The sequence below is a fragment of the Papio anubis genome, chromosome 16 (assembly GCF_008728515.1).
Source record: "Papio anubis isolate 15944 chromosome 16, Panubis1.0, whole genome shotgun sequence".
Lineage (NCBI taxonomy): Eukaryota > Metazoa > Chordata > Mammalia > Primates > Cercopithecidae > Papio > Papio anubis.
Window position 1 is genome coordinate 60,385,599 of NC_044991.1, and position 130,714 is coordinate 60,516,312.

The 130,714-nt window shown below is 48.2% G+C and overlaps 2 protein-coding genes across 2 annotated transcripts; both read right to left on the reverse strand.

Moving 5' to 3' along the window:
- Positions 1 to 15,936: 15,936 nt before the first annotated feature.
- On the reverse strand, positions 15,937 to 57,979 carry CDK5RAP1 (CDK5 regulatory subunit associated protein 1). Its single transcript, XM_021921126.2, is given in 15 exon segments — positions 15,937 to 16,223; positions 17,465 to 17,605; positions 23,144 to 23,293; positions 26,904 to 27,034; positions 29,092 to 29,147; positions 30,423 to 30,520; positions 37,681 to 37,911; positions 44,534 to 44,654; positions 46,538 to 46,748; positions 47,601 to 47,701; positions 49,490 to 49,524; positions 50,478 to 50,581; positions 52,539 to 52,638; positions 52,641 to 52,862; positions 57,521 to 57,979. Coding segments are annotated over 14 exon segments (1,617 nt in total). The 5' UTR covers positions 52,698 to 52,862; positions 57,521 to 57,979; the 3' UTR covers positions 15,937 to 16,142.
- A 7,849-nt stretch (positions 57,980 to 65,828) lies between these two features.
- SNTA1 (syntrophin alpha 1) lies at positions 65,829 to 101,553 on the reverse strand. Its single transcript, XM_003904849.3, has 8 exons — positions 100,968 to 101,553; positions 96,831 to 97,016; positions 76,164 to 76,368; positions 70,423 to 70,630; positions 70,145 to 70,275; positions 68,010 to 68,206; positions 66,573 to 66,760; positions 65,829 to 66,471 (listed from the first exon to the last, which is right to left on the reverse strand). Exons 1-8 carry the CDS (start codon positions 101,275 to 101,277, stop codon positions 66,379 to 66,381), a joined length of 1,518 nt encoding a protein of 505 aa, XP_003904898.1. The 5' UTR covers positions 101,278 to 101,553; the 3' UTR covers positions 65,829 to 66,378.
- Positions 101,554 to 130,714: the final 29,161 nt, after the last annotated feature.

Sequence of the window (130,714 nt, forward strand, 5' to 3'; positions counted from 1 at the left end):
CTGTAAAATGGGAATAGTCATTGTCCCCTCCTTGGAGGGCTTTGGTGAGGAGTAAATTTTGAGAGAACAGTTCCAGGTACATGGTAGGTACTCAGTTAATGTCATCTGTGGGTGATGTCATCACTGCTGTTGCCTGGCCTCTGGAGTGTTCAGCCTTATCACCAAAGCACCATCCTGCTCAGACAGTGGGTGACCGCCTTGTCTTTCTGGCCTCCCTGATGTCAGGATGCTTGGGACAGACAATAGGGCCCGTGTTCTCCAGACCTCAGGCCTGCCCAGTACCCAGAGCCCTTTAGTTACACGAGGAGCCTCGTAGGAAGGGATGGGGTAGGCATGCCAGGAAAATGCATTGCTCATCATGAGAGCACAAACAGGCATAAGAACAGTTCACAGCCCGGAAGGGCAGCCAGGGAAATCGGACAGGCCAAGAGGGACACAGAAGGGCCAGGCCACGATCTTGCACAAGGTGCTTACGCCATTGTCAGTGACCACTTACCCAACAGCTGCCAAGTGCCAGGGCTGGGTGGAAGCTCCCCACCCATCCCAGCTCCCAGCCACACTTTGGGTAGGATTTTGTTCCCCACACATCACATTCCATTACTTTTCTAAATCATATTAAATCTGCATTTGAACTCCAACTCGCAAAGAAGGTGAGAAAGTCTATCTCCATCTTACCCAGGGTCGGTCTCTTCTGGCTCCCTGGGGTCGTAGAAGGATCTACTGGAGGCTTCCAGGGAGCCTGGAGGGTGGGGCAGCCCCTCTCGGCTGGGTTCCACCTGGTCCCGATGAAGGGATCCCTGTCCCAGCCCACATGACCCTGTCAGAGGCAAGCAACTCCTCCACCCCAGCCAAGCGGGGCAGAGGCATCCTTCTCCAAAAGAGCCCTAGACGTGTATCCTCCAGGTCCCACCACCCACATCCTCTGGGGCTTCCTAGGGGTCGGCGGATAAATAACCCTGGCTTCCTCACCCTTTGGGGCAGGGAACAACTCTAGGGCACCTACCATAGACGGGCTCCCAGCTCCCCAGCGGGACTGGGCCCCAGTTGCCCATGCTGGTAACCAGCTTGCTGACACAGTTTTTTGTTTGTTTGTTTGTTTTTTGTTTTTGTTTTTGAGACAAGATCTTGCTCTGTTGCCCAGGCTGGAGTGCAGTGACACAATCTCAATTTACTGCAGCCTCAAACTCCTGGATTCAAGTTATCCTCCCACCTCAACCTTCCAAGTAGCTTGAATTATAGGCGTGCACCACCATGCCCAGCCCGATGTGCTCTTTGTAGGTTGCCTCGCCTCTCCGCCTCACTTCCCCACTCGCCTACCAGTGTTCCCTAGGGTCATCTCCCAAATCAACTCCCTGCACTCCAATCCTGTTCTCAGGGTCTGCTTCTGGTGAACCTGAACCAAGACAGCCATTTGCTCCATGCAGGCACTATTTGAAGGATCTTCCAGACCTCCGCTCACGCCACCACCCTCCATGAACTGCTGAGGCTCCCCCAGTCTGGCAACTCCATGACTCCAGTGCCTTGCTGGGCTGTGGGAGGAAAACTCCTCCATTTCCTGCTGTCTTACCAGCGGCAGCAAAGAGAAAACACCAAGAGATCTCATTCAATCATCGTGCCTTGCAGGAAGTAGTACTGTGTTTGTCTTACAGATGGGAGATAAAGTAGCAAACAGCTGGTGACGTGATGGGGCTGGGGTGGGAACCCAGGCCTCACCCACTTTGCTCTTTCTTTCTTTTCTTTCTTTCTTTCTTTTCTTTTCTTTCTTTCTTTCTTTCTTATCCCTTCCTTCCTTCCTTCCTTCTTTCCTTTCTTTCTTTTTTTTTTTTTTCCTTTTAGACAGGGTCTCACTCTGTTGCCCAGGCTAGAGTACAGTGGTGCAATCCCTGCTCACTGCAACCTCCGCCTTCCCGGGCTCAAGCAATTCTCCTGCTTCAGCCTCCCAAGTAGCTGGGATTACAGGCATGCGCCACCATGCCCAGCTGATTTTTGTGTTATTAGTAGAGATGAAGTTTTACAATGTGGGCCCGACTGGTCCCAAACTCCTGACCTCAAGTGATCCGCCCGCCTCGGCCTCCCAAAGTGCTGGGATTACAGGTGTGAGCCACCGCACCTGCCCCCAGTTTTCTTATTCCTCAAAATAACGGTAACAAGTAGCAGCCTCTGCTCCCAGCACAGTGTTATCCACTTCCTGTGGGATGAACATTCCCCTTTTACAGATCAATAAACTGAGGCTCAGAGAGAGGCAGTAACAATGTCTTGCCCATCTCCATGTCCTGCCTAGGGCTTCCCTTTTGTGGAAGACACCCCCACGAAACCTCGCACCTCTGTAGAGATTAGTCAATGAGGTAAGCATATGGAGGCCATGGGGCTCCAGTCTTTTACATTTAGAGACCGGATTTGGGAAGGAAAGAAGACCTCAGCGCCTCCACTAACATCCTGCTCCTTCCTGGTGACTCAGGTGAGCAATTAACCCCAGAGCCTTTCTCTGCCCTCGGCAGAAGGAATACAGCCCTTCACAATAATGTTGAGACCAAGTTTGCAGAAATGAAGGGGACCTGTTAACTCTTACAGCATCTTGTAACCCAAAAAATCTGAGATTCTCAAATGAGAATATCCCATCTAATCTATGTTGCCAAATCATATTAGGTTGATGCAGCAACCTAATACTAACACTAGTCATTCGCTTTTGACGTTAGCCAAAATGGGAACTTCAGAGCTGTCATTGACTTTGTGCTTTCTGCATAGCTGCTGTCTTCTAGAACCAGCCCTTCAGGCTGGGAGCGGTAGCTCATGCCTGTAATCCCAGCACTTTGGGAGGCTGAGGCGGGCAGATCATGAAGTCAAGAGATTGAGACCAGCCTGCCCAACATAGTGAAACCCCATCTCTATTAAAAATACAAAACTTAGCCGAACGTGGCGGCATGCGCCTGTAGTCCCAGCTACTCGGGAGGCTGAGGCAGGAGAATCACTTGAACCCGGGAGGCAGAGGTTGCAGTGAGCCGAGATCGTGCCACTACACTCCAGCCTGGGCAACAGAGCAAGACTCCATCTCAAAAAAAAAGAAAAAAGAAAAAAGAACTCACCCTTCCACTGTCAGCCTCTCTGCCCCAGGTCTCCAGCCAAAGAACACAGTGTAACACCTGCTCTGTCCATGCCTCTGAGTTGTGAAAGGGAAAGACATTAACCCCAGGAGGAAACCCTATGAAAAATCTAAAAGCCACCTAGAGACAAGTCACACCTGCATTGGGGTGACCACACTAGACAGCAGTGAATGAAGCTGTCGATGCTGACGCAGCCAGCTGTGCACACTCACAGCGGGGATGCCAGGATTCCCACATCAAAAGACACTGGCACAGCAGTTTGGTTGGGAGCGAGGTCTCCGAGTCTGGGAGCTGCGTGGCATAGTGACACCAAATTTCTCTGTCACTGAGTGGTCGGACCCCTCTCTGGGCCCTGATTTCAAATCCCATCATTATGGACATGCTGTGTGACCCAGAGCAAGGTACTTGACTTCTCTGAGTCTCAGTTTTCTCATCTATAAAATGCAAGTTAAAAGAAGTAACTTTTTGAACCCTTCCTATATACTAGGCCCTGTACTGACATCTACATGAGTGGCCTCAACGAACCTTCACCATATCCAAAAGACATAAACGGATTTATCATTCCTATGTTACAGACATGAAAAGTGAGGCTCAGAAGAGAAAGCCACTTGCCCACAGTCACACAGCTCCTGACTGAAGGTGGCGGTTTGAACCCAGGCCTGTCTGGCTGCAGAGGCCATGCCATCGGTGACCACATTATAGCAAAAACCGATGGCATGGACAACATAGAAAAGGCATAGGTCCTGAGACTTGGCAGAGCTTGAAAGTAATTTTAAAATTTAAAAAAAAAAAATAAAAAGCCTATAGAGAATGGCCACCAGAAGGTAGACCCCAGAGCCTCCCTGCCTGGCCCCTGCCACCTGCCTGCTCTCCTCCCTCTGCCCCACCCCCGCACAATCACTCCCTTGGGCTCTGTGACTGCCATACCCTATACTAGGAGCCCCCTCAGGGCCTCTCCTGAGAGCTGGGGACCTTGCCAGGGCTCCACAGCTCCAATGACGTTCCAAAGGGAAATGAGCCCTCCTCAAAGCCACAGGGCCCCACCCACCTCCTCCCTAAAGCCTGTTGGTCCAGGGCTCAGGGCCTGCCCCTCAAGCCTCAATTTTGGCCAGAAGCCCCTTGCCACCCAGTGCCAAGAGGACCTCTCCCTCCACTGAAGAGCTCCTCTGAGCCGCAAGCCGGGCCAGGGGGCTGGACTTCCTGCCCAGGCTTCCGAGCTCAGGTTAAAAGAGTTGTCTTTCTGGGAAGCTGGAGACAGAGGCCAGGGAGAGACTCCAGATAGTCCCATTCTTGGAGAGTAAGGCCAAGGGGGTCAATGGGGCATTTCTCAAATATTTCGTGAGCACCTATAATAATCTTGTGAGGTGGCACATAGATGTTTAGCACCAGGCGAACCTGGGCCGGAGTGCCGGCTCTGCCGCTCACTACCTGTGTCACCTTGGGTAAGTTACTTCTCCATTCTGAGCCTCAGTTTCATCATCTGTACCTTAGGCCTCATATCAATGATCTCAGACCATTGGGGCGAGGACTCAATGATGCGATGAGGCTTGTACAGCTCTCAGCATGGTGCGTGGCACATAGTATGGACTCCAGAAGAAGTCCGGGCTGGTATGGCTGGCTCAACCCAGGAGGTGGAGAGGGTGGAAAGATGAGGGTGCTGGACTGAGAGTAACGGGGGAGAGAGACCTGACTTGAGTGAACTGATAGAGAAAAGTGTCTGCCATGGAGACTGACTAAGTGCTGGTTGGATGAATAGTGGATGCATTTGACATCAGCCTGGAAGAGCTAATGCCACAAGCACAAATTTCACAGGCCAATACAAAGCACAGTTTGTATATGCAAACAAACGCAAAACCATTCTCTTTCTGTTATCCGATTTGGTCACTGTTTTGAACTCCTGTGCCACCAAGTAGCAAAAAACTGGATATTCAAGGCAATGCCAGGATATTCTAAGGCACTCCAGAGTAGGCTTAGCCACTTTGGGGGTCTCCTCACCTTGCTCAAGGGCAGCATCTACCCTCTGGGAGGCTTCTTCATGGGCGCGGCATGGGGGGCAATGGTAGTTCCTCTGCGGGCCCTGACATCTGCCCTAGAGATGTCTGCATCTCGGCTGGTCCCTGCCTTGCAGTTCCAGAGGCTTCGTTTCCTAGGGGAATGCTCCTGCCCACCCAGAGAGCCACCCAGACAGCCCCTGCCTGCGATTCTGGGGTTCCAGCTATGCCCTTTTGGACACTTGGCAGAGCTGAGGTTCTGCTGCTAGGAACTGGTATAAATGCAGTGTCTAGAATATTTCCCTGCTAGCTGGTAAAGATCTGTAGCTTTAAACCCCCCAGATGCCTACCCCTACCACCCCTCTGACACCTCCCCCAGGACCCCTATCCCATAGCATCCTCAAGATCCAGAAGCCTCCAGTGTTAAAAAGGAGTGCTAGGCTATGAGGAGTGACTCAAACCTGTAATCACGGCGCTTTGGGAGGCCAAGGCAGGAGGATCTCTTGAGTCTAAGAGTTCGAGACCAAACTGGGCAACATGGTAAAATGTCGCCTCTGCTAAAAATAAAAAAATTAGCTGTGCATAGTGGCACGCTCCTGTAGTCTCAGCTACTTGGGAGGTTGAGGCAGGAGGATTCCTTGAGTCTGGGAAGTCAAGGCTGCAGTGAGCCAAGATTGTGCCACTACACTCCAGCCTGGCTGACAAGGCGAGACCCTGTCTCAAAAAAAAAGGGGGAAGTGATACATCCTTTAACCTCTCACAATGTTATCCAGTCATATGAACAGCTGTTGGACACTGACTGTTTGCTAAGTGCTTTGCACATATTATGGAACATATTCCTCACAACGACCTAGAATTGTCCCTATTTTACAGATGAGAAAACTGAAGCATGGAGCGGTCCTGTGACTTGCTCAGGTCCCACCCTCAGGAAGTGGCAGTGCCCACACTCTGGAGAAGGGCACTGCAGGCCGAGGGATCCGCAAGCACAAATGTACAGTGGCAGGAAGCCCAGGAAGTGCAGGCTGTGTTCGAGGACTAGCGGATCTGGAGCTGGGGGCAGAGGCAAGGGAAAGCTGGAGAGATGGTCCTAGGAGAGGCAGAGTTGGGAGACACAAGGTGACAGGTCCCCAGTGAGGACGTCAAGATTCCCACCTCTGCGTCTGCAGGTCCTGGCCAAGAGGATGCTGCTGCTCTGGATGTCACTGCTTGCTGGACGTTGCTGCTCCAAGCCCAGGGGAAGGCCCAGCACCTACTCCACCTGCAGAGCCACAAGAATCAGCGGGAAAAGGTAAATGTTAAGGGGTGAGTGTCAGAGGCAGGAACTCAGGAAAGGCCAGGGGTGGGAGACGGTACCACCTCCCTGCTCAATGATTCTCCTCTACGGGCCTTCCCCTTGCCACAGAATTCACCTTCCTTCACCCAGAGCTGATCCTGTGTCTCCCTTGCTCTAACACTTGCCATGGCTTCTCAGTGCCCTCGGGAGAACCTCCGAGGTTGCCCCTTACACTGGCATTCAAGGCCCTGTATCTCCAGCCTCTTCCACTGCCTCCTTCCACTGCCTCTTCCACTGCCACCTTCCCTGAGCACCCCCACAGATTTCACAGCTCACTCCTTTGCTAGGCTGTTCCTCTGGCCTGAAGTGTCTTTCCCTCTTGCTCAACCTGGTGCATCTGGGCCCATCCTTTAAGGCAAAGGCCTAACCACCTCCTCTGGGAATTCCTCTCGATTTCCCCAGGCAGAAGGAATCTCTCCTTCCTCTGAGTTCCCACAGCCCTTTGGTAAGGCCTCCTCTGTGGCCTTATGCTTGTTCAAGTGTGCTGCGCCTGCTCTCCCGTCTGCCTGTTGGGCTGCTTGTCTCTGTCCCTAACTCCTGACTAAGCTGCTTGTCATCCATCCAGCCCCATCCCCGCTCACCACACTCCAGCCTCACTCCACTTTCTGTGTCCTACTGCGCCAGGCTCACCAGCACCTTAGGGCCTTTGCACGTTCTGTTCCCTCTGCCGCCATGGCTCTCCCCGGGGTCAGCCTGAGTGATGGATTCCTCCACCTCACTCAGGCCTCAGCTCAGAGGCCTCCTCCTCAGAGAGGCCCTCCCTTATCACCCCATCGGAAACAGATCTTCGTCCTGGTCATGCTCCGACTCCGCTGTATTTTTTCTTTTTGCAGCACAGATCACTCTGGAATATTGCCTTGCTTGCTGATCGGAGTGCTCAGCTTTTGTCTCTCTCCCTCGCAGGAAACTCCGTGAGGGCAGGGGCCACACTGCTCCTGTCCCCTGAGCCCAGGAGAGAGTAAGAGCTCAGTAAGTGCTGGCTGCCGAATGACTGAGTGAATTTGGTGAAGGGTTGAATGAACGGTACAGCCCCACACTGAGGCGGGGCTTGCGTCCTCAGACAGTTCAGACCTGTTCTCAGAGCACGGCATCCTGGGCTGCATGCTCAGCCTGCCTGTGACAGGGGCCAGGAGCAAAGGTGTCCCTGTCCTGGACCACCTGCCCTTTGTAAGCAAATGTCTTTCCAAGAAGAGCAGTGGGCTGGACCTGTCGCAGGTCGATCGGGGACCTGCTTTCAGGGAAGAGCCTCCCCCTGCTGTGGGAGCTTCTCTGGGCAGGTGGGTAAGTGGAGGGCCAGGACTGCCTCTGGCCTTTCCTGGTGCCCTGAGCGGCTGTGTTCTCAGCACGGTGTCTTTGGAGGTTCTCTATAGCCTGGAAAGTGCTAAGCGAGTCTACTTTTCTTGACCTTATGTCTCTCCAAGCCGCTGGCAATCTTCCTAGGAAGAAAGTAGGGTCTCAATCTGGGACCTCAGCCCAGCAGCCCTCCTGCCCTCTACATTCAGCCTACAACTGGGTTTTTTGCAAATCTGCATAGGTTTTTGAAAAGTATTTTTAATGAATTGCCAACATATAAAAATCTAGAAGGTTTTAATCAATATCTGGGTTTCCCAATTGTATTAGATTGTGAGGACTGCCATAACAAAGTACTATTAATGCAAACTGAGCGGCCTGGACAACAGAAACATATTGTCACCAGGCACAGTGACTGACACCTGTAATCCCAGCACTTTGGGAGGCCAAGATGGGCAGATCATTTGAGCCTAGAAGTTCAAAACCAGCCTGGGCAACATGACAAAACCCCATCTCCACAAAAACTACAAAAATTAGCCAGGCATGGTGACGCATGCTTGTAGTCCCAGCAACCCTGGAATCTGAGGTGTGAGGATCACCTGAGCCCGGGAGTTCAAGGCTGCAGCAATCCATGATTGTGACACTACGACTCCAGCCTGGGCAACAGAGTGAGACTCTGTCTCAAAAAAAAACCTCCAGGTCAGGCGAGAGGGCTCACACCTGTAATCCCAGCACTTTGGGAGGTCAAGGCGGGTGGATGACTTGAGATCAGGAGTTTGAGAACAGCCTGGTCAACATGGTAAAACCCCATCTCTAATAAAAATTCAAAAATTAGCCAGGCGTGGTGGCACAAACCTCTAATTCCAGCTGATTGGGAGGCTGAGGCAGGAGAATCACCTGAACCTGGGAGGCAGAGGTTGCAGTGAGCCAAGATCTCACCACTGTACTCCAATGTGGGCAACAGAGCAAGACTCCATGTCAAAAGCAAACAAACAAAGCCCACTGGAGCTGGCACAGTGACACAAACTTGTAGTCCCAGCTTCTCAGGAGGCTGAGGAGGAGGATCGCTTGAGGCCAGGAATTTGAGGCTGTAATGTGATTGCACCTGTGAATAGCCACTGCATTCCAGCCTGGACAACATAGCGAGACACCATCTCCAAAAAAAAAAAAAAAAAAAAAATCCATGCTAAACGCAGATATACAGCAGGGAGCCTGACCCAGCCAAGCTTTCCTCCGGCATTTGAATTTGTTGCTGCCTCTTCCAGTGGGCACCAGATGAGTCACCAGCTTGTACCTAATGTTCAAAAAATACCTAAAACTCGGCTCCTCTCAGCTCAGGGAGGTGCTGGTAGCTGAGAGTGCAGAAGGAAGCACAGCAGATGGGTCCTGAGCAGATGGCAGAGGGCTCACCTGCCACCTTGCCTTCCCTGACTCTCGCTGGCCTGCTTCTCTTTCGCAGATGCTTACGCTCCTCTATTGTTCCCTCCCCCGTTTTAGAGAGGCTGACACTGAGGCCCAGAGAAGGGAAGGGACTTGTCTGGGTCGTCAAGCCTTGGAAACTAGAACTAGAGCTCAGTGTTCTACAGCTGGGCTGGGGGCAAGGGAAGGGGTTGTCCCAAAGCTGCTCCCACCCCTCCTGGGCTCTGCCCCTACTCCAGCAGATCCAGATACCCACACCCCACAGAGTCACAGAGGTCTGGCCAGGCCACACCAACATCCTCCATGCCTCTCACAGGTTGATCACAGAAGACACCAAAAGACCTGACATCACCCTGCAAATGCTAAGCAATAGCCTGTTGCAGGTCACATTGCGCTGCAAACTGTACCTCTCGCTCAAGGAATAAGTACACATGGGCACTTCTGCATCACCCATTTGGGTGCCAGGCAGACCAACCCCTCACTGCCATGAATCAAGAGGCAGCCATGTAGGGCTAGCAAAAGTCATGTGCTTCATGTCACCACATGATCTTTTCCACTTGGGCATGTTTCAAAGCCATTTTTACTGGTAAGGAAACTGAAGCACAGAGTGGGAGAGGAACCTGCCCAGGAACACACAGTAAGTCAGTGGTGCAGGTTGGATAAAACCTTCCGACTTTCATGCCAGGGGACATGAGCCTACCTGAGCAAATGGGCAGGACAGTGTATTAACAGGATGACCCGAGGTATGGTTCAAGCACACCTTGGAGTCTGACACTCCTGGACTGGGTAACTTGGGCAAGGGGTGTCCATTCTCTGGGCTTCAGCTTCCTTATCTATAAAATGGGTATAATTTTTCTTATTTTTTTATTTTTTTCAGACAGAATCTTGCTCTGTTGCCCAGGCTGGAGTGCAGTTGTGCAATCTGGGCTCGCCACAACCTCTGCCTCCCAGATTCAAGCAATTCTCATGTCTCAGGCTCCCGAGTAGCTGGGATTACAGGCATGCACCACCACACCCGGCTAATTTCTGTATTTTTAGTAGAGACAGGGTTTCATCATGTTGGCCAGGCTGGTTTTGAACTCCTGGCCTCAAGTGATCCACCTGCCTCAGCCTTCCAAAGTGCTGGGATTACAGGCATGAGCCACCACGCCTGGCCAAGCTTCCCCCTTTTAATAGAGATGTGAGTACAAAGAAATATTTATTTGATAGACACATGGACACAGAGAAATATTTCTCTGCTAAATGATACATATATCATTCCCCTTGTAGGGACAGTGCAGTAAAAATGGAACCTGACCACTGGCCTGGTGGGGACCCCGGCAAGCTAGAGAACATGTGGCCCATCTCAAGGTCACCCTCAGCCCCAGATGTCTGCCACTCTGTGAGACCAGGGGATCCAGTGTTGTCAGATCTTCCAGGTTTTCTATATTTTTAATGAATCCTCCTAGTTTTTAATTTGAGCCCTTCAGGCAACGCAGGCTATCAGCTTGTGACCTCTGGCCTCAACTTTGGGCTCTGCACTTTCATCTGCCCAAATAGACTGCCCCTACAGCATCCTGTGGCTCAAAGTCATCAAGAACATTCACATTGCAGTACGGCTGGAACAGACAGGGAATAACACCAATGTGGCTTTCGCGGAGTGAGGAGTACCACAGCCCACCTGGACACCTGAGCACTGAGGCTCTGTAGCAGTGAGTACACGCCTGCTCCAGAGCTTCCACTGGGCAGGGCTGGATGCCAGGCCGTTCTCTTTTTCTTTCTTTTTTTTTTTTTTTTCCTTTTGCTGGCCGTTTTTTCTCCCCCTACCACACAACATTGTGTGTGTGTGTGTGTGTGTGTGTGTGTGTGTGTGTGTGTGTGAGAGAGACAGAATTTAGCCACCTCCATAATTTGGAATTTTCCTTCAGATTTGATCATCAGATACTTGATCAAACCCAATGGGGAAAAGACCAAAACAACAATAAAAACAGAAACAAACAAACAAAAACAGTTAAGCAGAACAAACGATGTCACAACTTACACAATTACTGAGCGCTCTAACGGTAAAGAGGAATTAAGACCACCTGGTTGTTAATCTTAATTTTAGCCAAGACAAACCCCAATTCAGTTACTTACCTAGGGGTGTCTCAGGCTGAAAACTGCTCTCTACCATACTAGAGGCAGGAAAAAACTCAAATTTGTCTTCCCTGTTGGAAGTGAGCTTAAACTCCATAAAGTCTCCAAAAAAAAAAAAAAAAAGAGTAGAGCATAACGTTCTACTTCTTAAGTTTCCACTGCACTAGTGACTTTCCTCCAAAGACCGTAGTGTGAAAAGGGAGAAGAACAAAAAAACACACAACTTTGCAAATGAAGAAATCTGACAAACACTACCTTAAGACAGGTAATCAACGTTAACATGAACAGTGATAAGTCATAATAATAATATGTATCCTTATTATGATGTGAAGAGAACGTCACAAAACATGATAGAACTGCAAGGAGGAAAGAGACAAATACACGATTACTTTCAGAAATGTCAATATCCCCCTCTCAATAGTCAATAGAACAACCTGACAGATAATAAGCAAGGATATTACAGACTTAAACAACCCGAATTGACTCATTTATAGAACTCTCTCCCCAACAACAGAATACTCTTCTCAAATATGCATAGACTACTTACCTAGACAGATCGTAACCTGAGCCATTAAACAAGTCTCAATATATTCAAATGATTAAAGTTATATAAAGTATGTTCTATGACTACAATGGAATTAAATTAGAAATCATTAACATAAGGATCTCAGGAAAATCCCCAAATATTTGGAAATTTTAAAATCTAGTTCTAAATAACCCACTGGTCAAAGAAGAAATCAAAGAAAATTTTGATTTGGCGATGGTTCCACAGGTGTATGTGGAAAACTTACCTGTGTCAAACCACCTGTGTCAAAACTCATCAGGCCAGACACTGTGGCCCACGCCTGTAATCACAACACTTTGGGAGGCCAAGGCGGGAGGATCCCTTGAGCCCAGGAGTTCCAGCTTGCAGTGTGGTGGTGATCACACCACCACACTCAAGCCTGGGAGACAGAGCAAGACTTTGTCTCAAAAAAAAAACAACAAACTTATCAAATTGTTCACTTTAAAAATGTACACATCAGCCGGGCGCGGTGGCTCACGCCTGTAATCCCAGCACTTTGGGAGGCTGAGGTGGGCAGATCACCTGAGGTCGGAAGTTCGAGACCAGCCTGAACAACATGGAGAAATCCCATCTCTACTAAAAATACAAAATTAGCTGGGTGTGGTGGCACATGCCTGTAATACAAGCTACTTGGGAGGCTGACGCAGGAGAATCACTTAAACCCGGGAGGCAGAGGTTGCAGTGAGCCAAGATCGATTGCACCTTTGCACTCCAGCCTGGGCAACAAAAGCAAAACTCCATCTCAAAAAAAAAAAAAGAAAAAATGTACACATCAATTGTATGTAAATTACACATACCTCAATAAAGCTTTAATAGTGTGTATAGTATACAACAATTTGTGTAAAACAATCACAAATATAAATTATTTTATACACAGAGATTATCTCTGAAAAGATACATTAGAAAATGATGAATGTGCTGGATTTTGTAAAAGAGAACTAGGGGATTAGTAGGAGTGAAACTGATTGATTACAGATACCTACTGTATTGTTTGGATTATTTACCATATGTATGTTTTACCATTTGTTTGTTTGTTGTTTTTGAGACAGGGTCTCACTCTGTCACCCAGGGTCTCACTCTGTCACCCAGACTGGAGTGCAGTGATGCAATCTCGGCTCGTTGCAGCCTCCACCTTCTGGGTTCAAGTGATTCTCCTGCCTCAGCCTCCCGAATAGCTGGGATTACAGGCATGCACCACCACGTCCGGCTAATTTTTGTATTTTTAGTAGAGATGGGGTTTCGCCATGTTGGCCAGGCTGGTCTCGAACTCCTGATCTCAAGTGATCCACCCACCCTGACCTCCCAAAGTGCTGGGATTACAGGCATGAGCCACCACCACACTGGCCTGTTTTACCTTTTTATAAAAACTGAAATAATTTCAAAACCTGCTTTAAGGGCCTTTTGAAGAAAGGACTAGGGTAAAGAACCATCACAAATGTTCTCAGTAGAAGATGGACCCTAAGAGTAGAAACCAATCCTTGAGCGCCAAACCAGCACCTGAGGAAGAGGTTCCTATTGTGCAGGTAAATGGAGAAGGTCTAAAGGACATCATGGCCAGACACACTAAAAGCCCCAGCATATCCTAATACACCCAAACTGCTTGAGAAGCAAAATCTTTTGATGATCTCTCCCATTTGATAAGAGCTCGTAATGTTCCACGGACTGTGCTAAACTCTCTAGAAGGATGATTGTGTCACTGAATTCCACGTGAGATATGCATGTTACTATCTTCATGTTTCACATTAAAAAACCAAGCCAGGCCAGGCGCAGTGGCTCACACCTGTAATCCCAGCACTTTGGGAGGCCGAGGCAGGCGGATCACTTGAAGTCAGGAAGGAGTTCGAGACCAGCCTGGCCAACGTGGTGAAACTCTTTCTCTACTAAAAATAAAATAAAAAATTAGCCGGGCGTGGTGGCAGGCACCTGTAATCCCAGCTACTCAGGAGGCTGAGGCAGGAGAATCGCTTGAACCCGGGAGGCAGAGGTTGCAGTGAACCAAGATCGTGCCACTGTACTCCAACCTCGGTGACAGAGTGAGGCTCCACCTCAAAAAAACAAACAAACCAAAAAAAAAAAAAACCAAGACAGAGAAGAATAAATTAACTACTCAATTTCAGACAACTCTCAAGCAATAAAGTGGGGACATGAACCAAAGTCCTCTAACTCCAAAAATTCCATGCTACCATCTCTCGGATTTTTTCTCATGATACCCACAGAATGAAATAACCTTGGTGGTGGTGAAGGGGCTGAGAACCACTACTTGAAATCTACTAATAGGTCCAAGGGAAAAGATACATAATTTTTTTAAAGCCTAATAAGTAATGACATTTTCTTTTCTTTTCTTTTTTTTTTTTTTTTTTTTTTTTGAGAGAGTTTCACTTTTGTCGCTCAGGCTGGAATGCAATGGCGCGATCTCAGCTCACTGCCACCCCCTGGGTACAAGCAATTCTCCTGCCTCAGCCTCCCTAATTGCTGGGATTACAGGCACCTGCCACCAGGCCCAGCTAATTTTTTTGTTATTTTTAGTAGAGACAGGGTTTCGCCATGTTGGCAAGGCTGGTCTCGAACTCCTGACCTCAGGTGATCTACCTGCCTCAGCCTCTTAAAGTGCTGGGATTACAGGTGTGAGCCACTGTGCCCCACCTGGTAATGACATTTTCTAAAACTCCAAGTGCTGTCAGACCTCACAGGCTAAAAAATGCTGGTGGCAAAGGCCAGGGAGGCTTTGGAGGGCAACGAGGCTTCCAAGGAGGCAAAGGAGGAAGAAGAGACCACAGCTACAGGAGAGAATATGAAGTTTGAAAAGCTTCTTCTATCCTTGTCTTTTCCTCATCCATTTGAAAGGACTTGGGTTTTTACTCTGTGCCTGATCTATCACAGAGCCTTCTGAGGACATTCCAAGACAGTCTACAGTCCTGTGGTCCACTTGGAAATTCAGACAGATAACATTTCAAGGGGAGAGTTGGTTTTGACTGAACACTCATGAAAACTTTTAAAGAAGTGAGTGACAGAGGTAAACCACATCTCTAAGTTTTGTTGGTTTTCATGTTTTTTATTTTTTTGAGAAAGGGTCTTGCTCTGTCACCCAGCCTAGAGTGTGGTGGTGTGATCACGGCTCACTGCAGCCTCTTTCTCCTGGGCTCAAGTGATCCTCCCATCTCAGCCTCCCAAGTAGCTGGGACTACAGGACTGCACTACCACACCCAGCTAATTTTTTTTTTTTTCCCTATATCGTCAGGGTCTTGCCACATTGCTCAGGTTGGTCTCCAACTCCTGGGCTCAAGCAATCCACCCACTTCAGCCTCCCAAAGTGGTAGGATTACTGGTGTGAGCCACCATGCCCAGTTTATGTTTTGAATTAACAGTTTCTTTCTTTTTTTTTTTTTTTTGCGATGGAGTCTCGCGCTTCCCCCAGGCTGGAGGGCAGTGGCATGATGTCGGCTCACTGCAGCCTCCACCTCCCAGGTTCAGTGATTCTCCTGCCTTACCCTCCTGAGAAGCTAGGACTACAGGCGCCTGTCACCATGCCCAGCTAACTTTTGGAGTTTTTTTTAGCAGAGTCAGGGTTTCACCACGTTGGCCAGGCTGGTCTTAAACTCCTGAGCTCAAGTGATCCGCCCACCCCAGCCCCCCAAAGTGCTGGGATTATAGGTGTGAGCCACCGTGCCCAGACGATATTGTTTCATCTCAAGTAAAAAAAAATTTTTTTCCAACAAATAATTTTTTTTGTTGTGGGGGCTGTAAAGGAAAGCAGAGTGTTTTATCAAGTTTTTTGCTTCAGTGGCTTTAGAACAATTTAAAAGTCAACTTTGGTGTCAGAAAAAAAGAGGACCATGAGGGAAATCCTCAGGTAAAACACATAAAATAAAGTGCAGCGATAGGCAGCTAAGTTAGTGGCATCCAATGCAAATGTCAGGAGGGTCGAGAGCAGTTTTCCCAAGCAAATGGTTCTCCCCACCTTCCTCTCCTTCAGTCTCTACCTCCTAGGCCCAGGGGAGAAAACCAGAGAGGTAGCAGTGTCCACAGGAGAAACTGGGTTGGAAAACACTTAACACAGACTGCAGGGAAAACTCCAGAAACACTAACCAAGGTAAAAATGAAGTAAAATTAAGAGACAAAGGGTTAACTTTAGTTTAGGTAAATTTAATGACTATAAAAGCTGTTCACATAGCAGCTTTAAAGAGACACGTTTTCCATTGACATAAAGTTGCTTCACCCCTTGCAGCTTATCTCCACAGCTTCATGACCTCTTTCCTCAGTGACTGGCAACGTCTCCCCTTCCTGTTGGGGAGGACTGCCCAAGTCAGCTCTGAGGCCATCCTCTCAGGTCAGCAATTTTCAGAGGAGTCCTTCAGGGTGGTCCTGCAGAGAACATGTCCCCTGAGTGTCTGAGAGCTGGCCGAGGTGATCTGAAAGAAAACCAGGCAGAAGGAGGCAAGGTAACTAGGACTGTACCACTGGGACTTCACATGGAGCCTCTAGAGAAGAAGCCCCTAAAAGGAATCTGATGGAGGCGACTGGCTGGCACAGACCACATGGCTCCTGTGTGCCCCTGATCCTGGCAGGAAGAGAGGCCTCATGGAATGGCAATATATATAATTTAAGAAGTCAAAGCAGGTCAGACCCAGACATGTCTCCCTTTTCTCTTGGAAGATGGCTCCTCCTCAACTCTAACCATAAAATTCAGGTGAAACTGCCCATCACAGACCCTGTCCTCCTAACTCCAAGGCTGAGCCAGTCAAATCCTTCCTTAGGATATTTACAGCCAACAATTGGTGAGAAATGTTCTCTCTCCTCCAACCGAGAGCTGAAAGAATGTGACCCAAAGTTATCTGTGGTCACATCTCTTACCATAAGAACAAGTCAGTCCATTAGTAAATACTTACTAAGTACATATTTTGCACCCGGAATTGCCCTAGGTGCTAGAAGATAAAGATAAATAAACAGAAACAAAACAGGCATTTTCCCTGCCCTTAAAGGAACTTCTGTGGATGCTCTAGGGCATCAGTCTGTGTCCTGCCTAACCCATTAGTCCGTGTCCTGCCAGCTTCTGGTTCTGAGGCGAAGTGGACATGAGAACAAGACAGGGAAGGTGGCAGTAGCAGAACTGGGCAGTGAGAGAAGAGAAGGCAGAAGAAAGGAAGAAATGGAAGGAGAGAATAAAAGAAGCATATCGCCAGTGAAAGAAAGAAAGAAAGAGAGGGAAAATCCCACAGCCATATAGCTGATCTGCAAGTCCAGGGAAGAGACCCAAGAAACTTGAGCACATGTACGTTAGAGAGGCCTGATCCGTCAGAGATCACAAAGAACACGTTGATCTCCGTCAGGGAACACTCTCTACTCACTGGAAAACACTTACACCTCCTGGCCTCTCTGCAGCAAGAAACTACATGCCACTGCTTACTCCAGACTCACCGAATTCCCACAAAGAACCCTTCCAGGGCAGGGCAGGAGAAAAGGTAAGAAGAACAAGAAAGCATTAGTAAGGAGCAGTCTAAAATACAATCCAAAGTGCCCTTCCATTGTACTGGTTGAGAGGAGATTTTTATTTTACTAAAATGTGTCTCTAGGACAAAACTTTATTACCACAAATTATCCAAACCAACACTCATTTCACAGTACAAGCCGACAGCCCAAAAGGACTCCTCACCTTCACCAGCACATAGTCCCCAGGCTGGGCTCTGACCCTGAGCCCAGGGTTATTGACATCCTCCATCTCTGCATCAGGGAAGATCACCTTAAGGTTTCCATCATTCCTGCCGCACAGGTCAGTGGCAGAGCGTTTACTGGGCTGCAGAAAGAAGAGAGAAGAGTTTATGGATTTGTCACAGTCGTAAGTTCTTGGAGGGTAGAACTTGTGCCTTCTCTGTCTTGGATCCCCAAGAGTCCGACCCACAGAGCAATCCTTAACCAAGGAATCACTGAAGACTCAGTGTTTGCTGCCGCTTCACCAGCAAGGGCAGTGTATGGCCCACAATAGAAACACTAAAGTTTTGCTAACTCTATTGTAATGAATCAATTAATCAATGAGTCTGTAGAGAACTGCCTTCTGCAAGAATGGACCTCCAACAGGCCTAAATCCAGAGACATATGAGTGATGCATTTGGAAAACCAACTGTCACTTTACCCAGTCTCATACTAATCACTCATGAATGTTCTGGGATTGTTTGGCCTGGATTACTTGCCGTTACTGAATAGACAGACTGAAAGGCAGAATCTCCATCACAACACCCAGAAGACAGAGCCAGGAAAATACTAATATCACTATGATGGGATTAACTTCTAGAGTCTACAGAAACCCTTCTCTTCCAGCCATGATAAAGAGAGAGAAACAAGTTTACCCTTCAGCCTTATAAATAATAACCAGCAAATTGGGCAAAATACATGAAACAACCGTTTTCGGATACTGGACAAAAAAGATCACACAAGACTGTGAACTGCGAGAGAAGGAAAACAAAGTGAGCCCCCCAATCACCCCTGCTTTCTGCCAGAAGGCAATGCCAGACGGGAGCCTGTGAAGCAGGAGGGGAGAGCCCACGCACAGCACAGTGGTCCTCCCTGCACTGAAGAGAGAGGGATCAGGCTCCAGGGAGCCTGAAATAGTTAGAAACTGTGAAGCAAATTCTAGAAAGGAGGGAGCGAAGCAGAAAAAGAATTTCAGAAATATGCAGAGGGTCCTTATGAGTCTTCACTGAACACTAACACTTGCACAGGTAGCATAAAACTCCATGAAGTCAGGCAAAGAGAGTAACCTGGGAACTGTCCACTGAACAGTTCCGAGAACTCACATGTAGCTTGGAATCCACCACCAAATAGAAGAGTTTATGGATTTGTCACAGTCGTAAGTTCCTGGAGGGTAGAAATTATGCTCATCGGTTCCTTGGGATATATTTACTAGCAACTCCTGACAGAAGGCCACATCTTAGTAGTGAGGCCAAACTATCCAGAGAATAAAAAAGTTTTTTTGGCTAGGCGCGGTGGCTCACGCCTGTAATTCCAGCACTTTGGGAGGCTGAGGCGAGTGAATCACCTGAGGTCAGGAGTTTGAGATCAGCCTGGACAACATGGCGAAACCCCATCGATACTGAAAATACAAAAATTAGCCAGGCATGGTGGCGCACATCTGTAGTCCCAGCTATTCAGGAGGCAGAGGTTGCAGTGAGCCGAGATCATGCCACTGCACTCCAGTGTGGGCAACAAAGTGAGCCTCCGTCTCAAAAATTAAAAAAATTAAAAAATAAAAAAAAAAGGAAGGGAGGGAGGGAAGGAACAATCTCTGTGATCTGTGGGACAGTATCAAGTGGTTGGACATATGTGTAATTGAAGTACTGAAGTGGTGGAGGTGGGTGGAAGAGGAAGCAGAGCAAAAAAAATCTGAAGAGTAACAGGTGAAATTTTTCCAGATTTGATGAAAACTATAACCCCAGAAACTAAGAAGCCTCAAAAAAATCCCAAAGAAAACACAAAGGGGTAAACACAAAGAAAACCACCCCCAGCCACATCAAATTCCTAAAAACAATGATAAAGCAAAATCTTAAAAGCAGCCAAAGAATACGGCATAGAGTAAAGAAGAATGACCACAAACCTGTCAGACTCATGTATGTCAGAAGTCAACAGAATGATACCTTCAAAATGTCAACCTAAAAGTCAACACTCGGTGAAAATATATTTTTAAAAGGAAGGTGAAATAAAGATCTTTTCAGACAAACAAAACCTGAGCAGCATCACTGCCAAAAGACCTGCATTACAAGCGATGTTAAAAGAAGCCTTTCAAGCACAAACAAAACGATGCCCAGTGGAAACGTGAACGTACACAAGGGATGAAGAATGCCAGAAATAGTAAATGAGTGGGTAAATACAGACTTTTTTCTCTCATTTATTAAAGTTCCTTTAAAAGATAATTGTTTAAAGCAAAAATAACAATGATTTAGGGATACAAAAGTAAAACTCTGGAACAATAGCACAGAAGAAGGAGGAAGGGACAGAAGTATATCATTATAAGAATCTTACATTAAACACACTGAGTGGTACCCAGTCCGGGGTTAAAATAATGAGCCAAAAAGAATCCAAAGGGCACATAATCTGCCATTAGAAAATCAAGTTCTGACTACATGCTATATTCTTAAGTAATCAAAGACACAGGAAGGAGTTCAGTCTTTAAATGAATACCGCTTTAGGGAAACAACCTTCAGCTGAGGTTTAGAGTCTCTACTATTTCCTACAAAATACTTACTAGTTACAAAAGGAAAAAGAGTAACTTTACAGTCAAGAAGGCTGGGAGACAGTATCTTCCATGTTTTCAAAGTTAACATCATCAGTAATGAGACAAATCAAAACTGTACGCCACCTCACAGGATACGATTAGAATACAACGTCCTCTCTCTGGTATTCCTGCCAAAGAATGCATAACCTGAATCTTATCATGAAAATACATCAAATTAGGGACCTTCTACAAAATAACTAGCCTGTAATCTTTAAGTGTCAAGGTCATGGAAGTCAAAGAAATAATGAGGAACCATCCTAGACTAAAGGAGACTAGAGAGACATGACAGTTAAATGCAACATGTGGTACTAAACCAAATCCTTTTTCTATAAAGGACAGTTTGAAGACAACTGGAGAAACTTACATGGGGTCTCAGGATTGGATAGTAGTAATCTAACAAGGTTAATTTCCTGATTTTCATAGTTGTACTACAGTTATCTAGGAGAATGTCCCTGTTTGTACAAGATACACATTACAGTATTTGGGGGTTTAGGGACATCAGGGCAGCAACTTACTCTGAAATGATTCAAGGGTCTTTGTAATACACTGCAACTTCCCTATGGGTTTGCAGTTGTTTTACAATAAATTTTTTTAAAAAAAGAGAGTTCAGGCCAGTGCAGTGGCTCATGCCTGTAATCTCAAAACTGTGGGAGGCTGAGGTAGGAGGATTGCATGAGTCAAGGAGTTTGAGACCAATCTGGGCAACACAGCAAAACCCGATCTCTACAAAAAATTTGAAAAATTAGCCAGGCATGGTTGTACACATTATAGTACCAGCTACTCAAGAGGTTGAAGCAGGAGGGTCAATGTGAGCCCAGGGAGTTCAAGGATATAGTGAGCTATTGTTACACCACCACACTCCAGCCAGGGCGACAGAGCGAGAGACTTTCTCTCAAAAAATATAAAAAATAAATAATAAAATCAATTAAATTGAGAGTTCAGGTTCTATTATTTGAAAAAAACCAAGTGTAAAAGAACATTCATGAGACAAACAGGGAAATTAGAACACTGAGCAAATATTTCATAATATTAAGAAAGCTGGAAGTGCTCTGGAAATCTAAAAAGAATATTAAGAAACTGTTGTCAATTATTGTCAGATATAATAGCACTTTGTTTATAATTTTTTTAAAGTCTTTATCTTAAAGGCATATATACTGAAGTATTTACTGAAGAAATATCCTTTTTTTTTTGAGATGGAGTCTTGCTATGTCACCCAGGCTGGAGTGCAATGGTGTGATCTTGGCTCACTGCAACCTCCGCCTCCCAGGTTCAAGCAATTCTCCCACCTCAGCCTCGTGAGTAGCTAGGACTACAGGTGTGCACCACCATACCTGGCTAATTTTTGTTTTTTCAGTAGAGACGGGGTTTCACCATGTTGGACAGGATGGTATCGAACTCCTGACCTCAAGTGATCCACCCACTTCAGCCCCCGAAAATGCTGGGATTACAGGCGCAAGCCACTACGGCCAGCCTCCATGTCTACATATGTTTAAAATTCTCCATAATGTAAAAAAAAAAAAAGGCAGAGCGATTATAGATGCTGGAGATAGAGCTGTATCAAATACTGACTCTGCCACACACTAGCTGTGTAACCTTAGGGAAGTTATGCTCTGTCTCTGAGGTCAGTACCCTCCTGCACAAAAGGGAGCTAATAACAGCACCTTTCTCCAAGGACAGTGGTGGCATTCTGTGCTGATGGCCATAAAGTGCACAGTTCCTGGCAGACAGTAAATGCTGAGTGATGTGAGCCATTATCATCTTTTCTGCCACTCTGGACATAGCAACTTGGTGTTTTAAATTGGCCATGTCTGGAGGAAAGAAAGTCTCCTCTAAGAGAAAGCAATGACTCCAATTGCTAGCCTTGAAAAACCTATTTATTCTCTAGCCCCAAGTAAGTAATGGCTATGTTGGATGTTTAAGAGCTTTGTGGTCGAGAGCAGTGGCTCACACTAGTAATCGCAACTCTGGGAGGCCGAGGTGGGTGCAGTACCTGAGGTCAGGAGTTTGAGAGCAGCCTGGCCAATATGGTGAAATCCTGTCTCTACTAAAAATACAAAAATTAGCTGGGCATGGTAGTGGGTGCCTGCGATCCCAGCTACTCTGGAGGCTGAGGCAGGAGAATTGCTTGAGCCTGGGAGGCAGAGGTTGCAGTAAGCCAAGATCGTGCCACTGCACTCCAGCCTAAGCGAAAGAGTAAGACTCCGTCTCAAAAACAAAAACAAAAAAAGGCCGGGCATGGTGGCTCGTGCCTGTAATCCCAGCACTTTGCGAGGCTGAGGTGGGCGGATAACTTCGAGACCACCCTGGCCAACATGATGAAACCCTGTCTCTACTAAAAAAAATGCAAGAATTAGCCAGGCATGGTGATACACACCTGTAATCCCAGCTACTCAGGAGGCAGAGGCAAGAGAATCGCTTGAACCTGGGAAGCAGAGGTTGCAGTGGGCTGAGACTGTGCCACTGTACTCCAGCCTGGGCAAAAGAGCGAGACTCCACCTCAAAAAAAAGGCCGGGCCTGGTGGCTCATACCTGTAATCCCAGCACTTTGGGAGGCCGAGGCGGGTGGATCACGAGGTCAGGAGATCGAGACCATCCTGGCTAACACAGTGAAAACCCGTCTCTACTAAAAATACAAAAAATTAGCCAGGCATGGTGGTGGGCACCTGTAGTCCCAGCTACTCGGGAGGCTGAGGCAGGAGAATGGCGTGAACCCAGGAGGCAGAGCTTGCAGTGAGCTGAGATCTTGCTGCTGCACTCCAGCCTGGGTGACAGAGTGAGACTCTGTCTCAAAAATAAATAAATAAATAAATAAATAAATAAATAAATACTTTTTTTGTGTAAATCTAACAAAACATGGACAAAATCTGTATATTGAAAACTACAAAAACTTTGATTTAAAACATCAGCCTGTAGTCCCAGCTACTTGGGAGGCTGAGGCAAGAGGATCACTTGAGCCCAGCAGTTTGAGTCCAGCCTAGGCAACATAGTAAGGAAAAAAAAAAATCAAAGATCTAATGTTCTGAAACATAAAAAACAACATAATAACACAAACACATATGGCCTCACCCCTTCCACTAGCACCAGCTGGGTACAGCCCACAGAGATCTGATTGGCTTTTGTTGCTTCTTCACGGAAGACAGTGATAAGTTCCTCCAAACGCCTTAATTTTACTTCTTCCGGGACATCATCCTTCAGCCTATGATATGCCCGTGTCTTCTATTAAAAAAAAAGAGGAAACAGAGGTCACCCAGGACTTGTAGAATCTATTCTTAATGCACAGAGGGACACCATGTTCATTCTACCTACAAGTTACAGACACATGTACAGAAACCCAAGCCAGAGCCAAGAGCTTTCTCTGGCTCTGGGAGCATGCCAAGATAGAAATGTAGTGGAGTCACATTTTTGCAAGGGTTAAATTCTAAATTTAGCACATGAAAATCACTGACTCAAAATTACTCTTCATATTTATCCTAACATTACACTTACACATATACCAAATGGCTCATATACACTAGGTTACTCAGCAGCACTATTTATAAAGACATAAGATGCAATGCAGCCTAAATGTTTCATTAGGCAAGTAGTCACAGAAATTACGGTTTATCTATACAATGGAATATTGTGCAGCTATTAAACAGAATTATAGTTCTATATGTACTAATGTGGATTGTTCTCCAAAATCTACTGTTACTTGAAATAAGCAAAGTACAGATGAACACATATAACTTTGGTGTAGGCAGAATACATACAGGCATGCTTATGAAAACATGAAATATCCTCAGAAAGTTATAAAAGAAATTGCGAAGAGTAGTTGCCTTAAGGGAAGGAACTAAAACATTAGGCAACCTAGGAAGAAGGAAGAACTACTCATGTAGTGGAAGAACACCACTTAAACTTTTGAATTTTATACTACAAGCATGTATTACCTAGTCCAAAAGAAAAAAGGGAATTTATCCTTAAAACGCCTTTAAATCATTCAAAACCACAGTGTGTATATATATCTTTATGGCATGAGCTCATGCTCAGTACAGCTGGAGAACCACTGAGCTAGACAAAAGTATGGAATAAAAGGAGTATCTATATACCAAAGTCTGGACATTCAAACCAGTCTGCCTTGAAGAGAAGATCCACAGAGGAAAATGGAGAATCCTAAAAATATTGCAGAGTTTACTCCATTCTGTCTACTAACAACAATAACTTACCTCTGTTGTGCATTTACTATGCATGAAACACAACTGTAACTGCTTTAAACATATTATCTTACTTAATCCCCAGAACAACCCTATGAGGTTGGTACTAATGTTATCCCCATTTCACAGATGAGGAAACCAAGACATTTGCCCGATGTCACACAGTTTTTGTTTGTTTTTTGTTTTTGTTTTTGAGACAGAGTCTCGCTCTGTAGCCCAGGCTGGAGTGCAGTGGCACGATCTCAGTTCACTGCAAGCTCCACCTCCCGGGTTCACGCCATTCTCCTGCCTTAGCCTCCCGAGTAGCTGGGACCACCACGCCCAGCGAATTTTTTGTATTTTTCGTAGAGACGGGATTTCACCGTGTTAGCCAGGATGGTCCCGATCTCCTGACCTCGTGATCTGCCCACCTCGGCTTCTCAAAGTGCTGGGATTACAGGCGTGAGCCACCGCGCCCAGCCAATCTCACACAGTTATTAAGTGGCAGAGGCACAATTTGAGTGCTTGCTCTCATTCACTAGGTTCTTGATTAAGTTCCTGTAACCTTAACCCTAACTTAGGAATTCAGTCCCAAAGTGAACATTCATATTCACTGACCATAGGATGCTTCTCCCACACGCTGAAAACCCATTTCCCATCCCTAGGATTTTTTTTTTTTTCTTTTTTTGAGATAGGGTCTCACTCTGTTGCCAAAGTGGAGTACAGTGACACAATCTTGGCTCACCACAGCTTCAACCTCCCAGGCTCAAGTGATCCTCCCACTTCAGCCTCCCAAATAGCTGGGAACACAGGCATGTGCCACCACGCTTGGCTTTTTTTTTTTTTTTTGTAGAGACAGGGTCTCCCTGTTACCCAGGTTGGTCTGAAACTCCTGGGCTTAAGTGATCCTCCCACCTCTACCAATCCTAGTATTAAAAAGATTTTCTCAGGCCAGGTGCAGTGGCTCACGTCTGTAATCTCAGCACTTTGGGAAACCAAGGTTGGCAGATCACGTGAGGTTAGGAGTTGGAGACCAGCCTGACCAACATGGAGAAACCCTGTCTCTACTAAAAATACAAAATTAGCCGCGCGTGGTGGCACATGCCTGTAATCCCAGTTACTCAGGAGACTGAGGCAGGAGAATAGCTTGAACCCAGGAGGCAGAGGTTGCGGTGAGCTGCCATGCCATTGCACTTCAGCCTGGGCAACAAGAGCAAGACTCTGTCTCAAAAAATTTAAAAAAAGAATTTATCTTGGGAGGCTGAGGTGGGTGGATCACGAGGTCAAGAGAGCAAGACCATCTTGGCCAACATGGTGAAACCCTGTCTCTACTAAAAAATACAAAAATTAGCCGGGTATGGTGGCATGTACCAGTAATCCCAGCTACTCAGGAGGCTGAAGCAGGAGGATCGCTTGAACCCAGGGGTGGAGGTTGCAGTGAGTCAAGATCACACCTCTGCCCTCCAGCCTGGCGACAGAGCGAGACTCTGTCTCAAAAAAAAAAAAAAAAGAATTTCTCTTGCATATTTGTGATGTCCATGGAAAAAAAGCAAAATAGAAACTAACAGTTCCTCTGAAGCTTCATCTCTCCAAAACAATAAAAGAGACATGAATAGATACATACATCGGCACAGTTACGCTGTCCACAGAACACTATGCAGTGGCTTTAAAACAAATGAATTAGGCCGGGTGCGGTGGCTCAAGCCTGTAATCCCAGCACTTTGGGAGGCCGAGATGGGTGGATCACGAGGTCAGGAGATTGAGACCATCCTGGCTAACACGGTGAAACCCCATCTCTACTAAAAAATACAAAAAACTAGCCGGGCGAGGTGGCGGGCGCCTGTAGTCCCAGCTACTCGGGAGGCTGAGGCAGGACAATGGCGTGAACCCGGGAGGCGGAGCTTGCAGTGAGCCGAGATCCGGCCACTGCACTCCAGCCTGGGGGACAGAGGCGCGCCCCCCGCTCAAAAAAAAAAAAAAAAAAAAAACAAATGAATTAGTCGAGGTGTCATGACTCACGCCTGTAATCTCAGCACTTTGGGAGACCAAGGGGGAAGGACTGCCTGAGCAAGACACTGCTTCTTAAAAAAACAAAAAAAATAGTTCAAGAAAATGACAGTCAACCAGGACTATCCTTCTCTGCAGGAAAAGTGCACTAATCTCTCCTTTCCTAATCTCCTTCTGCTTTGTTTTCCTGGGAATCTGTTTTGTTTCTTGGGAAGCTTCCAAGTGAGTTCACTTGCCTAGGAAAACAGAAATGAGGAACCACTGAGGATGGTTGCGAAGATGACCAGGGGCCCCGGTAAAATAAATCACACCTGCAAACCAAAAAGGAGTTCTGCATGTTAAGAAACAATCTTAGATTTCTTATAAAGAAAAGGTTTTCTCCTTCCATATTCAAATTGTAAACAATCTAAACATAATGTTAAAATATTTTAATGAAGAGGAATACTGGCACAGTAATCATGTATCACCAAACTGCCGAACTATTTCAAAGAGTAGACAGAGTGGACTAGAAAAATGAAAGGAAGTGAATCGTAAGAGCCTGTGGTTTCTCAAGGACTGCCTTGCCACCACTCTCTCTTCTGCCCAGATCTCTACAATCACCTCCAAACTGGTCAGGAATGACGTCAGTGCTCCCCAACCCCAGGACTCACCTGTCTCATGCTGTAGGCAAAGAGGAAGCCCATGTTGTACTGAACTTCCCGGAGCAAAGAGACTGTCTGGACGTGATCTTCCTCCGTCTCACCACAAAAGCCAGCAATGAAGTCGCTGCTGAGGCTCACACCTGTGACACACAGCAAAGGATGACAGGTCACTGCTGTTTACCTTCAAGGGAGGCCTTTGGCATATGTGGATTACAAGGGAGGGATAGCAACTGTAAGGCCCTCCCTAGGACTATTCAGCCCATGCATAAGTAAAACAAATAGTCAGTACAGAGTAAGGCAGGATGGGCCTCTTCATCCACAGCATTCCATGACAGAGACTAGCTTCTTGGCCTACATTTCCCCTCAGCACTAGAAAAGGTATTTCCACTTCCAGTGCTGCATTTAGGGACACAGTAGGAGTCCACATTTTCATTTCAGTCCTTCAGTTTTTACCAGTGAAAAGCTTGTGGTGTTTCATACAAAAATATATTTCTGAATTTGGTTTCATACAACGATCATTTAAGACAGTAGTAGCAGCTGGGTGCAGTGGCTCACCCCTGTAATCCCAGCACTTTGAGAGACTGAGGTGGGCAGATCACTTGAGGTCAGGAGATCGAGACCAGCCTGGCAAAACCCCATCTCTACAAAAAAATACAAAAATTAGCCAGGCATGGTGGTGTTCAACTGTAGTCCCAGCTGCTCAGGAGGCTGAGGTGTGAGGATCACCTGAGCCCAGGGAGATCAAGGCTGCAGTGAACTGTGTTCATGCCACTGCACTCCAGCCTGGGCGACAGAATGAGAGCCTATTCCCCCAAAAAAAATTATTCCAATGACCCAATGAGGTGAGTACTATTAACTCCATTTTACACATGAGAAAGCTGCAGCCCAAAGAAATGAAGTCACTTATCTGCTACCACACAGCCTGTAACAGTGGAGCTTCACCCATAGTCACATACCTAGACTCCGCATTACCCTGCCCCATCAAAATGAAAGTCTTTGTGCATAAAAGTTACAATAATTAGGCTGCGTGCAGCAGCTCATGCCTATAATCCCAATACTTTGGCAGGCTGAGGCAGGCAGATCACTTGAGGTCAGGAGTTCAGGACCAGCCTGGGCAACATGGTAAAACCCGTCTCTACCAAAAAAAATACAAAAATTAGCTGGGCGTGGTAGCCTATAGTCTTGGCTACTTGGGAGGCTGAGGTACAAAAATTGCTTGAACCAGGCAGGCAGAGGCTGCAGTGAGCCGAGATGGCACCACCACACTCTAGCCTGGGCAATAGAGCAAGATTCTATCTCAAAAAAACAAAAAACAAACAAAAAAAAACAAAAAAAAACAGTTATAATTAGAAATTTTGGGAAAAATGTATACACCCACAACCAAATCTAAACTAAAAGACTACAGACTATTTTATTAGGAGGAAGAGGACAGAGGAGAATATAGAATAAGATAATATGAAAGGAATTATCTTTAAAATTTACAGTAATAAGTTGCCATAAAGCTAGTTAGAAAAAGTACACATTTTAAAAGATATCAATTGCTCTCAAATCAGAACTAATTTAGACATAACTTTGTCACCGTACAAGATGAGATAAGGTCTTTCCTCTATGTCCAGAAATACAAAGACCATAGAAAAGGAGTTTCTATAGCCTCGAGACCACAAGGTCATCCATACCTGAGTATTTCCAGCAGGACTAAGACAACAAAAAGTCAGAAACACATAAAAGAAAGAATACAAAGAGAGAGAAAGAGAAAGAAGAAGAGCACTAGAAGTATGAAATTGTGTCACAGCCAGGCGCAGTGGCTCAAGCCTGTAATCCCAGCACTTTGGGAGGCCGAGACAGGCAGATCACGAGGTCAGGAGATCGAGACCATCCTGGCTAACACGGTGAAACCCCGTCTCTACTAAAAAGTACAAAACACTAGCCAGGCGAGGTGGCGGGCGCCTGTAGTCCCAGCTACTCGGGAGGCTGAGGCAGGAGAATGGCGTAAACCCAGGAGGCGGAGCTTGCAGTGAGCTGAGATCCAGCCACTGCACTCCAGCCTGGGCGACAGAGCGAGACTCCATTTTTAAAAAAAAAAAAAGAAATTGTGTCACAAGGAAATGCCAAAGGTGATGACGGCTGCCTGTATCTAACAACAAGGCTGGTCACTGGTAGAGTAACATGCACAGCAGAATGGGTTTCTTAAATGTACCTGGAATAGATTCTCTGATATGGTGAACTAACTCCACATAAGCTTCTCTTGAATACCTGCAATAAAGAACAAAAGGAAAAGGCCTACATAAATCCAATCTTTTTAAATGAATGCTACAAAAAGATAACACTATGAATTCCCACGTGTAATCACTTCCCATCCACATGGCAGGGCACACGAGTAGATTAAAGTATCCAAAAGAGCCCTTTTGATCCAAGCTGTATCTTCTAATCTAATCTAGAGCCTATGGATTTTTATTTCAAGGACATAAACTTTTTTTTTTTTGAGACAGAGTGTCACTCTGTCTCCCAGGCTGGAGTGCAGTGGCACAATCTCAGCTCACTGCAGCCTCAAACTTCTGGGCTCAAGTGATTCTTCCACCTCAGCCTCTCAAGCAGCTGTGACCACAGATGTGCACCACCTACACCAGCTAGTGTGTGTGTGTTGTGTGTGTGTGTAGAGACTGGGTTTCGCCATGTTGCCCAGGTGTGTGTGTGTAGAGACTGGGTTTCGCCATGTTGCCCAGGTGTGTGTGTGTGTAGAGACTGAGTTTCACCATGTTGCCCAGGGGGTTTTGTGTGTGTGTGTAGAGACTGGATTTTGCCATGTTGCGCAGGGGTGTGTGTGTGTGTGTGTGTGTGTGTAAAGACTGGGTTCCCCCATGTTGCCCAGGCTGGTCTATTCTCAAACTATTGATCTCAGGCAATCTGCCCACCTCGGCCTCCAGATTAAACATTTTAGAGGACCTCTAGAACACTATGCCCTGTGGAAAAAGACAAAGCACTAATTCCATACAGCTTGCCTTGAGACACATTCTCCCTTCAGTCTCATCTGTGTAATACTTATTATTCTCAAAGTGAACACATAGAGTGACATTTAAATTCTAAGATGTAACAAAACCTTAATGTTAACATTAAAGAATTAAAATCTCAGAGTGTGCCACACCATAGATGCTTAATTTAAAAAAACATACTAAACAGTGAAAATGGGTGACCCAGTCCTTAGCCTATGCTTATGGAATTAGCAGAAGCAAGCTCCAGTGCTCCATAGCTTAGTCATACAATAAATACTCACTGGCACACAGTAGCTGCTCAGTAAATATTTACGTTTTTTAAACTACACAGTGAAAATGGGTGACCAGTCCTTAGCCTTTGCTTATGGAGTGAGCAGAAGCAAACTCCAGTGCCCAGTGGCTTAGTCATACAATAAATATTTACTGAGCAGCTACTGTGTGCCACACACTACGCTAGGTTCTTGGCAACAAAGACACTGTTTGGTCATTAAGGAAACATGGAAAAGTGGGGGATGCCCCCTCTCCAAGCAAGTCTGACCCCCTCCGCATGGCCTCCAACACACGGCTGCTTCCACTCTGGGCTGGTAGGTGGATCTGTTTACAGATGTTATCTCTCTCATGAATCAGCTGCAGAACCTGATGAAACAGAACACATTATAGGTAATCAAAATCTCACCAAAGAACCTTACAGAAAGCAACACCGCTCTTACTATGTATCCTCCAAGGTTAATTTCCACATAGTAAAGAGGCTAATTAAACCAAACACACAAATCACCTATTCCCTAACTTTTGTTCAAGCCCCCTTCTGTTGTCCCAGACATTTCACCTAATGGCATCTCTGCTTTCAAAGAGTAGAGAGAAGAAGCCGGGCGCGGTGGCTCACGCCTGTAATCCCAGCACTTTGGGAAGCCGAGACGGGCGGATCACGAGGTCAGGAGATGGAGACCATCCTGGCTAACACGGTGAAACCCCGTCTCTACTAAAAATACAAAAAAAAATCAGCCGGGTGTAGTGGCGGGCGCCTGTAGTCCCAGCTACTCGGGAAGCTGAGGCAGGCGAATGGCGTGAACCTGGGAGGCAGAGCTTGCAGTGAGCCGAGATCGCGCCACCGCACTCCAGTCTGGGTGACAGAGCGAGACTCCATCTCAAAAAAAAAAAAAAAAAAAAATCAAAGAGTAGAGAGAAGCAAGCAAGCAGAGGTCAGATTAAAGCCATGGAGCTGAATACAGGTAGTGCTGACTCGAGGGTCAGCAGGCAAAGAAGGCAAAAACGGCACTTCTATCATCTAGCTTACAACAAACTAGTCACTTTCTTTTTTTTTTTTTGAGACAGAGTTTTACTCCCTCACCCAGGCTGGAGTACAGTGGTACCATCTCAGCTCACTGCAACCTCTGTCTCTTGGGTTCAAGCGATTCTCCTGCCTCAGCCTCCCCAGTAGCAGGGGTTACAGGTGCGAACCACCACGCCTGGCTAATTTTGTATTTTTAGCAGAGACGATGCTGCCCAGGCTGATCCAGAAATACTGACCTCAAGTTATCTGCCTGCCTCAGCCTCGCAAAGTGCTGGGATTACAGGCGTGAGCCACCATGCCCAGCCCAAACTAGTCACTTTTAAACATACCATCAGGCCAGGTGTCATGGCTCACCTCTGTAATCCCAGCACTTTGGGAGGCCAAGGCGGGAGGATTGCTTGAGGCCAAGAGTTCAAGACCAGCCTGGACAACACAGCAAGGCCTTGGGTCTATTTTTTTTTTAATTTTTAAAAGAAGAAAAAAGGGGAGAAAAAAAAAAAGATGCCATCAAAAAACTGATACTAGGAGAAAATATTTGAAAACATATTGACAAAGGATTTGAATCAAGAATACATAGAGGGCCGGGCTGGTGGTTTCACCTTTGTAACCTGCCACCTGTAAGCTGGAGAGGTGGGCAGACCATTTGAGGTCAGCAGTTGAGACCAGTCAATAACATGGTAAACCCCTGCCTCTACTAAAAATATTGCGTCTAGCTGGGCATGGCCGCGAGTGGCTCAAGCCTGTAATCCCAGCACTTGGGAGGTCGAGACTGCTGGGATCACGAGGTCAGAGATCGAGACCATCTCATGGCTGACACAGTGAAACCCCTGCCTCTACCAATACAAAAAAACTTAGTCAGAGCGAGGTGGCTGGCTGCCCAGTCCCAGCTACTCGGGAGGCTGAGGCAGGACATGTGTGAACTCAGGAGGGTGGAGCTGGCAGTGAGCTGAGATCCTGCCACTGCAAATGCTCTGCACGTGGACACTACATGGTGGTGCACCTGTAATCCTAGCTACTCAGGAGGCTGAGGCAGAGCACCACCTGAACCCCGGAGGAGGACAGTGAGGCCAGATCACGCCACTGCACTCTAGCCTGGGTGACAGAGCGACCCATCTCAAAAAAAAAAAAAAAAAAAAAAAAAAAAAGAAAGAAAAAGAAAAGAAAGAAAAAGAAAAACATAAAACACAAAGAGAATGGAGCCCAGTCTTCTCCTCCATTGCAAGAAAGGCCGGTTTCAGAAAGTGGGACAAAAATTAAAGGATATATAAAGAACTTTTACAACTGAATAAGAAGACAATCCAGAGGAAAAAAGATGAAAGTAGGGGCCAAAAGAAAGACATTTCACTGGCCGGGCTGCGGCTCAAGCCTGTAATCCCAGCACTTTGGGAGGCCTATACGGGTGATCTAATGCAGGTCAGGAGATCGGCACCATCCTGGCTACCATGGTGAAACCCCGCCTCTACTAAAAAATACAAAACCAGGCCGGCGTGGTGGCGGCTCTGCAGTCCCAGCTACCGAGGCTGAGGCAGGAGAATGGCGTGGAACCTGGGAGGCGGAGCTTGCAGTGAGCCGAGATCAGCGCCACTGCACTCCAGCCTGGTGATTACAGCGCTGGAGACTCCGGCCTTCAAAAAGAAAGACATTTCACTGAAACCAAAACCTCCAATAGAAGCAGAAGGTTTCCCAGATGGCACATCTACCCATGCCAGGCCCTGTGCTAAGTACCTTTGACACAATACAGGCATACCTCAGAGATATCACAGGTTTGGTTCCAGATCACCACAATGACAAGAATATTACAATAAAGTGAGTGACACAAATGTTTTGGTTCCCCAGTGCAAATAAAAGTTGTATTTACTCTATGCTGCAGTCCATTAAGTGAAAACAATGTACATACCGTAATTTCATTATACTTAAATTTTTTTAAATATATTGAGATAGGGTCTCAGTCTATCACCCTCACTAGAGTGCAGTGAAACCATAGCTCACCCCAGCCTTGAACTCCTAGACCAAGCGATCCTCCTGCTGCAGCCTCCCAAGTAACTATGACTACAGGCATGTGCTACGATGCCCAGCTAATTTTTTTATTTAAAAATTATAGGGTCAGGCGCAGTGGCTCACACCTGTAATCCCAGCACTTTGGGAGGCTGAGGCGGGAGGATCACGAGGTCAAGAGTTCAAGACCAGCCTGGCCAACATGGTGAAACCCCGTCTCTACCAAGAACACAAAAATTAGCCAGGCGCGGTGGCACGCGCCTGTAGTCCCCACTTCTTGGGAGGTGAGGCAGGAGAATTGCTTGAACCCGGGAGGCAGAGGTTGCAGTGAGCCAAGATCATGCCACTGCACTCCAGCCTGGGCGACAGGGCAAGACTCAGTCTCGAAAAAAAATAAAAATAAAAATTATAAAGTTATGTTGCCTGGGCTGGTGTCCAACTCCTAGGCTCAAGTGATTCTCCTGCCTCAACCTCCCAAAGTGCTGGGATTACAGGGATGAGTCACCACACCCACCCTTAGAATACTTTATTGCTAAAAAAAATGCTAACGATCATCTGAGCCTTCAAGTGAGCAATGGTGCTGGCTGCTAATTGATCAGGGTGGTGGCTGCAGAAGGTTGGGGTGGCTGTGACAATTTGTTAAAACAAGACAACGATGAAGTCGGCCATATCAAATGACTCTTTCATGAAAGATTGCTCTACAACATGTGATGCTGTTTGATAGTATTTTACCCACAATAGAATATTTATTCTATAATAATATTTTACCCCAATAGAACATCTTTCAAAACTGCAGTCCTCTCAAACCCTGCCACTGTTTTATCAACTAAGTTTATGCAATATTCTAAACACTTTGTTGTCATTTCAATAATATCCATAGCATCTTCACCAGCAGTAGATTCTATATCAAGAAACCATTTTCAGGCCAGGCACGGTGGCTCATGCCTGTAATCCCAGAACTCTGGGAGGCCCAGGTGGGTGGATCACTTGAGGTCAGGAGTTCAAGACCAGCCAGGCCAACATGGCATAACCCCATCTCTACTAAAAATACAAAAATTTAGCTGGGCGTGGTGGCAGGTGTCCATAATCCCAGCTACTTGGGAGGCTGAAGTAGGAGAATTACTTGAACCTGGATGCAGGTTGCAGTGCGCCAAGATTGCAACATAGCACTCCAGCCTGGGCGATAGAGTGAGACTCGTCTCAAAAAAAAAAAAAAAAAAAGAAACCATTTTCTCTGCTCATTCATAAGAAGCAACTCCTCATTCATTGAAGTTTGACCATGAGATTGCAACAATTCAGTCACATCTTCAGGCTCCACTTCTAATTCTAGTTCTCTTGCTATTTCCACCACATCTACAGTTATTTCCTCCACTGAAGTCGTGAGCCCCTCAAAATCATCCACGAGTGTTGAAATCAGTGTCTTCCAAACTCCTATTAATGTTGACATTTCGACCTGTTCCCATGAATCATTAATGTTCTTAATGGCATCTAGAATGATGAACTATTTCTGGAATGTTTTCAATTTACTCTGCCCAGATCCATCAGAGAAGCCATTATCTATGACAGCTATAGCTTTATGAAATATATTTCTTAAATAGTAAGAATCGATCTTATATAAAAACTAAAATAATAGGGCTTGAAAGTTGAAATTACTCCTCGATCCATGGGCTGCAAAATGGATATTGTGTTAGCAGGCATAAAAACAACACTAATAATCTCTCTGTACATCTCTATCAGAGCTCTGGAATGACTTAGGTGCATTGTCAATGAACAGTCATATTTAGAAAGGAATCTTTTTTCCTAAGTAGTAGGTCTCGACAGTGAGCTTAAAATACTCAGTTAACTAGACAAGCACAGTGGCTTATGCCTGTAATCCCAGCACTTTGGGAGAAAGAGGTAAAAGGAGCACTTGAGTCCAAGAGTTTGAGACCAGCCTGCGCAACACAGGGAGACACCAACTCTACAAAAAATTAAAAATTAAATATTCAGTAAATCATGCTATAAACAGGTGTGCTATCATCCAGGCTTTGTTCCTCTATTTATAGAGTACAGGCAGAGATTTAACATCATTCTTAAGGGCCCTAGGATTTTCAAAATGGCACATGAGCACTGGCTTCAACTTAAAGTCACCAGCTGCCCTGGCCCCTAAAGAGAGTCTGGCTGGGCGCAGTGGCTCACGCCTGTGATCCCAGCACTTTGAGAGGCCTAGGTGGGAGAACTGCTTGAGGTCAGGTGCTCAAGACCAGCCTGGGCAACACAGTAAGACCCCATCTCTAATTTTTTTTAAAAGAAAACAAAAGAAAGTCAGCCTGTCCTTTAAAGCTTTGAAGAATGGCACTGACACTCTTCTCTAGCTATGAAAGTCCCAGATGACATCTTCTTCCAATAGAAGACGGCTCATTTACACAGAAAATCTGTTGTTTAGTAGAACCACCTTCATCATTGATCTTAACTAGATCTTCTGGATAACTTGCGCAGCTTCTACATCAGCACTGTGGCTTCCCCTTGCACTTTGATGTTAGAGAGAGGGCTTCTTTCCTCAAACCTTGTAAGTCAACCTCTGCTAGCTTCAAACTTTTCTTCTTCAGCTTCCTCACATCTCTTGGCCTTCAGAGAACTGAAGAGAGCTAAGGCTTTACTCTGGATTAGGTTTTGGCATAAGGCAGTGCTGTGGCTTCTTTGATCTTCTCTTCAGATCACTGAAGCTTTCTCCATATCAGCAAAAAGGCTGGTTTGGGTTGGTGGGTTTTTTTGTTTTTTTGGTTTTTTGTTTTTGAGATGAAGACTCACTCTATTGCCCAGGCTGGAATGCAGTGGCACAATCTCGGCTCACTGCAACCTCTGCCTCCTGGGTTCAAGCAATTCTCCAGCCTCAGACTCCCAAGCAGCTAGGATTACAGGTGTGTACCATCAAACCCAGCCAATTTTTCTATTTTTAGTAAAGACAGCATTTTGCCATGTTGGCCAGGCTGGTCTAGAACTCCTGACCTCAGATGATCTGCCCACCTTGGCCTCCCAAAGTGCTGGGATTAAAGGTGTGAGCCACCACACCCAGCCAAAAGGGCTGTTTTGTTTTCTTATCATTCATGTGTTCAGTGGAGTAGTACTTTTAATTTCCTTCATAAACTTTTCCTTTGCATTTACAACTTGGCTGGTTGGCATAAGAGGCCTTTCAGCCTAGCTCGGCTTTCAACATGATTTCCTCAGTAAGTTTAAACATTTCTGGCTTTTGATTTCAAGTGAGAGCTGTGCGACCCTTCCCTTCACTTGAGCACTTTAGAGGCCACTGTAGGGTGATTAAATGACCCAATTTCAATATTGTTGTGTCTCGGGGAATAGGGAGGGCTGAGGAGAGGGAGAGAGATGGGGGAATGGCCGTCAGTGGAGCAGTCAGAACACACACATCATTATCATTTATCAGTTTAGGTCGCCGTCTTATGTGGGTGTGGCTCACAGTGTCACAAAACAATTTTAAGAGTAACATTAAACAGCAATGATCACAGATCACCATAACAGACATAATAATAATGAAGTCTGAAATACTGTGAAAATCACCAAAATATGACAGAGACGTGAAGTAAGCACATGCTGTTGGAAAAGTGGTGCTGACAGACTTACTCAGAGTTCCACAAACCTTCCACTTGTTAAAAATAACTCCATAGTATCTGCACAGTGCAATAAAACAAGGTATGCCTTTGTATCTATTTCACAACAACCCATAGCAGGAGGTAACTGTTAACGCCTTATTAACCCCATTTTACAGATAAAGATGAAAAGCTGAAAACATCACATGCTTGCTGGTAAAGCAGTGGAAGAGCTGAGATTTGAACCTGGGTCTGTCTGAGGCAAAAGTCTGGGCTGTTTCCCAGAGCACCACACCACCTCCTTCCTGTCCGCCCCATACCACCATTACCACCCCATCACCATTATTACAACTCAGCTGCCCACTTTGTAACGAACCCTCTCTGTATAGCCCTCACGGTCCTGCAGGTGGTCTTAACCTCTGCTGAATATCAGTCCTACCTCCACTCCCACCTTGGCAGACTTTTTTTTTTTTGAGACACGGTCTTGCTGTGTCACCCAGGCTGGAGTGCAGTGGTGCGATCTTGGCTCACTGCAGCCTTGACTCCCTGGGCTCAAATGATTCTCCCACCTCTGTCTCCCAAGTAGCTGGCACAACAGTCGTATGCCACCTCACCCAGCTAATTTTTTGTATTTTCAGTAGAGACAAGGTTTCGCCATGTTGCCCTGGCTGGTTTCCAACTCCTGAGCCTAAGCAATCCACCTGCCTCAACCTCTCCAAGTGTTGAGGTTATTGGTATGAGCCCCATGCCCAGCCACTGGTGGACTTTAAATCTTCAAAGGACCAGCAGATCCAGAGGGTGATGCAGCAATACCCCACAGGATCCCTGAGCAGGACTCCAGGTCTCTGTTGCCTCCCTACTAGGTCCAGCCTTTGGCATGCTCAAGAATACTAATATCAGTTTGTCACAGCTAACCTGATGCTCACCTCATCAGGAAAATCCTTGGGGTGGGGAGAGGTAAAACGGATCCTCATTTCAGGATCTACTCTGGAGACCTGATCCAGAAGATGAGCAAAACGAAGTCCTCCTTGCTTGGCTTTATAGTTGGTGGTAAAGCCACGGCTGAGATTGGTAGACACTGCATTGTTGAACTGGACCTCTGAATTGTCCCGAAAACTATTAACATTCTGACCAAGAAGTGTCACTTCTTTCAGCCCCTAAACATGGGAAAATATATTGGAATTTTAAAACTTTTGGGTAGCTTCATAAAAAAACACTAATTAAAAATTAGCTGCAATTAACACCTTTTGTTTTAAACAAAAGAAAAATCAAACCTACCAAGAGACACCGATAAATGTGTTGTGTCTATAACCTGATAATTTCAAGCTTAGACATCTTACCTAAAGAGCTAAAACTCATAATGAAGCCTTATGTAAAAATTAATCTTCAAAACATTATTTAGAATAGAAGAAAAACTGGAAACAAACTCAATAATCAACAATAATGGTTAATTTATGATAGATCTGTCATTTGAATGTTATACACCATGACTATATAAAGTATTCTCATCAAAAATATTTAACCTAAAGTAATCAAGCTTTTACACCTAACTTCCAGTTACCAGAATTCAGGGAGATATATTAAATGACAACATGAGGGAAAAAATCAGACAAAGGAGACTCATGTCTGATCTCTTCAAAAAGTTAATGCATCATTTAAAGCAAACAACAAAAAAATAAATAAAAGAACTGTTTTAGATTTTTTTTTTTTCTTCTTCTTCTTGAGACAGGGTCTCCTTCTGTTGCCCAGGCTGGAGTGCAGTGGCATGATCATAGCTCACTGCAGCCTCAACCTCCCAGGCTTAAGCAATCCTCCTGCCTCTACCTCCCAAGTAGCTGGGACTACTTTTTTTTTTCTTTTGTAGAGAAGGGATTTCACCATGTTGCACAGACTGGTTTTAAACTCCTAAACTCAAGCAATCCTCCCACCTCAGCCTCCCAAAGTGTCTGGCTTAGATAACTATTGATCTTCATATATATAACGATACCATGGTTATAAAGAGAAAAATTGTTACTCATAGGAGATGCATACTGAAGTATCTAGGGGCAAGTGTCCTGAGGTCTACAAATTACTTCAAATGGTTCAGAAAAAATACATTTATGGGTGCATGGAGATAGGTGTATGACAAAATGTTAACAATCACGTTTTTCTATTATACTAGTCTTTCAATTTGTCTGTTTGAAATTTTATATTATAGGCCGGGTGCAGTGGCTTACTCCTGAAATCCCAGCATTTTGGGAGGCTGAGGTGGGCAGATTACAAGGTCAGGAGGTCGAGACCAGCCTGGCCAACATGGTGAAACCCCATCTCTACTAAAAATGCAAAAAATTAGCTGGGCGTGGTGGCAGGTGCCTGTAATCCTAGCTACTCAGAAGGCAGAGGCAGGAGAATCACTTGAACCCAGGAAGTGGAGGTTGTAGTGAGCCGAGACCATGCCACTGCACTCCAGCCTGGGCAACAGAGCGAGACTTCGTCTCAAAAAATAGAAATGCTATATTATACAGTTTCATAAATAATGGTTGCTAGAAAAGACTTGTTTTGTAACTTTGTTTTGACATAATTTCAATTTACAAACTGCAATATTAAAAGAATTCCCATATACTCTTTACCTAAATTCATCAAATGCTAACAATGCTCCCCATTTGTTTATCACTCACATTCAGACACTCATATACACTCTCTTTCAACACACATACGACTACATTTTTTTTTAAGCCTTCTGAGAAAAAGTCGCAGATATCATATTCTTTTACTCCCAAATACTTTAGTACATATTTCCTAAAAACAAGGCATTCTCCTATATAATTTCAGGACAATCATCAAAATCAGAAATATTGATACAATACTATTATCTAATCTACTTTCCATAAATCAAATGTTACCAATAGTCCAAATAATGTTCCTTTTTTTTTTTTGAGACAGAGTCTCACTCTGTCACCCAGGCTGGAGTGCACTAGCACGATCTTGGCTCACGGCAACCTCCATCTCCCAAGTTCAAGTGATTCTCCTGCTTCGGCCTCCTGAGTAGCTGGGACTACAGGCGTGTGTCACCATGCCCAGCTAATTTTTTGTATTTTTTAGTAGAGACAGGTTTCACCATGTTGCCCTGGCTAGTCTCAAACTCCGGAGCTCAGGTAATCCGCACACCTCAGCATCCCAAAATGCTAGGATTACAGGTGTGAGCCACCACACCCGGTCCAAATAATGTTCTTTATAACATTTTTTTCCCTGATCAGAATCCCAATCAAGGACCATGCAATGCATTTAGTTGTCATAACTCCAGTCTCCATAAAGGCTATTTATTTGTGTAAGTCATTCTCTTATGTAAAAAGTAGGATATACTAAATGCAATGGGAATCCTGGATTGGATCCTGGAAACGAAGTAAGACATTAGTAGAGAAACAGGCAAAATCCAAATCAAGTCTCAAGAGAGTTGATAGTAACACACCAATATTAATCTCTTAGTTTTTGTTTTGTTTGTTTTGTAATAGAGACAGCATCTCCCTGTGTTGCCCAGGCTGGTCTTGAACTCCTACGCTCAAGGCACCCTCCTGCCTTGGCCTCCCAAAGTGCTGGGATTACAGCACCAAAAAATGTACCAAAGAAAGATGGTAACACTCGAGGAAACTCTCTTTGCAACCTTCCTGTCAATGTAAAGTCATTCCAAAACAAAGAGTTTATTTATTAAAAAGTAGGATATAAAACTAAGTAAAATACACACACATATATAAAAAGACATACAAACCAAATGCAGAATGACTTAAGGAACAATTAGGGAAGTCTGAATAAAGATGAAATGGAATGAGACGGTATTTAGCAATTTTTGTTAATTAGCAATTTTTGTTAATGTCACTGGAAGAACTAATGGTATTAAAAATATTCTTGGCTGGGCGCGATGGCTCACACCTGTAATCCCAGCACTTTAGGAGGCCGAGGAGGGTAGATCACCTAAGGTCAGGAGTTCGAGACCAGCCTGCCCAACATGGTGAAACCCCGTCTCTACTAAAAATACAAAAATGGGCCAGGTGCGGTGGCTCACGCCTGTAATCCCAGCACTTTGGGAGGCTGAGGCGGGCAGATCACCTGAGGGCGGGAGTTCGAGACCAGCCTGATCAACATGGAGAAACCCCGTCTCTACTAAAATTACAAAATTAGCCAGGCGTGATGGCACATGCCTATAATCCCAGCTACTAGGGAGGCTGAGGCAGGAGAATCACTTGAACCTGGGAGGCAGAGATTGCGGTGAGCCGAGATCGTGCCACTGCACTCCAGCCTGGGCAACAAGAGTGAAACTCCGTCTCAAAAAAAAAATAAAAATAATGAGCTGAGCGTGGTGGCGCATGCCTGTAATCCCAGTTACTCGGGAGGCTGAGGCAGGAGAATCACTTGAACCCAGGAGGCGGAGGTTGCAGTGAGCTGAGATTGCACCATTTCACTCCAGCATGGGCAAAAAGAGTGAAATTCCATCTCTAAATAAATATATAAATAAATAAATAAAATAATATTCTTTAGCAGTGCATGGTAGTGCATGCCTATAATCCCAGCTACTCAGGAGGTTGAGGCAGGAGCATCACTTGAGTGCCGGAGGCAAAGGTTGCAGTGAGCCAAGATTGTAACACTGCACTCCAGCCTGGGCAACAGAACAAGACGCTGTCTCTCAAAATAAATAAATAAATAGGACAGGCGCAGTGGCTCACGCCTGTAATCCCAGCCCTTTGGGAGGCTGAGGCGAGCGAATCACCTGAGGTCAGGAGTTTGAGACCAGCCTGGCCAACCTGGTGAAACCCCATCTCTACTAAAAATACAAAATTAGCCAGGTGTAGCGGTACACACCTGTAATCCCAGCTACTTGGGAGGTTGAGGCAGGAGAATCACTTGAACCCCGGAGACGGAAGTTGCAGTGAGCCAAGATTGCATCATTGCACTCCAGCCTGCGCAAAAAAAGTGAAATCCATCTCAAAAATAAATAAATAAATAAATAATAAAAATATCTTTTTAAAACAGAAAATATCCTTATTTTTTAGAGATGCATATTTAAGGGTGAAATGACATGCTCTACTCTGAAATACGTTTTCAATAAGAAAAAAATAAATGAGGCCAGGTGTGGTGGGCTCACACCTGTAATCCCAGCACTTTGGGAGTCCGAGGTGGGTGGATCACTTGAGCTCAGGAGTTTGAGACCAGCCTGACCAATATGGTTAAACCCCGTCTCTATTAAAAATACAAAAATTAGGCCGGGTGCAGTGGTTCATGCCTGTAATCCCAACACTTTGGAAGGCCAAGGCGGGCGGATCACCTGAGGTCAGGAGTTCGAGACCAGCCTGACCAACATGGAGAAATCCCATCTCTAGTAAAAAAATACAAAATTAGCCAGGCGTGGTGGTGCATGCCTGTAATCCCAGCCACTTGGGAGGCTGAGGCAGGAGAATCATTTGAACCTGGGAGGTGGAGGTTGTGGTAAGCCGAGATCACACCATTGCACTCAAGCCTGGTTAGTAATAAGAGTGAAACTCTGTCTCAAACAAAAAAAACAAACACAAAAATTAGCCAGGTGTGGTGCCAGGCACCTATAATCCCAGTTACTCAGGAGGATAAGGCAGGAGAATCACTTGAACCCAGGAGATGGAGGTTGCAGTGAGCTGAGATCACACCACTGCACTCCAGCCTGGGCAACAGAGTGAGACTCCATCTCAAAAAAAAATGAAAAATAAAAGTAAATGAAACAAATATGGCAAAATGCAACAATTGTTAAAATTAGGTGATTGTTAGCTGGGGCAGAGGGGTCATTGTACTATTCTCTCTTTTCTGTATATTTAAGTATTTTTCATATAAAAAGATTTAGAAGACTTTTTATAAAAGCTGCTTACTTAGAAGACTTCTAATGGATAATCATTGTTTGAATGAATAAATGGACATTCTGCTAAAGGCACAATATTCTATACTCTTTGCAACTGTAGTCTAAAAATCTAAATGAAAGAAAAAAATCTTAAAAGTTACTATACAAGCAAAATTATTAAATGACTAACAGATACTCTAAAATACAAGTAAAATCTTAATTTTCCACAAGTCTGTGGCCTTGAATTCACTAACACTCACTTCAATGTTATTAAGTTCCTTCTTTTACAGGCAAATGGCCTAGGAAGGCTGGTTAGTTTTGTCACCATCTCAATCTATTTCAACAGAATGTCTCTATCTTGAAGGAGTGAGTTTTGGTACCGAGGGAGAGCTGGAAGGGGAGAGGAAGGAGACAACTTTAGACCAGGAAGCACTTTGAGAGGTGAGGTATGGAGAATGCCTCACAGAGTAGGGGAGCAGCTAGGGGCCAAATCAGGGAACTGATTATCTGGGAGTGGGGCAAGAGAAGACAGCACTGCCAGAATGTGAGGATGAAAGCCAACTGGTGACTTAGAAGTGAAGCAGGGAGGCCAGGCATAGTGGCTCATGACTGTAATCCCAGCACTTTGGGAGGCCAAGACAGGATGATTGCTTGATCCCAGGAGTTCTAGATCAGCCTGAGCAACATAGTGAGACTTAATCTCTACAAATATTTAAAAATTGGCGGCCGGGCGCGGTGGCTCAAGCCTGTAATCCCAGCACTTTGAGAGGCCGAGACAGGTGGATCACTAGGTCAGGAGATCGAGACCATCCTGGCTAACACGGTGAAACCCCACCTCTACTAAAAAAATACAAAAAACTAGCCGGGTGAGGTGGCAGGCGCCTGTAGTCCCAGCTACTCGGGAGGCTGAGGAAGGAGAATGGCGGGAACCCGGGAGGCGAAGCTTGCAGTGAGCCGAGATCGCGCCACTGCACTCCAGCCTGGGCGACAAAGCGAGACTCTGTCTCAAAAAAAAAATAAAAATAAAAAAAATAAATAAATAAAAATTGGCTGGGCATGGTGGCACCTACCTGTGGTCACAGCTACTTGGGAAGCTGAGGTGGGAGAATCGCTTGAGTCCAGGCAGTTGATGCTGCAGTGAGCTCTGACCATACCACTGTACTCCAGCTTGGGTGACAGAGTGACAGCCCGTCTCAAAAATAAAAAATAAAAAAAGAACTGGAGCAGAGGCTACCCTGGCCCCCTCCCATGATTCCTGCACCAAACAAGTTAGGAAGCAGGGAGACACCACTGGAAGGAAAAGCCACCATATTCCCACCTATTGTCCTCTTCTGCAGGGATAGCAGATTCAGGCCTGGGGCTAAGGAAAAGACCTCCTCAGAAGCTGAGGACCAGCTCCCAGTGGGAGGAAAAGGAACAGATCTCCTCTGTGGCTTCTGATCCGCCTTAGTCCCCTCATTTATTCTGTTCCTCAACTAGTGAGCTGGATCAGTGATAAAATGAACAATAAATCTGGGAGTTTTTCCTGGAAGAGACAAATACCTAATTCCTCGAAAACTTAGCTATGTGCCAGGTAATTAAAAACTTTTCCTCCAATTCTTCTAATAACCCTGCAAGCAAGGTATTCTTTTATTCTCTTTTCATAGATGAGGTAAATGCATTACAACAACAGTTAAATTGACATGCCTAGAAACCAAGCCAGAATTCACACTCCATCACCTGACTGTAAACCCATGCCCTCTCCATCCACTGTGCTGCCTCCACAGTGGAGCTCTGTAATTTATGGGCAATAAACCAATGATGTACACCCAAGTAGTTCTTTCTGGCCAAGCATGGTCCTAAACTTTAATAACTCAGAGACAGCACAGGCTCCAAAACTACAAAGGTTATCCTCATCCTCCCCCAAACATGCTCACAGCAAGAAAGCCTGGAGAACTCTTCACCTGCTCAGAAAGCTTCTTCACTTCCTCTAGAATAGAGGCAACAGGCCGACTCCTCTCCCTTCCCCGGGTGAAAGGAACAATGCAGTAGCTACACATGTTGTCACAGCCTCGCATGATCGACCTGGAGAAGAAAGTACCAGAACTTAGTAACAGTAGCAGGGTGTGCTGGTGTGACCCAAGGAGCAGGTCTCAGCTCTAATGGCATTATTCTTTGGCTCTGAATCCTCTTGCCACAGTGCTCACACTGGACCAATCTGATATCTAAGCACTAAAATAGACCTTTTTTATCTTTAAAAATTGGTATCTAATCACAGAATACAAACCAAACTATAACCAGTGGGACAGTGGCCAGCCTTGAGGAAGCACAGTGGTGAGGGGCTCGAGTACACACTTACCACACCTGGACTTTCTACTGTTTTTTTGTTTTGTTTTGTTTTGTTTGAGTCAGAGTCTCACTCTGTCACCAGGCTGGAGTGCAGTGGCTCAATCTCAGCTCACTGCAACCTCCACCTCCTGGGTTCAAGTGATTCTCCTGCCTCAGCCTCCCGAGTAGCTGGGACTACAGGCGCCAGCCACCATGCCTGGCTAACTTTTATATTTTTAGTAGAGATGGGGTTTCTCCATGTTGGCCAGGATGGTCTCAATCTCTTGACCTGGTGATCCACCCGCCTCGGCCTCCCAAAGTGCTGGGATTTACAGGTGTGAGCCACCGCGCCCGGCCCCTCTACTGTTTTTAAATTCTTTTTTCCAGACAGCCTAAATACATTTGTACCTATTGTTTTTATGAGTATATTATCTGGACTTTTTACATCCAGACCAGAAAAAAATAAATGTTATAAAATGTTTGTATATGTGTGCGTATAGGGCAAGAAGACTCTGGATTTAAAACACAGAATTCTGCATTTCTCACGCATTCCTGATCCAACTGCTAGATATCTAAGCTAAATCACTCTCTTTAATTCACATCCTGCACGTGAAAGCCTCAATCTATCTGAAGGAAATAATTACGGATATGTATCAAAGACGTTCACTGAAGAATTACGTAATAAATGTTAGCTATTATTTTTACTAAGCATTCCAACAAGAGAATATTACACAGCCATTAAAATAAATAGAGGTTGACAAACTTTTCTGAAAAAAAAAAAAAAAGATAGTAAATATTTGAGACTTAGCAGGCTATAGTCTCTGTCCCAACTATTTAACCTTGCTTTAGTGGCAAAAGCAGCCAGAGACAATATGTAAATAAATGGGCATGCTTGTATTCCAATAAAACCTTATTTACAAAAAGAGGTGGTAAGCTATTTGGCAACCTCTGTTATAGAAAATTTAATGCCTTGCCAGGCATGGTGGCTTACGCCTGTAATCCCAGCACTTTGGGAGGGTGAGGCGGGCAGATCATGAAGTCAGGAGATCGAGACCATCCTGGCTAACACGGTGAAACCCCATCTCTACTAAAAATACAAAAAAAATCAGCCAGGTGTGGTGGCACACGCCTGTAGTCCCAGCAACTCAGGAGGGCGAGACAGGAGAATCGCTTGAACCCGGGAGGCAGAGGTTGCAGTGAGCCAAGATTGCACCACTGCACTCCAGCTTGGGCAACAGAGTGAGACTCGGTCTCAAAAAAAAAAAAAAAAAAAAGGAAAAGAAAATTTAATGCCATGGCCAGACACGGTGGTTCATCCTTATAATCCCAGGATTTTGGAAGGCTGAGGTGGGAGGATCACCAGCGCTCAGGAGTTTGAGACCAGCCTGGGCAATATAGTGAGACCCTATCTCTGCAAAAATTCAAAAAAAATTAGCCGGGTGTGGTGATACACACCTGTAGTCCCAGCTACTCAGGGGACTAAAGCAAGAGCCCAGGAGGTCAAGGCTGCAGTGAGCCCTGATCATGCCACTGCACTACAGCCTGGGTGACAAGAGTGAGACTGTGTCTCAAAAAAAAAAAAACAAAAAAGTGTGAAAGAAAGAAGAGGCTTATTCCCCATCTCTTAGGCAGTGACTCACACAAAGGCAGACGTGGCACTGGGGCTTGTCTGGACTGGCATGACATCAGCATAGGTCTCGTCCAGAGAGAGCAGCACGTTGGCAGCTTGCTGGCCTGACTCAGCAATAGCCAGCAGCCGGGGAAGGTCCCGGTAGGCATCAGGACCAGCCAAAACATCCACCATTTTCTCCCTGTTGAGGATCTCCTCCTTCAACCTCTCAGCCATGCAACCTGGAAGAGAAAAAGAAAACAAGCACCTTTCCCCAAATTCACCGGGTGTTTAATGGCTTCTTATTCCACTTTATCTCTAGCTGGGATTAGAGACCAGGGCACAGAAAACTTCTCTAAAAATTGAGTACCATCCTTCAAATTTAACCAACACTCCCATACCACTGGAGCCTGCATCTTCCTATATAAGAAAATCACAGAAAAGGGTTCCAGAGCAATTCAATTATAATGCCCAGAAAAAAAATTAAACCACCGGCCCGGCGTGGTGGCTCATGCCTGTAATTCCCGCAATTTGGGAGGCCGAGGCAGGTGAATCACCTGAAGTGGTGAGTTCAAGACCAGCCTGAACAACATAGAGAAACTCCGTCTCTACTAAAAACACAAAATTACCCGGGTGTGGTGGCACATGCCTGTAATCCCAGCTACTCAGGAAGCTGAGGCAGGAGAATCGCTTGAACCCAGGAGGCAGAAGTGGCAGTGAGCCAAGATCTCACCATTGCACTCCAGCCTGGGCAACAAGAGCAAAACTCCACCTCAAAGGAAAAAAAAGGAAATTCATGCTGTCCCTTCAGACTCCAATTCTATCCATAACTCTGTGATACCATGAGCCGCATTAGACTCTAGGCAGGATATACCACTTTCTGAGCACCTATTACTTTAAGGAACTATGGAAAGCCCTTTCATGAACTTTATCTCATTTAATCCTGTAGCCTCTGGCAGTAAGTACAAGAATTGCATGGGGTATATAAGATTTCTTCAGACACTGGGAACCCAGCCTCTAAAGGAAACACTAGCAAATAAAGCCACATAGAATCCAAGTGTCAAAACTGACAAAATGCGTAAATTACCAGATACCTAGAATCCCAATCCTCAGAGGAACCCGGGAGCGGGGCCGCCTTGTCTTCAAGGCTTTAAGCTGATGTAAACGGTTCCAGATGGTCTGCTCAGCCTTCTCCCTACAGAGATCAAAGGAGGCAAAACTGAACCAAAAATAAACCACAGAGGAATCTAAGAGAGTAGGACAGTGGGAAGAAAATAAAAACCACCTTCAACCCTTTAAATTAAGCTTTTCCAACCTACAGCCCACGGGCCGCATGCAGCCAGGATGGCTTTGAATGCAGCCCAACACAAATTCATAAACTTTTGTAAAACATTATGAGATTTCTTTTTATTTGCGATTTTTTTTTTTTAGCTCATCAGCTATTATTAGTGTTAGTGTATCTTATGTGTGGCCCAAGACAATTCTTCTTCTTCTTCCAATGTGGCCCAGGGAAGCCAAAAGATTGGACAGCCCTGCCTTAAATGCGTATCTACCATGTAGACTTGGGGAAGGTAGGTAGGGGCCAACTGAAGAAGCAACACTTGCTATGATTTACCTTTCCTAGAATGACACCCTTCCTACACATCTTCAAATCCTAACAAGCCTTTAAGCCAAACTCAAAAACAATCTACTTCGTAAGGCCTTCCTCAATTCTCCTCTGTTGGAGAGTTTGTCCTTCCTTTAACTGCCCTTCAACTTTTTTTTTTATGATTCCAGATCCTAATGCCTTTCTACTTTAACTAGATTTTTCCCTGTACTTAGCAATCTCTCTTTTTTTTTTTTTTTTTGAGATGGAGTCTCACTTTGTCACCAGGCTGGAGTGCAATGGCGTAATCTCGGCTCACTGCAACCTCCAACTCCCTGGTTCAAGCAATCATCCTGCCTCAGTCTCCTGAATAGCTGGGATGACAGGCATGCATAACCAGGCCTGGCTAATTTTTGTATTTTTAGTAAAGACGGGATTTCACTATGTTGGCCAGACTGGTCTCAAAGTCCTGACCTCATGATTTGCCCACCCTGGCCTCCCAAAGTGCTGGGATTACAGGTGTGATCCACCGTGCCTGGCCAGCAATTTATCTTTTATTTTTCTTTGTAGATACAGGGTCTTACTTTGTTGCCCAGGCTGGTCTTGAATAGCTCCCTGCAGCCTTGAACTCCTGGACTCAAGTGATCCTTCCCACCTCGGCCTCTAAGAGTGCTGGGATTATAGGTGTGACACACTGCACCCAGCCTCATTGTTTGATTTTTTTGAACTAGCATTTTCTGCCAGATGTTGGAGCTATTTGTTCATCTATCTTAGTTCCCATATCAGACTAAGCTCCTCAAAGCCAGGCCAAGGAAAAAGGGTTCATTTCTGAATCACCCAAAGCACATAGCTCAGTGTCAAGCAGCAGAGGTCTACAGAAGAAAAATGTCAGATGAATTAATTGAGGGTATAGCCGGATATGGAAACATTAACACTAGCATGTCTTGAACACAGAACCAAAGTGAGAAAGAAGGTATGTTCACCTCTGATGGATGTCACCCACCTCTATTCAAAACTCTCCCTGAGCCTATGACTGTATCCTACCCCAGGCAGCTATACTATAAATACATGCCATTAGTTACAAAACAAAGCTCAGGAAGAGCTGAGTGGCTCAGCACATTCTTGGTTTCCTTATCTATAATAGCACCAAACACACAGCGTTGTTGTGATCATTAAATTTGTTCATGCATTATGTCACTCACTCAGAACCTGACACCACGGTATATGCTCAGCCGATGTCAGCCAGTCGTATAAAGACTATCTCCACTGTGGGAAAACTGCAAGTCCTACTGCCATGGGGCCACTGGCTCATCTCCATAGACAGCCAGGCCAGGCACTATTAGCTGTGGCATTATTACATAAGATACATTCACTCCTAGGAAAAGAACAAATTCGCACCTGATAGAGCACGTGACAAGGAGAATCACATCTGCCTGAATGGAGAGAAAGGAAAACAAGGAAAATTACAATCTCGGAATCTTGGATATTAGCCTTGTACAGTTCCTGCCCCACAGCTCTTTATTATTTTTTTTTTTTCTTTTTTTTTTTGAGACAGAGTCTCACTCTGTTTCCCAGGCTGGAGTGCCGTGGGGCAATCTCGGCTCACTGCAACCCCTGCCTCCCAAGCAGTTCAAGCAATTCTCCTGCCTCAGCCTCCGATTACAGGCACCCACTACCACGCCCAGCTAATTTTTGTATTTTTAGTACAGATGGGGTTTTACCATGTTGGCCAGGCTGGTCTCAAACTCCTGACCTCAAGTGATCCACCCGCCTTGGCCTCCCAAAGTGCTAGGATTACAGGCATGAGCCACTGCACCCACGCTATTATTTTTCTTTAACTATTTTTTTCCTTTTTTTTTTTTTTTTTTTAAATAGAGAAGGGAGTCTCACTCACTTGCCCAGGCTGAAGAGCAATAGCATAACCATAGCTCACTGCAGCCTCAAACTCCTGTCTTCAAGCAATCCTGCCTTGGCCTCCCAAAGTGCTGGGATCACAGGCATGGTAACCCACACCTGGACATTTTAACCATTTTTAAGTGTACAGTCCTGTGGCATTAAGAACATTTGCAATTTCATAACTATGCATTTTCCATAACTTTTCATCATCTGCAACTAAAACTCTGTACTCATTAAACAGTAACTCTCCAACTTCCCTCCCCACAGCCAATTCTTAACTTAGCTCCTTGCCTGAAGGCGCACATCACCATAAAAGTTTCAAAAACAGCTGGAACAACTCAGTACAACTCAGTCCCATGGTGAACACTTCACCCAAGGGAACTCTCTCTCACCAGGGGGCACCCTGCTCCTGAAACTGCACCTAAGAATGGGCACAAATGCAGAATCTTGCCCAGGTCCAGGAAACAAAGGAAATAGGAAATGCATGTACCTCTTGGAGGTTACTGGTCCGCAGGTAGCCACTCTTCTGTAAGATGGACCAGGCTATCTCTGTGTCATTCACATTCATCTGGCAGCCATAGGTCTCAAGGTAGACTGCAGTGAGAGGTTGGGGGAAATCCATGGTAGACAGACAAGAAGGGGCCTCATGTCTCAGAAGGTCTCCCTCCCAAATGATCTAGAAATATCTGAGGCATCTGGTTATCCACTGAGTCCCCTATTGCCTCAATCCTAAGATAACATAAATTGCCAGATGTACCCCCAAATTAATGACAGACCTTCAGAACAAAAGAAATACCATATTAGGCTGGGCTCAGTGGTTCATGCCTACAATCACAGTACTTTGGGAGGCTGAGACAGGAGGATTACTTGAGCCCAGGAGTTTGAGACCAGCCGGGGCGACATAGGGAGACCCTGTCTCTACAAATAATTTAAAAATTAGCCAAGTGATACATGCCTGTGATCCCAGCTACTCAGGAAGCTGAGGAAGAACTGCTTGAGCCCAGGAGTCTGAGGCTGCAGTGAGCCATGATCACACCACTGCACTCAGCCTGGGCAACAGAGTGAGACCCTGTCTCAAACAAACAAACAAAAATACCACATTATATATCCACACCAATTACAAGGCATGTTATCTTTTTTTATTTTTTTTATTTTTTTTATTTTTTTTGAGACGGAGTCTCGCTCTGTCGCCCAGGCTGGAGTGCAGTGGCCGGATCTCAGCTCACTGCAAGCTCCGCCTCGCGGGTTCACGCCATTCTCCGGCCTCAGCCTCCCGAGTAGCTGGGACTACAGGCGCCCGCCACCTCGCCCGGCTAGTTTTTTGTATTTCTTAGTAGAGACGGGGTTTCACCGTGTTAGCCAGGATGGTCTCGATCTCCTGACCTCGTGATCCACCCGTCTCGGCCTCCCAAAGTGCTGGGATTACAGGCTTGAGCCACCGCGCCCGGCCTGTTATCTTTTTTTAAATGGGGAAAACATGTACCTGAGAATCAAGGAAATATAGTTTTAAAACCAATTAGAAAAGGAAAGACTAGGCCAGGCGTGGTGGCTTACGCCTGTAATCCCAGCACTTTGGGAGGCCAAGGCAGGCGGATCACTTGAGGTCAGGAGTTCGAGACCAGCCTGGCCAACATGGTGAAACCAATGTCTCCACCAAAACACAAAAAATTAGCCAGGTATGGTGGTGTGCACCTGTAATCCCAGCTACTCAGGAGGCTGAGGCAGGAGAATCACTTCTCAGGAGGCAGAAGGCAGAGGCTGCAGTGAGCTGAGATCGCACCATTGTGCTCCAGCCTGGGTGACAGAGTGAGTCTCAAAAAAAAAAAAAAAAAAAATGAAAAGAACAGAAAAGGAAGGACTAGGTGATAGTGTTTATCAGCCTGAAGGGAAAATAAGTTTAAATCCACATGTTACACTCCTCCTCAAAATAAAGAGGTTTTCCAGCCTCTGGAAGTAGCAGCAGTGGCCAGAGGGCACATAAAGTCACAAAATTAAAATGAGGCCTCTTCTTAGAGTAACTTCATCTTAAATGAAAGCAAGGCTATATTATGAAGTAAAACAAATTTTGTACACAGTTGTAGGAATATGAATTTCACATTCTGGCAGCTGTCCCCACCAGCAGGTCTTATTTCCAGATTCCAATAAATTCCAACTAAAAGTTAAGAGCTGAATGATAATAAGCTTTTGCTCAAATGATTCTCCCACCTCAGCCTCCTGAGTAGCTAGGACTACAGGTGCAGGCTATCATACCTGGCTAATTTTTTATTTTTTGTAGAGACGGTGTTTCACCATGTTACCCAGGCTGTTCTTGAACTCCTGAGCTCCAGCAATCCAACCATCTCGGCCTCCCAAGGTGCTGGGATTACAGGCATGAGCCACCGTGCCCGGCCAAGTTTCTTGATATTAATATTATTGGGTGGAGTCTGATGATTCCCACAGCCTTCCCACACTGTTAACCTTCCAAGCCAGGTCTGTAATAAAAGAATCACGCCAGGAATGACAGAAAGGAGCAAGGCAGGAAGCCCAAAGGGATAAGAGAAGTAAAACCAACCTTTTCTCTGCCTTCCAAGAAGTTCATCCATCGTGAGATAGGGAGGTGGGTCTTCCACTTCTGAAGACAGCTTCTCCTGAGGAGCTGAGGCACTTTTTAAAAAATGTTGAAAAGTCGGTCCAGCGGCCAGCCTGGAGCTGAAATCCTTCGGAGCTCCATCCTCCTGCCTCTCTGGACTGGGACACGTGGTACTAGAGAGACTGCTGTGTGCCCTGCACATCCTCAGCGACAGCCAAGACACAGAGGCCAATGGCCCCCACCCCAGAGACCTCTGCACTTGGAGGACACACTGTAAAGGGTGCATGGCACTAAACAGCCCACGGTCTGCAAAAGAATGACAGACATCACCAGCATTTATTGAACACTATGGACAGAACACTGCTCTGAGCACTTCAAGTGTATACATCCATTTACCCCTCACAAAAGCCCATGATGAAGGTACTCCTAATAATATGACCTTTGTTTTACAGTTGAAAAAACGGAGGCAACCTGCCCAAGACCACACAGAGGAGTGCCAGAGATGAGATGCAAATCTAGGCAGCGTTTTCAAAACAAGGGGTGGTAGAGATGAGATGGAAAGCCCTGACAAAATGACAAAATAGCACCTTGTGCCAAGACCAGTTCCCAAGGTTTTAAGCGTATTAACTCATTAAATCTTTACAGCAATCCTAGGAAACAGACACTATTATTGTTCCTATTCCGAAAGACATAGGTTGAGGAACTCACCTAAGCTCCTATAGCCAGTAAGCAGTCAAACAAGAACTCAGGTAAAAATCCGCATGGATGCAAAGCCCGTGCCAATACCCATCTTGCTACACTGCCTCTTAATACTGTGAAAACCACTCACTGTCTGAGGGCATCTTCCTTTGAGTTCCTTCAGAAGGAAAGCATCTAATGTGAGGGCACTGTATGCCTGATCAGTGACTCCTTCTACCCTTTAAGAGTCTTGGCTGGGCGCAGTCGCTCATGCCTCTAATCCCAGGACTTTGAGAGGCCGAGGCAGGAGGATCACTTGAGGTCAGGAGTTCAAGACCAGCCTGGCCAACATAGCAAAACTCCATTTCTACTAAAAATACAAAAGTTAGCCAGATGTGGTGGCACGTGCCTATAGTCCCAACTACTCAAGAGGCTGAGGTAGGAGAATCGCTTGAACCCAGGAAGCAGAAGTTGCTATGTACTGAGGTCGCACTACAGTCTGGACAACAGAGCGAAACGCCATCTCAAAAAAAAAAAACAAGAGTTTCAAACTACTACCTTCAAACTTTCCACCCAGACCCTCTCACACTTGGTTTAGCAAATAACACAACCTTTATAGAGAACAATTTGCCACTTTCCATCAAAATTACAAGTGTGCAAACCATCTGACAGAGCATTTCCACTCATATTTATCCTGCAGATAAATCTATACACATACAAAATGACCTATGTATAAAGACATTCAGTCTAGGCATGGTAGCTTACGCCTGTAATCCCAGCACTTTGGGACACTGAGGCTGGTGGATCACTTGAGGCCAGGAGTTCGAGACCAGCCTGGCCAACACAATGAAGCCTCGTCTCTACTAAAAATACAAAAATTAGCTGGATGTGGTGGCACACACCTGTATTCTGAGTTACCCGGGAGGCTGAGGCATGAGAATCTCTTGAGCCCAGGAAGAGAAGGTTGCAGTAAGCCAAGATCACGCCACTGCACTCTAGCCTGGACAACAGAGTGAGATTGTCTCAAAAAATAAAAAGATATTCAATGCAACAGTGTTTCTAATAGCAAAAGAAAGGGAAAGGTCTAAATGTCATCAATAAAGGACTAGTTAAGTAAGTTCTGGTACATCCATACAATGGAACAAGATACAACTGTTAGAAACCAAGGCTGGTGGCCAGGTGCAGTGGCTCATGCTTGTAATCCCAGCATTTTGGGAAGCTGAGACAGAAACATCACTTGAGCCAGGAATTTGAAACCAGCCTGGGCAACATAGTGAGACCTCATCTCTATAAAAATAACAAAAAATAGCCAGGCACAGTGACGCACACCTGTAGTCCCAGCTACTAAGGAGGCTGAAGTAGAAGGACTGTTTGAGCCCGGGAGGTCAATGCTGCAGTGAGCCATAATCGCTCCACTGCCTGGGTGACGGAGTGAGACCCTAGCTCAAAAAAAAAAAAAAAAAAAAAAAAGTGAGGCTGAACCTATACGTGACAAAGGCAAGGAAGTAAAATGCTCCATGCTACCTACATTATACTACTGATGAATCTGTGGGGAAAGCGGGTAGGAATATTGAGGTACCTATTTGCAGGTACATACAGTATCTCTAGAGTGCATAAGAAACAATAGTTGCCTCCCAGGAAGACTTAGGTAACTAAGGTACAGGAGATGAAGCCATACTATTTACTTTTTTTTTTTTTTTTTTTTTTTTTTTTTTTTTTTTTTTTTGAGACGGTTTCTCTTTCTGCCGCCCAGGCTGGAGTGCAGTGGCCCGATCTTGGCTCACTACAAGCTCCGCCCCCCGGGTTCCCGCCATTCTCCGGCCTCAGCCTCCCGAGTAGCTGGGACTACAGGCGCCCGCCACCTCACCCGGCTAGTTTTTGTATTTTTTAGTAGAGATGGGGTTTCACCGTGTTAGCCAGGATGGTCTCGATCTCCTGACCTCGTGATCCGCCCGTCTCGGCCTCCCAAAGTGCTGGGATTACAGGCTTGAGCCACCGCGCCCGGCCTACTTTTTTTTTTCTTTTTCTGACTAAGGAAGAATTCTAGGATCACCATATATTTTTAATGGACCCCCTGACTATGGCCTACCACACTCCAGCCATGCCACACTTCTTTGTATTAATCTTCACTAGCTTGTAGGATTTTACACACGCTGTTCTCTGGCTGGCATATCTTCCCTCTAGTGGCTGTATAACACCTGTAATACTTTCAGCTTTCTTCCTCTGGGAAGACTGCTCTGGCCATCACCCTCGAAGTCTAGGTGGGATCCTTCTCTGGGTTCCCAAAGCTCTCTTCTAGCTCTCCATCACAAGACTCATCACACTTTGCTGTTATTACTGACACTTCTGCCAGCCCTAGTAAACTGGCAGGTTCCTGCAAGCAGGGAACAAGCATCATTCATTTCTACACCTTCACCATCTCCTATTGTGGTAGCTGCCTCATGGCAGGTGCTAAACATCAGTGGTTCCCAACCTTTTTGGTACCAGGCATCGGTTTCATGGGAGATAATTTTTCCACAGACAGGGAAGCAGGGGTATGTTGAAACTGTTCCACCTCAGGCATTTAGATTCTCATAAGGAGCGTGTAATCTTGAGCCAGTGCGGTGGCTCACATCTTTATAATCCCAGTACTTTGGGAGGCTGAGGCAGCAGGATTGCTTGAGCTCAGGAGTTCAAGACCAGCCTGGGCAACATGGCAAGACCCCGTCTCTACAACAAATTAAAAAACAAAAACTTAGCCAGCCATTGTGGTGTGTGCCTGTAGTCCCTGCAACTGGAGAAGCTGAGGTAGGAGGATCACTTGAGCCGGAGATGCAGAGGTTGCAGTGAGCCGAGATTGTGCCACCACACTCCAGCCTGGACAACAGAGAGAAACCCTGTCTCCAAAAAAAAAAAAAAAAAAAAAAGTAAATGGAATGCACAACCTAGATCCCTTGCATACACGCAGTTCACAATAGGGTTTGTTCCTATGAGAATCTAATGCCACGGCCGATATGACAGGAGGCAGAGCTCAGGCAGTAACACCAGCTTGCTGCTCACCTCCTTCTGTGCGGCCTGGTTCCTCACAGGCCACGGACAGGCACCATTCTGCCACCTAGGGTCAGGGGAACCCCGCTATACATGTGTAAAGAGCAGATGTGGCCCATTACCTTTCCAATGAGATCACCTGCCACATCTGCTACTAGCACTCAGGAGCAATGCCAACCCAGTTTCAAGTGTCACAGAAGAACAGCCTTAAAGTGTGAGCTTTAAAATAGCCCATTTCTACTCCATAATTGCTGTGTGACCTTTGGCAAGACAAATTTCTGTCTCTGAGTCACCAATTCCACTTGTGTAAAATAAGGATAAAAGCAGCACTTACTCCCTCCAAGAAGTGTTATAAGAATAAGATATTAAAAACCCAACTTGAGATACAGTAAGTGTTCACTAACTGCAATTCACAGCCCACACCCCCTTTCATGGAGAGTATTAGAGCATCCTGGTTAAGAGCATGGACTCTACTAAAAATACAAAAATTAGCCGGGTGTGGTGGCATGCGCCTGTAATCCTAGCTACCCAGGAAGCTGAGGCAGGAGAACAGGAGAATCGCTGGAACTCGGGGGGCAGGGGCTACAGTGAGCCGAGATCGCGTCACTGCACTGCCTGGGCGACAGAGCAAGACTCCGTCTCAAAAAACAAAAACAAAAAAAAATTTTTAAAAACAGTATGGACCCTAGAGTCTGAATCTGACCCCACTGCTGCTAAGCCAGCTAAACCTTAGGCACCTGTCTTAAACTCTGGGAGCCTCTAGATGGGGATAATAGCACCTATCTCCATAAGCCTACTGTGGGATCAAATGCAGTAATACAAGCAAAATGCTTTGCATAACACAGTGTAGAAGCCTCTCTGCAGGCTCGAAATTAATTCTGACAGTCGGCAATGAGGCTAGAACAATAGTGTACAACAACATCCCGAACACTTTATTGGCTGGTTACAATGCGTTAGGCATGGTGCAAAGCATTTTCCGCGAATTATTACCTATAACCCTCACAGCAACCCTGTGAGGCAGGCTGTACTGTCAACCCCACTTCACGGGTGGCGAAGCGAAGCCTTGGAAGAAGTGGAGGTGACCTGTCCAAAGTCACACGGGGTTAGGCGCCGGGGTTAGGGTACGAACCCCGACAGCCTGACGCCAGGCCCCACGCCGTAACCACCGTGCCATCCTCCCTCTTGAACACCGCGCGCTTCCCGGGATCCGCGGCCCCTCCTGCCCCAGGCGCCACTCAAAAGCAGGTGCGCAGCCCTACCTCGCGCAGCAGCAACAGCGCCCGGGGTCCCGCAGCGTTAGTTCTGCCGGCAAATCGGGTCCACTCACCGGTCCGCCGCTGGGCTGATACACAAGCGACTTCCGTTCCGCCGGTACTTCAGGCCGGGTCATTCTAACGGAAGTGCTTCGTTTTTACAGTCCGGGTGGACCCAAAGCTCCGTGGCGGCGCTGAACTTTAGGGCAGCCACTAATCACGGGCTTAAGAGGCAATTGAGCGCCTCAGCGTGGGTGAGTGCAAATGAAATGTGCGCTAAATGTCAGATACATCGGATGTGGAAGAAGAAATGTCAAATGGTGTCAAATAGTTCATATATGTTTATATTGATTGTGTGCTGCAATAATTGTTGGGACATATTGGGTACATTCTTTGAATTTTTTTTTTATTTGTAGCTATGGTGACAGAAATATTTGAATTAAGTTCACCTGTTGTTTCTTTTTACTTTTTCAATGTGGCTAGCAGGGGGTAAAAAATTGGTGTGGTCATGGCTCACTGCAGCTGCCGCCTCCCATGCTAAAGCAGTCCTCCCACCTCAGCCTCCCAAGTGGCTGGGACTGCAGGCAGGCGCCACCACGCCCAGCTAATTTTTTTTTTTTTTTTTTTTTTTGGAGAGGCAGGTCTACCCGTGTTGCCCAGGCAGGTCTCAAACTCCTACCTAGGCGCAAGCCATCCTCCCACCTTGGCCTCCCAAAGTGCTGGGATTGTAGGTGTGAGCCACTGTACCAGGTCCTTACTGGGAAATTTTAAGTCACCTAAGAGGTTCATGCTCTATTTCTATTGGAGGGTGCTGCCCTGTAGGTTAATGACTTCCTGATTCACATCTCCAGCTGGACCCTCCCTGCAGTTCCAGAGCCATAGCTCAGCTGCCTACTTGACACTTCTTGGGTGTCTGATGACCATCTCTATCATGAACTCTTCATTTCCACACACGCACCTTCACCAAAAACCTGTACCTGCCATTCTGGCCCATCTCAGTAAATGGCCCAACCATCCTTCCAGGTGCACTAGGAGGAACTGAATGGTCATTTTCTTCACCTCCCTGGATCCCCACGTTCTACCTGTCAGCAAGCCCTGTCAACTTTAACTACAAAATGTCAAATCTGTCTACTCGGTAGCTACAACTACCCAGGCCACCACTGTCTCATCAGAAACAATCACAGTAGGGCCGGGCGCGGTGGCTCAAGCCTGTAATCCCAGCACTTTGGGAGGCCGAGACGGGCGGATCACGAGGTCAGGAGATCGAGACCATCCTGGCTAACACGGTGAAACCCTGTCTCTACTAAAAAGTACAAAAAACTAGCCGGGCGAGGTGGCGGGCGCCTGTAGTCCCAGCTACTCTGGAGGCTGAGGCAGGAGAATGGCGTGAACCCGGGAGGCGGAGCTTGCAGTGAGCCGAGATCCGGCCACTGCACTCCAGCCTGGGCGACAGAGCAAGACTCCGTCTCAAAAAAAAAAAAAAAGAAAAAAGAAACAATCACAGTAGCCTGCTAACGGTCACCTTGTCTCCTGAGAACAGTTTCCCACACACAGCCTAAGGGAATTTGTCTGTTTTATTAAATCAAATTACATCACTCCTCTCCTGAAAACTCTCCGTGGCAGGCTGGGCATGGTGGCTCATGCCTGTAATCCCAGCACTTTGGGAGGCCAAGATGGGCAGATTGCTTGAGCCCAGGAGTTCTAGACTAGCCTGAACAACATGATGAAACACCATATCTACAGAAAACACAAAAATTAGCCTGGCGTGGTGGCGGGTGCCTGTGGTCCCAGCTACTCAGAAGGCTGAGGCAGGAAGATTACTTGAGCCAGGGAAGTTGAGGCTTCAGTGAACCATGATCTCAACACTGCACTCCAACCTGGGTACCAGAATGGGACCATGTCTGGAAAAAGAAAAACACAAAAACGGCCAGGCACAATGGCTCATGCCTGTAATCCCAGCACTTTGGGCAACTGAGGTGGTTGGATCACGAGGTCAGGAGTTCAAGACCAGCCTGACCAATATGGTAAAACCTCATCTCTACTAAAAATACAAAAAAAAAAAATTAGCTGGGCATGGTGCCACATGCCTGTAGTCCCAGCTGCTCGGGAGGCTGAGGCAGGACAATTGCTTGAACCCGGGAAGTAGAGATTGCAGTGAGCGGAGATCGAGCCTCTGCACTCCAGCCTGGGCGACAGAGCAAGACTCCGTCTCAAAACAAAACAAAACAAAACAAAACAAAAAGCTTAAGAGCTTTCGGTTGCCCTTGCAATAAAATCCAGATTTCCTACTGTGTCCTAGGGGCCTGCATGATGTGGCCCCGCTTACTTGTTTTGTTTTGTTTGTTTGTTTGTTTTTGAGATGGTGTCTCACTCACTCTGTCACCCAGGCTGGAGTGCAGTGGCGCAATCTCGGCTCAGTGCAACCTCTGCCTCCCAGGCTCAAGCGACTCTCCTGCCTCAGCCTCCTGAGTAGCTGGGATTACAGGCGTGCACCACCACACCAAACTAATATTTGTATTTTTAGTAGAGCAGGGTTTCACCATGTTGGCCAGCTTGGTCTCAAACTCCTAGCCTCAAGTCATCCGCCGACCTCGACCTCCTAAAGTGCTAGCATTACAGGCAAGCACCACCATGCCCAGCTGATTTTTGTGTTTTTACTAGAGATGGGATTTTGCCATGTTGGCCAGGCTGGTCTCAAACTCCTGGCCTCAAGTGATCCTCCCACCTCAGCCTCCCAAAGTGCTGGGATTATAGGCATGAGCCACCATGTTTGGCCCCCTGCTTACTTTTACTTCTCCAACCCATGTACTTCTTACCACTTACTTCTCCTACTGTGTTCTCTCTAGTTGACATAGTTCAACTACATAATTTTATTTTGCTCCTTAAATATCCCAAGCAAATGTTTATTTCAGACCCTCTCTCTCTCTTTTTTTTTTTTTTTTTTTTTTTTTGAGACAGAATCTTGCTCTGTCACCCAGGCTGGAGTGCAATGGCATGATCTTGGCTCACTACAACCTCCGCCTCCCGGGTTCAAGCAATTATCCTGCCTCAGCCTCCCAAGTAGCTGGGATTACAGGCACGTGACACCATGCCCACAGAGCCTCTCTTCTTACTATGATCTTTCTGGAATGCTCTTCTCCAAAATTGTTTCATGGCTGGCCCCTTCTCATCCTTTAGGTCTCAGCATAAATGTCAGCTCTTCAGAGAGACCCTCTCTGACCACTTCATATAAACTACTTCATCACTTCTCGTATTATTTTCTTCACCGTATTTGTCACTATTCAAAATGTTGACATTACTTGTTTTCTTATCACTGCCTATTCCTTGGACTATCAGCTCCCTGAGAGGAGGGACACATCGTGTCTTGTTCAAGGCTTTATCCCCATGATCTACGCAGGGTCTGACTCATAGAAGGGCTTAATGAATATTTGTTGAATGAATAAATGACTGCTTTCTGTCTTAGTTTGGGTTCCCCAGAAGCAGACCCTAAGACAAGTATTTTTTTTTTTAGACTGACTCTCACTCTGTTACCCAGGCTGGAGTGCAGTGGCCCAATCTCAACTCACTGCAACCTCCACCTCCCGGGTTCAAGCGATTCTCCTGCCTCAGCCTCCCAAGTAGCTGGGATTACAGGCACACGCCATCACGCCCAGCTAATTTTTGTATTTTTAGTAGAGATGGGGTTTCACCATGTTGGCCAGGCTGGTCTCGAACTCTTCACCTCAGGTGATCCACCCACCTTGGCCTCCCTAAGTGCTGGGATTACAGGCGTGAGCTACTGTGCCTGGCTCCTAAGACAGGTACTTGAGTGCAGGTAGTTGATTTGCAAAGTAATCTCAGGAAACACTGGTAGGGTAGTAGGGGAGTGAAACAGGGAAGGGGAGGCAGCCAATAAACATTCTTTTTTTTTTTTTTTTTTTTTTTTTGAGACGGAGTCTCGCTCTGTTGCCCAGGCTGGAGTGCGGTGGCGCAATCTCGGCTCACTGCAAGCTCCGCCTCCCGGGTTCACGCCATTCTCCTGCCTCAGCCTCCCGAGTAGCTGGGACTACAGGCGCCCGCAGCCACACTGGGCTAATTTTTAGTGTTTTTAGTAGAGACGGGGTTTCACTGTGTTAGCCAGGATGGTCTTGATCTCCTGACCTCGTGATCCACCCGTCTCGGCCTCCCAAAGTGCTGGGATTACAGGCGTGAGCCACCCCGCCCGGCAGCATTCTTATCAAGCAACTTTCTTGCAGGCATCTAGGCCTTAATCCTGCTGGAGAACACTGGGAAATAATACAGAACACTGTGCTGGTTAATTATTTGTGTCAACTTGACTGGGCCACAGGTTGCCCAGGTATCTGGTTAAATGTTATTTCTGGGTGTGTTTCTTGAGGAAGAGATTAGCTTTGGTAGACTGCACTCCACAATCTGGATGGACATCATCTAACCCCTCGGGGACCCAAATAGGACAGGAAGGCAGAGCAAGGTTGAACTATCTCTCTGCCTGTCTGCTTAAGCTGAGACATTGGTCTTCTCCTGCCCTTGGACTAGGACTTAAACACCATTGGCACTCCTGATTCTCAGTCTTTTAGATTCAAACTGGAATTTACACCACCACCTTTCCTCGGTGTGCAGCTTGCAGATGACAAATTGTAGGACTTCTTGGCCTCTATAATCACTTGAACCAATTCCTTATAATAAATCTCATTCTAGATATAAAAATATACATATAGTGACCAGGCACAGTGGCTCATGTCTGTAATCCCAGCACTTTGGGAGGCCAAGGTGGGAAGATCACTGGAGGTCAGGAGACCAGCCTGGCCAACATGGTGAAACCCTGTCTCTACTAAAAATACAAAAAAATTAGCCAGGCATGGTGGCAAGCGCCTGTAATCCCAGCTGCTCAGGAGGCTGAGGCAAGATAATTGCTTGAACCTAGGAGTCAGAGGTTGCAATGAGCCGAGATTGGGCCACTGCACTCCAGCCTGGGTGACAACGTGGGACTCTGTCTCAAAACAAAAAAAATTAGCAAGGCATGGTGGCACATGCCTGTAATCCCAGCTACTTGGAAGGCTGAGGCAGGAGAATCGCTTGAACCCAGGAGATGGAGGTTGTAGTGAGAGTTCACCTCCTGATTCTCTCACCTCAGCCTCCCAAAGTACTGGGATTACAAGTGTGCGCCACCGCGCCCCGCCGAACTTCATTTAATTTAAACTGTGATGCACAGCTCAGTAATTGGAAGACTTTAGAATGATTAGAACAAGGGTATGTGACTCTACCGTAAATGCTATAAAATCTGAATACAAATCAAGTATTTCCAATGAAAATTTGACATCTGAATAGAGATGTGCTAGAGGTATAAAACATACACTGGGTTTCCAAGACTTAGCGCAAAAAAGGATTATAAAACATCTCACTAGTAAACGCTTATGAGTTGAAGTGATAATATTTTGGGTACATTGGGTTAAATAAAATATATTATTAAAAATTATTTTCATCTATTTTTAAAACTTTTTAAAATGTGGCTACTAGAAATTGTTAAATTTGATAAGTGGCTTGTGTTATATTTCTGTTGGACAGTGCAGGGCCAGAAAGTCTCCAAAGTGAACAAGGGCTTTGAAGTCAGACAGACCTGATTTGAATCCCAGGTCAGATATTTCATAGCTGTGTGACATTTGGCAATTTACTCTCCCCTTCTGAGCCCAGGTTTTCTTATCTATGAAACTGAGATAACTGTGCCCACTATATAGGTATATGGTGAGGACCCAGTAAGATAACGTATGCACAGTGTCTGGAAGATCACACTGTCTATATGTTAGCCATGGCTGGGGCAAGAGGGGAAGTGGCCACTGTGCCTTTTTTTTTTTTTTTTTTTGAGACTGAGTTTTACTCTGTAGCTCAGGCTGGCGTGCAATGGCGTGATCACGGCTCACCACAACCTCAGCCTCCCAAGTAGCTGGGACTACAGGCACATGCCACCACACCTGGCTAATTTTTGTATTCTTAGTAGAGACGGGGTTTCACCATGTTGGCCAGGCTGGTCTTGAACTCCTGACCTTCAGTGATCCACCCTCCTTAGCCTCCCAAAGTGCTGGGATTACAAGTGTGAGCTGCCACACCCAGCTCGCCACGCCATTCTTAAAAGGGGGCCCAGGCTGGGAATAGTGGCTCCTGCCTGTAATCCTAGCACTTTGGGAGGCCAAGACCAGAGGATTGCTTGAGTTCAGGAGTGTGAGACCAGCCTGGGCAACATGGCAAGACCCCATCTCTACAACAAGTTAAAAAATAAAAAATTAGCCAGCCATGGTGGCACAGGCCTGTGGTCCTAGCAACTTGGGAGGCTGAGTTAGGAGGATCACTTGAGTCTGGGAGGCCGAAGCTGCAGTGAGCCAGGATCCCGCAACTGCACTCCAGCCTGGGCAACAAAGCGAGACCCCACCTCAAAAACAAAAAATAGGGCGGGGGGTGGTGTTCCAAGTGAAGGCACCAGACTGCTGATGGCCAGAAGGAAAATGAGTGAGTCTTTGGTGGTTTGGGATGTTGCTTAAAATTTAGTGGATAAGCTGAGAAAGTTTCATTTTCACAAAGAAACAATGCTGCCATTATAAGTAAGCTAAAAGTAATTGCCTCAAAGTCAAGTTACCTGGTCTCAATTTTGTTTGTTTGTTTGTTTTTGAGACGGAGTCACGCTCTGGGGCCCAGGCTGAGTGCAGTAGGGCAATCTCTGCTCACTGCAAACTCCACCTCCAGGGTTCAAATGATTCTGTCTTAGCCTCCCAAGTAGCTGAGATTACAAGCGCACACCACCATGCCCGGCTAATTTGTTGTTGTTGTTGTTGTCGTTTGTTTTGTTTGTTTTTTTGAGACCGAATCTCACTCTGTTACCCAGGCTGGAGTGCAGTGGCGCGATCTCAGCTCACTGCAACCTCCACCTCCCAGGTTCAAGCGATTCTCCTGCCTCAGCCTCCTGAGTAGCTGGGATTACAGGCAGGTGCCACCATGCCCGGCTAATTTTTGTATTTTTAGTAGCAACAGGGTTTCACCATGTTGGCCAGGCTGGTCTTGAACTCCTGACCTCAGGTGATCCACCCGCCTCAGCCTCCCAGAGTGCTGGGATTACAGGCATGAGCCACTGCACCAGACACATCATCTTTGTTTTATCTCGTGGCTACACTGAAGAAACTGAACCTTTAGAAAGTTTAAAAAAAAAAAAAGTTCTGGGCTGGGCGCGGTGTCCTAGCACTTTGGGAAGCTGATGCAGGAGGATCACTTGAGGTCAGGAGTTTAAAACCAGCCTGGCCAACATGGTGAAACCCCATCTTTACTAAAACTACAAAACAGTAGTGGGGCATGGTGGTGGGCAGTGGTGGGCACCTGTAATCCCAGCTACTCGGGAAGCTGAGGCAGGAGAATCACTTGAACCGGGAGGTGGAGGTTGCAGTGAGCTGAGAACACACCACTGCACTCCCACCTGGGTGACAGAGCAAGACCCCATCTCAAAAAAAAAAAAAAAAAAAAAAATTCTCCATCATTGCTGTTGTCGTTGTGATTTTAGTAGGGAGTCATAACCACCACCCACTCACATCCAGTCAGCACATCGCAGTTTCCGAAGCACCAAACACATTCCACTCCACCTCCCTTCTGCAGGAAAGGGTCCTGAAGCTCTCTAAGATGGCTTTAAAATGGATCCACAAATTATTTGACATTCCTTTCTTCAAGAAGTGGAGCCTAATTCCCCTCCCCTTGAGTGTGGACTGAACTTAGTGACTCACTTCTAACAAATAGAACAAAGCAGAAGCAACAGTGTATGGCTTCCAAGACTGGGTCGTAAGAGGCACTGTTTGTGGCTTCCTCCTTGCTCTCTTCTGTCTCATTGTGGGGAAAGCCAACTGCCATATCATGAGAAAACTCAAGCAGCAGCTCTAGGGTTAGCCCTACATGGTGAGGAATGGAGACCTCCTACCCACAGCCATGTGCATGAGCAGTATCGGAATGGATCATCCAGCCCCAGTCAAGCCTTCAGATGACTGCAGCCCTAGCTGACAATTTGACTGCAACCTCATGAGCGACCCTGAGACAAGAACAGCCCAGCTTAGCCCCTCTCAAATCCCTGACCCACAGAACCTAAGAGATAATGAATATTTGTCATTTTAAGCTGCAAAAATATGGGGTAATTTGTCACACAACAATAGATAACCAATACACTCTCTTTGGCCCATGTGGTAAAAGTCTGTTCTTCTCCAGGGAAAGGTGCCCCAGTCCTTGGTCTGGTCCATCTTGGGACTGCAGGAGCCACCCCAGGACCCAAAGGCCAAGGCACAGACCACAGACACTGGGCCGGGCTGCCTGTGTCTCACAGGCTGTTTATTTATCCAAGAGTAAGGAGGAGAGAGAGGATGAAGAGAAAAACCAGACTCCCCAAGGTGGCAGGGCTGAGGGGAAAAACAAACAAAGTCTCCTCTTGTTTCTCTTGCCGCTGACCCCAGGGGACTCCAGCTTCAGATGGGACCTCTAGGGGTGGCTTAGGGGCCTCGAGGAGGCCTGGCAGCTCAGCTGTTGGCTGGGGTCAGGATCCGCACAGGGGCAGGTCCCAGACTCGGAATGGCTTCTGTGTACACAAAATATCTCTCCGCAAAAGGCACTGGTGGAGGGGGGCAGCAGGAAGGCCACCCCATCACAGGCAGAGTCCACTCTGTCCTGGGTCTGGGTCCTGGGCCCCGGGCCCCAAGACCAATCCAGTCTCCCTCAGGGGTGGGGTTTCAGAGGCCCTTGTTCCTCTCCTCTCCCTTCCCTCAGCCCAGGGGTGAGCAGGCAGTCGGTGGAGGCCCAGCTCAGGCCATGTCATGGACACCCCTCTTCAGGGCTAGTGCATCCGGTGACTTCTAGGCCAATAGCCCAAGGCGGGTGACTTTGGCTGAGAGGAAGGAGTGGATGATGAAGACTATGGTTTTGGGACACGAGTGCAGGTCCAGCTGCTGCAGGGTGGATGGAGAGAAGAGTCAGGGCCCTGGCCAGGCTGGCCTCCAAGAGTGCATACCCCCTCCTCCCCAGGGTGCAAAGGCAGCCCCTCACTCACGATCTCGCCTTCAGCACCTCCAAAGTCCAGGAAAAGGAGACTGGCACCATCATCTGAAGACATCTGCAGCTTCTCGAAGGGCTGTCGCAGGAGCACAGCTCGGGCTGCACCTGGCTCAGCCGCCCACAGTGTGAAGCCCTTGTCGATGTGCACAGACAGGCTGCAGGGACGCCCGTTCCATGTGCAGGCTGCAGGGAGGGCACATAGGTACAGGCACAGCTGGCACCTCAGACACTACACCCCAACCTCCAACCCCCACCGCAGCTTACAAAGTGGGGCCTGAATGCCTCCAGGGACGGGAGGCTCACTGTTTGTCGTGGCACCTGTACACCCACCCTGCAGAGAGTCATCACCCCCACCCTCAGAGGACCTACACCCACTTCCAGTCCACAAGTAGAAAGGGGGAGCTTAAAATCTGCCATGGACTGGAGGCTCACTCCTGATAAAGGCATCATCAGATCGACCAAGCACCACCCTTGGAGACCTGCAGAGTTGCCCAGCTAAATTTAAATTTCAGATAAACAATGACTAATTTGGGCATACTTCTATGAAAAAAGTATTCATTGTTAACCTGAAATTCAAATGAGGCTGGGTGTCCTGTATTTCCTCTGGCAACCCTACCCCAAGTGCCATCTCTCACATCCTCACCAGCAGATTGACAAAGCTGGAGCAAGAAAACCCCAGGGAGAAGAGTCTCTGCCTGCCAGGGCACCTGCACATCCAAAACAGAGGGCCCAAACCCAACTTCCTTTTTTTTTTTTTTTTGGAGAAACAGTCTCACTCTGTTACCCAGGCTGGAGTGCAGCGGGCACAATCTCAGCTCACCACAACCTCCACCTCCCGGGTTCAAGCGATTCTTGTTCCTCAGCTTCCTGCATAGCTGGGACTACAGGCACCTACTACCATGCCCAGCTAATTTTTGTATTATTATTATTATTTTTTTTTTTTTTTGAGACAGAGTCTTTCTCTGTTGCCCAGGCTGGAGTGCAGTGGTGCAATCTGGGACCACTACAACCTCCGCCTCCCAGATTCAAGCAATTCTTCTGCCTCAGCCTCCTGAGTAGCTGGGACTACGGGCGCCCGCCACCACACCTGGCTAATTTTTGTATTTTTAGTAGACACAAGGTTTCACCATTTTGGCCAGGCTGGTCTTCAACTGCTGACCTCAAGTGATCCACCCGCCTCAGCCTCGCAAAATGTTGGGATTACAGGCATGAGCCACCACACCCAGCCAATTTTTGTATTATTAGTAGAGACGGGGTTTTGCCATGTTGGCCAGGCTGGTCTCAAACTTCTGACCTCAGGTGATCCACCCACCTTGACCTCCAAACCCCATTTTCTGTCCCCTCCTGAAGTGCCCTAAAGAAGGAAGCTTGAATGCCCCTGGGGATAAGAGGCTCATTACCAGAGGGACACTCCCAGATCCTCCCAGCACACCTGTAGACACCTCCTGCACACCCTCGGCGGCCCGGTGACAGCCATCCACCAGCTGGCGGGTCCAGGCAGCCAGCTCCTGCGGTGACTCCACGCTGAACAGGTGAGTGTCCACACCGTGACGCGTGCCCGTGCGCAGGGCAAAAGAGAGCTCTGCGTCGTAGGGCACTGAGCCCTTGGAGGGGCCTGAGTGCACCAGTCTGGGGGTGAGGGGCAGAGGGCTGAGCATGAGGTCTCGGGCAGGGGGCAAATAGTTCTGGGCAAAGGGGCCAATGACCTGGGAAAAACCCTGTAAATCCTTTACCACCTAACAGGACAGGACTTGCCAGGGGGCACTGATTGACTCAGCAGGAGACACCTCCTGCCACCCTCCCTGTCGCTCCCTTGGCTCCGGCTACACTGGTGTCCTCACACACACCTAGCACACGCCTGCCTCAGCACCTCTGCGTATGCTGTTCCCTCTGCCTATACACGCTTCCCTGATTATCTCCATGGCTCACTCCCTCACTTCCTTCAGATGTTAGTTTAAATGTCACCTCCTCTGAGAAGCTTTCCCTGGCCTGCCAGTCCAAAATAGCTCCCTTGTCACTCACTAGCCTTACTTTTTCATCATGGTACCAGAAATTATACTTTTTATTATTTGTTTTTGTTGGTTTTTCACTGTCTTTTTCACTAGGATGTCAGCTAGGTTAGAAATGTTGATCTTGCGTTCACCACTGTATTCCCAATAAGTAAAACTATGCCTGACCACAGTAGGTGCTCAATAAACATTTGTTGCCTGACTTGAATCACTTGATTAGGTAGACAATCCAGGACCTAATTATCCCTAGTAGCCAGCAGGCTCCTGACACACAGGCCAGAGCCAGCCTGAGGTAAGGAGACATGGGTGACAAGGACTTCAGACCCCTGCAGCTTGACTGTCACTTGCTGTGTGGCCTTGGTAAGCCAACTGCCCCTCTCTGGGGCAGACCTAAGAGTTCTGTCCCATATCCCTCTTTGTTCCTCCCTTCACCCACTCTTTCTCCTATAGCTCACGTCCCCCCCAGACTTCTGCTGACGCCAGCCTTCCACTTTCCAGCCCTGAGCTGCAGACCCCTGAGTCCCCAAGCTTCCTATCCAAGCTCCCTCTCCATCCCACACACACTCTGGACTTGACTCAGCATCTTGCTCCAGCCTCCTCCCTTTCCACCCCCACCCCCAGTCCCACGCTCACCCAGACACCAGCTCCAAACCTCCTGTTCATTCCAGACCCCTCCTTCACCCGCCCCATCTGGCAAGCACGGAGCCCTGTTAATTTTACACCCATGTGGTTTCCAATGCCAATGCTGCCTTTCTTCTCCATCTGCTCCTGCCGCCCACTTCCACCTCCCCCAGCCACCATCATCTCTCCTGCACGACTGCAGCGCTTCCCCACTTCCATCCTGTACTCTCCGCAGCATTTTCCATGTGGCAGCCACAGGGATTCTCTTAAAGCAACCAGAGCACCTTGCTCCCCAGCTTAAACCCTTCAACACTGCCAAACTCTTAAGATAAAGCTAACATTCCTTAATCAGGCAAAAGAAGCTCTGCAAGATCAGGCCCTGCCAACTCCCTTCTCTCCATTTCCTGCATGAATTCTGGTTATCACAAACTCATCATGCCTCTGTACCTTTGACCATGATGTTCTCTCTGCATGGGATGCTCTTTCACCCTTTCTTAAACAGAAAACTTCTACTCATCCATCAAAGTCCAGCTCAGATGTCACCTCCTCCCTGAAGCGTTCCTCAACTACCCCTACAGAGTTAAGTGGCTCCTACAAACTCTGCACTGTAATGGCTGTTCCTGGGTCTGTCTCCCCAATCAGACAAGGTTCTCTCTGGAGGCAGCGACTGTTGGGGTCAGCTCTGTGCCCTCTGACCCATGCAGCATAAGGCATAAGTGTCAATGAATGAGTGGCTAGCGGGGACCTTATGTCCTTTTGTTCCAAGCACCCATTTTACAGATAAGGAAACTGAGGCCCAGACAGGGCAGAGACTTGCTTCAGGTCACCTAGGGAATAGCTGAGGGTGGACAGGGCTGGAGTTTCCAGCTTCTGGGGCCCTGCTGGAGCATCTCCCGGCAAGTTCTGGGGCAGACATACTGCCCCTGCCCATGGGTACCTGGTGGCGATGAGTGGGGCAGTACGGACTGGCCGGCTCAGGGCCTCGCGGGTCTCAGGGAGAGAAGAGTAGAGGAGCAGTTCCTTTTCAGTCAGCAGGGCCAGGGTGGGGGCCGTGCCCCCACTGGGCAGCTGCAGGGGACAAAACAGCAGTAAGGATGGGTGGGGGAAGAGAGGGCAGAGGGCCAGGGTGGGGCAAGGTAGCCGGGGCACTGGGAACAGGGCCAGCTCCAAAGGAGCAGAAGAGAGGGAGGGATAGGTCCCAGGCCCAGCAGGCACCTGCTCAGTCAGCCAGCCAATCTGCTTGATGTCCTGGCTGGCAGCTGTGCTGGTGGCTGCCAGCAGTGCCTGCAGCTCATCCTTGACCCGCAGCATCAGAGCGTTGACCTGGGCTTGGATGGCACTCGCCCACGACCTCGCGCTGGCCTCATCCTTGGCCCTCAGGAAGAGGGTGTCTTGGCCTTCTGCCGAGCAGATCTCCAGATACCTGCAGGCACAAATGGGTGGAGGCAAGGACCTGACCACTAGGCTGCAGCTGCCCAACCCTGGCCCAAGAAACCCCACCCACCACCAAACCAGAAGAAACCAGGGGGATGTCCCTGAGAATCAGGAGCGACCCTCACTGCTGGGCTCCAGCCGCAGTTGCTGTGGCCTCATGGGGCATAGAGACAAGAGAGTGTGAGACACACACACATATTCATGTATTTTGTGGGGATTTTGTTGTTTTTGAAACAGAGCCTCGCTCTGTCACCCAGGCTGCACTGCAATGCCCCAATCTCGGCTCACTGCAATCTCCGCCTCCCAGGTTCAAGCGATTCTCCTGCCTCAGCCTCCCAAGAAGCTGGGATTACAGGTGCACGCCACCACACCCAGATCATTTTTGTATTTTTAATAGAGATGGGGTTTCACCATATTGGCCAGGATGGTCTTGATCTCCTGACCTCGTGATCTACCCGCCTCTGCCTCCCAAAGTGCTGGGATTATAGGCATGAGCCACCGTGCCTGGCCTTATTTTTTTTATTTTTAGTAGAGATGGGGTTTCACCATCCTAGCCAGGCTGGTCTCGAACTCCTGACCTCAAATGATTAGCCTGCCTTGCCCTGCAAAGTGCTGGGATTACAGACATGAGCCACCGTGCCTGGCCTACACATATGGATATACACACAAATACACACACACACTCAAACATGCACGATGGTGTGATGGGGCCTAAATTATTGCTGTGTGACTATTCCTAATCTTGCCCCTTTCTCCTGGTTTCTAAGGAACATCCTCTTCTGGGCCAGCTCCCAGGTTCTCCTTGTTGCACAGAACTGAACTAATTCACTAATAAGAGCCGGAAAAAAAAAAAAGAAAAACTAGGCTGGGCATGGTGGCTCATGCCTGTAATCCCAGAACTCCGAGAGACTAAGCCAGGAGGATGGCTTGAGCCCAGGAGTTCGAGACCACCCTGAGCAACAAAGTGAGACACTCATCTCTAAAAAAGAAAAAAAAAAAAGTTTTTTTTTTCTTTGAGATGGAGTCACGCCCTGTCATCCAGGCTGGAGTGCCGTGGCACAATCTCTGCTCACTGCAAGCTCCGCCTCCCAGGTTCATGCCATTCTCCTGCCTCAGCCTCCTGAGTAGCTGGAACTACAGGCACCTGCCAGCATGCCTGACTAATTTTTGGCATTTTTAGTAGAGACAGGGTTTCACCGTGTTAGCCAGGATGGTCTCGATCTCCTAACCTCATGATCCGCCCGCCTCGGCTTCCCAAAGTGCTGGGATTACAGACATGAACCACTGCGCCCGGCCCAAAAAAAAATTTTTTTTTTAGTTAGCCAAGCATGGTGACATGTGCCTGTAGTCCCAGCTACTTAGAGGCTGAGGCAGGAGAATCACTTGAGCCCAGGAGTTTGAGGCTGCAGTGAGCTATGAGGGTGCCACTGCACTCCAGCCTAGATGACAGCACAAGATCTCATCTTAAAAAACAGAAAAACAGGCCGGGCGCAGTGGCTCATGCCTGTAATCCCAGCACTTTGGGAGGCCGAGGCGGGCGGATCACCTGAGGTCAGAGTTCAAGACCAGCCTGACCAACATGGAGAAACCCCGTCTCTACTAAAAATACAAAATTAGCTGGGCGTGGTGGCACATGCCTATAATCCCAGCTACTAGGGAAGCTAAGGCAGGAGAATCGCTTGAACCTGTGAGGTGGAGGTTGTGGTGAGCCGAGATCGCATCATTGCACTCCAGCCTGGGCAACAAGTGTGAAACTCCGTCTCAAAAAAAAAAAAAAAAAAAACCACACAGAAAAACAGACCGGGCGCGGTGGCTCACGCCTGTAATCCCAGCACTTTGGGAGGCCAAGGCAGGCAGATAACCTGAGGTCAGGAGTTCAGGACCAGCCTGACCAACATGGAGAAACCCCATCTCTACTAAAAACACAAAATTAGCCGGGCATGGTGGCGCATGACTGTAATCCCAGGTACTAGGGAGGCTGAGTCAGGAGAATCGCTTGAACCCGGGAGGTGGAGGTTGTAGTGAGCTGAGATTGTGCCATTGCACTCCAGCCTGGGCAACAAGCGTGAAACTCCATCTAAAAAACAAAAACAAAAACAAAAACAAAACAACTACAACAAAACTAAACTAAAGAGGTTTGAGGCCAGGCATGGTGGTTCACACCTATAATCCCAGCACTTTAGGAGGCTGAGCTGGGCAGATCACTTCAGGCCAGGAATTCAAAACCAGCCTAGCCAACAGGGCAAAACCCCATCTCTTCTAAAAACACAAAAAAATGGCCGGGCGCGGTGGCTCAAGCCTGTAATCCCAGCACTTTGGGAGGCCGAGACGGGCGGATCACGAGGTCAGGAGATCGAGACCATCCTGCTGACACAGTGAAACCCCGTCTCTACTAAAAAACACAAAAACTTAGCCGGGCGAGGTGGCGGGCGCCTGTAGTCCCAGCTACTCGGGAGGCTGAGGCAGGAGAATGGCGTAAACCCAGGAGGTGGAGCTTGCAGTGAGCTGAGATCCGGCCACTGCACTCCAGCCTGGGCGACAGAGCGAGACTCCGTCTCAAAAAAAAAAAAAAAAAAACCACAAAAAAATTAGCCAGACGTCATGGCGGGCACCTGTAGTCCCAGCTACTTGGGAGGCTGAGGCACCAGAATCACTTGATCCCGGGAGGTGGAGGTTGCAGTGAGCTGAGCTTGCACCACTGCACTCCAGCCTGGGTGACAGAGTGAGATCCCCCATCTCAAAAAAAAAAAAAAGAAATAATAAATTATTGTTTTCTAAACCACTAAATTTTAGGAATGGTTTGTGATATAGCAACAGATAGCCAAAATACCAGGAGAAAAGACTTTGGCTTTTGTCTTCTTTCTGCCTGGAATATGAACACAATTCTTGGGATGCAGCCACCATCCTGCCTCCACAAAGAAGAAAACCGCCCATAATTAAAATGGCAGAGCAGGAAGCTAGAAGCCTGGTTCCTTGATGGCATCCTGGAGCATCTACAGCAGCCAGAATAGCTGACCCCTGGACTTTTTTTAAACGTGGGAAAATTAACCCCTTTTATTTAAGTAATTTCTTGTTGGAGTTTCTATACTTGCAGCCCAGTGCAATCCTAACATTGAGTAAAAGTTTGAAGTAGTTTTCATTATATTTTGGTTGCCAGGCTGTATCCCTATGACTGGGATACTGCACTGACAGTGGGCCATATGGAACCCCAGTTATATTCAGATTACATGTATACTCAGGCATGTACATGTTCAAACACACATGCAGACATATGTACATACACACATACAAATAACATAAACACACGTACAAATCTATACTCACATGCAAATGCTCTCACATATACATACAAACACTTGCATTTACATGTCATCTACACGTGCACACACTTGGAAACATATACACACATGTTTCAGGTAATGTCTGGGATCAGGCTGGGAATCTAAGGTTCTATGAGTCTCTGAAAGGACTAATACTACCTCACCTTCACCCTCACAAAAGGCCCTTCCGGGCCAGGCATGGTGGCTCACCTCTGTAATCCCAGCACTTTGGGAGCCCAAGGTGAATGGATCTTGAGGTCAGGAGTTTGAGACCAGCCTAGCCAATGTGGCGAAACCCCATCTCTAGTAAAAATACAGCCGGATACATGCCTGTCATCCTAGCACTTTGGGGGGCCGAGGCAGGCAGAATGCCTGAGCTCAGGAATTCAAGACCAGCCTGGGCAACATGGTGAACCCCTGTCTCTGCTAAAATACAAAAAAAAATTAGCCGGGCATGTTGACAGGTGCCTGTAATCCCAGCTACTTGGGAAGTCTGAGGCAGGAGAATCGCTTGAACCCAGGAGAAGGGGACCGCAGTGAGCCAAGATTTCACCACTGCACTCCAGCCTGGGCAACAGAGCGAGACTCCATCTCAGAAACAAAAACAAAAACAAAGGCTCTTCTGTAGAGCATCTGCAAGTGACCTGTGAATCACCAGGTCTTGCCTCATGGGGGCAGGCAAGAGGTGTGGCATCAAGTGAGACCAAGAGATTTGGATACTGGACATTATTAACCAGCCCTCCCAGCCAATGTTGGGCATTTGCTTGGCATTGCACCCTGGCTGTCACTAGGACCCACAGCCCAAGCTTGTAATGCATATACCACTTAAGCATCACCTCCAACACTGCATATCCCACTTGACCAAATATGCGCCATTCAGCCACCACCATCACTCAGGCATCTTGCAACTTCCAAAGCAGAAAGGACTACCAGGAATGAGGCAAGCACCACCCTTTCTGGTTGTGTGATCTCAAGCAGGTTACTTCCCCTCTCTGTCCTCATCTATAAAATGGAGGTGAGCTGGGAACGATGGCTCATGCCTATAATCCCAGCACTTTGGGAGGCCAAGGCAGGCAGATCACCTGAGGTCAGGAGTGCGAGACCAGCCTGGCCAACATGGTGAAACCCCGTCTCTACAAAAAATACAAAAGTTAGGCAGGGCACAGTGGCTCACGCCTATAATCCCAGCACTTTGGGAGGCCGAGGCAGGCAGATCACCTGAGGTCAGGAGTTCGTGACCAGCCTGACCAACATGGAGAAACCCCGTTTCTACTAAAAATACAAAAAATTAGCCAGGCATGGTGGCGGGCGCCTGTAATCCCAGCTACTTGGGAGGCTGAGGGAGGAGAATTGCTTGAACCCAGAAGGCGGAGGTTGCAGTGAGCCAAGATCACACCATTACACTCCAGCCTGGGCAACACAGTGAGACTCTGTCAAAAAAAAAAAAAAAAAAGTTAGCCAGGTGTGGTGGCGGGCACCTGTAGTCCCAGCTACTTGGGAGGCTAAGGCAGGAGAATCATTTGAACCCAGGAGGCAGGATTGCAGTGAGCCAAGATCATTGCACCACTGCACTCCAGCCTGGGTGGCAGAGCGAAACTCTGGCTCAAAAATAGTAATAAAATAAAATAAAAAGGAGGTGAAATAATAGGACTTTGCCCATTGGGCCTCTGTGAGAGCTAAATAATACTGCACATGGAAAGCACTCAGCACAGTGCTGGGTACACAGTATACACTCAGTAAATGTTTGGTGGTATCAATATTATCAATGAACTGTTAAAGGCTGCTCAGATGTGAAGGATGTAACCGTCCATGGCCCTGATAAAACCAGACATCTCAGAGCTCAAGCAGAGTGGGAAGAGACGAGAGGATCGGTGAGTCTAATAACCTTATCTCACAATGGATAATCTAAAGGTCAGTGAGGAAAAGGGCCTAGTTCAAAGAGAACCAGGACTGGAACACAGGGTTCTTCCCCAGACCAAGTTCATCCCCATATGTGAGCTGCCCAGAGGAAGAAGTGAGAAGCAAAGCATACCATCATCTCCATAGCTTCACTCATGCTTCCAGTCAATCTATCTTTTAAGCACCTACTATGTTCTGGCATCATGCTGGTCATTCGTACAACACAGAGGTGTCTTTCCGTTGGTCCTACCACCTGACACCAGAGCATCTGTCTGTCTGAGTTGCCCCCCAGCCCAGCCTTACCTGGGCTCCGGGTCAGTGGGGGTGCACCTCTTCGAGACATATGCCATCTTCAAGGACACGTGTTTGGCCTCACTGAGGTTCTGGGGTGTGGGGCCAGGGGAGGAAGGCTGCCGCTGAAGGGGTGAGGCAGGAGGTGAGTCCCAGCCGACCGAGGTCCCACCAGCAGAGTTCTTGAAATACGGTGAGACGTCCTTCATATACTTGACTGATTGGGAGAGACATCAGCAGTCACCACTGTGACATGGGCTCCCAGCACATATCACAATTGTCACTAATTTATTAAGAGTGTCCAGTGTCACTATTAGACCTTTAGTAAGCAAGAGTCCAATAGTGATATTAACAAATTCTTCTAGGTTAAAGTCTCTGATGGGGCAGTGGAGCAGAAAATACCGTATCCCTTTTCTCTATCCCTATATAGAGATAGGGCCTGCCTATATCCCTTCTCTCATTTTCCCTGTGGTTGATAGACACACAGCCACTGGAAGAAAGACTCTATTTCCCAGCCTCCTTTGCAGTGAGGTGTGGCCATGTGACTTTTTTTTTTTTCTTTTTGAAACAGTTTCTCTCTGTCACCCAGACTAGAGTGCCCTGGTGCTATCACAGCTCACTACAGCCTCAGTCTCCCAGATCAGTCAATCCTCCCACCTCAGCTCCCTAAGTAGCTGGGTCTACAGATATGCACCACCACACCCAGCTATTAATTTGTTGTAGAGATGGAGTCTCACCATGTTGCTGGTCTTGAACTCCTAGACAGTGTATACAAGAAGGTGGTTAAAAGACTTTCCCAGGCTGGGCGTGGTGGCTCACGCCTATAATCCTAGCACTTTTGGAGGCCAAGGCAGGCGGATCACTTGAGGTCAAAAGTTCGAGACCAGCCTGACCAACATGGTGAAACCCCGTCTCTACTAAAAATACAAAAATTAGCCGGGCGTGGTGGCTCGCACTTGTAATCCCAGCTACTGGGGAGGCTAAGGCAGGAGAATCACTTGAAACTGGGAGGAGGAGGTTGCAGTGAGCCAAGATCGCTCCACTGTACTCCAGCCTGGGCAACAGAGCAAGACTCTGTCTCAAAAAAAAAAAAAAGACTTTCCCAGGCTGGGCATGGTGGCTCACACCTATAATTCCGGCACTTTGGGAGGCCGAGGCAGTGTGGATCACTTGAGGTCAGGAGTTCGAGACCAGTCTGGCCAACATGGTGCAACCCTGTCTCTACTAATAATACAAACGTTAGCTGGGCGGGGTGCTGCATGCCTGTAATCCCAGCTGCTTGAGAGGCTGAGGCATGAAAATCACTTGAACATGGGAAGCAGAGGTTGCAATGAGCCAAGATTGCACCACTGCACTCCAGCCTGGACAATGAAGTGAGATTGTCTCAAAAAAAAAAAAAAAAGATGACTTTCCCAAGACCTTGTCTCTCTTCTCCCAACAAGGATATAGCCTCTATGGGTGCCTGATGCCTGCTAGCCTTTGGGCAGCCTCTCTTCCTCTGCAGCCTCTCTTCCTCTGCTCTCAACCACACCTGCTCCCAGGGCCATCTGGCTTGCTAGCTATCTGACGTCTGCAGTCAAAGCCCAGCCAACATGCCCTGTGAGTGGACAGCCCAGGAAGGAGTTAGGAACTCTTGGCCCACCTCCCTGGAAGAACCAGATAAGAAGCTATTTCTGTCGCAGGAGATGCCTCTGAGGCTCAGATAGTATTCAAAGCAAACGGGGGCAAAAGAGAGAGGGAGTTACAAACCCTATTAGGGTTGGAATAGAAGCAATGTTGAAAGAAAGCAGGGCCAGGTTTTTTTGGAAGAAGCAAACCTAGGTCTGACTTTTGGGGACTAGGACTCAAATGACTTATCACTGCAGCAACGACTTACCCCACGACTGACTATTGGATTGTGTCTCAAAGGGCAGCGGAAGTGGGACATGTCACAGCCTACTTGACAGCCAAAAACCATCTCCCCTCTTTTTCCTTTGCTAAGAGAACCCTGAGTCCTAGAGGCTTAGCTTCTCCCCAGCTTAGAGGGAGAACCTTGATTGGTCAAATCTAATCATGATCATTCCATCCTTCTTGCTTGGGATTGGTTTAGAAAGGGGCAAACAATACAGTTCTGGCCAATGAGATGTGATGAAAAAAACACTGCCTTCCTTTTCTCCTCCTTTCACCTTTCAAAGTTGCTAGGAGGGAGCTTGGTACTAGCACAACGACAGCTACTTTTTTTTTCTTTTTTTTTTTTTTTTTGAGACAGAGTCTCGCTCTGTCGCCCAGGCTGGAGTGCAGTGGTGCAATATTTGCTCACTGCAACCTCTGCCTCCCAGGTTCAAGCAATTCTCCTGCCTCAACCTCCCAAGTAGCTGGGATTATAGGTGCGTACCACCACACCCAGCTAATTTTTGTATTTTTAGTAGAGATGGGGTTTCGCCATATTGGCCAGACTGGTCTTGAACTCCTGACCTCAGGTGCTCTGCCGGCCTTGGCCTCCAAAAGTGCTGGGATTACAGGCGTGAGCCACTGTGCCCGGCCTACTTTTTGACCATAAAGGTTGGGGTCCACACATTGAAGATGGTGAAGCAGAAAGATGGAGAGACCTGAGTTTTCGATGATACCATGAGCCCCTAAATTAATCTTCCCTGGAGCCATGCTGCCTCAAGATGTTCTGGAAGATAACACATTTTCTTCGATGTTTAAACCTCATTGAATTGGGTTCCTGTTACTTGCAGTCAAAAGCATCCTGACAAATACAGCCCCCAGTGATGCAACTGCTACATCTCCTTGCTACAAGTGGCCACATCCCTCCCCTGTTCAAAGCCCTGCTCTGGCTCCCGTGCACCCTTCACCTAACTTCAACACCCTCTAGGATGTAGGCCCTGCCCATAGGTCCTGTCCTCCTCCCTGGCTTCACTTCTTGCCATATCCCTCATCTCACCCTCTAGTCCAATCATACTAACTACTCAGAGGCTGTATGAGCTTCCAAACTTCCACACTATTGAATGCAGTTCCCGGCCTTGCGCGGTGTCTCACGTCTATAATCCCAGCACTTTGGGAGGCCACAGTGGGTGGATTGCTTGAGTTCAGGAGTTTGAGATGAACCTGGCCAACATGCGGAAACCCCGTCCTTATTAAAAATACAGAAAAAAATTAGCTGGGCATGGTGGCGGGCACCTGTAATCCCAGCTACTTGGGAAGCTGAGGCAGGAGAATTGCTTGAACACAGGAGGCGGAGGTTCCAGTGAGCCAAGATCATGCCACTGCACTCCAGCCTGAGGGACAGAGCAAGACCCCATCTCAAAAAAAAAAAAAAAAAGAAAGTAAGTAAGTACAATTTTTAAAAAAAATTAGCCAGGTGTGGTGACACACACCTGTGATCCTAGCTACTCAAGAGGCTGTGGCAGGAGGATCGCTTGAGCCCAGGAGGCAGAGGTTGCAACAAGCCATGATTATGCCACTGCACTCCAGTCTGGGTAACAGAGTGATATCCTGTCTCAAAAAAAAAAAAAAAAAGAGAGAGAGAGAAAAGAAAAAAGAAAAGAAAAGAAAAGAAAGAAAATGCAATTCCCTCTGGAGTCAGATGCTCTTGGATTTGAATTCCAGCTCCAGCACTGTCTAGCTGTGTAACCATGGACAAGGTCATTCACCTCTCTGGGCCTCAATCTACTAGTCAATAAAAGATGAATAGGGCTGGGCACAGTGGCTTACGCCTGTAATCCCAGCACTTTGGGAGGCCGAGGCGGGAGGATCACCTGAGGCTGGGAGTTCAAGACCAGCCTGGCCAACATGGCGAAACCCCGTCTCTACTAAAAACACAAAAATCAGCCGGGCCGTGGTGGCACGCACCTGTAATCCCAGCTACTCAGGAGGCTGAGGCAAGAGAATTGCTTAAACCCAGGAGGCAGAGGCTGCAGTGAACCGAGATTGCGCCATTGCACTCCAGCCTGGGCAACAAGAGCGAAACTCCATCTCAAAAAAATAATAATAATAAAAATAAAAAGTAATAAAAATAAAAGATGAATAACTACAGCCAGACACGGTGGCCCACGCCTGTAATCCCAGCACTTTGGGAGCCCGAGGCAGGCAGACTGCTCAAGCCCAGGAGTTCAAGACCAGCCTAGGCAACATAGCAAAACCTTGTCTCTACCAAAAATACAAAAAATTAGCCAGGCATGGTAGTGTGCGCCTGTAGTCTCAGCTACTCAGGAAGCTGAGGTGGGAGGATTGCTTGAGCCCAGGAGGCAGAGGTTACAGTAAGCCAAGATTACGCCACTGCACTCCAGCCTGGGCAATAGAGTGAGACCCTGTTTCTTTTTTTTTTTTTTTTTTTTTTTTTTTTGAGACGGAGTCTCACTGTGTCTCCCAGGCTGGAGTGCAGTGGCGCCATCTCGGCTCACTGCAAGCTCCGCCCCCCGGGTTCACGCCATTCTCCCGCCTCAGCCTCCCAAGTAGCTGGGACTACAGGCGCCCGCTACCGCGCCCGGCTAGTTTTTTGTATTTTTAGTAGAGACGGGGTTTCACCATGTTAGCCAGGATAGTCTCGATCTCCTGACCTTGTGATCCACCCGCCTCGGCCTCCCAAAGTGCTGGGATTACAGGCTTGAGCCACCGCGCCCGGCCTGACCCTGTTTCAAAAAAAAAAAAAAGTCTACCTCAGAGAGATGTCAGGATTAAAGAAAATGTTGTGAGGCATGTGGTGAGTATTAAGGACTGAAGAAATGGGTGTTTCTCACTTATCCGCCTTCCTTGCCCACACTTCCTAGGTCTCTGATTCTGTGTGTTGGGGTTGTCTCCTCCACAAAACTGGGAACTCCTAAAAGAAATGGCCGGGCGCGGTGCCTCACACCTGTAATCCCAGCACTTGGGAGGCCGAGGCGGGTGGATCACGAGGTCAGGAGATTGAGACCATCTTGGCCAAAGTGGTGAAACCTCGTCTCTACTAAAAATACAAAAATTAGCCGGGCATGGTGGCATGCGCCTATAGTCCCAGCTACTCAGGTGGCTGAGGCAGGAGAATCGCTTGAGCCCAGGAGGTGGAGGTTGCAGTGAGCCGAGATCGTGCCATTGCACTCCAGCCTAGGCGACAGAGCAAGACTCCGTCTCAAAAAAAAAGAAAGAAAGAAACTGGGCTTGCTCTTCAAACTCAGAGTTGGCCAGGTAGTAGCTTACGCCTGTAATCCCAGCACTTGCGGAGGCCGAGGCAGGCAGATCACTTGAGCCTAGGAGTTTGAGAGCAGCCTGGGCAACATGGCAAAACCCCGTCTCTACCAAAAATACAAAAAACTTGCTGGGCATGGTGGTGTGCATCTGCAGTCCTAGGTACTTGGGAGGGTGAGGTAGGAGGCTGAGGTGGGAGGCTTGCTTGAGCCCAGGTTGAAGCTGTAGTCAGCCTTGATCACACCACTGCACTCCAGCCTGCATGACAAAGCAAGACCCTGTTTCAAACAAACAAACCCAGAGTCAGTGTTCTGTGAATGAAAAAAATGAATGCCAGGGCAGGACAGGCTAATTTAGCAGGAGGTAAGAGGTGCCATAGCCCAGGAGATCCAGGCCCAGCTCACAGGTCACCTCCTCTAGGAAGCCTTCCCAGATGCCCAGTCTGGATTCATCATACCCATCACCTCTGCAGTCCCCTACGCTTCACTCCCCTGTGATTGTCTATGTGGGGTCTGTGTCCCCAACTAGACTGAGAGCACTTTGAGGGCAGGGACCTGGTCTGACTCTTCTCTGTGTCCCCAGAATCCAGCAGAGATCTCATACACTACATGCTCAGCAAATGAACATTTGTCAACTTTGAAGCCAGAGAAACTGCCAGATCCCCTGCTCACCCAGCCATCCCAGACCTGGGTCCCCCTCCTTTCCCACAGGAACATGCTATAAATGGACAGCATACCAGCTGATGCCAGAATCAGGGCTTGCATTTCACAAAACAAGTGGCCTGTCCCAGAGTGGGGGTGGGGTCCTGGGGGCCCCAGAGTGTGGCCATAAATAGCCCAACTCTGAGGCCTCCTCCCGTCTCTGATTTCTGCCTGAGTCACCCGACAAGGCAGGGTGGGGCTGCCAAAGCCTGTGGCCTAGAGAGCTGAGGGCACAACCACAGCCCTGTGGCCAGCATTCTTGAGACTCCAAAGATAGGCCTAGCCAGTGCCCCCGTCCTCCCCAGCCAAGCCTCTGGCCTGGGAACCCAATAAGCAGTGACACATGGGCCCTTCCTCCTCAGGGAAGCTGAGGCACCTACAAACAGAGGCCCCAATTTCCAGGGACCTCCAGGTCTGCCAAGGAGGGAAGCCAGGATCTGGCCCTGGCCCCAAAGAGCCAGGAATAGATTCCACTGGAAACACACGGAAGAGAAACAGGGCAGGATCACTCACCCAGCCCAGTGTAAGTGGACTGGGGGTCACATATGCGTTGCTGAGAGAAGGGAACACATGTGTTTGGGCAACAGGATCTCCAGTACTTATCCCAGTGCTTAATAAATGTCTGTGACTCAATGTCCTGGCTGAAGGGAATCCTGTCCTCCAAGCTCAAGCTGTTCCTTGTCTGTTCAGTGTGTGGTCATTTACTTACCCCTGCTTGAAATTAGATGACAGAGCCATTGTTTACTAGCCCATGGCCTTTCTCCCCTAACCAGAATGTCAGTTCCCTGATAGCAGGGGCTGCCCTGTTTTCCAGTTCACTAGGGTATCCTCACCATCAAGAATAGTACCTGACGGCCAGGTGCAGTGGCTCATGCCTATATTCCCAACACTTTGGGAGGCCAAAGCAAGCAGATCACCTGAGGTCAGGAGTTTGAGACCAGCCTGGCCAACATGGCAAAACCCCATCTCTACGAAAAATACAAAAACAATTAGCCAGGTGTGGTGGCACATGCCTGTAATCCCAGCTACTTAGGAGGCTGAGGCAGGAGAATTGCTTGAACTCAGTAGGCAGAGGTCGCAGTGAGCCAAGATCGCACCACTGCACTCCAGCCTGGGTGACAGAGCAAGACTCCGTCTCAAAAAAAAAAAAAAAAGATCCAGCTGGAGGCTGGGCGCAGTGGCTCACGCCTGTAATCCCAGCACTTTGGGAGGCCGAGGCAGGTGGATCTCTTGAGGCCAGGAGTTCAAGACCAGCCTGGCCAACATGATGAAACCTCGTCTCTCCTAAAAATTCAAAAATTAGGCATGGTGGCAGACGCCTTTAATCCCAACTACTTGGGAGGCTGAGGCAGGAGAATCACTCGAACCCGGGAGGCAGAGTTTGCAGTGAGCCAGGATTGCGACATTGCACTCCAGCCTGGGTGACAGACATCTCAAACAAACAAACAAAAACAAACAAAAAAAAGATTCGTCTGGGCTCAGTGGCTCACACCTGTGAGCACTTTGGGAATCCAAGGCAGGAGGATCGCTTGAGCCCAGGAGTTCAAGAGCAGCCTGGCCAACATGGCAAAACACCGTCTCTACCAAAAATACACAAAATTAGCCAGGTGTGGTGGTGCACACCTGTAATCCCGGCTACTCAGGAGGCTGAGGTGGGACGATCACTTGAGCCCAGGAGGTTGAGGCTAAAGTGAGCTGTGATCGTGCCACTGCACTCTAGCCTGGATGACAGAGAGAAACCCAAAAAAAGAAGCCAATTTAAAAATAAATAAGTGAAAGATTCAATACCTGTAAAGCACCTTCTCCTGCCTGGCATAGAACAGGACTGTCCGGAAACAGCAGTGTGGTTATGATTTCTGCCGCTGTTGCTAGTGTGACAGTATAAGGGGATAGGCATGTAATGTGGTGACAGACAGACGAGGATCTGAATCCAGGCCCCGTACTATCACTTGCATGAGGCAAGGTCTCTCTGAGCCTCAGTTTCTTTTCCTATATAATGGGCACTGACATGTCAGCCCTCAACTTGAACTTGAGGATTCAAGTTCCAGCTGCCCACCCATCCACCCGGGATGGTGTCAAGAGGACTTGGGATTCCAGCAGGCCCTGGAAGGGATGACCTTTAAGGTCTTGCTGGTCTAGCAAGGCTGAACTATAAATAGTTCCTAGACTCTGGCAGGCCCTATAACAGGGATGACCAGCAGAGCCCAGGGGTTGCCACACTTTGGGGGATAAAATCTCAACTTACCACACCCTTGAGTACTACAGGGGTTACGACCTATACAAGATCCCAAAAGCATGTGACCCTTTTGACCTAACAGCAACCCTTCCAGGAACCACCCTTCAGATAAGTGCTCACAGGTGCACAGAAGGCTCATAGCACTATTGTCTATCCTGCAAGAGGCTAGGGACAACTTGAATATTCGTGAGTAGGGGCTGCTAAAAACAAGATGTGAACTCCCCGACTGGCAGACACTACTCAGTCTTGTTCATGGCTATATCCCTGGTGCCTGCATTCAGTCCTGGCACAGAGCAAGGGCTCAGTAAATATGTGTTACATTAATGAACAAATCCATGGGATTTTTTTTTTTTTTTTTGAGATGGAGTCTCGCTGTCACCCAGGCTGGAGTGCAGTGGTGTGATCTCGGCTCACTGCAAGCTCCGCCTCCTGGGTTCATGCCATTCTCCTGCCTCAGCCTCCCGAGTAGCTGGGACCACAGGCGCCCGCCACCAAGCCTGGCTAATTTTTTGTATTTTTAGTAGAGATGGGGTTTCACCGTGTTAGCCAGGATGGTCTCGATCTCCTGGCCTCGTGATCTGCCCACCTTGGCCTCCCAAAGTGCTGGGATTACAGGCGTTAGCCACCGTGCCCAGCAGGATTTTTTTTTTTTTTTTAATTTGTAGACATGAGGTCTTGCTATGTTGTCCAAGCTGGAGTGCAGCAGCTGTTCACAGGTGCATCATAGTGCACTCCACTCTCGAATTCCTGGCCTCAAACAATCCTCCAACCTCAGCCTCAGGAGTAAATAGGACTACAGATGTGTAGTCCTCCAGCCCAGTAATAGGACGTTACATGACCATTAACAAGAATGAGGGGCCGGGCACAATGGCTCACACGTGTAATCCCAGCACTTTGGGAGACCGATGGTGGCAGAGCAACTGAGCTCAGTAGTTTAAGACCAGCCTGGGCAACATGGTGAAATCCCATCTCCACAAAAAGCACAAAAATTTAGCTGGATGTGGTGGTATGCACCTGTAGTCCCAGCTACTCAGGAGGCTGAGATGGGAGGATCACTTGAATCTAGGAGGTCGAGGCTGCAGTGAGCAATGATTGTGCCACTGCACTCCAACCTGGGCAACAGAACGAGACACTGTCTCAAAAAAATCATAAAATAAAAAATATTTAAAATATTTTAAAAATGAAAAAGACTTACATGTTCTCAACTTATTACGTGATAAAAACAAATATGGAAACTTTCTGGAAGAAAATGTGTGAAAGTATCAACACTGGTTATCTCTATAAGATGATCCCTTTACACTCTCCTGTTGTTGGTAATTTTTTTTTTAAAGACAGTGTCTTGCTCTGTCGCCCAGATTAGAGTACAGTGGCATAATCGTAGTTTGGGTACAGCCTTGAAATCCTGGGCTCAAGCAATCCTCCTACCCAGCCTCCTGAAAGCTGGGACTACAGGTGCACAACACTATGCCCAGCTAATTTTTTAAAAAATATTTGGCCAGGGCCGGGCGCGGTGGCTCAAGCCTGTAATCCTAGCACTTTGGGAGGCCGAGACGGGCGGATCACGAGGTCAGGAGATCGAGACCATCCTGGCTAACACGGTGAAACCCCGCTACTAAAAGTAAATACAAAAAATCAGTCACAGTGGCTGGCGCCTGTAGTCCCAGCTACCGGGAGGCTGAGGCAGGAGAATACGTGAAACCCGGAGGCGGAGCTTGCAGTGAGCTGAGATCCCGCCACTGCCCAGCCTGGCGCGATAGAGAGTCTGCCTCAAAAAAAAAAAAAAAATATTTGCCAGGCACAGTGGTTTTCATGCCTTTAATCCCAGCACTCCGGGAGGTCAGCCGGATAGCTGGATTGCTTTGAAGTCAGGAGTCGAAACCAGCCTGACCAAGACGCAGAAACCCTGTCCCTACTAAAAATACGGCACCATCAGGTGGTGGCTGCACCGTAATCTTCATAGCCACTTTTGGGAGGCTGAGGCAGAAAACTGCTTGAACTCCGTGAGGCAAAGGCCGCAATGAGCCAAAGCATCATGCCACTGTACTCAACCCGGGAGCCAACAAAGCAAGCATTCCTGATCTCAAAAAAAAAAAATTTTGTAGGCTGGGCACAGCATTATGCCCGGTAATCCCAGCACTTTCTTGGGAGTCCTTAGGGCAGATCACCTGAGGTCAGAGTTTGGAGACCAGTCTGGCCAACATGAAGTGAAACCCCATCTCTGCATGGGGTGGGGAATCAGCCAGGCATGGTGGCACATGCCTGTGATCCCAGCTGCTTGGGAAGGTGAGGGTGAAAATCACTTGAACCCGGTGAGGTGGAGGTTTCGCGAGCTACAGAGAGGCACTACTGCACCCGGTGCCCAAAGTGGGGCCAGGAGTGAGACTCACTTGTAAAAGGCCGGGCGCCGTGGCTCAAGCCTGTAATCCCAGCACTTTGGGAGTCGGGTGGATCACCTGAGGCCGTGAGATCGAGACCATCCTGACTAACACGGTGAAACCCTCGCCTACCAAACACAAAACCAGCCGGCGAGGGTGGTGGCCTGTGGGTCCAGCTACTTGGGCGGCTGAGGCAGGAGAATGGCGTGAGGGGAGGCGGGCAGCCGGAGAGCCCGTGCCGATGGCTCCAGCCCAGCGCCGCGGCAGCAAAAGACTCCATCTCAAAAAAAAAAAATTGGGCCGGTGCTGGGCTAAAAGTGGCTCATGCCTGTAAATCCTGAAGCACTCTCTGGGAGGCCGAGAGGCGGCAAATCACCTGAGAATAAGTAAAACCCCATCTTGTTTCATACAAAATTAGCCAGACATACAGGTATCTAATTCCTTAGCATTGGGAGGCTGAGGCAGGAGAATCGTTTGAACCCAGGAGGTGGAGATTGCAGTGAGCCGAGATCACACCATTGCTCTCCAGCCTGGCCAACAAGAGCAAAACTCCATCTCAAAAAAACAAAACAAAACAAAAAATTGTAGCGATGCGGTCTTGCCATGTTGCCTAGGCTAGTCTCGAACTCCTGGTCTCAAGGGATCCTCCCACCTCAGCCTCTCAAAGTGCTGTAATTACAGGCATGAGCCACTTTTTTTTTTTTTCAAGACAGGGTCTCACTCTGTCACCCAGCTTGGAGTGCAATGGCACAATCACAGCTCACTCCATCCTCCACATCCCAGGCTCAAATGATCCTTCAGCCTCAGCATCCCAAGTAGCTGCAACTACAGGAATGTGCCACCATGCCTGGCAAATTTTTGTAATTTTTTTTTTGGAGAGACAGGGTTTTACTATGTTGCTCAGGCTAAGCTGGATATTTTTGAATGAGTATGTGTTACTTTTTAAATTTTCTTTTCCTTTTTTTTTTTTATTGAGACGGAGTCTCGCTCTGTCGCCCAGGCTGGAGTGCAGTGGCATGATCTTGGCTCACTGCAAGCTCCGCCTCCCGGGTTCACGCCATTCTCCTGCCTCAGCCTCCTGAGTAGCTGGGACTACAGGCGCCCGCCACCACGCCCGGCTAATTTTTTTGTATTTTTAGTAGAGACGGGGTTTCACCATGTTCGCCAAGATGGTCTCAATCTCCTGACCTCCTGATCCACCCGCCTTGGCCTCCCAAAGTGCTGGGATTACAGGTGTGAGCCACCGCGCCCGGCCTACTTTTTAAATTTTCTAAAAAATCTAGTTTATTTTTCAAAAATATACCACACATACCAAGCCATACAAGCCAGGGTTCAGAGATAATGCTCATATCAACTCAGAAGCCTAGATTCAGGGTTCCAGAATCTTAGTAATGGGAGAAAGCAGTACTTATTGAGCACCCACTATATATTGGGGCCAAGCTCAACTCTCTCAAACACACCTTCACCTAATTTCACCAATTTGATGAGATGAATTAATGTCCTCATTTATGTCTATTTTTATTACTTTTTTTTTTTTTTGAGATGGAGTCTTACCCTGTCGCCCAGGCTGGAGTGCTATGGAGTGATCTCAGCTCACCACAACCTCCACCTCCTGGGCTCAGGTGATTCCCCTGCCTCAGCCTCCTGAGTAGCTGGGACTACAGGCACATGCTAAATTTTGTATTTTTAGTAGAGACGGGGTTTCACCATGTTGACCAGGCTGGTCTTGAACTCCTGACCTCAGGTGATCCACCTGTCTCGGCCTCCCAAAGTGCTGGGATTACAGGTGTGAGCCACTGCACCCAGCTATAGTATCTTTATTTAATAAGGGTGAATAAACTGAGTCTCAGAGAGGTGACATAACCTGTAGTGCAGGTAAGTATTTAAGAATATAAGTTTTCACTGGGTGCAGTGGCTCACACCTATAATCCCAGCACTTTGGAAGGCCGAGGAGGGCAGATTACCTGAGGTCAGGAATTTGAGACCAGCCTGGTTAACATGATGAGACCTTGTCTCTACTAAGAATACAAAAATTAGCCAGGTGAGACCAGCCTGGCCAACATGGTAAAACCCTCTCTCTCTTAAAAATACAAAAAATTAGCTGGGCGTGGCGCCACGCACCTGTAGTCCCAGCTACTCGGGAGGCTGAAATAGGAGAATCACTTGAACCCAGGAGGCAGAGGTTGCAGTGAGCTGAGATCGTGCCACTGTACTCTAGCCTAGGCAACAGAGCAAGACTCCATCTCAAAGAAAAAAACAAACATAGGGAAGGCACTTAGCATAGTAGGTGCTCATGTTGTTGAGCACAGTGTGGGTGCTCAATAAGCAGCAGACGCTACCATCCTGATTATTATCACTATTATTTCCTCCACCACCAGGAGCAGCCAGGGTCACACAGCTCATCAGGGCCAGAACCTGCCTCCAGAGCCCCACAAGGCATTTTAATCAAGGTCCGGGGAACAGGCCAGGGCTGGATTAAGCCAAGTTTTGTCTGTGGGGAGTCACATGGTTCAAAGCTATGTGTGTGCACAGCCAAGTAAACTTTTCCTTGAGAACAATGGTTAGAACAACAGGTCTCTGCGGCCGTGGGAGAACTGAACAGGAGCTCCATTCATGCCCTCTTCCTGGGACAGGGGTCCCTCCAGCATCTCTGGGGCACAGCATGACTCAGCTAAGTTGAACAGGGTGGCCCCAAATTAGCTACATCCATGAATGACATCCGCTTTTGACAATGGTGATGCATCAAACCAGATCAAAGGCAGTACATCTGGCAGTGGCCATCTTCCTGGGAAGAGTCAGTAGGGAGCTGGCCTCAGAGTTCTGAGGACTCAGAACAGAAAAGCTCAAGAGTCAGTGAAGCTCAGCATGATTCTCAAGTCCCATCTTAAACATTTAGGAAAGTCAACAGCAATTGAAAAGGTGAAAGGTAGGCCGGGCTCGGTGGCTCAAGCCTGTAATCCCAGCACTTTGGGAGGCCGAGCGCATGGATCACAAGGCTGTGAGATGGAGACCATCCTGGCTAACGCGTGTCCCCCGCCTCTACTAAAAAATACAAAAAATTAGGCGGGTCTCCTGTAGTCCCAGCTACCCGGAGGCTGAGGCAGCTGAACCTGGGAGGCTGAGCTGCAGTGAGCTGAGATCCCGCCACTGCACTCCAGCTAGTTTTATAGAGCGAGACCTGTCAAAAAAAAAGAAAAAAAAGGTGAAAGGTAGTAGAAAGGGTCCAAGATAGATCACTGGATCAGTCTCCAAACACCTACCCAAGATCTAATGCGTGTGACCCCAGTGCCGTGACCTGGGGGCTCAGACACAAAGCTACACGTGTTCTCGCCCTCAAACAGCTTCCAGTTTACTAAAGAAACATGAACAGGATCAGCACAGTGTCGATGCCTGTAACCCCAGCACTTTTGGGAGGGACTGGAGCCCAGAGCAAAAGACTAGCCTGGCAACACAGGGACCCTGTTTATTAATTTTTTTAATTAGGCAGGCGTGGCAGATATGCCTGGGTGGTCCCAGCTACTGAGAGGCTGAGAGGGAGGAAAGAGGCATCGCTTTATACAGGCAGGAGCTGCACCACCACTGTGTGCTAAGCAGGCTGGGCAAACAGGTGGTCCTAAATAAATAAATAAAAGCCTGATTTGCTGAGGCCACTCTTCCTTACTTTTGTATAAAGCACTAAAATTCACTCTCATTAATTTTTTTTTTTTTTAGATAGACACTCACTCTGTCACCTAGGAGCAAATGCAAGTAATCTTGGCTCACTGCTAATTGCACCTCCTGGGTTCAAAGTGATTCTCCTGTCTCAGCTTCCTGGAGGCTGGGATTACAGGCCTCGCCACCACACCTCAGCTAATTTTTATATTTTAGTAGAGATAGGGTTTCCCACCAATGCTGGTCAAGCTGGTCTCAACTCCTCTGACCTCAGGTGATCCACCACCAGCCTCCCAAAGTGCTGGGATTATAGGCGGAGCCACTGTGCCTTTGGCTCCTTTGTATTATTTTCTTGGGTTTTGTTGGTTTGGTTTTGTTTTTTGTTTTTTGCTTTTTTTAATGGAGTTCCTGCCTAATGCTCCAGGCTGGAGTGCTGTGGGCCGGATCTCAGCTCACTGCAAGCCTGCCCAGGAAAGTTCATCACAGACTCCTGCCTCAGCCTCCCGAGTAGCTGGCAGGCCCCGGCCCCCGCCTCCTGCCAGTTTTATTTTTTAGAGATCTGTTTCACCCATGTTAGCCAGGATGGTCTTGATCTCCTGACCTCAGGGATCCACCCGCCTCGGCCTCCCAAAGTGCTGGGATTACAGGTTTGAGCCACCGCACTGCCTGGTTTTGTTTTTTGAGACGGAGTTTTTGCCTGCTGCCAGTCTGGAGTGTAATAGTTCCCACCCTTGGCTCACTGCAACCTCCGCCTCCCAGATTCAAGCAATTCTCCTACCTCAGTCTCCTGAGTAGCTGGGATTACAAGTGCATGCCACCATGCTCAGCTAATTTTTGTATATTATTAGTAGAGACGGGGTTTCACCATGTTGCCTAGGCTAGTCTCGAACTCCTGACCTCAGGTGATCCACCTGCGTCGGCCTCCCAAAGTGCTAGGATACAGGCATGAGCCACCGCGCCCAGCCAATACTGTTTTTAATGCATGACAGGCTCACTGTTGTCACAGTCTTGCCAGCCACACTGGAATGGGAGGAGGGAAGGATGTTTTCCTTGAAGCTGTCCCTCCCTCTTCCCCCAGGCCTGGTCTCCAAGGGCCCAGGCTGGCCCTGGCTTGAGGTCTGCACACACAATGGGCCTCTCTAAGCAGCAGACAGACACATGTTGGCTGCCAGCTTGGGCCCAGCCTGTGGTCACAAACACAACCCTCTGGCTGAGAACAGGATCAGGACATTCCTACAAACCCCTGACCTAGCAGAAGAAATGTTCTAGGAGGCAGATTGGGGTTGCTGAGGCTCAGCTGAGCCCCCAGCTTAGGCCAGGGAAGTAAGGCCCTCTAGCTGACACCAGGAGTTTGCCGGTAATGCTTGTTCTCCCAGGACATTCTCAGGGGATTCACTACCCACTGAGCTGGAAAAATATCCAGCTGCTTTGCCAAGTTCACATCCAAAGCCCATCCTTCCATGGCCGCTTGGAGGCGGCCTCAATAATGGGATGTGAGTAGGGAAACGCTGAACAATGTGGCCAGTGATTGGGCTCCCGGGGAACCTAGGCCCAGAGAGGGTCCCAGGAACCCTGGCTGCTCCAGACTGGTGCAACTGCCAGGCCCGGACCTTCTCCACTCCCCAAAGTCTCAAGGACCAGCCACAGCCCAGCATCCTCCTATCCTTCAAACTTCTCTGATCACTCTTGCCATTCAGAGATTCCTGACTCCAGTGCCTTCCACCACTCCTCTTCCCCTCTTTGTGCTATCTTGAGTGGAATGACCTCCTTCCATGAGACCCTGGGCCAGGAGAATAGGTCGAAAAAGACTTCAACTAAGGAAAAGTGGGGAAAAACATGAAGGCCACACCCTTCTTCCTCTTACCCAGGCCATAGGCAGGGTTCACCAAGGAATGATCTTGTCCTATGAAACATCTCAGAGAATATAAGAGCAGGGGCCCCTCAGTCCTGGGGTGATACACATGTTAGTTCTCTATTGCATCTATAGTAGACATTGCTAATCAATTCCAGCTCCTTTCTGCTGAGCCCAGACAAAGCCTCCCAATCCTTCCAAATATGGAACTTACAGAACTACCAGTGGAGCTGACACTTACACTGTTTTTTTTTTTCCTACAGAGATGAAATCTCACTGTGTTGCGCAAGCTGGTCTGGAACTCCTGGGCTCAAGTGATCTGCCCACCTGAGCCTCCCAAAGTGTTGGGATTACAGGTGTGAGCCACCACACCTGCCTGAAAGCTGACACTCTAAATAAAAGCTATTGATCACCTCTGATCTAGCCTAACTTCAATAGGAAAACTGAGGTCCCTAGAAGGCAAGGGTCTTACCCAAGGCCAGAGATTTATTGCAAGAGCAGACAGGATTTCAGGCACCAGCTTTTTTTTTTTTTTTTTTTTTTGATGTAGTCTTGCTCTTATGGCCCAGCCTGGAGTGCAGTGGCACAATCACAGTTCACTGCAACCTCCGCCTCCCGTGTTCAAGCGATTTTCCTACCTCAACCTCCTGAGTAGCCGGGATTACAGGCGTGTGCCACCGTGGTCCGGCTAATTTTTGTGTTTTTAGTAGAGACGAGGTTTCGCCATGTTAGCCAAGCTGGTCTCAAACTCCTGGCCTCAGGTGATCTGCCCGCCTCGGCCTCCCAAAGTGCTGGGATTACAGGCATGAGTCACCGCACCTAGCCACTGGCTTATAAAGAGTTTCTTGCCGGGCGCGGTGGCTCAAGCCTGTAATCCCAGCACTTTGGGAGGCCGAGATGGGCGGATCATGAGGTCAGGAGATCGAGACCATCCTGACTAACACGGTGAAACCCCGTCTCTACCAAAAAAATACAAAAAAAAAACTAGCCGGACGAGGTGGCGGGCGCCTGTAGTCCCAGCTACTCGGGAGGCTGAGGCAGGAGAATGGCGTAGACCCGAGAGGCGGAGCTTGCAGTGAGCTGAGATCCGGCCACTGCACTCCAGCCTGGGCGACAGAGCAAGACTCCGTCTCAAAAAAAAAAACAAAAACAAAAAATAAATAAATAAATAAATAAAGAGTTTCTTTAGGCCAGGCATGGTGGCTCATGTCTGTAATCCCAGCACCTTGGGAGGCCCAGGCGGCTGGATCACCGGAGGCTGGGAGTTCGAGACCAGCCTGAGCAACATGGTGAAACCCTGTCTCTACTAAAAATACAAAAATTAACTGAGCCATGGTGGCACACGCCTGTAATCCCAGCTATAGGACTGAGGCAGAGAATCGCTTGAACTTGGGAGAAGGAGGTTGCAGTAAGCTGAGACTGTACTACTACACTCTAGCCTGGGCAACAGAGTGAGAAGCTGTCTCAAGAAAAAAACAGTTTGTATAGAGGAGACAGTGTTTATGTTTTGTCTCCCCTACCACATGGTGAGCTCCTTCAGGAGAGGCCCTGGGTGTGTTTAGCTTCTGACTAATGTACACACCAGGCACACAGTAGGTGTCCATGAAAGTTTCTTGGCTTACTGAGGAGGAATGGATGACATGAGTTAGAGGGAAGGCTTGAGTATTCGCTCCTAAAGTCAGAAGATGCTTCAAGGTCACACATTTACGGATGCTACCCTCTCAAAACAACATACATGGGAACCCAGATAGATACATTCTTAATCTAAAGATGAGGAGGTGGGCCGGGCATGGTGGCTCACGCCTGTAATCCCAGCACTTTGGGAGGCCAAGGCGGGTGGATCATCAGGTCAGAAGATCAAGACCATCCTGGCTAACACAGTGAAACCCCGTCTCTACTAAAAATACAAAAAATCAGCCAGGCATGATGGCAGGCGCCTGTAGTCCCAGCTACTCAGGAGGCTGAGGCAGAAGAATGATGTGAACCTGGGAGGCGGAGCTTGCAGTGAGCCGAGATCCTGCCACTGCACTCCCGCCTGGGTGACAGAGCGAGACTCTGTCTCAAAAATGAATAAATAAATAAAAATAAAAAATAAAGATGAGGAGGTGAGAGGACCTCCGTGTGGATGTGGATTTGAATTGTGTCTATAGCAGAAATTTTACCATAGACTAAACTTTCAAACAATAGAAGCTAAAAGAGCTTACAAGTCAACTAAAATATGACATTTCAATGAATGTCAGTGGTTTCAAACCGCATTGCTGACTATAAATATCAAAGTAATGAGGCATGTGGGGAAAGTCTCCTATATCCATATCATTTATGTGAGATTCTATTATTTAACTTTGCCATTAAAATATGACTGATACACTTAAGCTTTTCAGATCAACACTCTACAGTCAGCTTTTTTGAAGTATCAAAAAAATGCATCTAGACTGGGCACTGTGGCCGGCAATCCCAGCACTTTGGGAGACTTAGGTGGGAGGATCCCTTAAGCCCAGGAGTTAGAGACCAGCCCGGGCAACATGGTGAAACCCTGTCTCTACAAAAAATTGGCTGGGTGCAGTGGCTTACACCTGTAATCCCAGAACTTTGGGAGGCCAAAGCAGGCAAATCACGAGGTCAGGAGTTCGAGACCAGCCTGGCCAGTATGGTGAAATCCTGTCTCTACTAAAAACACCCACACAAAAATTAGCTGGGCATGGTGGCATGCACCTGTATAGTCCCAGCTACTCGGAAGGCTGAGGCAGAAGAATCGCTTGAACCCGAGAGGTGGAGGTTGCAGTGAGCTGAGATCTCGCCACTGCACTCCAACCTGGGCAACAGAGTGAGACTCCATCTCAAAAAGAAAAAAAAAAAAAAAAGTCAGGCACGATGGCTCACGCCTGTAATCCTAGCACTTTGGGAAGCCAAGGCAGGTGGATCACAAGCTCAGGAGTTTGAGACCAGCCTGGCCAATATGGTGAAACCTCATCTCTACTAAAAATACAAAAATTAGCCGGGCATGGTAATGGGCGCCTGTAATCCCAGCTACTTGGAAAGTTGACGCAGAAAAATTGCTTGAACCCGGGAAACAGAGGTTGCAGTGAGCCGAGATCATGCCACTGTACTCCAGCCTGGGTGACAGAGTGAGACTCCATCTCAAAAAAAAAAAAAAAAAAAAATTAGCCAGGCATGGTGGCATGCATCTTTAGTCCCAGCTACTCAGGAGGTTGAGGTGGGAGGATTGCTTGAGCCCCGGGGGTGGAGGGTACATTGAGCCAAGATCATACTACAGTACTCCAGCCTGGTGACAGAGCAAGACCCTGTCTCAAAAAAAAAAAAAAACAAGAAAAAGAAAAATGTATCCGTGACATTTAAATAGATATACCTAAAATATAAAATAAAACAAAAACGAATGGGAATTGAGGTCTGGGGCCACAAGAAGGCCAAAGATCAATCAAGGACCCAGAACCTATTTGCTTCTGTGGCCTCTTGGACACTCCTTTAGGGAAACCAAGGCAACCCACCAGGATTTGGGCCTGGGACTCAACTCAGCAGCTTCTCTGGCCATGTTATTCTCCATCAGCCCCCGCCACCTCCGTGTGTCTGTTCTGGGCCATAAGCCAGAGACACATTCCTCAGGCCTCCACTGGCTTCCAGAGCTGACAGAGTTTGAGCAAAGGGCTGAGCAAAGCAGAAACCTCTTGAGAGACATGGCACAAGATGGTCGTGGGACAACCTCAGCAGGAGGCCTATAACAACTGATGGGGAAGCTGAGGCCCACAGAGGGCAAGTGTCCCACCCAAGACCACACTGTGAGGGAAGAGTGGAGAAAGTCATCCAACCAAGGTTCCACCACAAAACTCCTCTCTGATCATCGCTGGAAGGATCTGATGTCCTGCTCTATAAAAGCCAAGGCTTCCAGATGTGGCAGCTCATGCCTGTAATCCCAGCACTTTGGGAGGCCGAGGCAGGTGGATCACCTTAGGTCAGGAGTTCAAAACTAGCCTGGCCAACATGGCAAAACCCTGTCTCTACAAAAATACAAAAATTAGCTGGGCATGGTGACGCACACCTGTAATCCCAGCTACTTGGGAGGCTGAGGCAGGAGGATCACTTGAACCCAGAAGGCAGAGGTTGCAATGAACCAAGATCATGCCACTGTATTCCACCCTGGACAACAGAGCAAGATTCCATCTCAAAAAAAAATAAAGTAAAATAAAAGCTGAGGCTTCTCCCAAAGGAAGATGGGTCTTAGGGTTTTAAGGTCCAGGAACCAAAAGAACCTGAAGTCAAGAGCTCTTCAGGCCCCAAAGGAAATAATCTGAGCTGCCCCTTCCCCAGTCTGCACCCCTCTCTCCCTGTGTCACTCAGGGGCTGGCACACTCTGCCATGTACCTTTTTGCCCTAGTCGCAACAACCCAGAAAGGCAGGAGCTACATCCCCGTTTTACAGATGAGGAAACTAAGGCTCAGGGAAATGAAGTGACTTGTCCAGGGCCACACAGCTAGTGACTGGAAGACAGAAAATGCAAACCAGGTCTGCTTAGCTCTGTGCCAGCTCTCCCTCCACCACCCCACGCTGTCTTAAGGCAGGTCCCTAAGTTCTGTTTCTATTTTCAATCCTGCCCATCTCCCAGCCCCCAGTGCTGGGATGGGGCCTCTTGAGGCCTGGGGGAGGTAGGGAAGCAGTGGAACACCTCCACCCGGCCCGTCTGGACCCTGGAGCGTCAGTGCTTACCCTCCAGCACCACCTCCTTGCCTGTCTTCTTGAGGGCCTGCACCGCCTCATCATGGGTAGCAGAGGACAAGTCTTCCCCATTCACGGACAGGATGGCATCCCCCACATAAAGAGCCTCTGTCTGGTCAGCTGCCAATCCCTTGAAGATCTTGGAAATGAGAATAGGCATCTTGTTCTCCCGGCCGCCTGCATAGGCACAGAAGGAGGACAAGACTGAGGCAGATACTCCGACAATTGGGAGTCGCATCGAGGCACAATTATTTCTGAAGGCTTCCCTTGGTGCCTAGCCCAGTGCTGGAAAACGGAATAGGAGAATAAAGGGGATCTGAGAAACGTCTTGGAAGTTTGGGACACTAGTAATACTAATAGTACATCATTTTCGATCAGGTTCGGTGGCTCATGCCTGTAATCCCAGCACCTTAGAAGGCTGAGGTGGGCAGATGACCTGAGCTCAGGAGTTCAAGATCAGCCTGGGCAACATGGCAAAACCCCGCCTCTACTAAAAATACAAAAATTAGCCAGGCGTGGTGGCGGGCACCTGTGGTCTCAGCTACTAGGGAGGCTAAAGTAGGATTACTTGAGCCCAGGAGGTCGAGGCTACAGTGAGCTGAGATTGTGCCACTGCACTCCAGCTTGGGTGGCAGAAGGAGACCCTGTGTCAATAAACAAATTAATTAATTAAATGAATCATTTTCAAAATTCATAATGCTATAGTTTGATCCCTGGATCTTTTGATTAAGTGCTTTGGGTGTTCACTAGTGTTTGTGCAACTTACAAAGTGCTTCAATCACTTTTTCTTAAATATTTTGGATTTTCTCATGTACCCCATAAATATATACACCTACTATGTACCCACAAAAACTAAAAATGAAAATAACCAGATAAAGTGGCTCACGCTTGTAATCCCAGCACTTTGGGAGGCCAAGGCGGGCAGATCACTTGAGGCCAGTAGTTTGAGACCAGCCTGGCCAACATAGTGAAACCCTGCCTCTACTAAAAACATAAAAAAGGGCCAGGTGCGGTGGCTTATGCCTGTAATCCAGCACTTTGGGAGGCCAAGGCTGCTGGGTGGATCACCTGAGGTCAGGAGTTCGACACCAGCCTGGCCAACATAGTGAAACCCTGTCCCTACCAAAAATACAAAAAATTAGCTGGGAGTGGTGGTGGATGCCTGTAATCCCAGCTACTCGGGAGACTGAGGCAGGAGAATCGCTTGAACTGGGAGGCTGAGGTTGCGGTGAGCCAAGATTGCACCATTGCACTCCAACCTGGACAATAAAAGCGAAATTCCATCTCAAATAAATAAATAAATAAATAAAAACACAAAAAATTAGCTGGGCCTGGTGGCACACGCTTGTAGTCCCAGCTACTCAGGAGGCTGCGGCAGCAGAATCGCTTGAACCTGGGAGGTAGAGGTTGCAGTGAGCCAAGATCACACCACTGCACTCCAGCATGGGCGACAGAACAAGACTCTGTCTCAAAATAAAATAAAAATACAAAAATTAGCCAGGCATAGTGGGTGTGCCTATAATCCCAGCTACTCAGGAGGCTGAGGCACGAGAACTGCTTGAACCCAGGAGGTGGAGGTTGCAGTGAGCCGAGATTGCGCCACTGCACTCCACCCTGGACAACAGAGCAAGACTGTCTCACACACACACACACACACACACACACAAAAGAAGGCAACAATGTGGGAACCCACTGATACCCTCCAAACTGGAATCAAGAGAGAAGTCGGCTATTCCTATGGCCTCAAAAGACTGCTTTAGCAATCATAATGTTTTACAATCCAAAATCCAGGTTGGAAACCAAAGCCTTAGAGTCTAGCGATTCTAAAAACCTACCTGAATGGCATCTTGGATACAAAAGAAGCTAATACATTTTACTAAACGGCTTTATTACCAAACTCTTAAATGCCCTTTTAAAATAAGAAATAGTAATAATAGGTCACCTTAGTTGCATGTACCAAATGCCAACATTGCGTCTTTACAATATCCCATCACGTAGGCATGCTCAGTTTCCTATTAGGGAAACTGAAGTGTGGAGGGAAGCCCCTTGTCCAAGGTCACTCAACTAGTAAGTAGCAAAGCAAGCCAGTATTTGCACCTAGGCCTCCAGGCTCAAGAACCAACACTATTAACCCTACCACAGACGGCAAGTCAGGCCCTCAGATATCACACTCCTGGCTCATCCCCAGAATACTGAAGATGAAGAATTAGTGTCCCAGAGTGGGAGGTCATTGTTCCAAGGTCACACAAGCTGCTGGCGGAGCTGGGACTGGAACACCTCTCTTGACACCCACGCGGGCCCCACCGTTTGCTTATCTGCACAGAGCTTGAAGTCTAGGAGAGGAAGGGGTTTCTATTTATATCTGCCCTCCCCCACCTGAAACTAGGGGCTTCAGTTCAGTTTGAAGCTATGATCACTCATGGCTGCCTCAGACTAAGCTAGACTCTATAGGAGGGGTTACCATGGCAACAGGAGCCCAGATTTGGATCCAGTGGAAATACCTGAAGTCTCCTAAAAGTACCTTCCCCTCCACCTAGAAGTATGGAGCTGGGGAGTAACTTTGTGTGACCCTGGAAAGTCCCTGCTCCTTTCTGAGTCTCAGTGCGTCCATCTGCAGAATGGAACTCTGTATGAATAAGTTCCTTCCTGCTCTGACACACTGAGTGTATAATTTTTGGATTGGTCTGTTGCCCTATCCCATGCTGGAGATTGAGGGTAAGACTGGTGCCCATACCCTCATTTTCCCATTTCCCCTTTTTAGCCTCTCTTGGTTGGGTGCCTGGGGATCTGCCCTTCTACAGGAAAAGAATCAACTTCCCTGAGCACTCTCTGGGGGACAGTAGCTGATAACTAAGGTTCAAATCCCAGCGCTGACACTCACTGTGTAATGGTGGGAAAATCATTTTACCTTTCTGAGTCTCAGTTTCTTCATCTGCAATATGGGGATTATACTCCCTACCTTTCACCACTTGTTGCCAGGATGAAGTGGATCATGAGACTAGTGTCCTGGGCACAGCACCTGGCACACAGTGGTGGCATTCACCACTATCTGCACCACCTCAGCCAAGCCAAACAGTCTGGAGGCACTCATCAACAGAACCAGTACCAGGGAGACCCCAGAGGGTATGGTACATATTCAAGGTGGAAACAAAGGCTGACACCCTTTCCCAAAGCACCCTGCTAGGGGCTGGGATCCTGAGAAGCCGATGGGCAAGCATAGTGAACCCAGCAGCTGGGGGTGTGCAAGGATTTTGAGAACTATGTTTAGCTGCTTTGGGAGTATCTCCTGGCCTCCATTTTTCCTCTCCGCTAACAGCAGTAATTAACTAAGGCACCTACAATGTGCTGGTGTGGTGAGCCCTGCTCTCAGAAACATCACAACTCTATCATCCTCTTATACAATTGAGGCAACTGAGATTCAGAGACGGGACGGGACTTTTGCAACCTCACACAGCTGATCCTCGATTCAAACACAGTCTGGTTGCACCCTAACTGCACCCCACTAGCAGTCAGTCCTGGGTACTGAAAGCTCCATCCTGTGCAAGGTGGAGATGGTCAGATCAGGAGACCCAAATCCAGCTGTCAGGGCTCCCCGCAGCCTTCCTGGGTCCTTAGATTCCTAGGTCCTTGCTGGCCTTCTGCCTGTGACCCCAGTCTGTGCCTGCACCCAGGCCTCCTATCCACCCCTGTGCTTCGCAGACTGCAGGCCTCCCCTCTGTACCCACCTTGGTTGCTTCTCAGGGACTCCCTCCTCCCTGTCCCACTGGTATCCCGGCCTCAACCCCCTTTCTCCACCCTCTGCTTTCCGGGGGACCCCTCTTGTCCCTGATGTTCATGCTGGTTGCCTCTCAGACCCCCACGCCTCCACACAGAACTCCCACCCACGTGTCCTTGGTGCTCCCACAATCTCCTCCACACCTGTGTCTTCCGTGCCCCCTAAGGCCACCAACTACCGAAACCCACTCCGACCTTGGTGCGCCCAGTGCCCTCCGTTACCTGTTTCCTTAGACCTCCCTTACCCCCGGACAGGAGGCCTCCAGCTCCATGTCCTGGGCGCGCTGCCAGTCCCTTGCGCCCTCGGCGGCCCCCAGACACCACGACCCCGCGCCCTCGGTGTCCCGCGCCCACCTTTGATGCTGATGCCCAGCCCACCGGCGTCGGCCTTGCGCACCGTCACGCGGCGCCGCTGGAGCAGTAGCGCCTCTGGCAGCTGCGGGGCCCCCGCGCCCGGCTCCGCGGCGCCGTTGAGCTGCGCGGGCTCCGGCTCCCGCGGAGCGCCGGACTCGGGACCAGGGTCGCCGTCGGCGGGGCTCACGGTCAGCACGTCCTCCGCCAGACTCAGCAGCACCCGCTGCCACCGCTCGCCGCCGGTCCCCGAGCCCGCCCCGGCGCGCAGCTCCAGCAGCCCGGTGCGCGGGGCGCGCCTGCCGGACGCCATCTTCGCCTCCGAGACCCCGGGACGCCGCGCTTGCCCTGTCCCGCCGTGCCCAGCCCGCTCCGACCAAGCTCCCAGGGCAGAGGGCAGCGGGGGCCCAGCTGGGCCAGCCGCCACCCTACCCGGGCCGCTGTGGGAGGCGATCTAGGGGCGGGGCTACCCGGGGGTGTGACCAGTGCTGGGGACTGGGCCTCGGGCAAACGCGGGAGGCCGGGGCGGGGCCCGGGAGCCGAGGGCCGCAGTGTGAGACTACCTAGGGGGCGGGTCAGAAGGGCGGCGTGGCGGGACCACTAGGCAAGGCGAAAAGCCCGGGAGGCGCGGTGCTGGGCGGGGCGTCGGGGGGCGGGGCTTCGCGTCCTGGGCGGAACCCAATCAGCCCGCGCAGTGGGCTCTGCGCTCGGAATGTCCATCGAGGGCCGGGACTGTAGCTCCCGGACGTGGGAGCGCATGAAAAAAAAACAGAACCACGTATCCTGGTGCGAAGCACTGGGCATCGGGCTGGGCTGCATATGGCGGAGGACTGGGCTGCGTATGGTGGTCTGGGCTCCAGGGCTTGAGTTGAAGAGGTAGACACCGGCCAGGCGTGGTTGCTCACGCCTGTAATCCCAACACCTTGGGAGGCCTAGATGACAGCCCAGAGGCTCGAGGCTGCAGTAAGCCGCGATCGCGCCACTGCACTCCAGCCTGGGTGACAGAGCGAAACCCTGTGTCAAAAAAACAGAAAGGTGGACGCTGAGCCGCGAGAGACCTTGCAGGCAGAGTTGCTAGTTGGGGAGCTGAGGAAGAAGCTGGTTTCCCATCAGGTGGTCGTGGCTTTGGTCTGTGGGCGTGGCTTATCGTTGGCGTGGCTTCTAAAGGTGACAGGCCCCGCCCCCGGAGGAGAGAGCTGCCGACTCCGCTTAGGGCTTGGGGAGGGGGTGGGCAGGATCCCCACTTCAAAACTGGAGGGAAGTTTAAGAGATTAATCCCTGGCTGTGTTCGCAGTCAAGTATAGAAAAGCCTGAAGTCCCACACTTTGAGGCCTGGCAGAAAAACCCAGAACTCCTAGTGTGTGGGAAGAAGGCTGCAAGGTGGGGCTCTGGGTCTGGGCCTCTGGAGACCTGGTTTCTAATCCTTGCTGCCTGTGTTAGCTCCAAGTCGACCTTGGTCCCCTCACGTTACTGCTCTAGGCCTCAATTTCCTCATCTGTAAAATGTGGATCATAATAATACCTACTTCACTGGGCTGGTGTGAGGATTAAATCAATGTGAAAACACGTGGTAAACTGTGACTCTATGCTATAATCACTTTCATTTAGTGACTGCTTACTCTTAGCTAGGGCTAGCAGAGTATTTTCCATGTGTTATCTCATCTTTACATTAGCCTCCTGGAGTAGCTAAGAGCACTCCCAGCTGGGCACAGTGGCTCACACCTGTAATCACAACTGAGGTGGGAGGATCGCTTGAGCACTGGAGGTCCAGACTGCAGTGAGCTGTAATTGCACCATCGCACTCCAGCCTTGGTGACAGAGCAAGGAAAAAGAGCACCCCTCTTATATGGAAGGGAAAACTTGGATTTAGTCTAATTGGCCTAGGTCACACATTTATGAGTGAGGCAGAGCTGGGATTCAAACCCAGGACTGTTTGACACCAGTGCCTGGGCACTGAACCACTCTGCTAGACAGCTGACAAATACAGAGGTAAAGCATGATTGCAATCAGAAAAAATCCACCACATCACACAGCTCAACTGGCCTTCATACCTGCTTCTTGTCTCTATCCTCCATTTCTAGCTGGGATATGTCGGGCAATAAATAAGTAAGACCACACCAGTGTTTTGACTCCCTGAACTTTTGGGTAAAATCCTCCACATAAGATATCATCAAGAAAAAAAAGAGGGGGCCAGGTGCGGTGGCTCACGCCTGTAATCCCAGCACTTTGGGAGGCTGAGGCAGGCGGATCACGAGGTCAGGAGTTCGAGACTCAGCCTGGCCAACATGGTGAAACCCCATCTCTACTAAAAACACAAAAATTAGCCAGGCATGGTGGCAGGCGCCTGTAATCCCAGTTACTTGTGAGGCTGAGGCGGAAGAATCGCTTGAACCTGGGAGGCAGAGGTTGCAGTGAGCTGAGATTATGCCACTGCACTTCAGCCTGGGCAACAGAGCGAGACTCCTTCTCAAAAGAAAGAAAGAAACAAAGAAACAAAAGAAAGAAAGAAGGAAAGAAAGAAAAGAAGAAAGAAAAGAAGGAAGGAAGGAAGGAAGGAAGGAAGGAAGGAAGGAAGGAAGGAAGGGAGGGAGGGAGGGAGGGAGGGAAAGAAAAAGAAAGAAAGAGAAAGGGAAGAAAGGAAGAAAGAGAGGAAGAGGGAAGGAAGGAGAAAGGAAAGGAAAGGGAAGGAAGGAAGGAAAGAAAAGAAAGAAAGAAAGAAAGAGAAAGAAAGAAGGAAAAAAGGAAGGAAGGAAGGAAGCAAGCAAGCAAGCAAACTCAGGGCCAGACACAGTGGCTCGTGCCTGTAATCCCAATACTTTGGGAGGCTGAGGTGGGTGGATCACTTGAGGTCAGGTGTTCCAGACCAGCCTGGCCAACATAGCGAAACCTCATCTCTACTAAAAATATTTAAAAATTAGCGGGGCATGGTGGCAGACACCTGTAATCCCAGCTACTCAGGAGGCTGAGGCAGGAGAAACACTTGAACCCGGGAGGCGGAGATTGCAGCAAACAGAGATTGCACCACTGCACTCCAACCTGGGTGATAGGGTGAGACTCCGTCTCAAAAAAAAAAAAAACCAACAACAACAACAAAAGGAATTGTTTTAAGTTAGAGTGGTGTCAAAACAGTAGAGACACAGGTTTAGAAAAAGAACCCAGGGTCTTTCATACATATATATATGGGATTCTGAGGATGAAGGATCACTTGAGGCTAGGAATTTGAGACCAGTTGGGCAACTTAGCAAGACTCCATCTCTACAAAGTAAAGAAATTAGCCAGGCTTGGTAATGTGCACCTGTACTCCCAGCTACTTGGGAAGCTGCAGTAGGAGGCCTGTTTGAGGCTGCTACAGTGAGCCACAATCATGCCACTGCACTCCAGCCTGGGTGACAGAGCAAGGCCCTGTCTCAAAAATGAATGAAAGAAAGTGAGAGAAAAGAAGGAGAGGAGGGAGGCAGCGAAGGAATATAGCATTGTATATATGCATTGATATCTTAAAAGTATGACTGAACTTAAAGATTGTAGGACAGCCTGGGGAATTTGGGGTAAGCACTTGTGATAAATAACTACAGCCTACTTGGCTTGTGGAAGCTTCACTCCAGTGGTAGAGAAGGGAGGGGAGGAGAGACCCGGCAGGAGGCAAGAGACCAGCAGGGAATTGAAGTTCCTTTCCCAGGACCAAAGCCTGGAACCAGATCCTTAAAAGTCCCCCCACGTACTGCCCTGCTTTAAAAAGACTTAATGAGGCCCAGACAAACTTGCTGAGAAAGATCCCTAAGAGAGGATTTCTCCTCTGGGGGACAGTTTTCTGTGGCTATAACAGGAAAGAGGGGAAGGAGTGATGTGTGCAAAGGGGCTAACACAGAAAGAAGATGTAGAGCCAAGGAAACAGCGACATGTGCATGCATGTGTGTATGTCTGTATGTGAGTATGGGTGTGTGTGTGTTTGTGATCACACTTGATAGGCAGTGCCAATCACCAGTAGCTACCCCCAAGAACCCTGCAGCTGCAGGAATGCTCTACCCCTACACTGTGATCAGCCAATGCCTCTCTGCTGTGGCTCAGAAATTGGCCTCCCAGATAGATACACATAGGCCCGGCTCCCTGCCAAGCCCCAGGCAGAGCTCCCAGAGGAAAACAGTTCACTCCCAAGGGATAGGAGAGGGAGAAGGGGAAAAAAAAGGGGAGAGAGGCTGCCCAGCCTACTAAAGTCTCTGTAAGCTCTGGCCAGGCACGGTGGCTCACACCTGTAATCCCAGCACTTTGGAGGCCTAGGCGGGTGGATCACCCGAGGTCAGGAGTTCAACACCAGTCTGGCCAACATGGTAAAACCCCATCTCTACAAAAATACGAAAATTAGCCGGGCACAGTGGCTCAAGTCTGTAATCCCAGCACTTTGGGAGGCCAACGCCAATGGATCACGAAGTCAGGAGATAGAGACCATCCTGACCAACATGGTGAAACCCTGTCTCTACTAAAATACAAAAACTTGGCCAGGCACAGTGGCTCATGCCTATAATCCCAGCACTTTGAGAGGCCAAGTCAAGCGGATTGCTTGAGGTCGGGAGTTCGAGACCAGCCTGGCCAACATGGTGAAATCCTGTCTCTACTAAAAATACAAAAATTAGCTGGGTGTGGTGGCACACATCTCTAATCCCAGCTACTCAGGAGGCTGAGGCAGGAGAATGGCTTGAACTCAGGAGGTGGAGGTTGCAGTGAGCCGAGATCACACCTCTGCACTCTAGCCTGGGTGACAAAGCTAGACTCTGTCTCAAAAAAAAAAAAAATTACCCAGTCATGGTGGCACGTGCCTGTAGTCCCAGCTACGTGGGAGACTGAGGCAGGGGAATCACTTGAACCCGGGAGGCGGAGGTTGCAGTGAGCCGAGGTCACGCCACTGCACTGCAGCCTGGTGACAGAGTGAGACTCCATCTCAAAAAAAAAAAGATAGATAGATAGATAGATAGATAGATAGATAGATAGACAGACAGATAGATAAAAATTAGCCAGGCATGATGGCGGGTGCCTGTAATCTCGGCTGCTCGAGAGGCTGAGGCAGGAGAATCACTTGAACCCCAGAGGCGGAGATTACAGTGAACTGAGATCGTGCTATTGCACTCCAGCTTGGGCAACAGTGCAAGACTCCATCTCAAAAGTAATACTACTACTAATAATAATAATACAAAAATTAGCTGGGCTTGGTGGCACATGCTTGTGATCCCAGCCACCCAGGGGCTGAGGCACAAGAATAACTTGAACCCAGGAGGCAGAGGTTGCAGTGAGCAGAGATGGTGCCACTGCACTCCAGCCTGGGCAACAGAGCAAGTCTCTGACTCAAAAAAAAAAACAAAAAACGAAAGTCTCCACAAGCTCAAACCCTTGTATCAAGTGTCTGGGGTCCTGGTCAGAGAGGGAGGTCCCTCTGCATGGGCTCTAGGGCAGGGATCAGGAATTCCTATACTCCTGGCTTCCCAGACCCAGTGATGGCAGTAACAATGAGAGTTCACATGACCAAATGCCTTCCATAATAAGTGCTTTCCATGGATCATCTCGTTTAACCCTCAAGGCGGCCTAGGAAGTAGGTCCTATTATTATCCCCATTACACAGATGAAGAAACTGAGGCTCAGAGATGAAATAATGAGCCCACTGTGACACTGTACTGTAGCCTGAAAAAGGTTTATATCTAAGTGGTGGATAAGAGGCTTCCAAAATCTAAAGCTCTGAGGGGCCCTATGGGATGGAAACAAAATCAGGTACTTCCATTATGTTGCCTTTTTTTTTTTTTTTTTGAGACGGAGTCTCGCTCTGTAGCCCAGGCTGGAGTGCAGTGGCCGGATCTCAGCTCACTACAAGCTCCGCCTCCCGGGTTCACGCCATTCTCCGGCCTCAGCCTCCCGAGTAGCTGGGACTACAGGCGCCCGCCACCTCGCCCGGCTATTTTTTGTATTTCTTAGTAGAGACGGGGTTTCACCGTGTTAGCCAGGATGGTCTCGATCTCCTGACCTCGTGATCCGCCCATCTCGGCCTCCCAAAGTGCTGGGATTACAGGCTTGAGCCACCGCGCCCGGCCTATGTTGCCTTTTAATCTTTATTGCAGGCCGGGTGAGGTGGCTCACACTTGTAATCCCAACACTTTGGGAGGCCAAGGTGGGCGGATCATTTGAGGTCAGGAGATCGACACCAGCCTGGCCAACATGGTGAAACCCCATCTCTACTAAAAAATACTGAAATTGGCCAGGTGCAGAGGCTCACGTCTGTAATCCTAGCACTTTGGGAGGCCGAGGCGGGCGGATCACGAGGTCAGGAGATCGAAACCATCGTGGCTAACACGGTGAAACCCTGACTCTACTAAAAATACAAAAAAATTAGCTGGGCATGGTGGCAGGCGCCTGTAGTCCCAGCTACTCGGGAGGCTGAGGCAGGAGAATGGCGTGAACCCAGGAGGCAGAGTTTACAGTGAGCCAAGATCGTGCCACTACACTCCAGCCTGGGCAACAGAGTGAGACTCCATCTCAAAAGAAAAAAAAAGAAAAAAGAAATATCAGCTTCCTAAAATCTTGGCATTTAGGAGGGGAAACCTGTTAAATGCCATCAGGTCCAATTTCCCCCATCCTACTCTTAACAAGCAGCCCCTTTATAGCATCCCTGAGACCTTCACCTCTAGCCTGAGCTTGGATGTCCCCAGTAACAGGAATTCACCTTTCCATAAGGCAGTCCATCCAGTTAAGAGGCCACTCCACACCTCCCAAGTCAGGGCAGGGAAGAGAGAACCCATACTCACATTTTTTAATCATGATTAAAAAATCACATTTTTAATCAGTGTTAGGGACTCCAAACTGCCTCCTCAAAATGCATGTTCAAATTTAAGTTGAGAGCCAGGCATGGTGGCTCACTCCTGTAATCCCAGCACTTTGGGAGGCCGAGGTAGGTGGATCACCTGAGGTCAGGAGTTCAAAACCAGCGTGACCAATATGGTGAAACCCCCTCTCTACTAAAAATACGAAAATTAACCAGGCATGGTGGTGGGCACCTGTAGTCCCAGCTACCTAGGAGGCTGAGGCAGGAGAATCACTCGAACCCAGGGGCAGAGGTTCCAGTGAGCCGAGATTGTGCCACTGCACTGCAGCCTGGGCGACAAAGCAAGACTCTGTCTCAAAAAACAAACAAACAAATTGAAGCTGAGAGAAAGTCTCTAACAATTCCCCCACAATTAAAAAAAGAAAACAATTTCATTGGAAATGCTTGTAAAAAAATAAAAAAAAAGAAGAAGAAGAAAATACATAATAATGTACCTGGCACACAACGAAATAGAAGGCCGGGTACGGTGGCTCACGCCTGTAATCCCAGCATTTTAGGAGGCCAAGGTGGGCAGATTGCTTGAGTCCAGGAGTTCGAGACCAGCCTGGGCAACATGGCGAAACCCTGTCCCTACAAAGAACACAAAAATTAACCAGGTGTGGTGGTGCATGCCCGTATTCTCAGCTATTCTGGAGGCTGAGGTAAGAGGATCTCTTGAGCCCAGAAGAGGCTGCAGTGAGCTGAGATCACACCACTGCACTGCAACCTGGGTGAAAGAGTGATAACCTGTCACACACAAAAAAAAAAAGAAAAGAAAAAAGAAAGAGAGAGAGAAAGAGAGGGAAGGAGGGAGGGAGGGAAGAAGGAGAAGGAGAAGGAGAAGGAAGGAAGGAAGGAAGGAAGGAAGGAAGGAAGGAAGGAAGGAAGGAAGGAAGGAAGGAAGGAAGGAAGGAAAGAAGGAAGGAAGGAAGGAAGGAGAAGGGAAGGAAGGAAGGAGAAGGGAAGGGAAGGGAATGGAGGGAGGGAAGAAGGAAGGAAGGGAGGGAGGAATGAAGGAGAAGGGAGGGAAGGAAGGAAGGAAGAAGAAGGGAAGGGAAGGAAGGAGAAAAGAAGGGAAGGGAGGGAGTGATGGAGGAAGGCAAGAAGGAAGAAAGGAAAGAAGGAGAAGGGAAGGGGAGGGAGGGAGGAAGGAAGGAAAAGGGAAGGGAAGGAAGGGAGGGAGGGAGGAAGGAAGAAAGGAAGGAAGGGAGGGAGGGAGGGAGGGAGGAAGGTAGGAAGGAAGGAAGGAAGGTAGAAAGGAAGGAAGGAAGGAAGGAAGGAAGGAAGGAAGGTAGGAAGGAAGGAAGGAAGGAAATAGAACATGGTCAATTCATCTGGGACCTCTCCTGCCTGATACCATTCCTCCTTCCCATGTCCAGAAAAAAAACTATGATTCAAAATTTCTGATACTGATTTTCTTACAATTCATTATAGTGTTAATATCTATGTATGAATTCTAAACAATCTATTGTTTAGTTTTACATTTTTTAACATCAAATAAATGGACGTTTTTCCTTCTGCTTTTGGAATTTATATTCTCTAATTGTATTAACTGCACTCTATTATCTTTAATTACTCTCTCCCAGATTATTCACTATGTTTGTCAAGTATTTAGTGCTAAATATTTTTCTTTGTATTTATTTATTTATTTATTTATTTTTTTATTTTTATTTTTTTTTTTTTGAGACGGAGTCTCGCGCTGTGTCACCCAGGCTGGAGTGCAGTGGCGCGATCTCGGCTCACTGCAAGCTCCGCCTCCCAGGTTCAGGCCATTCTCCTGCCTCAGCCTCCGAGTAGCTGGGACTACAGGCGCCCGCCACCACGCCCAGCTAGTTTTTTGTATTTTTAGTAGAGACGGGGTTTCACCATGTTAGCCAGGATGGTCTCGATCTCCTGACCTCGTGATCCGCCCGCCTCGGCCTCCCAAAGTGCTGGGATTACAGGCTTGAGCCACCGCGCCCGGCCTGTATTTATTTATTTATTTTTATTTTTTTATTTTCTAAGACGGAGTTTCACTCCTGTTGCCCAGGATGGGGTGCAGTGGCACGATCTCGGCTCACTGCAACTTCCCGGGTTCGAAACCCCATCTCTACTAAAAATACAAAAAATTAGCCGGGTGTGGTGGTGGGCACCTGTAATCCCAGCTACTTGGAAGGCTGAGACGGGAGAATCCCTTGAACCTGGGAAGTTGCAGTGAGCCAAGATCACACCACTGCACTCCAGCCTGGGAGACAGCAGAGCGAGACTCTGTCTCAAAAAAAAAAAAAAAAAAAAAAACAACTGGGGGTTTCACCACGTTGGCCAGGATGGTCTTGAACTCCTGACCTCAGGTGATCCACCCGCCTCAGCCTCTCAAAGTGCTGGGATTACAGGTGGGAGCCATCGCACCCGGCCTCTTTTTATTTATTTTATTTTATTTTGAGACAGAGTCTCACTCTCGCCCAGGTTGGAGTGCAATGGCACTGCTACCTCCGACTCCCAGGTTCAAGTGATTCTTTCAACTCAGCCTCTAGAGTAGCTAGGATTACAGGCTCATGCCACCATGCCTGGCTAATTTTTGTAGAGACGGGGTTTCACCATGTTGGCCAGCCTGGTTTTAAACTCCTGACCTCAGGTGACCTGCCCGCCTCAGCCTCCCAAAGTGCTGGGATGACAGGCGGGAGCCACTGTGCTCAGCCTGAAGGTGGCAGGCAAAGCTTTCTATCAAAGAAGGCCAAATGCCTCTTGCCCAATCTTTAATTATCTCTTAAATTAGAGCATCTTACTCAAATCTCCATGTCTCTTAACTTTCTTTCATATCTTCTCTTTTCTTTTTTCCATACTGCATTCTGAGTAATTTCTTCAGTGATATCTTCCAGTTTACTAATTATTTCTTTAGCTAGAACTAATCTACTGTTTATCCTATTCTTTGAATTTAAAGTATCAATTGTGACATTTTTTATTTCTAGAAATTCCACTTTCTTTTTTTTTTTTTTTTGAGACGGAGTCTTGCTCTGTCGCCCAGGCTGGAGTGCAGTGGTGCAATCTCGGCTCACTGCAACCTCCACCTCCCAGGTTCAAGTGATTCTCCTGCCTCAGCCTCCTGCGTAGCTGGGATTACAGGCATATGCCACCACACCCAGCTACTTTTGGGGGTTTTTTTTGTTTGTTTGTTTTGAGACGGAGTCTCGCACTGTCGCCCAGGCTGGAGTGCAGTGTCATGATCTCAGCTCACGATAACCTCCACCTCCTGGCTTCAAGTGATTCGCCTGCCTCAGCCTCCCAAGTAGCTGGGATTACAGGTACCCACCACCATGCCCAGCTAATTTTTTGTATTTTTAGTAGAGACAGGGTTTCACTATGTTGGCCAGGCTGTTCTCGAATTCCTGACCTTGTGATCCACTCACCTCAGCCTCTCAAACAGCTGGGATTACAGGTGTGAGCCACCGTGCCCGGCCGTGGTACTGTATTTTTAGCAGAGACAGGGTTTCACTGTGTTGGTCAGGCTGGTCTCCAACTCTGACTCGTGATTCCTGCCTCAGCCTCCCAAAATGCTGGGATTACAGGCATGAGCCACCATGCCCAGCCCTGCTTGATTTTTCATATCTGTCTGATTATGTCTATAGTATCTTTTTGAGACAGAGTCTTGCTCTGTCCCCCCCAGGCTGGAATGCAATGGCGTGATCTCAGCTCACTGCAACTTCCGCCTCCTGGGTTCAAACAATTCTCCTGCCTCAGCCTCCCAAGTTAGCTGAGATTACAAGCGCCCACAACCACCCCTGGCTAATTTTTTGTATTTTTAGTAGAGATGGGGTTTTGCCACATTGGCCAAGCTAGTCTTGAACTCCTGACCTCAGGTGATCCACCTGCCTCAGCCTCCCAAAGTGCTGGGATTACAGGCGCGAGCCACCATGCCTGATGTAGTCTCTCTATTCTTTACCCATGCTTTTGATACCCTTTTGAAATGTATTTAAACCTATTAATTGTACTTATTTTACATTATCTATATAGCAGTTCTTTTTTGTTTTTATTTCATCTTATTTATTTATTTATTTTTGAGGCAGGGGTTCACTCTGACACCCAGGTTGGAGAGCAATGGCACAATCTCAGCTCACTGCAACCTCCACCTCCCAGGTTCAAGCGATTCTTCTGCCCCGGGCTCCCGTGTAGCTGGGATTACAGACATGTGCTACCACTTGCAGCTAATTTTTTTGATTTTTTAGTAGAAATGGGGTTTCACCATGTTGACCAGGCTGGTCTCCAACTTCTGACCTCAAATGATCCACCCACCTCGGCCTCCCAAAGTGTTGGGATTAAAGGCGTGAGCCACTGCGCCCAGCCTCTTTTTGTTTTTAAAGAGACAGGTGCTTGCTTTGTCACCCAGACTGGAGTACAGTGGCATGATCATAGCTTCCTGCAGCCTCTAACTCCTGGGCTCAAGACAGGCAAGCCCCAAAATTGGGCCTTAGCCTGAGAAGCTTCTTGGCTTCTCCCAGGAAATAATTCAAAGGTGAGCCAGTGGTATCAGACAGCAACTTTTATTGAAGCAGCAGTGTACAGCAGCAGCAGAGGTACTGCTCCTTGCAGAGGAGGGTTAACACATAGGCAGTGTGCCCAGAGTAGCTTCATCTGGGCTGGGGGCAACTGTATTTATACCCACTTTTTGTTTTGTTTTTTTTTTGAGATGGAGTCTGGCTCTGTTGCCCAGGTTGGAGTGCAGTGGCACGATCTTGACTCACTGTAGCCTCCACCTCCTGGTTCCAGCGATTCTCCTGCCTCCGCCTCCTGAGTAGCTGGGATTACAGGTGTGTGCCACCACGCCCGGTTCATTTTTTTTGTATTTTTAGTAGAGATGGAGTTTCACCATGTTGGCCATGAACTCCTGACTTCAGGCGATCTGCCCACCTCAGCCTCCCAAAGTGCTAGGATTATAGATGTAAGCCACCCGCGCGGCCTATACCCACTTTTAATTATATGCAAATTAAAAGGCAAGTTATTCAGAACTTTCCGGAAAATGGGCTGAGTTTCTGGAACCATATAAGGTAACTTCTGGGCCATTGCCATGGCCCATTGCCATAGTCTTTCTAAACTGTCATGGTACCAGTGGGAGTGTCTTTATGCAAATGAGCAGTGAGGGCAACTAGTGGTCATTTCGGTCACTATCTGCTGATTTGGGCTGGCTTCTTCACTGCACCCTGGATTGGCCAGATTCTGCTCTGATCAGCGGGATGGTGACCAAAGTCAAGACCAGTGCTTGGGCCGGGCGCGGTGGCTCAAGCCTGTAATCCCAGCACTTTGGGAGGCCGAGACGGGCGGATCACAAGGTCAGGAGATCAAGACCATCCTGGCTAACACGGCGAAACCCCGTCTCTACTAAAAATACAAAAAAAATTAGCCGGGCGTGGTAGTGGGCGCCTGTAGTCCCAGCTACTCGGGAGGCTGAGGCAGGAGAATGGCGTGAACCCAGGAGGCGGAGCTTGTAGTGAGCCTAGATCGCGCCACTGCACTCCAGCCTGGGTGACAGAGCAAAGACTCCGTCTCAAAAAAAAAAAAAAAAAAAGACCAGTGCTTGGAAAACAAATCTTGCTGATCTACCTCAAAACTCCTGGGTTCAAGCTATCCTCCTGCCTCGACCTCCCAAAGCACTGGGATTACAGGCATGAGCCTATATAGTAATTCTGATTCTGAAGTCTTGGTGGCTCTTTTTTCTTTTTCTTTTTTAAAATTTGCTTTAATTTAATTTAAATAGAAACGGGGTCCCACTATGTTGCCCAGAGTGGTCTGGAACTCCTGGACTCAAGCCATCCTCTCACCTTGGCTTCCCAAAGTCCCGGGATTACAGCATGAGCCACTGAGCCCAGCCTTTTTCTTAAAGCAATAAAAGAATGGCTACTCCATAGACAGCAGCTGGTGGATCTTTTTTCTTCGTTACATGTGTGTAATCTTGTCGACTACGCAGTTTATATGCATTCTTTGAGGCCTGGTATGAAGTAGGTTCTATTCCTTCAGAGAGGATTTGTGGGTACTTCTGTCAGATGCCTGATGGTACAGCCAACCTGAGAGTGCTTTCAAGGCGGGGCGTGGTGGCTCATGCCTGTAATCTCAGCACTTTGGGAGGCCCAGGCAGGTGGATCACGAGGTCAGGAGTTTGAGACCAGCCTGACCAACATGATGAAACACAGTCTTTACTAAAAATACAAAAATTAGCCGGGCATAACGGTGCATGCCTGTAATCCCAGCTGCTCAGGAGGCTGAGGCAGGAGAATCACTTGAACCCGGAACGTGGAGGTTGCACTGAGCTGAGATCATGGCACTGCATTCCAGCCTGGGTGACAGAGCGAGACTCTGCCTCAAAAAAAAAAAGTGTGCTTTCAATATTTAGCATGAGGCTGGGCACAGTGGCTCACACCTGTAATCTCAGCACTTTAGGAGGCCAAGGCAGGCAGATCACCTGAGGTCAGGAGTTTGAGACCAGCCTGGCCAACATGATGAAACCCTGTCTCTACCAAAAATAAAAAATTAGCTGGGCGTGGTGGTGCATGCCTGTAATCCCAGCTACTTGGGAGGTTTAGGCAGAAGAATCGCTCGGACCTGGGAGGCGGAGGTTTCACTGAGCAGAGATCATGCCACTATACTCCAGCCGGGTCATTAAGAGCAAAATGCCATCTCAAAAAATAAAATAAAATAAAATAAAATATTTTAGCATGGGATCTTTGGATTCACACAAGGAGTAGAAATACAGGTTGCAATACCATGTGAGGTTACAAATTCTCAGAGATGCTTTCCCCCCGCCCACTATGTTCATGATGGAGAAATTTCTTTGCTGGTGCCCTCTGCAAGATTTTTGCAGTCCACTCTTTCTTTATTTCTTTTTTTTCTTTTTTTTTTTTTTTGAGATGGACTCTTGCTCTGTTGCCCAGGCTGGAGTGCAATAGCGTGATCTCAGCTCACTGCAACCTCTGCCTCCCGGGTTCAAGTGATTCTCCTGTCTCAGCTTCCCGAGTACCTGGGATTATAGGCACCCGCCACCATGCCCAAGTAATTTTCTATTTTTGTAGAGATGGGGGTTTCACCATGCTGGCGAGGCTGGTCTCGAACTCCCGACCTCAGGCGATCCGTATGCCTCGGCCTTCCAAAGTGCTGGGATTACAGGTGTGAGCCACCGCGCCTGGCCCAGTCCACTCTTTCAATGAGGATGTAGCCTTTCCAGACCCTGGCTTTATGTGAGGGTCACCTAACAGCTTTTTCACCCTGGGTGGGCCCTGGGCTTGTCTCTTGCCCCATAATTCCAAATGTGCATCAAAACTGAAGCTTCGTGGCTGGACGGGGTGGCTCACATCTGTAATCCTAGCACTTTGGGAGGCTGAGGTGGGCGGATCACAAGGTCAGGCGATTGAGACCATCCTGGTCAACATGTTGAAACCCTGTCTCTACTAAAATACAAAAATTAGCTGGGTGTGGTGGTTCCTGCCTGTAATCCCAGCTACTCAGGAGGCTGAGCCATGAGAATCGCTTGAACCCAGCAGGCAGAGGTTGCAGTGAGTCGAGATCATGCCACTGCATTCCAGCCTGGGTGACAGAACGAGACTCTTTCTCCAAAAAAAACAAAAACAAACAAAAAAAAAACCTGAAATTTCTTGGTGGGCACAGTGGCTCGTGCCTGCAATCACAACACTTTGGGAGACCGAGGCTGGCAGATCACCTGAGGTCAGGAATTCAAGACCCACCTGGCTAATATGGTGAAACCACGTCTGTACTAAAAATAAAAAATTAGCCAGGTGTGGTGGCACGCACCTGTAATTCCAGCTACTTGAGAGGCTGAGGCAGGAGAATCACCTTAACTCAGGAGGCAGTGGTTGCAGTGAGCCAAGATCACGCCACCACCACACTCCAGCCTGGGTGACAGAGCAAGACTCCATCTCAAAAATAAATAAATAAATAATTTAAAAGAATAATAAAACTGTAAAAAAATTGTTTTTAAGAAAAACAGGCCGGGCGCGGTGGCTCAAGCCTGTAATCCCAGCACTTTGGGAGGCCGAGGCGGGCGGATCACGAGGTCAGGAGATCGAGACCATCCTGGCTAACACGGTGAAACCCCGTCTCTACTAAAAAAATACAAAAAACTAGCCGGGCGAGGTGGCGGGCGCCTGTAGTCCCAGCTACACGGGAGGCTGAGGCAGGAGAATGGCGTGAACCCAGGAGGCTGAGCTTGCAGTGAGCCGAGATGGTGCCACTGCACTCCAGCCCGGGCGACAGAGACTCCGTCTCAAAAAAAAAAAAAAAAAGAAAAACAAAAAAATTAGCCAGACATGGTGCTGTGCACCTGTAGCCCTAGCTACTCAAGAGGCTGAGGCAAGACAGTCGATTGAACTTGAGAATAAAAGAGTTCGAGGCTGCAGTGAGCTATGATTGCACCGCTGCAGTCTAGCCTGGGTGACAAAGTAAGACCCCGTCTCTTAAAAAAAAAAAAAAAAACGCCGGGCGCGGTGGCTCACGCCTGTAATCCCAGCACTTTGGGAGGCCGAGGCGGGCGGATCACGAGGTCAGGAGATCGAGACCATCCTGGCTAACACGGTGAAACCCCGTCTCTACTAAAAATGCAAAAAATTAGCCGGGCGAGGCGGCGGGCGCCTGTAGTCCCAGCTACTCGGGAGGCTGAGGCAGGAGAATGGCGTGAACCCGGGAGGCGGAGCTTGCAGTGAGCCGAGATCGCGCCACTGCACTCCAGCCCGGGCGACTAAGCGAGACTCTGTCTCAAAAGAGATGAGGTTTCAGAATTTTGGCCGGGCATGGTGACTCACGCCTGTAATCCCAGCACTTTGGGAGGCTGAGGCAGGCAGATCACGTGAGATCAGGAGTTCGAGACCAGCCTGGCCAACATGCTGAAACCTCATCTCTACTAAAAATACAAAAAGTTAGCTGGGCATGGTGGTGCACCTGTAGTCCCAGCTACTCAAGAGGCTGAGGTAGTGGGATCGCTTGAACCTGGGAGGCAGAGGTTGCAGTGAGCCAAGATCGCGCCACTGCACTCCAGCCTGGCGACAGAGCAAGACTCTGTATCAAAAAAACAAAAAAAATGAAATTGTTCACAGGGCAGGTGGTGGTGACCTGAACTGGAAAGGTGACTGCAGTGAGGATGGAAAGGTCTAAATATAATTAAGAGGTATTAAGGAGGTAAGATTGCTAAGCCTTGCTAATGGCTTGTGTGAAGGAGATTAAGGAGAGTTAATGACATATGGAAGATATTTAAAGTGTGTGACTGTCTAAGATAACCTAGGAAGAGAGCATAGAGAAAGAAGAAAAATGGGCCATGTGCTGAGCCCTGGAGTAGATATGAAGCTGAAGAGGACAGAGCAAGCATAGACAAACCAGCTCTGGAAGCAGGACACTCGCTATAGTGGGGGATGTATAGGATGGTGATTAAGGGGTTTTCCACTTAAACCAGACATGAATCCTGGGCCTGTAATTCTGGCCCCACAATAAGAAAATCAACCTTGTTGGGTGATGGTGATGCTTCAATCTGGGCTCTGATGATGTTCAGTTAGGGAGGAGTAAGACGCTTCCAGAGAATAGAAGCACAGGTGCCCACAAGCGGTGGCTCATGCCTGTAATCCCAGCACTTTGGGAGGCCAAAGCAGGTGGATCACCTGAGGTTAGGAGTTCGAGACCAGCCTGACCAACATGGTGAAACACTGTCTTTACTAAAAATACAAAAATTAGCCAGGTGTGGTGGCGGGCACCTGTAATCCCAGCTACTCAGGAGGCTGAGGCAGGAGAATCGCTTGAATCCGGGAGGTGGAGGTTGCAGTGAGCCCAGATTTCCCCATTTGCACTCCACTCCAGCCTGGGCAACAGAGAGACTCCATCTCAAAAAAAAAAAAAAAAAAGAAGGAGAAGGAGAAGGAGAAGAAGAAGAAGAAGGAGAAGGAGAAGAAGAAGGAGAAGAAGGAGAAGAAGAAGAGAAGGAGAAGAAGAAGAAATACAGGGGATAGGAACCAGGGCAAAGGGTTTGGCTTTTTCTTTTTTATTTCCACCCCCGCCGAGATAGAGTGTTGCTCTGTTGTACAGGCTGGAGTGCAGTGGCCCAATCTTGGCTCACTGCAACCTCCGCCTCCCGGGTTCAAGTGATTCTCCTGCTTCAGCCTCCTGAGTAGCTGGAATTACAGGTGCCTGACACCATGTCCGGCTAATTTTTGTATTTTTAGTCAAGACAAAGTTTCACCATGTTGGCCAGGCTGGTCTCGAACTCCTAACCTCGTGATCCGCCCACCTCAGCCTCCCAAACTGTTGTGATTACAGGCATGAGCCACCCAGCCGGGTTTTTTTGTTTGTTTGTTTTTTGAGACAGGGTCTCACTCTGTTTCTTTTTTGTTTGTTTCTTTGTTTTTGGAGAAAGGGGTCTCAATCCGTCACCCAGGCTGGAGTGCAGTGGCGCAATCACAGCTCACTGCAACCTCCGCCTCCCAGACTCAAGTGATCCTCCCACCTCAGCCTCCTCAGTAGCTGTGACTACCGGTGTGCACCAATTTTTTTTTTTTTCGGAGACATGGGGTTTCACCATGTTGTCCAGGCTGGTTTGGAACTCCTGAGTTAATTCGATCCACCTACCTCAGACTCCCAAAGTCCTGGGATTACAGGGGTGAGCCACCATGCCCTGCTGGTTTGACTTTTTGGCTGGAGATCATGAAAGGCCAGGAAGATGTTATCCTTGGCAGAGAACGATTCAGAGTCATGGTCTAGGAACTTTTAGTCCCAATCCAGAATTTCATTAGAGAGGAACAAGAGGCCCAAGAGGAGGTATCCCCAGCTGCGTCCTTCCCACCCTTATATTGGTCACTCACAAAAGACACTGTTGCTGCCCTGGAGACAAGCTGAAGATTTCACATCCCGGCGCCACCTGACAGATGCCAGGAGGGGGCAGCAGAGAGCCAGGGTCGCAAGGTCCCAGCCGGTGCCATCAGCCCTGAAAGTGTTGGAAGGCGGGAATGGGATGGGAAGCTGGGCTCCTTGAGGTTGTCACTTTTTGTTTGTCGGTTTGGTTTTGGTTTTTGAGGTAGAGTCTCACTCTGTTACCCAGGCTTAAGCGTAGTAGCACAACCACGGCTCACACGCATCCTCGAACGCCTGGGCTCAAGCGATCCTCCCATCTCAGCCTCCCAGGTAGCCCACCAACAGGCCTGACTATTTTTCTTTTTCTTTTGACAGAGTCTCACTCTTTCGCCCAGGCTGGAGTGCAGTGGTGCTATCTTGGCTCACTACAACCTCCACCTACCGGGTTCAAAGGATTCTCCTGCCTCAGCCTCCCGAGTAGCTGGGATTACAGGTGCCTGCCACTAGGCCCCGTTAATTTTTGTATTTCTAGTAGAGACAGGGTTTCACCATGTTGGTTAGGCTGGTCTCGAAGAATTCCTGACCTTGTGATCCGCCCGCCTCAGCCTTTCAAAGAGCTGGGATTACAGGTGTGAGCCACCATGCCCGGCCGTAATTTTTGTATTTTTAGTAGAGATGGGGTTTCACCATGTTGATCAGGCTGGTCTCAAACTCCTGACCTCATGATTCACCTGCCTCAGCCTCCCAAAGTGCTGGGATTACAGGCATGAGCCACCATGCCCAGCCCTACTTGATTTTTTTTCATATCTGTCTGATTATGTTTATAGTATCTTTTTGGACCTGGACTTGAGCCACCGCACCCAGTTCAGGCCTGGCTATTTTTCTTTAATTTCTGTAGAGATGGAGTCTTGCTGTGTTGCCCAGGCTGAGATTGTGACTTTCGAAGCACGTTTTTCCCTTCTCCATGTGAGGATTACACATCCATTTTACACATAATGGTGTCACCATTATTATACCATTATTATACCAGTCGCCAGTTATTGAGCCCCTCCCATCTCTTTATTGCAACCCTCCAGAGTCACAGACTGGACCAATGGAAAGAGAACCAATGTGAGGCTGGGCACAGTGGCTCACACCTGTAATCCCAGCACTTTGGGAGGCCGAGAAGGGTGGATCATTTGAGGTCAGGAGTTTGAGACCAGCCTGGCCAACATGATGAAAACATGTCTCAGCTGGGCACAGTGGCTCAGGCCCGTAATCCCAGAACATTGGGAGCCTGAGGAGGGCAGATCACGAGGTCAAGAGATCCAGACCATCCTGGCCAACATGGTGAAACCCTGTCTCCGCTAAAAATACAAAAATTAGCTGGCATGGTGGCATGCGTCTGTAGTCTCAGCTACTCAGGAAGTTGAGGCAGAAGAATCACTTGAACCTGGGAGGCAGAAGTTGCAGTGAACTGAGATCGCGCCACTGCACTCCAGCCTGGTGACAGAACAAGACTATGTCTTTTTTTTTTTTTTTTTTTTGAGACTGTGTTTCGCTGTTGTTGCCCGGGCAGGAGTATAATGGCCCCATCTCAGCTCACTGCAACTTCCACCTCCTGGGTTCCAGCAATTCTCCTGCCTCAGCCTCCTGAGTAGCTAGGATTACAGGTGCACACCACCATGCCTGGCTCATTTTTTGTATTTTCAGTAGAGACGGAGTTTCACCATGTTGGCCAGGTTGGTCTTGAACTCCTGACCTCAGGTGATCCACCTGCCTCGGCCTCCCAAAGTGCTGGGATTACAAACGTGAGCCACCATGCCCGGCCAAGACTTTGTCTTTTGGAAAAAAAAAAAAAAAAGAAAACAGTGTGGGGGTCAGACCAAGGGCATCAAACCCTGATTCTCCCACGGACTCATCGTGTGACCTCAAACAGGTCACTTCCTTGCTGTCTCACTTTTCTCATCTGTAAAATGAGGATAATAAAACAAAAGACTGGAGGGTTCTGAAAGCACTAAACTTGCCTTGTGTAAGCAAAGTACCTGGCACATGAGAGCCTCCATGAACTTCATTTCCTTCCCCTGGCTTCTGTAGACTGTTTTATTTTACCTATTTGTTTGTTTGCTTGCTTTTCTACTCCACAATAGAGGTAATGGACTGTTTTTATTTAAACAAATGTTAAAATGTCATTTAACAGATATTCACTGTCACTCTGTCCCTGGTCCTGTCCTTGGTACCGGAAACATAGAGTGGCGTCCCAGGTGAGCCCAAAGCAGGAAGGCACCCACTGTGCGAAGGCGATCCCCACAGAGACTAGGGTCTGTCTATCTGGATTAAGAGCCACGATTCCAAATTCCTGCGGCCTTGCCACTCACTATGTGATAAATAATAATGTTTTGTGATCCAAAACATGTCAAAATGGAGTCACTTATGACAAGTGACTCAGCCTACAGTGAAACTGCTGACCCCTCAAAGTGTACGGTGGACAGAGGTGATAACACCTGCTGTGATCAGGCACCCCCAAGACCTAACAAGACCTAACAAGAAAGAGAAGCCACAAGGCAGCTGAGATAATGGCTATGGAGACTCCTGCAGAGAGCCATGAACACCGCAATAAACTGACCATCACGGGGCATTATGGGTCATGCCTGTAACCCCAACATTTTGGAAGGATGAAGTAAGGAGACTGCTTGAGCCCAGCAGTTCAGCAGCAGCCTGGCAACACAGGGAGACCACATCTCTACTAAAGATTTAAAAAGTTTGGCCGGGCGAGGTGGCGGGCGCCTGTAGTCCCAGCTATTCGGGAGGCTGAGGCAGGAGAATGGCGTAAACCCGGGAGTCAGAGCTTGCAGTGAGCTGAGATCCAGCCACTGCACTCCAGCCTGGGCGACAGCGCGAGACTCCGTCTCAAAAAAAAAAAAAAAAAAAAAAAGATTTAAAAAGTTGGCCAGGCATGGTGGCTCACGCCTGTAATACCAGCATTTTGGGAGGCCAAGGCAGGCGGATGACTTGAGGTCAGGAGTTCGAGACCATCCTGGCCAACATGGTGAAACCCCAACTTTACTAAAAATACCAAAAAAAAAAATTAGCCAGGCATGGTGGCGCACACCTGTAGTCCCAGCAACTCGGGAGGGTGAGGCAGGAGAATCGCTTGAACCCAGGAGGCAGAGGTTGCAGTGAGCCAAGATCATGCCACTGCACTCCAGCTTGGGTGATAGAGCAAGACTCTGTCTCTAAAAAAAAAAAAAAAAAAAAGGCCGGGCGCGGTGGCTCAAGCCTGTAATCCCAGCACTTTGGGAGGCCGAGATGGGCGGATCACGAGGTCAGGAGATTGAGACCATCCTGGCTAACCCGGTGAAACCCCGTCTCTACTAAAAAATACAAAAAACTAGCCGGGCGAGGTGGCGGATGCCTGTAGTCCCAGCTACTAGGGAGGCTGAGGCAGGAGAATGGCGTGAACCCAGGAGGCGGAGCTTGCAGTGAGCTGAGATCCGGCCACTGCACTCCAGCCTGGGCGACAGAGCGAGACTCCGTCTCAAAAAAAAAAAAAAAAAGAAAAAAAAAGAAAAAATGTTAGCTGGGCAGTGTACTCCTGTAGTCCCAGCTCTCCCTGAGGCTGATGTGGGAGGACCATGTGAGCCAGGGAGGATGAGGCTGCAGTGAGCCGTGATTACACCTTTGCACTCCAGCCTGGGTGACAGAGCGAGACCCTGTCTCAAAAAGGAAAGAAAAAAAGAAAAGAAAAAGAAACTGGTCATGGCAGAGATGCCTGTAGGAGCTCTACCAATGAGAACTCTGAGGCCTCTTTTCCATCAGGCTCTGCTGGGAGAAGAGCCTCAGCCCCCCACCTCTCCTTCAGCCCCCCAACCCTTGTTGGCATTCCGAGGGAAAACAGTCAGTACGGTCATCCCAGAGCTACTGGAACTACTCCCTGTGGCTTGTTCCTCCTCTCTTATTACTGCCTACGTGTTGGTGTGAAAGCCTCTCAATAAACCATGAATTTGCAAACATTCAATTGGCCATTGAGTCATTGTGAAACTTCCCTCCCGCCCCCGCCTCCCAATCAGAGTTAGCACAACTAGGCTGATTCGCACCTGACACAAGAAAGACTATGTGATTGCTGGGTGTTGTTGCTCACATTTGTGAGTGAGATCCCATCTCTACAAAAGATCAAAAATTAGCCAAGCGTGGTGGCGCGCACCTGTAGTCCCAGATACTTGGCGGGGGGCGGGGGGGCCAAGATGAGAGGATCGCTGGAACCTGGGAGATTGAGGGTGCAGTGAGCCGTGATGCTGCCACTGCACTACTACAGCCTAGGTAACAGAGTGAGACCTTGTGTCAAAAAAAAAAAAAAAAAAGACTGTGATCTTGGGCAGGCAACTCTCTCTCTGAGCCTCAATTAGATCATTTGTAACATGGAATCATTACAGTACCTAGAGGATCAGTGTGAGGTCTAAATGTGACAGTAGGCCAGCCCCAGTGGCTCACACCTGTAATCCCAGAACTTTGGCAGATCACCTGAGGTCAGGAGTTCAAGACAGCCTGGCCAACATGGCAAAACCCTGTCTCTATTAAAAATACAAAATTAGGCAGGGCGAGGTGGCTTACGCCTGTAATCCCAGCACTTTGGGAGGCCGAGGCAGACGGATCACAAGGTCAGGAGTTTGACACCAGCCTGGCCAACATGGTGAAACCCCCTCTCTACTAAAAATACAAAAACTAGCTGGGCATAGTGGCGGGTGCCTGTAATCCCAGCTACTCAGGAGGCTAAGGCAAGAAAATTGCTTGAAGCTGGCAGGCGGAGGTTGCAGTGAGCCGAGATCATGCCATTGTACTCCAGCCTGGGCGACAGAGTAAGACTCCATCTCAAAAAGTAATAATAATAATAATAATTAATAAATAAATAAATGTGACAGTGTACCAGTAAATGCTTTGCGTCATGCCTAGCACATAGTAAGTGCTCAGTAAATTCAAAAACAGTGTTAGCTTCCCTGGAAGTTTTTTTTTTTTTTGAGACAGAGTCTTCCTCTGTCGCCCAGGCTGGAGTGCAGTGGCGTGATCTCTGCTCACTGCAAGTTCTGCCTCCCGGGCTCACACCATTCTCCTGACTCAGCCTCCCAAGTAGCTGGGACTACAGGCACCTGCCACTATGCCCAGTAATTTTTTTTGTTTGTTTGTTTGTTTGTTTGTTTTTGAGACAGAGTCTCGCTGTGCTCCCAGGCTGGAGTGCAGTGGCGTGATCTCGGCTCACTGCAAGCTCCGCCCCCCGGGTTCACGCCATTCTCCCGCCTCAGCCTCCCAAGTAGCTGGGACTACAGGCGCCCGCTACCGCGCCCGGCTAGTTTTTTGTATTTTTAGTAGAGACGGGGTTTCACCATGTTAGCCAGGATAGTCTCGATCTCCTGACCTTGTGATCCACCCGCCTCGGCCTCCCAAAGTGCTGGGATTACAGGCTTGAGCCACCGCGCCCGGCCTAATTTTTTGTATTTTTAGTAGAGACGGGGTTTCACCGAGTTAGCCAGGATGGTCTCGATCTCCTGACCTCGTGATCCACCCGCCTCAGCCTCCCAAAGTGCTGGGATTACAGGCCTGAGCCACCGCACCCGGCCTGCTTCCCTGGAAGTTACTTCTCCCCTGGCAGCCCTTACTGCTCACTCAGGTCACCAACAACCCTCTTCAGATTACCAAAGCAGCCTGGTATTAGAGAGGAGGCAAAAACCCAGCATCTGAAGACTGAAATTGCATCCCAGCTCCACCAGCAACCAGTTGTGTGGCCTTGGGCATTCAGCCTCTCTGTTCTTTAGTTTCCTATGTGAAAAATTGGGATCAGAATAGTAGCTGCCTCTTAGGCTTATTGTGAGGATTAAATAAGAGAACAGAAAGTGTACAATACATGTTCAAGTCATTATTACTGTTATTATTATTACTACAACTACTACTGCCGTACTATCTTCCACACCCACCCTGGTACCAATTCCTACAGATTCAACCTCCTAAAAGCCTCTCAAAGCAGTCTCCGGCCTCCATTTCCCAGGCCTGACCCTTCCTGTCATTTCATGCCTCTATTAGGGGCTCCTTAAAACAGATTGTCAGGTCGGGTGCGGTGGCCTGAGCCTGTGATCCCAGCTACTCAGGAGGCTGAGACAAGAGAATGGCTTGAACCTGGGAGGCGGAGGTGAGTTCACACCACTGCACTCCAGCCTGGGCAATGGAGAGAGGCTCCGTCTCAAAAAGAACAACAAATCAGATCACTAGTCCCCACCCCAGAGTTACTGATTCAGTGGCTCTGCAGCAGCCTGAGAATGTGCATTTTTAGCAAGTTCCCAGGCGGTGACCATGCTGCCAGTCCAAGAGTCACACTTTGACAACTGCTGCTTCTGAGCTCTGCCGAACTTCTCTCATGCAGAGAGCTCTTTACTCATCTAACCCTTCTCCAGGCCGGTGGCCTCAGCGCTGGGAGGATTCTGTGGGTGGAGATCAGTCAAGGGCAGTCAGAGGCTGGGATTGTGAAAAGGGGCTGGCCTCTGGCTCCAGGGGTTGTTCTTCACCCTGGAATCTGCTGCTTTGTACCAGCCCAAGTTGGGGTGCTCCTAGGGCCTGAAAATCCTACACCCTGGTGACACACACACACATGCACACACGCTCCTCCCCTATTATTTACTCCAAAAGTCCCATGCGCATGCATGAGACTGGGGTGGTCCCCTCCAACCACCCCTACCCTGCCCCACGCAGGCCAGAGTTCACCCACCCTCAGGATTCATCCCTGACAGCACTGTATCCCTTTCCTCACAGATGTTTCACTTACCCTCTTCCCTGCTCTGAAATTCCCTCAAAAGCATTCACTAGTAATTTTTCTAAATCACAGTAATTACCTCATTACTTTGATATTAATAGACTTCATTTGGCAGCAAGGAGCCAATTGAAAGGTGCCCAGGCCCCGTGTGTGGGGAGGGATTCCTGGAGGCAGCCCCGCGTGAGTGCTGGCCGGGCTGCAGCCCTGTGGCTCGCCCTGGCCTGCCTGCCTCCCCAGCCCCCCTGGGCTCTCACATGCTCTTCCCCAAGTCAGAGAAAACCTTTGAACCACCCACTTCTGAGAAATGGTGAAAGAGAGAAGGGCCGGGCGCGGTGGCTCACGCCTGTAATCCCAGCACTTTGGGAGGCCGAGGCGGGCGGATCACAAGGTCAGGAGATCGAGACCATGGTGAAACCCCGTCTCTACTAAAAATAGAAAAAATTAGCCGGGCACAGTGGCGGGCGCCTGTAGTCCCAGCTACTCGGGAGGCTGAGGCAGGAGAATGGCGTGAACCCGGGAGGCAGAGCTTGCAGTGAGCCGAGATTGCGCCACTGCACTCCAGCCTGGGCGACAGAGCGAGACTCCGTCTCAAAAAAAAAAAAAAAAAAAAAAAAGAAAGAGAGAAGGAAGGAAGAAATGAAAGAAACAGGAAAGGGGCCAGGAGCAGTGGCTCACCCCTGTAATCCCAGCACTTTGGCAGGCCAAGGTGGGAGGATCGCTTGAGCTCTGGACTTCGAGACCAGCCTGGGTAACACAGTGAAACCCTGTCTCTATAAAAAATCAAAAATTAGCTGGGCCTGCTGGTGCACACCTGTAGTCTCAGCTACTCAGGAGGCTGAAGTGGGAGGATCTCTTGACCCCCAGGAGGCAGAGGTTGCAGTGAGCCAAGATTGCATCACTGCACTCCAGAGTGGGTGACAGCAAGAGACCCTGTCTCAAAAAAAAAAAAAAAAAAAAAAAAAAAAGGCTGGGCATGGTTGCTCATACCCGCATACCTGTAATCCCCGCACTTTGGGAGACTGAGCCAGGCAGATCACTTGTGGTCAGGGGTTCAAGATCAGCCTGACCAACATGGCAAAACCCCGTCTCTACCGAAAATACAAAAGTTAGCTGGGCATGGTGGCAGGCATCTGTAATCCCAGTACATGAGAGGCTGAGGCAGGAGAATCATTTGAACCCAAGAGGCAGAGGTTGCAGTGAGCCAAGATCATGCCACTGCACTCCAGTCTGGGCAACAGAGACTTCATCTCGAAAGAAAGAAAGAAGGAAGGAAGGCTGGGTACTATGGCTCATGCCTGTAATCCCAGCCCTTTCGGAGGCCAAGGCAGGCGGATCATGAAGTCAGGAGATCGAGACCATCCTGGCTGACATGGTGAAACCCCATCTCTACTAAAAATATAAAAAATTAGCCTGGCGTGGTGGCAAGTGCCTGTAATCTCAGCTGTATGGGAGGCTGAGGCAGGAGAATCACTTGAACCCGGGAGGTGGAGGTTGCAGTGAGCTGAGATAGTGCCACTGCACTCCAGCCTGGGCGACAGAGTGAGTGAGAAAGGAGAGGGGAGGAGAGGAGACAGGAGGAGAGGAGAGGAGGGGAGGGGAGGGCAGGGGAGGGGAAAGGAAAGAAAGAAAGAGGCCGGGTGCGGTGGCTCACGCCTGTAATCCCAGCACTTTGGGAGTCTGAGGCAGGCGGATCACGAGGTCAGGAGATTGAGACCATACTGGCTAACACAGTGAAACCCTGTCTCTACTAAAAATACAAAAATTAGCCGGGCGTGGTGGCGCATGCCTGTAGTCCCAGCTACTCAGGAGGCTGAGGCAGGAGAATCGCTTGAACGCAGGAGGCAGAGGTTGCAGTGAGCTGAGATCGTGCCACTGCACTCCAGCCTGGGTGACAGAGCAAGACTCCAACTAAAAAAAAAAAAAAAAAAAAAGAGAAAGGAAGAAGGAAGGAAGGAAGGAAAGAAAGAAAATGAAAGAGAAAATCAAGGATGATGAGGTTTAGGACTCATGTACTGAGTCCTTACTATCTACCAGATGCCTTCCTTGCGTTATCTTTCCTCATCCTCAGGATTGTTCTCTATGATGAGGCCTCAGAGGGCCGCATTTCAGCTGGTGAAACTGAGAGCTTAGGTGATCTGCCCAAGGACTTACTCTCAGTAGCAGATCTGGATTAACACAGGTAGGCCTGACTCCCAAGCCTAACCTCCTAACTATGAGGATCTTCTGCAAGCGTCCGCCCCTCTAGGCCTCAGTTTCCCCATTCATAGCAGTCACAGAGGCTGTTGATGAGGGCTCACTGAAAGCCAGGCACCAGTTTGCCACCTGGCCCATTGCACTTAATCCTATTACTGCATTTGAATCTGTCACCTGTTATAACCACAGGGCCATGCTGTCTTGGTTTTACCTGCTCACTCTCAAGTTAATGGTAAGTGACTTTCCAAGTCCAAGAGTCTCCAGGAACATTGCAGACTTCCTCCACAAACAGGATCAGCAGAAAGGCACCCCGGGGCAGGACAGGCCAGGGCTGAGAGTAATTGGACAGCCAGAGCCTAGACTAGCCAAGCTGGTCAGCGTCAGGGTGGGGGTGCAGTATAGAGGATCCTTTGTCAGGGCAGAAGCTGCAAGCCGCCCCATCCCTACCATCTGGCTCCAGCTCCAGCCCAATGATGCATGATGAGGAGAATGTGTGGGGGGTTGCTGAGGGCTGCCCACCTGCTCTGCCTCCTGGGATAAGCCAAACCCAGACCTCCCAGGCCCATCTGGCTAACGCATCCCCAGACCCTGACCACCCCTGGGACTCCTCTCGACAGGCTGAAATTGGCCGGGAGTGTGGCCAGCCTGTCAAGGTCACAGGTCACCATTAATCTGCCAGAACAAGGGAGGGCAGGTGCGTGGGCAAGCAGCCGGTGTGGGCAAAGCCCTGGCAGTTCTTGCCGTCTGCTGTGGTGGCTGTGGAGAGAGGCTTCCTCTTCTGGGAGGCAGGGAGATGAATTAGAAAGAATCTAGGACTCTAGGAAAATTGAAGATGCTCACATCTCACTACCCAGCAATTCCACTTCTAGGTGGGGGCCCTAGTGAAACTCACCCCTGTGCACAAGGTGTCATTGAAGCATAGCATGTGATAGTGAAATACTGGAAAAAAAACATAAGTGCCCATCAATAGGGAACAGGATAAATATAAAAATAGAGACAATCATATCCAATTATTAGGTCTGAGAACTGAGGTCCCCTATGTCAACAAGATTTGACTGTTCCAAGAAATTCTGACCTGGAAAGATAAGACTGTAAATCAATAAATAGCCTCACCGTTTGCCTCGGGAAACTCTTGCAAACCAGTCTTTTTCTTTTTTTTGCAAGAAGTTGGTTCACCCTGGCAAATACTTCCCTTTTTCAGACAACACTTTACTTATCAGTGTATCAATGTATTAAGGGCTTCTTCTCAAATGGTGACCATTCCTAAGCTCTTTTTTCTTTTTTTCCAGACGGTGTCTCGCTGTCACCCAGGCTGAAGTGGCAATGGTACAATATCAGCTCACTGCAGCTTCCCCCTCCTGGGTTCAAGCCATTCTCCTGTCTCAGCCTCCCAAGTAGCTGGGATTACAGGCGCCTACCACCATGCCCTACTAATTTTTGTACTTTTAGTAGAGATGGGGTTTTGCCATGTTGGTCAGGCTGGCCTCAAACTCCTGGCCTCAGGTGGTACACCCGCCTCGGCCTCCCAAAGTGCTGGGATTACAGGTGTGAGCCACCGCACCAAGCCTTTTTCTTTTTCTCTTTTTTTTTTTTTAAGGGATAGCATCTTCCTTTGATGCCCAGGCTGGAGTGCAGTGGCATGACCATAACTCCCTAGAGCCTTGAACTCTTGGTCTCAAGCATTCCTCCCACCTCAGCCTCTCAAGTAGCTGGGACTTACAGGTGTGTGCCACCACACCTGGCTAATGTTTAAACTTTTTGTAGAGATGGGTCTCACTATGTTGACTAGGCTCATGGGCTGTTTTTTTTGTTTGTTTGTTTTGTTTTTGTTTTTGTTTTACTCTTATTGCCCAGGCTGGAGTGCAATGGGACTGCCTCGGTTCACCATAAACTTTGCCTCCTGGGTTCCAGTGATTCTCCTGCCACAGCCTCCCGAGTAGCTGAGATTACAGGCATGTGCCACCACCCCTGGCAAATTTTTTAGTAGAGGCAGGGTTTCTCCATGTTGATCAAGCTGGTCTTGAACTCCCAGCCTCAGCTTCCCAAAGTGCTGGGAATCCAGATGTGAGCCACTGCTCCCAGCCACAAACAAATGGCACAATTTCTTTTTTTTTTTTCTTTTTTTTTTTTTTTGAGACGGAGTTTCACTCTTTTGCCCAGGCTGGAGTGCAGTGCTGCGATCTCGGCTCACTACAACCTCAGCCTCCTGGGTTCAAGCTATTCTCCTGCCTCAGCCACCCCCCAAGGAGCTGGGATTACAGGCATGTGCCACCACGCCTGGCTAATTTTTGTATTTTTAGTAGAGAGGGGGGTTTCACCATGTTGGCCAGGCTGGTCTCGAACTCCTGACCTCAGATAATCCACTCGTCTTGGCCTCCCAAAGTGCTGGAATTACAGGCGTGAGGCACCATGTCTGGCCATGGCTGTTTTTATATAGCCATCCAATGGGTGTTTAAAGTGGGCTTTAAAAAAAACATGGGCCAGATGTGGTGGCTCACGCCTTTAATCCCAGCACTTTAGGAGGCTGAGGGGGGTGGATTACCTGAGCTCAGGAGTTCAAGACCAGCCTGGCCAACATGACGAAACCCCATCTCTGTTAAAAACACAAAAATTAGCCAGGCATGGTAGCATGTGCCTATAATCCCAGCTACTTGGGAGGCTGAGGCAAGAGAAACCCTTGAACCTGGGAGGCAGAGGTTGCAGTGAGCCAAGACTGTCTAAAAAAAAAAAAAATGGGGTGAGCCAGTGCAGTGGCTCACACCTGTAATCCCAACAATTTGGGAGGCCGAGATGGGTAGATCACTTGAGGTTAGGAGTTCGAGACCAGCCTGGCCAACATGGTGAAACCCTGTCTCTACTAAAAGTACAAAATTAGCTGGGCATGGTAGCACGCGCCTGTAATCTCAGCTACTTGGGATGCTGAGGTAGGAGAATTGCTTGAACTTGGGAGGCGCAGGTTGCAGTGAGCCTAAATTGTACCATTGCACTCCAGTGCGGGTGACAGAGCAACACCATGTCTCAAAAAATAAAAAAATACAGATGGACCTTGGCTTACACCTGTAATCCCAACACTTTGGGAGTCCGAAGCAGGCGGATCACCTGAGGTCAGGAATTTGAGACCAGCCTGGCCAACACA

Bases quoted from the DNA above. Each gene is read 5' to 3' on its own strand.
- SNTA1 (XM_003904849.3), bottom strand. From the start codon at position 101,277: ATGGCGTCCGGCAGGCGCGCCCCGCGCACCGGGCTGCTGGAGCTGCGC. The intron at 97,017-100,967 runs GTGGGCGCGGGA...GTGCCTATGCAG, and splicing joins GCTGGGCATCAGCATCAAAG to GCGGCCGGGAGAACAAGATG. The intron at 68,207-70,144 runs GTACCCATGGGC...CCTCACCCCCAG, and splicing joins GCCCCACTCATCGCCACCAG to ACTGGTGCACTCAGGCCCCT.